The sequence below is a fragment of the Oncorhynchus mykiss genome, chromosome 26 (assembly GCF_057628025.1).
Source record: "Oncorhynchus mykiss isolate SJ-2025 chromosome 26, ASM5762802v1, whole genome shotgun sequence".
Lineage (NCBI taxonomy): Eukaryota > Metazoa > Chordata > Actinopteri > Salmoniformes > Salmonidae > Oncorhynchus > Oncorhynchus mykiss.
Window position 1 is genome coordinate 23,364,238 of NC_143047.1, and position 144,179 is coordinate 23,508,416.

The 144,179-nt window shown below is 42.7% G+C and overlaps 5 protein-coding genes and 1 non-coding gene across 8 annotated transcripts in view; 3 read left to right on the forward strand and 3 right to left on the reverse strand.

The window, feature by feature from the left end:
* LOC110506647 (transmembrane protein 178B) overlaps window positions 1-145 on the reverse strand; it is a 9,701-nt gene extending 9,556 nt beyond the window's left edge. Inside the window, exon 1 of the mRNA XM_021586424.3 lies at window positions 1-145. This exon is cut by the window's left edge and continues 564 nt beyond it. The gene's annotated coding sequence lies outside the window, so the exon portion shown is untranslated.
* Window positions 146-4,381: 4,236 nt separating this feature from the next.
* Window positions 4,382-19,821, reverse strand: slc39a13 (solute carrier family 39 member 13). Of its 2 annotated transcripts, XM_090222470.1 has the most exons (10): window positions 18,414-19,821; window positions 16,941-17,288; window positions 15,611-15,724; window positions 13,159-13,292; window positions 10,425-10,547; window positions 10,084-10,173; window positions 9,169-9,219; window positions 8,819-8,951; window positions 8,348-8,447; window positions 4,382-6,787 (listed from the first exon to the last, which is right to left on the reverse strand). In XM_090222470.1, exons 2-10 carry the CDS (start codon window positions 17,263-17,265, stop codon window positions 6,712-6,714), a joined length of 1,146 nt encoding a protein of 381 aa, XP_090078596.1. In that variant the 5' UTR covers window positions 17,266-17,288; window positions 18,414-19,821; the 3' UTR covers window positions 4,382-6,711. The 2 variants fall into 2 exon arrangements, with proteins under 2 accessions (XP_090078596.1, XP_090078597.1); XM_090222471.1 differs by lacking the exon at window positions 10,084-10,173.
* A 14,680-nt stretch (window positions 19,822-34,501) lies between these two features.
* Window positions 34,502-44,214, forward strand: LOC110506649 (transcription factor PU.1). Its single transcript, XM_021586427.3, has 5 exons — window positions 34,502-35,511; window positions 36,110-36,200; window positions 37,040-37,227; window positions 40,902-41,061; window positions 41,219-44,214. The coding sequence occupies exons 1-5, from the start codon at window positions 35,464-35,466 to the stop codon at window positions 41,539-41,541; spliced, it is 810 nt and encodes a 269-aa protein (XP_021442102.1). The 5' UTR covers window positions 34,502-35,463; the 3' UTR covers window positions 41,542-44,214.
* A 1,047-nt stretch (window positions 44,215-45,261) lies between these two features.
* Window positions 45,262-83,563, forward strand: LOC110506650 (myosin-binding protein C, cardiac-type). Its single transcript, XM_090223407.1, has 26 exons — window positions 45,262-45,519; window positions 55,550-55,865; window positions 58,406-58,534; window positions 58,871-58,948; window positions 59,105-59,253; window positions 59,466-59,583; window positions 59,768-59,816; window positions 61,360-61,419; window positions 61,555-61,557; window positions 62,994-63,163; window positions 63,416-63,548; window positions 63,774-63,776; window positions 64,139-64,263; window positions 64,478-64,583; window positions 66,213-66,511; window positions 70,281-70,607; window positions 72,988-73,122; window positions 73,658-73,825; window positions 75,712-75,800; window positions 77,203-77,398; window positions 77,722-77,861; window positions 78,900-79,059; window positions 80,551-80,687; window positions 80,964-81,150; window positions 82,667-82,687; window positions 83,286-83,563. Exons 2-26 carry the CDS (start codon window positions 55,817-55,819, stop codon window positions 83,333-83,335), a joined length of 3,081 nt encoding a protein of 1,026 aa, XP_090079533.1. The 5' UTR covers window positions 45,262-45,519; window positions 55,550-55,816; the 3' UTR covers window positions 83,336-83,563.
* Window positions 76,556-76,610, forward strand: LOC118944574 (U7 small nuclear RNA). The gene has a single exon (XR_005039926.1). It is a non-coding gene; the product is annotated as a U7 small nuclear RNA (small nuclear RNA).
* Window positions 83,401-114,465, reverse strand: LOC110506651 (leucine-rich repeat-containing G protein-coupled receptor 4). Of its 2 annotated transcripts, XM_036963395.2 has the most exons (19): window positions 113,004-113,813; window positions 110,983-111,009; window positions 104,648-104,719; window positions 100,979-101,050; window positions 98,946-99,017; window positions 96,646-96,861; window positions 94,893-94,964; window positions 93,798-93,866; window positions 92,681-92,752; window positions 92,013-92,084; window positions 91,678-91,746; window positions 91,426-91,497; window positions 91,252-91,317; window positions 91,052-91,123; window positions 90,647-90,718; window positions 90,373-90,498; window positions 90,108-90,205; window positions 89,936-89,989; window positions 83,401-89,838 (listed from the first exon to the last, which is right to left on the reverse strand). In XM_036963395.2, the coding sequence occupies exons 1-19, from the start codon at window positions 113,189-113,191 to the stop codon at window positions 88,490-88,492; spliced, it is 2,910 nt and encodes a 969-aa protein (XP_036819290.1). In that variant the 5' UTR covers window positions 113,192-113,813; the 3' UTR covers window positions 83,401-88,489. The 2 variants fall into 2 exon arrangements, with proteins under 2 accessions (XP_036819290.1, XP_036819291.1); XM_036963396.2 differs by lacking the exon at window positions 110,983-111,009 and having other exon boundaries at window positions 113,004-114,465.
* Between the last annotated feature and the right edge of the window lie 29,714 nt (window positions 114,466-144,179).

The window sequence follows — 144,179 nt, forward strand, 5'->3', positions numbered from 1 at the left end:
GTTGTCGTGCGTCCCGGCAGATGTGATGATTTTTCCACCATCTGTTTTGGTACTGGAAAGAGGAGAGGGGATGGATGGCGACCAATGCTGCGAGGAGTGGGTAGTGATGCAATGCACTCTCTCTCCTCTCGGGTTTCAGTAGGATGGGAAGAAACTAAGCACTGGCAATATATCTCCTGGAGGTTGTTCAATAATAATAATAATAGTAATAATACTAGGGGTAAACATGTATGATTGATCAAATACGAATACATTGTGTTAATATACTAATTCTATCATATGTATTATTAGTAGTATTATTGTTATTATTTGGGACATTGTGATCTGCTACAACTGTAAGGACCTGACACAGTTGTTTTACTATCATATTAAGTATATATATTGGGCCATGTTTTATGTATCATGAAGAAACATGCACATGGACCACATGCTGGATCAAAACCTATTTGTAACCCAACATATTTCATTACAAGCCTTTTCTGTGCACAGATGACAAACGCACTGAGACAGGTGCGGGCTGAAATTCAATTGGACCCACCACAGCAATGATTGGTGTCTTTGTTTACAAACTACCACAATGCAGGTTTGATTGAATTGAGCCCATAGCCTTTCAATATAGTGAACGTTTCAATGTATAAAACAACATGGAGACACACTGACCAAGGGATTCCCAAGGCCTACATCAGGGCTCTCCAGCCCTGTTCCTGGAGAGCTACTGCCCTGTAGGTTTCCACTCCAACACTAATCCAGCTTAATAATTAGCTGCTTGATAAACTGAACCAGGTTAGTTACAACTGGGATTGGAGTAAAAACCAACAGCAGAGTAGCTCTCCAGGAAGAAGGTTGGAGACCCTTGGGCTATATGATAACATCAATATTTAAAATTAATACAACTATATTCCTCCTTCACTCAGGCTCGGCTGATCCAAAGACACTGCTTACGTATATCAAAGAAAAGTTTTACACAACTTTGGAGAGACATTCAATCAGTACTTAGGGATAGGTTTTAATTTACAATACAAAGCAATAAGGTGTACATATTAATTACATGTTATTACTTGAATAATTACATTGTTAAGAGTAATTACATTGTCATTACACGAGTATAAGAGCAACAGTGTAAAGTGTTACCAATGAAGTTTTGGGGACATATTCCTATTCAAAATTGTGCATATGGGTCTCAATTGTTAAACGATATCTTACCTAAACGATATCTTAACCGCCATCGATAAGAAACATTACTGTGCAGCCGTATTCATTGATCTGGCCAAGGCTTTCGACTCTGTCAATCACCACATCCTCATCGGCAGACTCAACAGCCTTGGTTTCTCAAATGATTGCCTCGCCTGGTTCACCAACTACTTCTCTGATAGAGTTCAGTGTGTCAAATCGGAGGGTCTGTTGTCCGGACCTCTGGCAGTCTCTATGGGGGTGCCACAGGGTTCAATTCTTGGACCGACTCTCTTCTCTGTATACATCAATGAGGTCGCTCTTGCTGCTGGTGAGTGTCTGATCCACCTCTACGCAGACGACACCATTCTGTATACTTCCGGCCCTTCTTTGGACACTGTGTTAACAACCCTCCAGGCAAGCTTCAATGCCATACAACTCTCCTTCCGTGGCCTCCAATTGCTCTTAAATACAAGTAAAACTAAATGCATGCTCTTCAACCGATCGCTACCTGCACCTACCCGCCTGTCCAACATCACTACTCTGGACGGCTCTGACTTAGAATACGTGGACAACTACAAATACTTAGGTGTCTGGTTAGACTGTAAACTCTCCTTCCAGACCCATATCAAACATCTCCAATCCAAAGTTAAATCTAGAATTGGCTTCCTATTTCGCAACAAAGCATCCTTCACTCATGCTGCCAAACATACCCTTGTAAAACTGACCATCCTACCAATCCTCGACTTTGGCGATGTAATCTACAAAATAGCCTCCAATACCCTACTCAACAAATTGGATGCAGTCTATCACAGTGCAATCCGTTTTGTCACCAAAGCCCCATATACTACCCACCATTGCGACCTGTACGCTCTCGTTGGCTGGCCCTCGCTTCATACTCGTCGCCAAACCCACTGGCTCCATGTCATCTACAAGACCCTGCTAGGTAAAGTCCCCCCTTATCTCAGCTCGCTGGTCACCATAGCATCTCCCACCTGTAGCACACGCTCCAGCAGGTATATCTCTCTAGTCACCCCCAAAACCAATTCTTTCTTTGGCCGCCTCTCTTTCCAGTTCTCTGCTGCCAATGACTGGAACGAACTACAAAAATCTCTGAAACTGGAAACACTTATCTCCCTCACTAGCTTTAAGCACCAACTGTCAGAGCAGCTCACAGATTACTGCACCTGTACATAGCCCACCTATAATTTAGCCCTATCAACTACCTCTTTCCCAACTGTATTTAATTAATTTATTTATTTCGCTCCTTTGCACCCCCATTATTTTTATTTCTACTTTGCACATTCTTCCATTGCAAAACTACCATTCCAGTGTTTTACTTGCTATATTGTATTTACCTTGCCACCAAGGCCTTTTTTTTGCCTTTACCTCCCTTCTCACCTCATTTGCTCACATTGTATATAGACTTGTTTATACTTTATTATTGACTGTATGTTTGTTTTACTCCATGTGTAACTCTGTGTTGTTGTATCTGTCGAACTGCTTTGCTTTATCTTGGCCAGGTCGCAATTGTAAATGAGAACTTGTTCTCAACTTGCCTACCTGGTTAAATAAAGGTAAAATAAATTTAAAAAAAAAAAAAATTGTTCATCTGAGGTAAAGGGAGGTAAAGATAGCAATGAAAATCGGCACATTGTTCAATAGTGCAACAATAGATGTCCTTGAAAGACTTTACATGCATTTGTTTTCTCTGCGTATACCATGTGCAATACATGATCCCTTTAAATACAACAAGGTATCAAACATTTACATCGGACAAGGTTTGTGTATAATTTTTCAAAGTGTGCCAGATTTGAGTTTGGAGGTCCGCTGATCTTGAACTGGACTTGTCTTTCCTAGGACCAAATGGGATCAAGACCTATCTATCTCCTGTTAGATATGTTGTGCAATGTTCCGGTAGACGGTCAGAGGCGATTTATGCTCGAGGTCAGCGGTGTTAAGTTTATGGATTTTCTCGCTTTGCGGTATAGGTTGTCATTCATGTCTCATTTATACCTGGCACTAACATGTGTACTAACATGTGTATTTTGTCCTGGTCAAGTCCACATTCTACATATGAAATTAAAATGTCTCTCATAGCTAGCTGTCCAATGTGTCCACATTGTGACTACATTTCTTAGTCCCGCCCTGTATGTAAATTATTTGACTTTCTTTCAAAATAGTGTTTATTTTAAGACACAAATACATGCCATAAGTCAATGATTTTAGAAGGTCTGATAATGATGATTTATAAATGGTTTCACAGTCCAGATCCATCTACACTTGTAAGATATCCAGACACTATGGGAGAATCTTTTTTTTGTTTTGATTCGTTTTTTTGAATTTTACCCCTTTTTCGTGGTATCCAATTGTTTTAGTAGCTACTATCTTGTCTCATCACTACAACTCCCGTACGGGCTCAGGAGAGATGGTTGAAAGTCATGCGTCCTCCGATACACAACCCAACCAAGCCGCACTGCTTCTTAACACAGCGCGCATCCAACCCGGAAGCCAGCCGCACCAATGTGTCGGAGGAAACACCGTGCACCTGGCAACCTTGGTTAACGCGCACTGCGCCCGGCCCGCAACAGGAGTCGCTGGTGCGCGATGAGACAAGGATATCCCTACCGGCCAAGCCCTCCCTCAACCAGGACGATGCTAGGCCAATTGTGCGTCACCCCACGGACCTCCCGGTCGTGGACGGTTACGACAGAGCCTGGGCGCGAACCCATGGTCTCTGGTGACTATGGGAGAATCTCAATTGCATCCTCTCTACTCGCCTCCTCTTCCATTGGAGGATGTCAGGGCGGGACCTCTGGCTTTCTCATCCAATGGGTTTACGAAGTCAAGGCGAAAGCGTGCGGAATATTCAATTGAGATTCTCCCAATGCGTGCCTGACTACCTCAGGATCACAGTGCGTCTTTTAATCATCTCCACCTGTCCAAAGGTGTGGGCACAATCAGAATGTGGACATCATCAGGATAAATGGTACGAGTTAGAACCAGGTATAAACAGAGCTTCAGTATCTTTTCTCACAGAAAGGCTCCCACAGACAGTAGGCTTCTCACAGGACTAAGGAAGGTAATCTGCAAGGGAGTCGTTATGGCAACGGGCTCTTGTCAAGAGTGAACAATCAATACCCCCCTCTGGCTCCAATTACATTTTAAGCCCGGACTCTTTGCTGCAGAACATGTGCTTACAGAAAACATGTTTAGTGTGGAATTTTATTGTTTGATTGCATAACATATTGATGCATAATCTCCATAGCTTTCACTTAGTGTAACTTGTGTGCATGCAACTACCAAGAGTGAATACAGTGCAATTAGAAAGTATTCACACTGACTTTTTCCACATTTTGTTACATTCTAAATTAAACATTTATTAAGTTGAGGTTTTGGGTCACTGATGTACACACACACACAATACCCAATAATGTGAAAGTGGAATAAAAAAAATCTTTACAAATGAAAAGCTGAAATGTCTTGACTCATTAAGTATTCAACGCTTTTATGGCAAGCCTAAATAAGTTCAGGAGTAAACATGTGCTTAACAAGTCAAATAAATTGCACAGACTCTGCGCAATAGGGTGGGGGCAGACATTACATATCCCTTTGAGGATGATGCAGTTAACACTTTGGATGGTGTATCATTACACCCAGTCACGACAAAGATTCAGGCGCCATTCCCAATTCAGTTGCAAGAGAGGAAGGAAACCGCTCAGGGATTTCACCATGGGGCTAATGGCGATTTTAAAATAGAGTTTAATGGAGAATGGAACAATATTGTACTTTAGTTACTCCACAATACTGACAACAGACTGAAAAGACGACAAATATTTCAAAACATGCATCCTGTTTGAGACAAGGCACTAAAGTAATACTGAAAAAAATGTGGCAAAGAAATGAACTTTTTGTCCTGAATACAAAGCATTATGTTTGGGTCCAACACAACAGTGTAGCACTTCATATTCTCAAAATGATTGCATCATGTTGTGTGCTTGTCATCAGCAAGGAATAAGTTGTTTAGGTTAAAAATAAACTAAATAGAGCTAAGCACAGACAAAATCCTAGAAAACTTGGTTCCGTCAGCTTCCCAACACTGGGAGAGAAATTCACCTTCCAGCAGGACAATTACCTTAAACACATGGCCAAATATACACGAGTTGCTTACCAAGATGTCATTGAATGGTCCCAAGTGGCCTAGTTTCATTTGACTTAAATCTAACTGAAAATATATGGCAAGAATTGAAAATGGCTGTCTAGCAATGATCAATAACCAAATTAAATGTTTTAAATAAAATGGGCAACTATAGTACAATCCAGGTGTACAAAGCTCAGACTTACCCAGAAAATCAGTTGTAATCGCTGCCAAAGGTGTTTAACAGACTCAGGGGGTTAGATACTTAACTAATCAAGACAGTGATTTATTTTCCAATATTTTTTAAAATTATTTCTTTAAAACTTTGACGTGAGTATTGTAGATTGCTGATTTAAAAATATATGTTTTCAATCCCACTTTGTAAAAAACATGAAAAAAAGTCAAGGGGTGTGAATACTTTCTGAAAGCACTATATAGTAAAATCAAGACTACACAAAAATATTTTGCATAATATTATTATAACATTTCTAAATCATATTTTCCTGAAATTAAGCTCTCATATTTAAGGAGTTTCAAATATATCTGTCTGAGTGTCTCTTAACAAATTAGTATAGTATGCAATTGAAAAAGACATGGTCTTTTTGCTTGAATATACATCAATGTAACAGATTAACCCTACAGAAAACACAATGGTGCGAAGTCACAACAGAATTTGACAAAAACATTGCACCATGTTACTTTCTGAAATAATTCAATAAATACTAGGCAGTACAAGCAGATACAGAAACCAATAAGACACAATGAATATAAATTAGCCTGAAAGAGAAATAGAAAGCAGCACATGAGCATACAATTTGAAGAATGTAAGGAAATGTGTACGCATTTTAGTATGGTAAAGCCATGTGAGGTTAAGTTTGTACAGTATGCATGAGCTGTTCAAATGTGTGTGATATGACCTGTTTGAGTATGTGCATGTGTGCAATAAAACAGGATGAGACTGAGTGTCTGCCCATTATGGTCTGATGCTCTCAGATAGTCCAGTCACTTCCATGAAAGCTTCAATAAGCTTTCTTTAGCTCTTGCCATTTCAAAATGTCTGTCTCTGTCTGGGTTTGGCACGTTAGTGTCCACACAGACAGTAGTCAGAGATCAGCAGACAAGGTGGACACAGTTGGTCCAGAGTCCTGATAGAAAAAGCAGGTATCATGATTCAAGGTGCCGTTCTGATTGTCAGATCGCTTCCATGTTGATGGCCATGCTGATAGGATGTTTTGGCACTAGGTGGGAGTATAAAAAAAAAATAAGTTCCATATAATAAAAAGGGCGACTGAATGCAATCTGAGGACTTAACTTTATAGAAAGGGGGATTGCGTCCCAGTCCAGTGAATGTTGCGGTGATGTTTTCAATTATATTTTTGGTAAAGCAGGCTTGTCTTTTGAGCTCAATCCACTACGGCAGACAAGACGGCCATGACGGCAATGCCACAGCACAGGAGCAGGATCTGCAACAGGGAGTGTCTGGAAAAAAATAAGAAACATGTTTTTGCTTCAGTGTCTGCCCATTCATTTTCATATTAGCTTAACTTTTTATGGCTGCAGGGGCAGCATTGAGTAGCTTGGATGAAAAGGTGCCCATATCAAACGGCCTGCTCCTCAGTCATAGTTGCTAATATTTGCATACTATTATTAGTATCGGATAGAAAACACTCTGAAGTTTCTAAAACTGTTTGAATGATGTCTGCGAGTATAACAGAACTCATATTGGCAGGCAAAATCCTGAGTTGAAATCAAAACAGGAAGTCAGAAATCTGAGCTTATATGTATTCAGAGTCCCCAATGAAATCCCCTTGAGATATGAATAATGTTGCACTGCTTAGGGGTTCCACTAGATGTCAACCATCAATAGAAATTATAATGAGGCTTCTATGTTGTTGTGGGAGTGAATGAGAGCAGAATATATCGGCTGTCCATCAAGCAGCCATTTTGTGATCCAACTTTTCCCTCATGGTAGTCACTTGCGTTCCATTGCTCACAAAGACAAGAAAGAATACTCCCGTTGGAACTTTATTGAAGCTATATGTTAAAAACATCCTAATGATTAAATCTGTACTTAGTTTGAAATGTTTCTTCGACCGGTAAGATCACTTTTTGTCCGATATAACGCTGACCAGAATTAGCGTTTGGATATGTACACCAAACGCGCTAACAAAAGAAGGTATTTGGACATAAATAACGGACATTTTCGAACAAAACAAACATTTATTGTGGACCTGGGATTCCTGGAGTGCTTTCTGATGTAGATCAAAGGTAAGGGAATATTTATCATCTAATTTCTTGTTTATGTTGACGCCGTCTTTGCGGCTGTGGTGTTTTTAAATTGAGGTCCGTCTCAGATTATTGCATGCATTTCTTTTTCCGTAAGTAAAAAAAAAAAAAATCTGACACAGTGGTTGCATTAAGGAGAGGTATATCTATAATTCCATGTGTATAACCATATTATCATCTACATTTATAATGAGTATTTCTGTTGAATGATGTGGCTATGCAAAATCACTTGATGTTTTTGGAACTAGTGAATCTAACACGCCAATGTAAACTCAGATTTGTTTTATATAAATATTGCTAAAGTTAAACAAAACATGCATGTATTGTGTAACATGAAGTCCTATGAGTGTCATCTGATGAAGATAATTCAAGGTTAGTGATTAATTTTCTTTATTTCTGTTTTTTGTGAAGGCTATATTTTGCTGGAAAATGGCTGTGCTTATTGTGGTTTGGTGGAGACCTAACAATCGTTTGTAGTGCTTTCGCTGAAAAGCCTATTTGAAAATCGGACACTTTGTGGGATGAACAACAAATAGATTTAAAATTATATAAGACACATGTATGTTTCAGGAATTATAATTATGAGATTTCTGTGGTTTGAATTTTGGCACTCTATTTTCACTGGTAGTTGCCATATCGATCCCGTTATCGCAGCCATAACAGGTTAACACTTTTTCCCCCGCTGCATATTTAGTCTCTTAGTGGGTATTTGCATTGTGGTCAGTGGCTGTCCAGACTGACCAGTGTACATACCCGAGGCTGGTCTCCTCCAGGAGGTCAGGCACCACGTTGACCAGGGCTATGTACAGGAAGCCTCCCGAGGAGAATGGTAAGATCCACGCTGTTGCATTTTCTACACAGGATAAAGTGGAATGAAAGGTTTGGCTTAATAGTTAAAAAGCTTTTCATGCTGCTTGGCTGCCAAATCACTGAAGACTATGGTTCCTTGATAGCCTATACCAAGGGTGTGGACAGTTCTCGACATGGGCAGGAGCTCACCGGAGCAGAATACCAGCACTTAATGATCTACTGCTTTAGCTCCTGCACCGCTTATAGAATATTCAATCAAAAGTATTGTGGATCTCTTGCACCTAAATATAAAACAGTACCGGCACCCAAAATAAATACTGTTCCTTATTTCAGTCCAAGTCAAGCACCTGGTGTGGAGCTGTAGTTTCAGTGCTCTGCTGCTGTTTTGTATATGGAGGATGCTAGGTGGCTCACCTGTGCCTCTGGGAGACTGGGCACACAGGGCAAAACAGGCCCCCAGCACCCCTCCCAGGGCTGTGGATAGCTGCATGCGGGCGGCACTCCAGCGGTCAAACCCTGCACGCAGCAGGATGGCAAAGTCACCCACCTAGAGATGAGCAAACATCATGTAAGCAATGTGTCACAGATTCACATATAAGCAATGCGTCACAGAGCCCATTTATGTAAGAAAGAAAAGATGGGGATATCAACTAGAACTGAATCAATTCATGACTCAAAAAACAGTCATAATTAGCTTTCATTGCATGAAGTACAATACAAAAAAAATAGGTCACATCCCCTAAAAATAGCAAGTTTGAACTTACTTCATGGGGGATTTCATGGAGCAGGATGGCAAAGGTGGTGAGACACCCAACCTGTCAGGAAATACATAGAACATGTCTCTGATCAGGCTCTGCAAAATATATACGTACAAGACATGTTTCCGATCCTATACTACTCAAACTCTGATAACGACTCTTGTACTACATTACAGTGTGTATACATGACAATGTTTGTTTCATGCATCCAACTGGGCTTCTACTTTGATAAACACCATCATGCCTGCATATAGAAATATGAGTGCAGATGGAAACCAAAATAAGTGGGATGCCCATGTGTGTGAGCGATGTAGAGACATCTAGCTAGTTTACTTCCTCTCTGGCAAACTCTCCCTTTGGCTCATGCTGTTAGCCTTATGCCTCTCCAGCTGGACTTTCTCACCCACAACCGTGGGTAATGTAATCATTATCATACTTCAGAAAATAGCGAGGTAGAATTCAATGTCCTGACTCAATGTTCTGTAATAATGACAATACCGTACTTTGCATCAAAATCATAGAATTGTGTTGTTGAAACTAGTCTCTTAAGCAGGGGTGCAGTATCATGGTCATAGTGGACTGAGCTGAGAATAGTGAATGTTATGGCTAAGTGAGCACTGATACAGCTATCTACAAGTCTGCCAAGGGGGTTGGGTCCTTTGCCAATCATGGGCACGAGCCTCAAATGCCAAAACAACCACCTTTCATAACATACTGTAGTCTGTAATAAGTCTGCCCTAAGTTGAAGTATTGTATGCATTGTTCATGACCACGGTGCATTTTGTTGAAATGCTTGCATTGAAATTAGTAACTGCTATTAGGTTTAATTAGCATTTATTAAAAACCCACACATGGGGACTATTTAGTATATAGCGCCTGGAGAGACTTCATTGCAGATATTTGTGCTGCAGACTAACTCACCTTCCTGCTGACCAGGAAGCTCCCTGCCACAGCCAGGCCATGGGTGAAGTTGTCAATACAGTTAGCCAGCAGGTTCAGGTACCCACTCGTCTGCCAGATAGAGACACAGAACCAAGTCTATACAGGATCCCACAGCTGACTCACACTTAAGTCATATACACAAAGCAAAAGGGGTTACTTAGTACAGAGGATTTCAGTTTGGTGGCTCTGGGGGATTTCATTTTGGTGGCTCTTAAGCAAATGGACATTTCCAGATTGTTCTCCCTTTTGTCATTTACATATGGCTTGTTAAAATGAACAATATCCCATCAGACAAACTTTACCCATTTGATCCAACTTACCTTTATTTTCTTTGGCACTTGCTGCAAGCTGCTTTTTGTCTTGCAGGACGAGCTCCACGTATCAGAATGGTGCCCATTGATGTGGGACAACGCCTCACTACTGGAGTCTGAGCTATGGGAGGTCTGAGGAGAAGGGGTGACAAAAACAAACAGTTATTAGCCGAATCAGCAGGAAATTCTATTGCATGCAAAGGTTTACATAGTACACTACACCTACACATTCCATTGAATCAACCTACAGTACTGTGTTTCTTTTATGTCACCCATAGCTTCTCTCCTCCAACCACTGACTGCACATTACAGCCTAAAATTCCTGTCGCAGTCGTCACATCTTCCACTGAATTTGCGTGCTTTTAACAAAAAACAAATTCATTCTACCCCAGGCCATTCTCCTTTCCAGAGCAGGGCCGACTTCCTGGTCCCTTCCTCGTTTAGAGCCATTTACAGTACAGCGTCATTTAATAGTCAAATTAAACGAGGCAAATAGTCTGCTGTATTCTAAATGTGGCTGGGAAATGTTAAATATCTTCTCAAATATCAATCTGTCCCCTAATGTGTGAGTGGGCTGGGTAATTCATTGGAGAGTGGGAGTTTGACACCAAGTGAGATCGTGATTCATGACCTATGTCTCTGAATTGAATAGTAACGGCATCTTGATACCAACATCGAAACATGCTTGATAAGACTCAATTTGTGGAAGGAGCACTGATCTACCCCGAGTCTCACTATCCACCCCTGAACACACTCCTCTGGCCTCTCTGAAGTAGATGTAGCAGCTGCTTCCTCCCCATCTCTATAAATAGCTACAATGAATGAGACCAGACATGGATGCCAATCTTCCTCCTCCTGAGCAAAAGAGAAGGAAGAGGAAAGTGGTACACACAACTAATGCGAGATGTATGGGGCACAAGGATAAGAAACAAATACCTGCAATTAAATGAAGGATTATCTTTTGAATAACAGAACATTTTAGCATATGGGAGCACAAATGCAGTAAGATTTAAAGTGCTGGTTTTCACCCTTACCTTTTCATCAGCAAGTTAGAGCTGACTATTTCAGTGAAATAAAATAGATAAAAAAGGAACCCTACAGACATTAAGGCCTTCAAAAGCCTGCAGTTGTGTACCTCTGTTTTACACACGCCACAAGAAGCTCTCCCATTTCTACAGAGCAGAGAACATCTCAACTCATCTAAATCCACACTGTCAGACAGGGAAAATGCACCACCAAAAATCACTCCATACCCCAAAACATCAAAAGAATCCCGAAGCTAATACTCTGCACTAATACCCACTCCAAATCCCATATGAAAAAGGGTCTCACTGGTATTAGAGAAATGGAGGGGAGATAGAATACAGCTTTGATCCCAAGCGTGTCTAGCAGATAGACTCAGGGCTATGGCACAATGGGTCCCTGCTTGCGGAGGTAGGGGATCAATAAGGTTGCATCAGTAACCATGTTTCAATCCAGATTAAAGTTAGAGTGAAAAAAAAAATTGCGACAGCTGGGATGGAAAAAGTGTCGGTACAATTTCATTATGCGACAAATTGGTGAAAACTATTTATTGCGCAATTGTTGATAGCATCACCATCATGTCGAGGTAAATTTGAAGGCAAGTCGGTGCTATGATGTGTGGTCCTAACTTGAAAAAACTTGCCCAGTTTTATTAGGCTTCGGATGAAAGAAGTGATGAACTTCACAGGGTGGGTGCACAGTCATGAGCTTGATGCTCCTTTCCAATAAATATTGAGGATCTTATTATGTATGCTAGTGACATGATTTGTGCTTAGCTGCCAATTAATGAATAAAAATGATCTTACCCATCCAATCCTATAACCTAACCTGTCCACTTTATCAGCAAGCTGTTGTCTATAGAGAATATGCCAACAGTTTGTGAAAAACCAAATTGATAGAGTGGAAAACACAATGGAAACACATTGACCTTATGTATGTTTTTTAGTCGGTACATGACAAACTTTAGCACCAAGTGGTTTCTATGTACACTGCATCACAGCCTTTTTATCCACAACACACCCATTTGATAGAAACAAACCTCTGGAGGGAAAATGTGCATATTTTATAATATTCACATTCAAATCTGTAGAAAATTGGATTAGTTTGACTCTCAGATTTCTTATTTTCCATTTGGACTCCAACTCCACTTATAAAGTTATAAATAAGACAATTCTGGGAGATTCCCATTTAGGACATAATGTGTCATCACAGCACTGTTTAATCACTACCTTAAAGCGGCTTAAATTCAGAAGTTGATTGTTGAAGTCAAAATGCTAATGATTCATCACTGAAGAGTGGAATAAAAACTGATTGTGGTTTCTTCAGCTACAACACTATCAATCAAGATGATCTAATGTGCCTTGTTTAAGTTTAGGCCAGAGTTGTCCACTGAAGACCAGCTCAGATCAAACAGAAAGCCCTAGATAGAGCCAACTGATCCACTAGCCACCCCACCGCGTGGAAGAGCAGTGTCACTGTGGTACCAGTGAAGGGATTAAAGAGCACTGGTGCACTGGACACACCTAAATAAATATGTGATGGTTCCAGCATATGAGATGAGGTGTGTAATTAGATGCATGACCTTAACCTTCTTTGGAAAGACCTGCCCACCATTTCTTTAAATAGTTTGGGGCTATTAAAGAGTTGTATCCGGTGCATTGACTCGACTGTTGCACTTTTCATGTAGACATGGACAATAAAACAGCATTGAACTACTCACAGGGACATGCTGGCTGTTACCAATGGAGTCCTCCTGACTGTTCTCATCTGGGAACATCTTCTCCAGGAGAAGGAAGGACAGCATGCCCATGATAACCCACAGGCCCTGGGTCCTGTAGTGGAGCTGGCTCTCGTCTGAACACAGGGAGGATGGAAGAGACATACAGTGTGAGATAGGCTCTATTTTAACAGGGATGACAAACTAATTGGAAAACTTTCTCTAGGATTGTATGGAGACCCCCTTTCACATGGATCAGTGGAATGCAGGCATGGCTTAGGGTTGCTCATCACCACCGAGGACTTCATAGAAGTCAGCAAAGCATTTTAAAGTGTATTTCTACATGACAACCAGAGGACCTCAGGTCTGGGAAACTTAATCCTGGGCCACATCCAGTTGTCAAACATTGCAGATAGAAATGCCATGAATAGAGCATACATCAGTGTTTCCCAATGCCAGTACTCAATGCAAACACACCTTATTCATCTCATTGAGCGTTTGATGATTAGTTCAGTTAAATCAGGTGTGCTTTTCTTTTTTTAAATACTGGAGGACTGGGTACTGGAGTTTGGAAACACTGCAATACTTGACAGAGAAGCATGTGTGTATACATAGCATATATTTCTATGTGAATGTTCCAAAATGTTGCGTCCTTCTGAACGCATCCCTGGTAATCCTAAATTAAAATCAACAGACACTGAAAAAAATATATAACACAACACGTAGTGTTGGTCACATGTTTTATGAGCTGAAATAAGACCCCAGAAATGTTGCACAAAAATTGTATTTCTCTAATGTTGTGCACAAATTAGTTTACATCCCTGTTAGTGAGCATTTCTCCTTTGCCAAAATAATCCATCCATCTGATAGGTGTGGCATCTCAAAAAGCTGATTAAACAGCATGATCCTTACACTGGTGCACCTTGAGCTGGGAACAATAAAAGGCCACTAAAAAATCTGCAGTTTTGTGATAACAATGCCACAGATGTCTCTAGTTGAGGGAGCGTGCAATTGGCATGCTGACTGCAGGAAAGTCCAGCAGAACTGTTGCCAGAGAATTGAATGCTAATTTCTCTACCATAAGCCACCCACAACAACGTTTGAGAATTAGGCAGTATGTCCAACCAATCTCACAACTGCAGACCACGTGCAACCACGCCAGACCTGGATCCTCACACCCGGCCTTGTCACCTGCGGGATCGTCCGAGACCAGCCAACGGACTAAACTGTGGTTTTGCACAACTGTAGAATTTCTACAGAAACCGTCTCAGGGAAGCTCATCTGCATGCTCGTCGTCCTCACAAAGGTCTTGACCCGAGTGCAGTTCGGCGTCATAACCAACTTCAATGGGCAAATGCTCACCTTCAGTGCCCCCATGGTAGCATTGGGTTTTGGTATGGGCAGGGATAAACTACAGACTAACACAACTGCATTTTAATCAATGGCCATTTAAATGCACAGAGATGCTGTGAAGAGATCCTGAGGCCCATTATCGTGCCATTCATCAGCTGTCATCACCTCACGTTTCGCCATGATAATGCACGGCCCCATGTTGCAAGGATCTGTAAACAGTTCCTGGAAGCTGAAAACGTCCCTGTTCTTCCATGGCCTGCATACTCCCCAGACATGTCACTCTTTGAGCATGTTAGGGATGCTCTGGATCAACGTGTACGGCAGTGTTTCAGTTCCGGACAATATCCAGTAACTTCGCACAGACATTGAAGAGCAGTGTGACAACATTCCATAGGCCACAGGCAACAGCCTGATCGACACATCTCCTTCACATAGAGTTGATCTGTATGAGGCAAATGGTGGGCACACCAGATACTAACTGGTTTTCTGACTCAGTCCCGCAACTTTGTTTTTAAGGTAGCTGTGACCAATAACCGCATATCTGTATTCCCAGGCATGTGAAATCCATATATTTTTTTGTATTTTATTTAACCTTTAATTAGGGCCTAATGAAATTATTTCAATGGACTGATTTCCATATATGAACTGTAACTCAGTACAATCTTTGAAAGTGTTGCATTTATATTTTTGTTCAGTGTATATGTTTGCACTAAAACTGCTTTGAAGAGTCATTGTAAAATGCTATATTTGACAAATCCTTAATACTGAAGAGAATATCTGCACTTCCAATGTTAACTTATTAGAAAAAATAAATGTAGTATACTGGGAATGTTAGCTGTCATTCCCTCTCTGTCTCTGTCAGTTTGAAAAGTGTCGAAATCAATTGTTTTCGCAAACAGACTATCTTTACAATATTGCTGACGTGTCAGATAAGTGATATGCAAGCCTAAGGACACAGGCATTCCACTGGTCTGTGTGAAGGGTCAGAATAGGTATACTGGTGGGGGGAAATAAGCACAGGCAATTTGAATGGGGATGTCTCCAGGAGGGATAAAGGGTATAGAAAGAACAGGAGGGTGCCTGAGAGAAAAGATTGACCCACCTGGGCTGCAGGAGTGGGAATGTGCCCAAGCCTCCGGGAGCAAGTGGAGGAACACGTCACCCAAGAGACCACCAATGGCAAAGCTCAGAAGCTGCTTTAGCTTCCGACAGCCAGCTGGAAACACACAGAGAGTAACAAGAGAGAAAGAGATGGCAATTATGAAAAGTATAGTTGAAGTAGGCTGTATCATCCATGATATACAAAAATGCTGGTTCTTCCCTGTTTGAGCTAAAACATTTACAGGTTTCATTTAAATAAATCTGCAAAATAAGTGATTTTCTATTTCTAGCTTTAAAATTAAGAGCCATTACATGTTTGTCTATTTAAACATTTGTATCTTTGCATGAAGTATGACAATTAAAGAAATAGGCCTCCTGGGTAATTTCTCAATTTATGGGCTCGATTTTTTAAAATGTCTGAATGAACAGCTTCAGAGGATGCAACTGCCATTGCTATTGTATTACAATATGGCATTAGTGATCCGATGTTCTCCTTACCAATACTAATAAGCACAAAGGACCAGGACAGGCAAAGCCAGTGGCCTTCAGTGTTAATTGTGTTTTCTGAGAGGTGTTGAAATGCAATACATAGTGGCCTGGTTTCTCTTCTTTGAGAGTGAAGAATACAGCATGGAAATGAGGACACACCCAATTCAGCACCATTCACATTGACACATTTATCCATTACCAACAAGGCTCATGTCAGTGATACCTTTAGAATTATTTTCTCTGGTCATTTTTTTATTTATTTTTTTAACAAACTGCAGGATTTGTGTGAGCCAAAAGCATAATCCCAATGGTGCAAAGGAATCATTGACATTTGACCAAAATGTTACAGTTTAACACTTTATGCACATAAATAGTACTGGTATCTCACATGGTTAAATACTCAAGGCAACAACAAAAATCAGCAACGCAGCTTTGGAGGTAGTGACTGTGGCCTCTATATATTCTACTTGAAGGCTGTGTTTAAAAGGGTGTGGTCAGGCAGAGTTCAGAAGCACATTGTTCAGCTCATAAGCAGCAGTTTCCTCAGAGAAAAATAGAGGTGCCATTGCTCCACATTTAAATGGCTCTTCAGAAAAAAAACAGTGCAGAACTGTATTTTATGATTAAAAATGGATGCCCAGCTCACAAGGGCCCCTTGATGATGTGAGGCATTTGCCTCTTCTGCTTAATGGTAAGTCAGTCACTGTAGGCTACCTCAGGATGTCTAATTACGGGTGTGGTGATCAAGGCATAACCAGTGTGGCTCGTTTTCAGAAGAAAGAGTAGGCCTACATTAGTCTGGCTAACAGCAAGGTTACATATCAGTTTAGGTCACAACTTACCCGCTGTCTCGAGGGCCGCTCCTGCCTCAATAGGAATAACAAGAAGGGGGAAAATTCCAGTGAGGCCTACAGCAACAGACCCAACCAGAGAGCAGAGCCAGACATCGGCACGTTCACTTGCAAAGAAGTCAGCTAAGGCCTGGAAGCCTAGGAACTCATCTGGAAGCCCTGGGCCTGATCCAGCGGCTGTGGCTGTGGCATGAGCCATGGCTGCCTGGGACACCATCTTCCCACTGGACGCCCCTTTGGAGGAGATGACCAGCAGGGCAGCACCAGTGAACAGTGCAGCCAACGCCCAGCTGGGCCTACCGCCTCTTGATTTCATCCGTCCCTCGTTCCAGAGAGCACCTGCAACCAACAAGGCCAATGTTGCAAGATGGAGAGGTCATCATATAACATAGATAGGCCTTACATGCATTCTTAACTCAACATAGATGCTTTCTCAAATAAATTGAATGCACATTCACTGCCAAACAGTTTGTATAGACATTTTTGGCTAAGGTTGCGATATTGTGTGTGACCAGTAACGGGTGATGACTGAAAATGGACAGGACAAAATAAATCCCTTGGTAGGGTAGTCATTCCACCAAAACAGATGGAAAAAGTGCTCCATGAGCAACTGCTTAGGTCTGCTAATGTCTAAGAAAACGTGTCTAAGAGGACCTATTACACAGCATCATGACTTGAACTAAACCAAATAACTATGGTCGACGTTTAATTCAGAAAATTATTATTATATTAACTTTACATGGTTGTGTGTGTTCGCGAGCCCCTTGGCCTGCGGTACCCCATCTACACGTCAGCGTCGCATTTTGAATGTGTTCATCAGAGCGCTGTTCACGGTCGACGAAAATCACAAATATAAGAGAGAAAGACAACACTAAAAAGTTGGAGGCTATGTGAAGAATTCGCAAACATGGCTTGCAGGAACGAGTAAAATGCTGTTTACGTCAACGATAGATATGGGATGCTGATGATATGCGGTTGTGTGATGCCAGACAGCTCGCGCTGTAAAAGTTGAGACGACATAGCACAAGCGAGTGTTGCACACGTTCGGGAAAGGCCCAAACATTGTAACATTTTGATGAATTGTAACAAAGTAACAAGTTGTGGGCCAGCTAACGTTAATTACAATGTAACACATCTCACTCACTGTAGCAACAGCTGTATCTGCTACGTTAGATATGCATCGCATGGATTTATTTAGCTAGCTAGGTGACTTTTGTTTTTACTTAATAAAGGTTACAGTTTTTGGCAACCAGTTGCTATTTAATTCGCTCTGCTACTTGGAAAGTTCTGGTCGTGACGCCCAAATGGCTGTCTATAAACAAATTCAGCTAGCACGCTTAACTAGCCAAGCCTAACTCTAGCATTTCAAACCTTAAGTTGAAGTCAGTTAGTTTGGATTGCTAAAATCACGCAGTCAACTTACAAGAAAAAGTTAATAAGTAATGTGATATTAATATATTTTACCCTGTTGTGATTCCTGAAGTTCTTCCACCAGTGTGTCCCTGCCATCCAGCTCAGTGAGGTAGGCTAGCGCTGCTGTTCCACTCTCCAGCTGATTCCGCAGCTAACTTTCCTGCCACGGCTTCCCCTTTTCCAGAGGAGCCACGTCACCGGAAGTGTATTTTTATTCCTGACAGGAGGGATGACAAAATGTAGTTTAGGCACTTATGTTTGCGATGGAGGTTTCTGGGGTCTATTCATTACGGAAACGGTTTACCGTTTAAGAACCAAACAGAGCAAACGGGGAGCACCTACCTGGATTTGTCCAATATAAACTCCTTTGCGTTTTCCGTTTAGAGTGAACGGTTGCTGTTGCCAAACGCTTTGCAACAGAATCGGTGTAATGGCTACACCCCAGGTTTGACATTAGCCTGCAGTGCTGTAGGCTTATGTTCAGTAATAATACTTCTGTTTCATGTGAATGTTTGTATCAGTCATGTATCTTAAATACAGTTGTGGAAAGAGTACTTAAATGACATTTCACTATAGTAGAAGTAAAATGAATTACTTGAAAAATACTCCAAAAAAGTATAAGTACTCAGTGACAGTAACGAGAGTATATTTGTAATTAGTTACTTTACACCTTACACCAAATAGTAGCCTATAAGATCAATAGAAAATCGAAAGATAATTTGTATTTATTTATGTTATTAAACCTTTATTTAACTAGGCAAGTCAGTTAAGAACAAATTATTCTTCACAATGACGGCCTACCCCAGCCAAACCCAGACGACGTTGGGCCAATTGTGCGCGCCCTATGGGACTCCCAATCACGGCCGGATGTGATACAGCCTGGATTTGAACCAGGGACTGTAGTGACACCTCTTGCACTGAGATGCATTGTCTTAGACCGCAGCACTACTCTTTTATTCTATTATATGGTGAAAAATGAAATGTCATAAAAATTTAAAAAATAATAATGACGCAGACAATTGTTTTAGGGGGTAGATAATTCCACCAGGGCAATAACACGTTAATGTTGATAAAGAAATCATCGTGAATATGATTATAGATCCATATTGTGCTTTCAAAATCGGAGAGCTTATTTAAATGCAGCCAAATGGGACAGAAACTGTGCCTTCAGGGCAAAAAGGCACCCTCTGTGCCAAAAAGTTTTCAAGGCTTGTGTTGTTGTATTCACACTGTACCAGTGACCTGGAAGGTGATGGATGGTGAAGTAAATATTGGGGACCCAGGCGTTATGATTCATGATGCAGTTAACGCCATGATCTATGGAATACAAAGTGACTCCTGACAAAAATGTCATGTGGCCTACACTGTATCATCATGCCTTTCTAGTTCGACCACCAGATGGTGCATTTGACAGTTACAGTACAGAAGTTTCTAGATATTCTAAGGTATGGCACTCAGTAATCTCGTCCACCAGACGGCTCTCTCTCTCTTGAGCCTGGGAATGAGGGTGAATTTCCATAAATACTCTGTTGATTCAGACGATTTCCTCTGTAATGATAACTCTTCCGTAATATTATTTGTGAGATCCATACTGATTGACACACCAATGGAAGTGTGTGTGCGTGCGTGTGTGTGTGCGCACACACGTTTGTGTGTGATTCTGCGCCTCTCTTCTTTGACCAATAGGTGCTGCTGTGAACCTGACTCTGGTCACGCCAGAGAAAGCCGTCAAACTACCTGCCAATTACTTCTTTAGAAAGCACCTGTGCAAGGATGGATGAGTAGTGCTCAGAGACCTCTTTCAAATACCTGCCTGAGTGTGTGATTAGAATAAAACATTGTATCAAGAACAAGTATGACATTAATCTTTAACACTGTTTCTACTCTTTTATTCTATATTTTTTAAATGATGCAGACACATTTTTTAAGGGTGTAGATTAGCTTTAATATTGCAGATAGATTGTAGCTTCCATCAATGTAATTGTCTGCATCATTTCCAATTCCCCATATTTTGGGGGTAAATATAATGTATATTAAAAATTCTTACATGTCTTAATTTTTTTTTTTTTTAAAACAACAAATAATATGCGTAATAATGTTGTCAGTTCGTATGAAGGATTGTTACCTATAACCAGGATTGAAATTACAAACATTTCATTTTTGGCAAGTAATTATTATTTTGGCAAACAATTATTGTGATTCCTCCTGTATTGTCCCTAACATCATTGCCCCATAGCAACAGACGTGGGACACACACACACACACACACACACACACACACTCCCCACCCTTCCCCCACAAACATTCCTGAGCCCAACTCAAGAGAGACTTGATATGCGAATGCATATACAGTTGAAGTCGGAAGTTTACATATACTTAGGTTGGAGTCATTAAAACTCATTTTTCAACCACTCCACAAATTTCTTGTTAATAAACTATAGTTTTGGAAAGTCGGTTAGGACATCTACTTTGTGCATGACACAAGTCATTTTTCCAACAATTGTTTACAGACAGATTATTTCACTTATAATTCACTGTATCACAATTCCAGTGGGTCAGAAGATTACATACACTAAGTTGACTGTGCCTTTAAACAGCTTGGAAAATTCCAGAAAATTATGCAATGACTTTAGAAGCTTCTGATAGGCTAATTTACATAATTTGAGTCAATTGTAGGTGTACCTGTGGATGTATTTCAAGGCCTACCTTCAAACTCATTGCCTCTTTGCTTGACATCATGGGAAAATCAAAAGAAATCAGCCAAGACCTCAGAAAAGATATTGTAGACCTCCACAAGTCTGGTTCATCCTTGGGAGCAATTTCCAAATGCCTGAAGTTACCACGTTCATCTGTACAAACAGTAGTACGCAAGTATAAACACCATGGGACCATGCAGCTGTAATACCGCTCAGGAAGGAGACGCGTTCTGTCTCCTAGAGTTGAATGTACTTTGGTGCGAAAAGTGCAAATCAATCCCAGAACAACAGCAAAGGACCTTGTGAAGATGCTGGAGGAAACGGGTACAAAAGTATCTCCATCCACAGTAAAACAAGTCCTATATCGACATAACCTGAAAGGCCGCTCAGCAAGGAAGAAGCCACTGCTCCAAAACCGCCATAAAAAAGCCAGACTACGGTTTGCAACTGCACATGGGGACAAAGATTGTACTTTTTGGAGAAATGTCCTCTGGTCTGATGAAACAAAAATAGAACTGTTTGGCCACAATGACCATGGTTCTGTTTGGAGGAAAAAGGGGGATGCTTGCAAGCCGAAGAACACCATCCCAACCGTGAAGCACAGGAGTGGCAGCATCATGTTGCGGGGGTGCTTTGTTGCAGGAGGGACTGGTGCACTTCACAAAATAGATGGCATCATGAGGTAGGAAAATTATGTGGATATATTGAAGCAACATCTCAAGACATCAATCAGGAAGTTAAAGCTTGGTTGCAAATGGGTCTTCCAAATGGACAATGACCCCAAGCATACTTCCAAAGTTGTGGCAAAATGGCTTATAAGGACAACACAGTCAATGTATTGGAGTGGCCATCACAAAGCCCTGACCTCAATCCTATAGACAATTTGTGGGGAGAACTGAAAAGGCTTGTGCGAGCAATGAGACCTACAAACCTGTGTCCGTTACACCAGCTCTGTCAGAATGAATGGGCCAAAATTCACCCAACTTATTGTGGGAAGCTTGTGGAAGGCTACACAAAACGTTTGACCCAAGTTAAACAATTTAAAGGCAATGCTACCAAATACTAATTGAGTGTATGTAAACTTCCGACCCACTGGAAATGCGATGCAAGAAATAAAAGCTGAAAAAATTCATTCTCTCTACTATTATTCTGACATTTCACACTCTTAAAATAAAGTAGTGATCCTAACTGACCTAAAACAGGGCATTTTTACTAGGATTAAATGTCAGGAATTGTGAAAAATTGAGTTTAAATGTATTTGGCTAAGGTATATGTTAACTTCCAACTTCAACTGTACAATTGTAGCTGTTTGAGAAGGCATGCAAATTGAGCAACAATGGGGAGAATGATTAACCAATGTAAAGTCCTAATTGATGGCGTTCAGATACACCTCCCTACCCTGAAACACACACACACTGGTCCCCTGTCGAGAATATTTTCCAATTTGTTCCACAGGGGCCACAATAATTTGCCCCTTCTCTGATTGTTCAAGTGTGATCCCCTCCCCATGGGTTACTGCAGCTAATGTTGCCAGCACTGACACTACCTTAGCAGCTTTGAGAAATTCCTTGTATATTGTGCTCAGCCATCCGGGGGCTTTGGCTTTATTGGACCAATCCTGCCATGCAAGCTCAGACACTTGAGGGGGCAGTGCTGCTTTAGTGGGTCACTGACCACCTTTGTTTTTCTGTCTTGGCTGCATATAGGCTACTTTCAGTACGCCTTTAAAACAGATAAGGATTTCTCCTTAGTGTGTGGGTCGCTCAGGTGGGTGTCTAGGGTACAGGGTTGGGGACCGCTCCATCATGATCAGGCAATATTTATAATCTATTTCAAAATGTATATCCCATATTTGCACAATTGAAAGCTCTCTCTGTCACAACTCCTGCTTGCAGACACGTATGGGCTCTGGCATTTCCAACTTTTCCAAACAAAAAAACACACACCCCACCTTCCACCACAATACACCGTACATACCCACATACTGTGCCTTCTATGTCCTCTGTTTGCTGTGTTTTTATCCCTTCCATCTTCAAAAAAAGTGTTTTACTTTTTTTGTGCAACACAATGGACACACGAGGGCCTTGAGAACACATGCAGATTGTTTGTGAGAGGTTAAGATAACAGAAAACATGAACAATGTTCGCACTATGAGTCATCCCTGCCTGACTTGAGCAATGCATATAGAAAGAGGAACTTATGGCTGGTGGGACAAGGGTACATGAAGCAGAGTTTAATGGAAAAACATAGTGTGCACACACGTGCGTGCGTGTGTGCGTGCTTGTCAATCGGCCATGTGATTTAACTTAATCTTCTATCCAAGCCTTGTCTGATGGTTGGATCTTGTAAAGCCGAGTGCATTGGGGAAAATGAGGAATCGGGAATAAGAAGTGAGAAATCTGGATGTCCCCTTGCACGCCTGTCAGGGGCGGCTCCATGACATTGTGAAAGAGATGACGGCCAACGAAACTGCTGGTGACAGTCAGGCAGTAAAAGAGGGTCAGGGTCCTCTCTGCGGCCTGTCTATTCTGGCCATGCCCTCAAAACCATAATTTTCTTGACAGTTGCTCTCTTTTTTTGAGAATGTTTTTTTGTGATCTGATATTCTGATTATCCTCCGACATATGCATACAACCAGTTATTTATTTTCTTGGTAGACAGTAGACAAAACAAATAACTAGGACTTACATTTGGATAACCCACGCCCGTAGCAGTGTGTCCACTCCATTCTATTATAAACAACTCTCTGATATACATCCAAATCAATAAGGGCCCTTGGTGTTCAGTTCATCATATGGTAATCTAATGGAGTCTATGGCATACTACTGGATTGCACCTGCAGTATAAGGCCTGGAAGGAGCAAGTGGCTCCACAGAGTGAGCAGAAATCAGATCACAGACGACTACATCGACCACTACCTCTAATCAAGCTTTGCTTTGTGGCAAGCTGTTTAGTTACCATCTGGTTTAAGGAAGAAGGAGAAGGAGAAGAAGAAGAAAATCTTTTGAGTTTCAGCTTAAATTGGTAAAATTAAGGAAGTTTTTAGTTCCCTAGTTAATTCAGTGAGTTATAGAAATCTCAGATTTCTTGCCCTCTGTGGCAATTTGCTTTAACCGACTGAATGAGATTATCCTGCATTCACAGAGAGAGTACTACTATCCATGCTGCTCCTGGAAGACTTAGTGACGGTAAGAGTGAGGCTGGCTGGACTGAGAGAGACAGGAGGCGTTTCTTCCCATGAGCATCCTTTGATACAGATTGTAATGTTATGAAATAAGTTTTTCTGCTGGTTTCAGCTCAGAGATATATCTGTATAACTAGTGTTGGTATTCTTGCTGATTTTTATTGAATGAAGGAAAAAGTTGATGCAATGACAGGCAATTTGGCCTTTGTAGATCACTGGGTTACAGTTGTTTGCATTTTATCCTTATCCATTGTTTGATTTGATAGTCTTGCATAATAAGTTGTTGAATAATAAATGCTAATTTACCCTTATTGATCGTTAATAGTATATTTTATCTTTGACTGAGAGTCAATGGGTTACATCAAGAGTAAAAATGTACCTTTAAAAGTTATCTTTAGCTAACATCTAGGCAGTAGACCTATGGTCATCCCTGGCAGCTAATACTTTGTGTCCACATTTGTCTTCATTTGTTTCTTCTAAATGTAATTACTTGGTTTAGAATATTTTGTTATCACATCAAAACTAATAACAGTACTCTTTAAATAATAACTAGAATGAAGAATGTTTGGTAACACTATTTGGATGGTCCATCTGTAGATGCTCTACAGACACTATCAGTTACATTTCAACTAAATATCTACTAACCTTAGCTCTAAGCCTAACCATTATCCTAAACCTTATTCTGAACCTAACCCTAACCATGACCTTAGCAAGAAGTTGCTTATCAACATAGTGAGTTGGAAAAGCCGGACTATCCAAATAAAGTGTGAGCGAAAGTTTTATTGGGCTATAACATGTTTCCAACTATTCAAGCTAAATTATTCTAGTTGTTCAAGAGATTTTGTCAGAGGATGATTACGTAATTTATGTCAAAACCAGCACAGTGTGGACATTGATCTGGAGAAATTTTGGTCAAACAGAATAGATAGACGGAGTGCAACATTTCCTGTTGCGACGGTCTATGTATCCTGTTTTCCACAGTCAGTGGTCTTGCATGTCATCCCCTTGTGAGAGGGTCTGTGGGTAGTTCTCGTGACCCGAAAGTGTGACGCCACAGAGGTCTGGTAGAGGCTCTCTATCTGTCCGAATTAAACTGACAGATTATGACATATAAGTAATCAAAGGTATCAGTTAAAGCCAGATATAGTCCTGACTAGAAATGTAGGCCTACATTGTGACTATTTTGCAATCCTTAAGAATACTTTTGCCACTATTATATAGTTGAAGTCAGAAGATTACATACACCTTAGCCAAATACATTTAAACTCCGTTTTTCATCATTCCTGACATTTAATCCTAGTAAAAATTCCCTGTTTTAGGTCAGTTAGGATCAAATCAAAGTTTATTTGTCACGCGCGCCGAATACAACAGGTGAAATGCTTACTTACAGGCTCTAACCAAATAGTGCAAAAAAGGTTTTAGGTGAAATATAGGTAGGTAAAGAAATAAAACAACAGTAAAAAGACAGGCTACATATAGTAGCGAGGATATAAGAGTAGCGAGGCTACATACAGACACCGGTTAGTCAGGCTGATTGAGGTAGTATGTACATGTAGATATGGTTAAAGTGACTATGCATATATGATGAACAGAGAGTAGCAGTAGCGTAAAAGAGGGGTTGGCTGGTGGTGGGTGGGACACAATGCAGATAGCCCGGTTAGCCAATGTGCGGGAGCACTGGTTGATCGGCCCAATTGAGGTAGTATGTACATGAATGTATAGTTAAAGTGACTATGCATATATGATAAACAGAGAGTAGCAGCAGCGTAAAAAGAGGGGTTGGGGGGTGGCACACAATGCAAATAGTCTGGGTAGCCATTTGATTACCTGTTCAGGAGTCTTATGGCTTGGGGGTAAAAACTGTTGAGAAGCCTTTTTGTCCTAGACTTGGCAGTAGTAAAGAGAACAGTCTATGGCTTGGGTCTATTACAATTTTCAGGGCCTTCCTCTGACACCGCCTGGTGTAGAGATCCTGGATGGCAAGCAGCTTAGCCCCAGTGATGTACTGGGCCGTATGCACTACCCTCTGTAGTGCCTTGTGGTCAGAGGCCGGGCAATTGCCGTATCAGGATGCTCTCGATGTTGCAGCTGTAGAACCTTTTGAGGATCTCAGGACCCATGCCAAATCTTTTTAGTTTCCTGAGGGGGAATAGGCTTTGTCGTGCCCTCTTCACAACTGTCTTGGTGTGTTTGGACCGTTCTAGTTTGTTGTTGATGTGGACACCAAGGAACTTGAAGCTCTCAACCTGCTCCACTACAGCCCCATCGATGAGAATGGGGGCGTGCTCGGTCCTCATTTTCCTGTAGTCCACAATCATCTCCTTAGTTTTGGTTACGTTGAGGGATATTCTGGTACCACCCAGCCAGGTCTCTGACCTCGACCCTATAGGCTGTCTCGTCATTGTCGGTGATCAGGCCTACCACTGTTGTGTCGTCTGCAAACTTAATGATGGTGTTGGAGTCGTGCCTGGCCATGCAGTCATGGGTGAACAGGGGGTACAGGAGGGGACTGAGCATGCACCCCTGGGGAGCTCCAGTGTTGAGGATCAGCGTGGCAGATATGTTGCTACTTACCCTCACCACCTGGGGCGGCCAGTCAGGAAGTCCAGGATCCAATTGCAGAGGGAGGTGTTTAGTCCCAGGATCCTTAGCTTAGTGATGAGCTTTGAGGGTACTATGGTGTTGAACGCTGAGCTGAACTTCCGGCGCCGACAGAGATGGCCGCCTCGCTTCGCGTTCCTAGGAAACTATGCAGTGTTTTGTTTTTTTACGTGTTATTTCTTACATCATCTTAGGTTTCATTACATACAGTCGAGAAGAACTACTGAATATAAGATCAGCGTCAACTCACCATCAGTACGACCAAGAATATGTTTTTCGCGACGCGGATCCTGTGTTCTGCCTTTCACCCAGGACAACGGAATGGATCCCATGCAGCGACCCAAAAAAACGACTCAGAAAAAGAGGGAAACAAGGCGGTCTTCTGGTCAGACTCCGGAGACGGGCACATCGTGCACCACTCCCTAGCATTCTTCTCGCAAATGTCCAGTCTCTTGACAACAAGGTTGATGAAATCCGAGCAAGGGTAGCATTCCAGAGGGACATCAGAGACTGTAACGTTCTTTGCTTCACGGAAACATGGCTCACTGGAGAGACGCTATCGGAGGCGGTGCAGCCAGCGGGTTCTCCACGCATCGCGCCGACAGAAACAAACATCTTTCTGGTAAGAAGAGGGGCAGGGGCGTATGCCTTATGGCTAACGAGACATGGTGTGATGAAAGGAACATACAGGAACTCAAATCCTTCTGTTCACCTGATTTAGAATTCCTCACAATCAAATGTAGACCGCATTATCTACCAAGAGAATTCTCTTCGATTATAATCACAGCCGTATATATCCCCCCCCAAGCAGACACATCGATGGCTCTGAACAAACTTTATTTGACTCTTTGCAAACTGGAATCCATTTATCCGGAGGCTGCATTCATTGTAGCTGGGGATTTTAACAAGGCTAATCTAAAAACAAGACTCCCTAAATTTTATCAGTATATCGATTGCGCAACCAGGGGTGGAAAAACCTTGGATCATTGTTACTCTAACTTCCGCGACGCATATAAGGCCCTGCCCCGCCCTCCTTTCGGAAAAGCTGACCACGACTCCATTTTGTTGATCCCTGCCTACAGACAGAAACTAAAACAAGAGGCTCCCACGCTGAGGTCGGTCCAACGCTGGTCCGACCAAGCTGACTCCACACTCCAAGACTGCTTCCATCACGTGGACTGGGACATGTTTCGTATTGCGTCAGATAACAATATTGACGAATACGCTGATTCGGTGTGCGAGTTCATTAGAACGTGCGTTGAAGATGTCGTTCCCATAGCAATGATTAAAACATTCCCTAACCAGAAACCGTGGATTGATGGCAGCATTCGCGTGAAACTGAAAGCGCGAACCACTGCTTTTAATCAGGGCAAGGTAACTGGTAACATGACCGAATACAAACAGTGCAGCTATTCCCTCTGCAAGGCTATCAAACAAGCTAAGCGTCAGTACAGAGACAAAGTAGAATCTCAATTCAACGGCTCAGACACAAGAGACATGTGGCAGGGTCTACAGTCAATCACAGACTACAAGAAGAAATCCAGCCCAGTCACGGACCAGGATGTCCTGCTCCCAGGCAGACTAAATAACTTTTTTGCCCGCTTTGAGGACAATACAGTGCCACTGACACGGCCTGCAACGAAAACATGCGGACTCTCCTTCACTGCAGCAGAGGTGAGTAAGACATTTAAACGTGTTAACCCTCGCAAGGCTGCAGGCCCAGACAGCATCCCCAGCCGCGCCCTCAGAGCATGCGCAGACCAGCTGGCCGGTGTGCATACGGACATATTCAATCAATCCCTATACCAGTCTGCTGTTCCCACATGCTTCAAGAGGGCCACCATTGTTCCTGTTCCCAAGAAAGCTAAGGTAACTGAGCTAAACGACTACCGCCCCGTAGCACTCACTTCCGTCATCATGAAGTGCTTTGAGAGACTAGTCAAGGACCATATCACCTCCACCCTACCCGACACCCTAGACCCACTCCAATTTGCTTACCGCCCAAATAGGTCCACAGACGATGCAATCTCAACCACACTGCACACTGCCCTAACCCATCTGGACAAGAGGAATACCTATGTGAGAATGCTGTTCATCGACTACAGCTCGGCATTCAACACCATAGTACCCTCCAAGCTCGTCATCAAGCTCGAGACCCTGGGTCTCGACCCCGCCCTGTGCAACTGGGTACTGGACTTCCTGACGGGCCGCCCCCAGGTGGTGAGGGTAGGAAACAACATCTCCACCCCGCTGATCCTCAACACTGGGGCCCCACAAGGGTGCGTTCTGAGCCCTCTCCTGTACTCCCTGTTCACCCACGACTGCATGGCCACGCACGCCTCCAACTCAATCATCAAGTTTGCGGACGACACAACAGTGGTAGGCTTGATTACCAACAACGACGAGACGGCCTACAGGGAGGAGGTGAGGGCCCTCGGAGTGTGGTGTCAGGAAAATAACCTCACACTCAACGTCAACAAAACTAAGGAGATGATTGTGGACTTCAGGAAACAGCAGAGGGAACACCCCCCTATCCACATCGATGGAACAGTAGTGGAGAGGGTAGCAAGTTTTAAGTTCCTCGGCATACACATCACAGACAAACTGAATTGGTCCACTCACACAGACAGCATCGTGAAGAAGGCGCAGCAGCGCCTCTTCAACCTCAGGAGGCTGAAGAAATTCGGTTTGTCACCAAAAGCACTCACAAACTTCTACAGATGCACAATCGAGAGCATCCTGGCGGGCTGTATCACCGCATGGTACGGCAACTGCTCCGCCCACAACCGTAAGGCTCTCCAGAGGGTAGTGAGGTCTGCACAACGCATCACCGGGGGCAAACTACCTGCCCTCCAGGACACCTACACCACCCGATGTTACAGGAAGGCCATAAAGATCATCAAGGACATCAACCACCCGAGCCACTGCCTGTTCACCCCGCTATCATCCAGAAGGCGGGGTCAGTACAGGTGCATCAAAGCTGGGACCGAGAGACTGAAAAACAGCTTCTATCTCAAGGCCATCAGACTGTTAAACAGCCACCACTAACATTGAGTGGCTGCTGCCAACACACTGACACTGACACTGACTCAACTCCAGCCACTTTAATAATGGGAATTGATGGGAAATGATGTAAATAAATCACTAGCCACTTTAAACAATGCTACCTTATATAATGTTACTTACCCTACATTATTCATCTCATATGCATACGTATATACTGTACTCTATATCATCGACTGCATCCTTATGTAATACATGTATCACTAGCCACTTTAACTATGCCACTTTGTTTACATACTCACCTCATGTATATACTGTACTCAATACCATCTACTGTATCCTGCCTATGCTGCTCTGTACCATCACTCATTCATATATCCTTATGTACATATTCTTTATCCCCTTACACTGTGTATAAGACAGTAGTTTTGGAATTGTTAGTTAGATTACTTGTTGGTTATTACTGCATTGTCGGAACTAGAAGCACAAGCATTTCGCTACACTCGCATTAACATCTGCTAACCATGTGTATGTGACAAATAAAATTTGATTTGATTTGTAGTCAATGAATAGCATTCTCACTTAAGTGTTCCTTTTGTCCAGGGGGGAAAGGCCAGAGTGGAGTGCAATAGCGATTGCATCATCTGTGGATCTGTTTGGGCGGTATGCAAATTGGAGTGGGTCTAGGGTTTCTGGGATAATGGTGTGAGCCATTACCAGCCTTTCAAAGCATTTCATGGCTACGGACGTGAGTGCTACGGGTCTGTAGTCATTTAGGCAGGTTGCCTTTGTTCTTGGGCACAGGGACTATGGTGGTCTGCTTGAAACATGTTGGTATTATAGAGGACATGTTGAAAATGGCAGTGAATCACTACTTTATTTTAAGAATGTGAAATGTCAGAATAATAGTAGAGAGAATTATTTATTTCAGCCTTCATTTCTTGCATCACATTCCCAGCGAGTCGGAACTTTACATACACTCAATTAGTATACGGTAGCATTGCCTTTAAATAGTTTAACTTGGGTCAAACGTTTCGGGTAGCCCTTCATAAGCTTCCCACAATAAGTTAGGTGAATTTTGGCTCATTCTCCTGACAGAGCTGATGTAACTGAGTCAGGTTTGTAGGCTTCCATGCTTTTTCAGTTCTGCCCACAAATGTTCTATAGGATTGAGGTCAGGGCTTTGTGATGCCCACTCCAATACCTTGACTGTGTTGTCCTTAAGCCATTTTGCCACAACTTTGGAAGTATGCTTGGGGTCATTGTCCATATGGAAGACTCATTTGCGACTAAGCTTTAACTTCCTGACTGATGGCTTAAGATGTTGCTTCAATATATCCACATGAGCTTCTAAAGCCATGACATCATTTTCTGGAATTTTACAAGCTGTTTAAAGGCACAGTCAACTTAGTGTATGTAAACGTCTGACCCACTGGAATTGTGATACAGTGAATTATAAGTGAAATAATCTGTCTGTAAACAATTATTGGAAAAATGACTTGTGTCATGCACAAAGTAGATGTCCTAACCAACTTGCCAAAACTATAGTTTGTTAACAAGAAATATGTGGAGTGGTTGAAAAACGAGTTTTAATGACTCCAACCTAAGTGTATGTAAACTTCCGACTTCAACTGTAGCCTGTAAAAAATAAAAAATACACTCAAATTAGTTTAGACCAGGGATGGGCAACTTTGATGGAGATGGGTAACTTTGATGGAGATGGGTCCGCAAAAAATCTGAACTCGGTCTGCGTACCCACATCCATACCCACACATGCAGTCAGTTGCAAAAGACTCTTGGCTTTTGGGGGCCCTAAGCAAAAACATTTTGGGTGGGGGGGTGCCACCTTTGCAAGCAAAACATTTTGCAGCAGAGAGAAAAAAATGTAAGCTGCAATATAACTTTTCATGCAATTCTACTAATTTTGCCATTGGGTGGAGATAAATGGTTGCAGTTTTTTAACATGATATTTGAGTAAGAGTGACAAACAAAATCAATGGGGGCTCCCCAGTTAGTAATTGGACCATGATTACTAGAAATGTAGATACAGTAGCTGGCCACTAGACTCATAACAATCAAAAAATATTTAGCTGACAGGGGCTATTTGACTGACTGTCAGTGACTGACATAACAATAGAAAAACTGCTGATGCAAAACCACATGTCACAATTGCACCTTGTGTATTCTACCATTCTAACTCAAAACAGTAAGTTAAGACCCTGACTGAGTCCCCCTCCAGTGTATTTTCTGTATTGCTAAATTAGTACTAATGTCACACTGCGGCCCTGAGAACTCAGGGTATTAAAGACATAGGGGGCTGTGAAGTAAGAGGTGTCAATATTACTGCTTGCTTATAAGGATGCTTTAGCCATCAGAGATATGCATCTTGTGAACATAACTGCATTCAGACATCTCAAGTTGTCGAGTACTCAGTCGCTCGCTTTCGTAGCCTAAAACCAAAGTGTCCATGGGTGCATGTGATACAGTAAACACAACAGCATCCGCGTGCCTGTAGCGAAGTTGCACTCTGAACTTCTGGGCTGGTTTCCCAGACCTAGTTTTGTATTAAAAAGCATGTTTTATGAAGTATTGCCATTAATTAAGTATTTATATTCCAGTAAAATACTTTATCTGGGTCCAGGCTCTTTGTCCACAAGTCGTTGGTGGAAACCAAACACAGTAGACATTTTATTTACTGTGTTTTACCAAAGAAAGAAGCTGGTCTGATCTGTCAGGGACTGATAAGATGCGATACGTATTATGTTTCCTTACTGTATGAAAAGGCCCAATGTGATCAGACAAGACAATCACTGAAATACCCCTGTAGATTTATATTTTAAGTTTTGTGGCCTAGATCATACTGAAGTTTAGACACACAAATGGAGTCATTCACAGCAACCCCCCTCCCCATAAGGAACTGAATCTAAAAGAGAATTTCCCAGTTCCTCTTTTACATGGTGTGTGTGTGTGTGTGTGTGTGTGTGTGTGTGTGTGTGTGTGTGTGTGTGTGTGTGTGTGTGTGTGTGTGTGTGTGTGTGTGTGTGTGTGTGTGTGTGTGTGTGTGTGTGTGTGTGTGTGTGTGTGTGTGTGTCTGTGTGTGTGATGATGATGGTCAAGACTGAAGTTGACTAACAGTAGAAATGTTAAACCAAATTATAGGCCTGATTGTGTTTGAATGTTATCTGCCTATTTCCTGTAAGTTTTTGCATTGTGAGAAACACGCATTTTATGTATTGAGCCATTCATTCAAACACAGAATTGAAAGTGTGTTCTTGTCTTTCACAAAATGGGATGAGCACAATGATGCCTGTTTAGGTTTCATCTTAGCTGTTCGAAGGCCTAGTAATCTGAAGCCTTATGTAGTATGTAGTAGACCTGTATGTGGATGTACTCTGTAAAGCAAGGTACAGGGGAACAGAAATTACACTATATCATACTCGTCAAACTAACTATAGTGCTGTCCATGAGGCTGAAGGACCGACCTCTTACTGAGATGTCCACCGATCTCCACCTAATGGTTTTAAACAGATCTGGGAAACCTGAATGATTTCTGACAAAGCAGCATATTTTTGTGTTAGAGAAAAAAATATATATTCAAAAATATATATTCAAAAAGAGAGTCGTTGTGTGCTCTGAAAATAGCCGTGGTGAAAATAGCGTGCTGGGCTTGCTGTAACGCACATAGTGTATTAATACGAAATGTCATCAGTTTTGCTCAGACAGCTGTGATTAACATGGGGGCCATGGACAGGCTGTGTGGTTTCAGCAGCCACACAAGTGGTAGAGAAGGATGCAGGGGACTCAAATTATAACCCCAGACCATGCAAGCAAGGCAAACTGAAAAGCCACGTAAACCAAAATCCAACAAAGTACACCAACATCAAATGCACAGGTCTACCAAATTAAGATTGTTATACTGCAACCAGTAAGTCAACCGGATTGTTTGCCTTTGTTAATGTTGATTATTAAACAAAGAACGCATTGTATTTGGTGCTACGTAGCACATCAAAACATTATCAGATAAGGTTATAACAATTCACAGAAAATTCTACATAGTCTTTGATAGAGATAAAGGAGAGGAAAAACAATAGAATACATGGACATCTATAATAAAAACACATTTGACTACATGGTTTTTGGTTGTATGTTATATTAAGCTTTGAACAACCAAGGGAATATAATAATCATTCCGAAATTATTTTCAGTGTGATTTGAATCTTACTATCTACAGTATTTCAAGTACCTGGTCATTATCAGACTGATGCACTCTTCCGCTGTCCAAAATCTACAAAAGCCTGTCAGTGGAGGCTTGGCTTGTGTCCTCACTTCTCTTCAAGTTAAAACAGAGATGTTGTGTCAGGGAGAGATACCTGAGACAGAGAGGGCTGGTTTCCCAGACACTGCCTAGTCTTGGATAAAAAAAGCATTCTCATACTGTGTCCTGTAAGCCAGACCATAGGGTCAGGAGAGAAGGTCATCTGAGTCTAGTAGCAGAGCTACTGTACACTGTACCCAATGTGAGGAAGAATATTTTGGTGAGAAAAACACATTTGGTCAGAAAATATTTCTGACTATTTCTGAATATTTCTCAAGAATCCCCCCACCAACACTACTATTGTCACAGGAGGTATTTTATCTCCTCTCCCTTAATCTCCACAGCTGTTGCAGGATTGCATAAAGGAAGTGGCATGATTTTATCTGTCCAGCTAATCTACACACAGATAAAACAGTTGTTTGGATAGAAATGGAGCAGAATTCATCGATGTATGTGAGTCATTATTTCATTGATATGGCTACAACTCAAGCTACTGGTTTGTTTTTTAATTGACATATTTACACCACTACGTTTATTTGAAGGGATAGCATAGTATAGGGAATAACAGGGGTACAAGTGCCGAACCTTGCTGAACACCAAATCCAATGTACACACTGAGAAGTAGGAATTAAACCAGTTTAAAATGTGAAATGACAATGTTTAGGTATCTGGCATTGAAACATGGTAAACAGGTTTAATATTAGATTTGTAATATTCATCTAGATTTCCATGGTGTATGCAAGGTATATGAATATGGATACCTGCACTTTAGCCACAAATTATTATTATTTTTTTTTTTTATTTGGTTGGCGAAATTTGGTCACAATGAGATGCAAAGATGCTACCCACTGACAGATGATGCTATGCTAAAAGACTTGACAGTTGAGGCAGGCCTTGAAATGATTGGCTGGTTTGGGAGGCGACGCAATTGAGCCTTAATAAATGTGAGATGTTAGAATCTCCCCCTGACAAATCACCAATGACCAGGAACCGCCATCAGACACACTGAGATGTGTACACCCACAAAGATATACAGAAGTCAAAATATCAGGTTCCCTTTTAATTTTCAGTCATTGAGTAGGGCTAATTTATTTTTATTTTATTAGACAAAATTTGAGTCCCAGAGAGTAGCTTGGCTTACAAGTGGATAAAGTTGTGTAGGCAGAGGGAGACATTTTGGGTTTCGTTTGGTGAGAGGAAATTTGGTAAACGTTGTGCAATGGTGCGGGAAAAGTTTTGAAAGAGTGTGAGAAACAATTGAAGCTAAGTGCCTGAAGTAGGTCGGTTCAAGAAGAAGCCTTCATGTTGCATCCGTACAGAATGGAGGGGTACCTCATCTCACCTGGTCCAGTAAGTACACAATGTGTCAAACAATTTGTGTTAATTCAGTTATAGGCCCAAGTATATACAGGTATGAGGTTATTTGTTGAGTTTATGTACTTGTTTATATACCACAGGATGTACTTATACAGAAAATGCATCTCAAGCATTGTAAGCTCACTGAATTCAAGTTTGAATTTCATATTAACGTTACATTTTTCAAGCTATGATAATGAATTAAAATATGTTAATAGATTACTGTAACGTCATTCATTTTCAAACTCTTAAACTGGTACACAATGTTGGTACTTTTGTGGTCTACATACTGTCAAAAGAACAATATTTCTAACATAATAGAGTATACATATGTTTTGTTTCACAAAAAATCCATTTTGTAAGGTTATGACCGACCATGAAAAAAAAAAACAGCAAAAGTATTGTAGTAAATGTCAATGAAGTTTAAAAAGCTCAAAATGTTGTTCAACAATGTCATTATCAACAAACATTATCAAGGGAAGAAAGTAATTTGTATATAGATGTTGAGTGTCAGTTCCTTGGAAACAATAGTAAAACATTATGTGAAGTTTTGTTATGATTTCAGTTGAGGATATTATTGTTGTTTTAACAGCCATCAGAAGACATGTACGAACCCGACATCTATAGACAACAGATGTCAGAATATTCATATCCGTATGTCATCGATGCAGAGAGTCAAGGAGGTGAGCTTTAAAACACTACAACATTTTCCCTAGTATTAATACCTCTTGTATTATCTATTGATAATCTTCATAACTATGATACAATGATATACTTTTTAAATTAATTTCCCTTTCTCTGATGAACTTACCATCACATAATTGTAGATGAAATAAACAATCTGAATATCACTTATGCGGAAGTGAAAAGTGCCGGCCCAACTAGATATGTGTTTGACCAGGCCTGAGGAAATCACACACAGTAGCTATATTAAAGACAATACTCTACATAAAAGGTATCAAGACACTGCAGCTGGAGCCAACCATGTTGCCCCCATGGAGTACAGGAAACAGATGCCATTTCTGTCAGGCGCTCAACCTACAGTCGTAGAACAACTTTCCCCCCTGGGGTTTATTGAAATGGAGAGGTTCAGTTGTATTTTCTCCTGTAATCAACTGATCCTACTGCCAAGAATAAACTGGTGTTTACTAGTACGAGCTGTAGAATTATATAGGCTTTGCTCCATTTAACGAACTAAATTATTACAAAATAATAATGGCAAGTCTCTGGTGCAGTGTCAGGACCGAACACAACACATCACTAAAACATGTGTACATGCGGAACGTTTTAACACATTTGTGACATTCGGGCTAAAAAGAAAGAAAAAGACAACTGAAAAAGCAAAGATGTGTGAACAGGAAACTGCCTAAAATATTTTGCTGAACACTTTTGAAACAAATAGCATACATTGTGTATTTGGAATCTGTATTCAACTAGGTTTTCTCTATTCTATGCCATCTGAACATTGCCATTTAGTGTACCTCTTACTCTATGAACAATTAAAATGTTTCTCTCTGCTCAGATCACTGGGACTATCACACCACTCATCATGCCCATCCTCTGGACTTTGACAACCTTCCAGGGGGCCACTTCACTGAGCTCCAGAGTGTCCAGCAACTACATCTACCCAGTATGGCTCGTTACAGCGATGTTGACACTCTCTCTCTGGACCCTGGCCTTGGGGGACACAACCATGCCCTACCCCCACCGGTGAGCTCACCCCCCTGACCCCTCTTTTCCTCTAACACAGACAGAGTGTTGGAGTTGGTCATTCTTTTAAAGCAGATGTAGTGTACATGACTAATAGAGAATGTTCTGAATGTTCAGGACTAAAGCAAGTAGCATAATTTATTTACATGTCCCCTCTAGTGCAATAGCAATGCTTCAGAAAGGTTTAATAACAGGTAAACATAAAATCAACCATCTGGCTTCAGATAAAGATATGACTATGAAAAGTGCATCTGGGCTACTGTTTGTTACTGGTGAGCTGTGTTGCGTGGAGGATGTAGGGTGCGCCTACACACAGATGGTTTGATATTGTGGCCTTTTCCTAACTGGGGCCTGCTGGTGTTGCTACAGAACTATAATCTGCCAACTCACTAACGGCTGATGAACAAATAATATATATTTTTAAACAGAAGTGGCCTCCCCAACATTATGTCACACACACACACACACACACACACACACACACACACACACACACACACACACACACACACACACACACACACACACACACACACACACACACACACACACACACACACACACACACAAATCATTGCCAGTCTTCTTAGTGTAAAATCTTACATTGTAACATTGTAAATATTACACTTTAAACAGAGAGCATTGGTTAATGAGTGTGGATGAGAATATCCTTAAAGATGCCTTTTCTATTTGTGAATGGAACTGACATACTGCCTCAGAGTAGAAACATTGGGTTTTTAGAACTGTGTGCTGAATGCTTGGACAGGAAATTCAAACTGCTGTAACAGCAACCACACATCACACCTCATGCAGCGGGGAGGTGCCCTATAATCTTTGCCACCGCTGGGCTAACTTGAGATGATTATATCGTCAAGAAACAGGTCAAGGTTAACAGATATACTGCTCTTAAAAACATGGCGAAGGTTTAAACTGAGAATCATGTAAATAAAACGTTGAGTTACAAGTTGTTATTATGGGTAGTCAGACAAATGTGACTATACCTCTAAGATACAACTGGTCTCCTGACTTGAAACAGTCAAATGCAGCAAGCTAGCAGCGATATGCTAAGATAATCAGAGCAAGCTAGTTAGCTATCTGGCTAGCAGATAGCTATATTTGACTAACGTTGAGTCAAAGAATAGTGCTAGCTAGCTAGGTCTCAAATATGCCAGTAAATGTTAGTTTGGGTGAAATAACCATAGGATTTAGAAAAGGGCAATTCCACGACTCAGATGTTTCACTTAAAATGTATGCCAAACAAAACTGATTTATTTTAAAGTTTAACAAACCATACAGTGCACAAGGACTCTATGCACAAGGGCTACATTTAACAATTTACACAGAAAATTTTACAAAAACACATTTACTGGAAGACCTGTACAGATTCAAAGTTTGGTAACAGAATTTCTGTAAAACCTCCCTCAGTTTTTTATGTGTCCACGTTTTCCAAAAACTCAGAATTAAGAATTCAGAATTAGGATTCAACAATGTCTGCAGAAAGAATGGGGTGTCAGCTATGGCACAACATCTTGACTTTGAAAAAATCTATTTTGGTTATGGAACTACAATAAGTGAAGTGGATTTACACCGGGTAATTGAATTGCGGTAACAAAGTTTCATCATGGGTACCTGATCTGTACTACATAGAAATGCTTAATTATGGATATGAATGTCATTCTTTTCATGGGGATCTGTTCAAATAGGTACAAAAAGGTATACATATGCAATATCCAAATATCCATATTTGGGGATTATTCTACACAACAGCTATTATTTTAATGAGCTCTGCCCCCAAACGAGACTAAATTTGCTTGGTCCGAACTGGACCAAATCTGAACCAGTCATAGACGTCTATGTGTCATAAGTTTGGACATCAATGTACACCACCAAAGAGCTCAGTAGAGTACAATACAGCAGAGCACAGAACAGTAGAGTAGAGTTCAGTACCGTAGAGTACAGTAGAGTAGAGTTTAGTATAGTACAGTAGAGTACAATCGAGTAAAGTAAAGTAGAGCATAGTTCAGTATAGTACAATACAGTACATTATAGTGTACTGTACTGTACAGTACGGGTACTGTACTATACTATACTTTTCTTTACTGTACTGAACTCTACTCTACTTTTATTTGGGGATAGTACTGTATACTGTGTTGTCCAAACTTGTGAACCCAAATGTGGTTTGTAAATACAGTGATTTCCCATTGTAGCCAATTAAATTGCAGAAATCCCATTACAGATATTTGGGAAGTTCCATTACCAATTTGGTAACAGAAGTTAGAGTTTTTATCACATAATAATTTCTGAACAAAATTGATATCAGTAAAAACACTATAATAATTGATAGGTGTACTTGTTATTTCTGTGAACTTTCATTATCCTCCCTCCTCATGAAGGAGAGAAATTAGAAAATATCTTAAAGATATGTGGGGTTTTGGTAACGGAATTTCAAAGCACAAGGCAATGTTCTTAAACTTATAGAAGGCAGAAACATATACTTATGAAAGTGTTGATATTAGTTGGCAGGGGTCTTTACTTCAAAATTATTTTAATTTTTAGGGTGGAAAATGGTTGAAAAATGTATATCTGTCTTAATTTCTCCTATGAACTTCACATGTTGTTGTTCATGGGTCCTTTTACATGGAAATGACCATATGTCCATGGTTGCCCTTAGGGCACCAAAGTGATCTTAACCCAAATTAACATTACTGCCCCCGGGGAGGAATTTAAGCAGTTTATTCCAGTCTGCTTAAAATCTTCCCTTAGGGCACCAAGTGATCTTGACCCAAACTTCCATTTCTGCCCTCAGGGTAACATAAACAGTCTGTTCCATTTTTTGTTGTTGATATTGCTTATTCAACTACACTTTTAATAAAAAAAATATTAACTGACCAACTAGCATATTTGAGACCTAACATGCTAGCTATTTTTATTTTATAATTCAACATTAGAAGGCAGTAGGTCTCTGCTCAGCTAAGCTACATTTAGCTTAGCATTTTACTTTTCTTCCCCCAGAAGTTTATATAGCTTATTCAACTAAATACTTTGATAAAGTAAATGGGATTTACAGGTATATTCAAGACCTAGCTAGCTATATTCTATGACTCAACATTCTATTTATAAATTCAACATGAGTAGCTAAGAGGTTGCTAAATGCTTAGCTAGCTTTCTTGTTCTAATTAGCTTAGCATAAGGTTGCTAGTTTTCTACATTTTACTCTTTGCTTCAAGTCAGGATACCAGTTGTATCTTAGAGATACTGTCACATTTGTTTGACTACTGTAACACAAACATGATTTTAAAACATTACAACTTGTAACTCAAAGTTATTTACAAGATTCAGAGTTCGAAACCAATCGGATTTGTTCTGCAACACAGGTGGCTGGAATGGAGTGTTTGATACCATTCCATTTATTCTGCCATTACTATGTGCCAGTCCTCCCTATTTAAGGTGCTACCAGCCACCTGTGGAGGGGAAAGTTGATTGGGGGAGTAAAAACGGTTGCCGTCATTAATAACACTTGTGCCTCACTGTGTATATAACATGATCAGCATGGTATCTAATTTGTTTAGTTGTAATTTCTCAGTGAATACTGCTCCAAAAATAATGTATTGTAATTGTAATGATGGTTTTGTATTGTAATGACTACATGGTTATTGTTGTTTGTGGTGTCCAAGGTGCCATATTACCCTCGTGCCATGGGCTACTTGCACCCCTCCCCTCAGACGATGAGGAGCTCAGACGACGAGGAGCCAGGAGGCCGCAGCCCTCCACTAGAAGTGTCTGATGAGGAGTGTCTGAGGGACCACATCGCCCACGTAACAAGGGGAGAATTGGGTAAGGAATTAATTCATAAATGCATACCTAATATCTCACATATTTTTTATTTTTGAGGTCACAATAATCCTACTCCATGTAGGTCATAGTTAGGGAACATCCTCAACTGATTCATTGCATGTTTAACCATTTTGTACTTTTATCAACATTAATATAGGCAACAAGAAGAAGATCCGTCTGTACCAGTTCCTGCTGGATCTGCTGAGGAATGGGGACATGAAGGACAGTATCTGGTGGGTGGACAGGGACAAGGGCACCTTCCAGTTCTCCTCGAAACACAAGGAGGCACTGGCACATCGGTGGGGCGTACAGAAGGGCAACCGCAAGAAAATGACCTACCAGAAGATGGCACGGGCTCTTCGCAACTACGGCAAGACAGGCGAGGTCAAAAAGGTCAAGAAGAAGCTGACTTATCAGTTCAGTGGTGAAGTGCTAGGGGGGAGGTCTCACTTGGAGAGGAGGCCATATTCCCATTTGTAGAGGGAGAAACATAGTGGAAGTCCTGAAGAAGGGTAGAGTGAGAGAGAGAGAGATAGTTAACTGTATATAGTACGCAAGATAGTTATCAATGTAACAATTATTGTTTGTGGTCAAATCAACAATAACTGTTTTTGCTGCTCTTGTAAAAAGCATTTATGTGAACGTCAAAGCCAGTGACTTAATGGAATCTGACAATTAGCACATTTTGACTCAATGATTGCACACACACATCTGGACCTTACATTCCACAGCACTTAGAAATAGGGCTGTTTTAAATGATACTGTCAATCATTATCACCAGAATGCTTACAGGAGTGGTAATACAGATGACCACTAGAAGTCCTCAGAGATCTCCTTTCTTCTACGCACTGTTGGACTCACTGACCATTGTGCACATTTGACATCAATTAGACTTGGATGCAACGTTAACAAACAAAAAGACTGATAAAGAACTCTTTAGCATTAATGACATTGATTTGATACTCTGAGATGCACTGACTTTGGATAAGCAATTCCTGTTGCTTAACCTTTGCTGTAGCAGCACACAAACACAACATATTATACGTTAGCTTTTGCTAATCAGATTTGAGTATTCAGCCAAGCCGTGGTATAAAGCTTGTATATTTGTATGATGGTATTACATGTGTATTACATACTAACTCATGTTAGCTCAAGACTTTGGGAAGTAAACCCTTCTGAACATTGGGAGCATCCTTTCCGGACCCTCCCCTTGACCATTACTTCCCTGTCACATCCCATTGACTTGTTCCTGAAATGGGGGAGGGTGAAGAGGCTTGTGACCCAGCCCTTATCATCCGCTTGTGTTCAAAGATGAAGCACAGACCCTTGCCTCCTCTGACCTAGGGTGCAATCTATTCCTAGCCTAAGAATACCAACACAGGGATATTTCTCCCATGCTCTCAATCATAGACCCCTGTTTGAACTGTATGAAAGTGTATATGACCAGTTGTTTTTCCGTACTCTATGTGCTCTCTGTATAACGCATGTTGGCATGTTTGGATGTTGGCATGACTCAGTTACATATCTGCATGTGACGAACTCGAAAGCATTTCTATTTTTCACACGTCATGTGGTTTTAGTCGACTCATCCTCGCATTGTTGTTAGCAAATCCTCTGGGAATCACAGCCATCTACGCAGAACCACAGTGGCCGAGCCAGATAATATGTGGGCAGCCATGGAGACTTTACTGGGCCCACTGGCAGCAGACAAGGCCACCCCGTCCCCCACCATCCACCCACCCCCAGCCCAGTTATGTGACAGCTAAAGCCTGTAGGTGTAAATAATTCTGGGTGCTGACACAGCTCTATGATGGGAGCACAGGGCACAGTCTGCAGTGAAAAGTGACACAAAGTGAGGTATCCAGGGAGGACACCATCAAGAGACGGATAATGATTTTAAGTGTATTTTCCCTACAGTTCCTCTGTGATAAATCAATTAATAAACACAACTGAAAAGGAGACATAAAGGACAGGGATATAGTTAGAATAATTCAATTGAATAATGCAAAATCATAGAAACAGTGAGGATTGATTTAAGTGAACCCTCCGGCATTTATTACTGACTGAGCAATAAAACAAGGTTGAAAATAAAAGCATATACAGTACCAGTCAAAAGTTTGGATACACATACTCATTCAAGGGTTTTTCTTTATTTCTGCTACTTTCTACATTATAGAAACTATGAAATGATGTAGTAACCCCCCCAAAATTTATATTGTATATCAAAATATATTTTAGATTTTAGATTCTTCAAAGTAGCCACCCTTTTCCTAAATGACAGCTTTCAACACTCTTGGCATTCTCTCAGCCAGCTTCACCTGGAACGCTTTTCCAATAGTCTTGAAGGAGTTCCCACATATGCTGAGCACTTGTTGGCTGCTTTTCCTTCACTCTGCGGTCTAACTCATCCCAAACCATCTCAATTGGGTTGAGGTCGGGTGATTGTGGAGGCCAGGTCATCTGATGCAGCACTCCATCACTCTCCTTCTTGATCAAATAGCCCTTACACAGCCTGGTGTGTTTTGGTCATTGTCCTGTTAAAAATAAATGATAGTCCCACTAAGCTCAAACCAGATGGGATGGCGTATCGCTGCAGACTACTGTGGTAGCCATGCTGGTTAAGTGTGCCTTGAATTCTAAATAAATCACTGACAGTGTCACCAGCAAAGCTCTCCCACACCATCACACCTCCTCCTCCATGCTTCACTGTGGGAACCACACATGTGGAGATCAACCGTTCACCTACTCTGTGTCTTATAAAGAAAACCCTGTGTCTTATAAAACATTTTTTTTTCAAAGGACAGATTTCCACCAGTCTAATGTTTATTGCTCGTGTTTCTTGGCCCAAGCAAGTATCTTCTTCTTATTGGTGTCCTTAAGTAGTTGTTTCTTTGCAACAATTCGACCATGAAGGCCTGATTCATGCAGTCTTTGCTGAACAGTTGATGTTTAGATGTGTCTGTTACTTGAACTCTGCAGCCCAAATGAATGCTTCACAATCTGAGGTGCGGTTAACTCTAATTAACTTATCCTCTGCAGCAGAGGTAACTCTGGGTCTTCCTTTCCTGTGGCGGTCCTCATGAGAGCCAGTTTCATCATAGCGCTTAATGGTTTTTACGACTGAACTTGAATAAACTTTAAAAGTTCTTGAAATTTTCCGAATTGACTGACCTTCATGTCTTAAAGTAATGATGGACAGTTGTTTCTCTTTACATATTTGAGCTGTTCTTGCCATAATATGGACTTGGTCTTTTACCAAATAGGGCTATCTTCCGTATACCACCCCTACCTTGTCACATCACAACTGATTGACTCAATTAAGAAGGAAAGAAATTCCACTATTTAACTTTTAAAAAGGCACACCTGTTCATTTAAGTACATTCCAGGTGACTACCTCATGAAGCTGGTTGAGGGAATGCCAAGAGTGTGCAAAGCTGTCATCAAGGCAAAGGGTGGCTACTTTGAAAAATCTCAAATATATTTGTACTTTTTGGGTTACTACATGATTCCATATGTGTTATTTAATAGTTTTGATGTCTTCACTATTATTCTACAATGTTGAAAATAGTAGAAATAAAGAAAAATCCTGGAATGATTAGGTGTCCAAACATTTGACTTTTACTGTATTGTTTTTAGGAAGTATAAGGTAGTTTGCAATAATAGCTGGGACAATTCAGAAAACTGGGCAGACACAAGGCCAAGGTAAAACACAAAAAAGAAAAGTCCTAAAATGATCAGGATGTAATGTTAAGGATCAGGGTCAGACATGCTTTATTATCCCAAAATACTCCACTAAGGTGTGGTTGCTCAACCGCCTCCACAGTTAACACTGCATAATACTTTACTCCAGTCAGTCTGTTAGTCTGTCATGTCCTCGCTATGCCACCAAGCCGAGGCTTTGGACAGCCATGGAAGGATTCCTGGAAGTCCTGGTTCACCAGGGGAAAGCAGTCACATTCCTGCCAACAGATAAAAGGATTACTCTAGCCTCCTGTCGGCTGTTTTCTGAAGCAGCTACTACTTTTTGCAAGGCCAGGCAGCGGCACAAATCTAGAAAGAGCAGGAGACGTTGCTGGACTCAGGTTCTAAATTTAACCCCCCACCTCCCATTCCCTCCCACCCTCGCCTCGCCTGTCATGCATCTGCGGTGTCGGGAGAAGGGATGGTTGAAATATGGTCTGCAGGAGGTCAGAGAGGTCTGGGGTTGTGTGAGTGTGGGGTGGAAGGATAGGGAGGGATGAGGGGATGCACGTCTATTATCTCATTGCCGGACAGAAAGGGGATTGGGTCTAGACATCGTGACAAAAGAGGGTGGGTTGGTACTGTTGTGAAGAGGGGTTGCTCAGGAACCCCACTATTAAACGCAAGACGTGAGCTAGGAAGGAGTGTGTAAGTTATTGTTGGTTACTTTCTGGAAGAAACGTTCAATCAGGATGCCAGAGCCGGTCAAAAAAACAGGTAAGTGTGCTTGATCAGATTCCATCTTGTTTAACTGCAGCATCTCCAGCTGCTATCTAAAGACGTCACTGGATTTTTTTTAACCTCCTCTCCCTTTTCCCTCTATAATAACAAATCCCTCCCAACCTCTGGGACTGCTGGGACTTTTGATCACTGATCATCTCATGTCATAGATTATTGTCTTCACAGTTGCATTTCAGAGAGGGGACATTTGAAAGTTGTTGCTGTTACAAGGGTGAACTTTACTAATGCCTGCCTCTTCAGCTTCATATTAGCTATGTATGTCTTCTGTGCAGTTTTTCTCTCTATTTGATCCATTGAAACTGTAAAGGGAGTGAGTGTACAGTGCATTCAAAAATTATTCAGACCCCTTGACTATTTCCACATTTTGTTATGTTACAGACTTATTCTAAAATTGATTAAATAGTTCACACAATACCACATAATTACAAAGCAAAAACAGATTTTTAGAAGGATTTTCAAATGTATAAAAAATACAAAACTTCAATATTACAGTTACACAAGTATTCAGATCCTTCACTCAGTACTTTCTTGAAGCACCTTTGAAGCATCTCTCTGTACTTTGCTCCGTTCATCTTTCCCTCGATCCTGACTAGTCTCCCAGTCCCTGCCACTGAAAAACACCCCCACAGTATGATGCTGCCACCACCATGCTTCATCGTAGGGGTGGTGACAGGTTTCCTCCAGACGTGATGCTTGGCATTCAAGCCAAAGAGTTCAATCTTGGTTCCATCAGAACAGGTTCTATCTCATGGTCTTAGAGTCCTTAGGTGCCTTTTGGCAAACTTCAAGCGGGCTGTCATATGTATTTTACTGAGGAATGGCTTCTGTCTGGCTAAAAGGCCTGATTGGTGGAGTGCTACAGAGATGGTTGTCCTTCTGGAAGGTTCTCCCAGCTCCACAGAGGAACACCTCCCTGACCAAGGCACTTCTCCACTGATTGCTCAGCTCTAGGAAGAATCTTGGTGGTTCCAAACTTCTTCCATTTAAAAATTATGGAGGCTACTGTTTTCTTGGGGACCTTAAATGTTGCAGAAATGGTTTGGTACCCGTCCCTAGATCTGTGCCTTGACACATTCCTGCCTTGGAGCTCTACGGACAAGGTATGTGCCTTTCCAAATCATGTCCAATCAATTTAATTTACCACAGGTGGACTCTAATCAAGTTTTTAGAAACATCTCAAGGATGATCAATGGAAACAGGATACACCTGAGCCCAATTTCGAGTCTCATGGCAAAGGGTATTTATATTTATGTAAATAAGGCATTTCTGTTTTTAATTAATTGAATCCATTTTAGAATAGGGCTGTTACGTAAAACAATGTGGGAAAATGGAAGGGGTCTGCATACTTTCCGAATGCAATGTACTGGTGGTTACTTCCAAGCCTTTTTAAAAATAGAGAAGTAACACCCCCTCTTCCTCCTGTGTGAGAAAAGTAACGTTGTCTCCATACTGTGTTTCTTTGACCACACCCTTCTCCATCCTCCAGCCCTTGGGAAAAGGGTCCATGTGCTAAGCAATGCATGTCTTTCAATGTTTTAAAACACATACAGTAGAGGCCAACCCAGTTTTGGTTACAAAGCAGAGCAACAGTAGGATTAACATAAAAGTACAGACCACTTATATACTCCCCATGAACTCATGAAGACAGTTGTCCAACCATCACCCATCATCTCACATTGCAGTGTTTATGCATCACCCTATAAACAAGCCTTTTTTCCCTGTAAAATTTTCTCACAGAATTCTAATTTTCAGAATAATGCACACATGTGCTGTGGCAGGAGATGTGTAAACAGAGCTACTACATAAACATGGCTAGGTTATATTGAATCCAGCCCACTGTCATTTTATTCTGGATCATTATGGAGCCTATTGTTACCAAATGAGTCTGCATGGACTTTGCATATTTACAATCCCCTACATATTGGACAGTGAAGCTAAAACTTAAATTGGCTCTATACTCCAGCATTTTGGATTTGAGATCAAGTGTTTTATATGAAGCGACAGTACAGAATGTCATCTTTTATTTTAGGGTATTTATAACAAAGCCGGAGAAGAAGGCAGATTGTCACGCCCTGGCCTTAGTTATCTTTGTTTTCTTTATTATTTTGGTTAGGTCAGGGTGTGACATGGGGGATTTATGTGTTTTGACTTGTCTAGGGGTTTTGTATGTTTATGGGGCTGTTTCCTTTCTAGGTAGTTTTGTATGTTTATGGGGCTGTTTCCTTTCTAGGTCGTTTTGTATGTTTATGGGGCTGTTTCCTGTCTCGGTAAATGGTATGTCTATGGTTGGCTAGATTGGTTCTCAATTAGAGGCAGCTGTCTATCGTTGTCTCTGATTGGGAACCATATTTAGGCAGCCATATTCTTTGGGTATTTCGTGGGTGATTGTTTCCTGTGTCAGTGTTTGTGGCACATGGGACTGTTTTGGTTAGTTCACGTTATTATTTTGTATATGTGTTCATGTTCAGTTTTTCTTATTAAAAACCATGGACACCTACCATGCTGCGTATTGGTCCGATCCTTGTTTCATCTCTTCAGAGGAAGAGGAGGAAATCTGCCGTGACACAGATGTTTTACATGTCCCCAATCGATTGTGTTTTTTTTGTTTGTTTATTTGCGTTTTTTGTAACTTGTTTCCTTACTTATTTTGTACATAATGTTGGCACTACCGTCTCATATGACCAAAAATAACTTCTGGACATCAGGACTGTGATTACTCACCACCGACAGGCAGAATACTTTTTTCCTTTAACGCGTCTGACGAGCCCGACGCGAACGATATACTGTTTCTCGGGAACAGGCCCAGATCCCTGTGATTTGCATGAAGAGGAGGCAGAGAAAAAGGGGACAAAGGGCGGGCTGCCTTCTGATAATTCGTAGGCAATTGAATAAACCCCCACTTCCTTCCATTCTGCTAGCAAACGTGCAATCTTTGGAGAATAAAATATCGACATACAGCTGGCTTGTTATACACTGTACCAGCAGGATAGAACAGTGGCGTCTGGTAAGACAAGGGGCGGCGGGCTATGTAAACTCAGCAAAAAAAGAAACATCCTCTCACTGTCAACTGCGTTTATTTTCAGAAAACTTAACATGTGTAAGTATTTGTATGAACATAACAAGATTCAACAACTGAGACATAAACTGAACAAGTTCCACAGACATGTGACTAGCAGAAATGTAATAATATGTCCCTGAACAAAGGGGAGGGGGGGTCAAAATCAAAAGTAACAGACAGTATCTGGTGTGGCCACCAGCTGCATTAAGTACCGCCGTGCATCTCCTCCTCATGGACTGCACCTGATTTGCCAGTTCTTGCTGTGAGATGTTACCCCACTCTTCCACCAAGGAACCTGCAAGTTCCCGGACATTCCTGGGGGGAATGGCCCTAACCCTCACCCTCCGATCGAACAGGTCCCAGGCATGCTCAATGGGATTGAGATCCGGGCTCTTCGCTGGCCATGGCAGAACACTGACATTCCTGTCTTGCAAGAAATCACGCACAGAACAAGCAGTATGGCTGGTGGCATTGACAAGCTGGAGGGTCATGTCAGGATGAGCCTGCAGGAAGGGTACCACATGAGGGAGGAGGATGTCTTCCCTGTAATGCACAGCGTTGAGATTGCCTGTAATGACAACAAGCTCAGGCCGATGATGCTGTGACGAACCCTCCACCTCCAAATCGATCCCGCTCCAGAGTACAGGCCTCGGTGTAAAGCTCATTCCTTCGACGATAAACGTGAATCTGACCATCACTCCTGGTGAGAGAGAACCCCCTACTCGTCAGTGAAGATCACCTTTTGCCAGTCCTGTCTGGTCCAGCGACTGTGGGGTTGTGCAGATAGGCGACATTGTTGCCGGTGATGTTTGGTGAGGACCTGCTTTTACAACAGGCCTACAAGCCCTCAGTCCTGCCTCTCTCAGCCTATTGCAGACAGTCTGAGCACTGATGGAGGGATTGTGCATTCCTGGTGTAAACTCAGGCAGTTGTTGTTGCCATCCTGTACCTGTCCCGCAGGTGTGATGTTCAGATGTACCGATCCTGTGCAGGTGTTACACGTGGTCTGCCACTGCGAGGACGATCAGCTGTCCATCCTGTCTCCCTGTAGCACTGTCTTAGGCATGTCACAGTACGGATATTGCAATTTATTGCCCTGACCACATCTGCAGTCCTCATGCCTCCTTGCAGCATACCTAAGGCACATTCACATTTTTTAGAGTCAGTAGAAAGGACTCTTTGGTGTCCTAAGTTTTCATAACTATGACCTTAATTGCCTATAAGCTGGTGTCTTAACTACCATTCAACATGTGTATGTTCATTAATTGTTTATGGTTCATTAAACAAGCATGGGAAACTTATCTTTGAAAGACAGGGTCCTGAAAAATAGACATTTCTTATTTTGCTGAGTTTATTTTTGTAAATAACAGCTGGTGCACGATATCTAAGGAAGTCTCGAGCTATTGCTCGCCTGTGGTAGAGTATCTCTTGATAAGCTGTAGACCACATTATCTACCTAGAGAGTTCATCTGTATTTTTCGGAGCTGTTTACATACCACCACAGACTGAGGCTGGCACTTAGACCAAAATTGAATGAGCTGTATTCCGCCATAAGCAAACACGAAAACTCTCACCCAGAGGCGGTGCTCCTAGTAGCCGGGGACTTTAATGCAGGAAAACTTAAATCTGTTTTACCAAATTTCTATCAGCATGTTAAATGTGCAACCAGAGGGAAAAAAACTCCACCTTTACTCCACACACAGAGACGCATACAAAGCTCTCCCTCACCCTCCATTTGGCAAATCTGACCATAATTCTATCCTCCTAATTCCTGTTTACAAGCTAAACATTTAAGCAGGACGCAACAGTGACTAGATCAATAAGAAAGTGGTCAGATGAAGCAGATGCTAAGAGCATCAATGACGTCGTCCCCACAGTGACCGTACGTACATATCCCAAACAGAAGCCATGGATTACAGCCAATATCCGCCCTGAGCTAAAGGCTAGAGCTGCCGCTTTCAAGGAGCGGGACTCTAACCCGGAAGCTTATAAGAAATCCCGTTATGCCCATTCTCATCGACAGGGTTGCAGTGAAGCAGGTTGAGAGCTTCACGTTCCTTGGTGTCCACATCACCAACAAACTAACATGGTCCAAGCACACCAAGACAGTCGTGAAGAGGGCACGACATAACCTCAGGAGACTGAAAAGATTTGGCATGGGTCCACAAAAGTTCTACAGCTGCACCATCGAGAGCATCCTGACCAGTTGCATCACTGCCTGGTATGGCAACTGCTCGGCCTCAGACCGCAAGGCAAAAGAGAGGGTAGTGCGAACGGCCCAGTACATCACTGGGGCCAAGCTTCCTGCCATCCAGGACCTCTATACCAGGCGGTGTCAGAGGAAGGCCCTAAAAATTGTCATAGACTCCAGCCACCCTAGTCATAGACTGTTCTCTCTGCTACCGCACGGCAAGCGGTACCAGAGCGCAAAGTCTAGGTCCAAGAGGCTTCTAAACAGCTTCTATCCCTAAGCCATAAAACTCCTGAACAGCTAATCAAATGGCTACCTGGACTATTTGCATTGCCCCCGACTCTTTTACACCGCTACTACTCTCTGTTGTTATCATCTATGCATAGTCACTTTAATAACTCTACCCATATGTACATATTCTACTAACCGGTGCCCCAGCACATTGACTCTGTGCCGGTACCCCCCTGTATATTATCTCGCTATTGTTATTTTACTACTGCTCTTTGTTACTTTTATTTCTTATTCTTATCCGTATTTTTTTTGTTAACTGCATTGTTGGTTAGGGGCTCGTAAATAAGCATTTCACTGTAAGATTAGGTATGACGCTACAAGCTTGGAACACCTGTATTTGGGGAGTTTCTCCCATTCTTCTCTGCAGATCCTCTCAAATTCTGTCAGGTTAGATGGGGAGTGTCACTTCACTGCGATTTTGAGGTCGCTCCAGAGATGTTCGACATATTGTATTCGGGCATGTGACTAATAACATTTGATTTGATTTGTAGTTTTATACTGTATTATATATATACAGTATACAGATATGATCTGTTTCAGCGTTTATGTCACGCCCTGACCTTAGTTATCTTTGTTTTCTTTATTATTTTGGTTAGGTCAGGGTGTGACAAGGGTGGTTTGTTTAGTTTTAGTATTGTCTAGGGGTTTTTGTATGTCTAGGGGTTTTTCCTAGTCTAGGTGTTTATATGTCATTGGTTGCCTAGATTGGTTCTCAATCAGAGGCAGCTGTTTATCGTTGTCTCTGATTGGGGACCATATTTAGGTAGGCATATTCATTGGGTATTTTGTGGGTTGTTTTTCTATGTTTAGTTGCCTGTTCTGCACGAGCCATATAGCTTCACGTTTTGTTGTTTTTTTATAGTTTTGTTCAGTGTTCTCTCTTTCATTAAAGAGTTATGTAAGCTTACCACGCTGCGCCTTGGTCTCCTCATTATGATGACCGTGACAGTTTAGAAATGTAAGCTCTTTATGTATCTAGTCCACCCATTTGAAGGTGTCATAAGTATTTGGAACAATTCACTTGATTCCGAATAATAATTGCTGAATTATGAATAGTGATGAGTGAGAAAGTTACAGAGGCATAAATATCATACCCCCCCAAACAATGTGTAAGGGTTAGCATGTTTTGGGGTGCATGATCTTTGTGCATCTGTAACTTTCTCACTCATCATTATTTACGATTCATTCATGATTATCCATAATCATGGTGGCATCCACATTAATGTAGAAGTGGTCAGAAACATATTTGAATCTTATTTACAATAAAAGTGACTCCAAAATGTAACAATACATTTTTTACCATACATTGCTATTGGGCACAACATCATCTGAAACACAACAAAAGCAAACTGCAAATGCATCCAATAAATTTGTACAGTCACAAGCTTGATGTAGTCATTGCGTGCTACGAATATGGAAGCAAATACTAAACTTTTGACAAAATGTTATACACTGCAAGTGATTTTGTACAAATACTTATGACCTTCAAATGGGGGGACTAGAGACATAAAGTAAGTTGATTTCTAAACGGTAAAACAGATATGTATGAAAATACCCCAAAATAAAAGGCGACATTCTGTACTGTCGCCTCATATAAAACATTTGATCTCAAAGTTTTAGCTTCACTGTCCAAATAAATACATAGGGGAGTGTATGTAAGCGTAAGTTCTAAATTCAGAGTGCAGCATCTCATGCACCACTGAGTTCATGTGTAAACATCACTCATGTGCTGATGATCCAGAAATGCCTCACAGGACACCAACCCGACAAATTACTTTCCACTTTTTTGGGTCACATGGAATGCATTGCCATTCACTGTGGAAAGAGCAACCCAACAGATCAGATGACAATGCAGCCTCCTCCCAGAATCAGTTACTCAGATACAGTATGTCGCTAAGACATCTAGTGTTCAAGATCTCCCAAAGTAATTTAGTATTAGCATCAAGACCCTGCTATCAACAGATAATTATTCTGTAAATCAGAATTTTATTGAAGCATCTTTTAAATGTAGAATGAGACTCTCTACTGATACAAAGATGCTTTGCACTGCAAAGTGGTTTTGAATTCCCCAACTGATGAAGAAATCGTTTGTGGTGAACTATTTTGACTGAAATAAAACAAGAACTAGAAGATACAGGTGAACTATATAAGTTCATTGGGTAAACACTTCCTGGTCCTAATGCTAGCTAGCTGCTTTGCTTGCTTGCTATTTTTCCTTTTCTTTTTACAATAACTGTTGTTATTTCAAATTATGTTTCAACCCTCATATTATATTTTTTCTGATTTACTTTACTTTATATGGAGGAATTGGAGTGAAATGTAATATAAATAGGCCCAATAAATACACTGTTAAGGTTAAGGAGGAGATACCAGTCATCACTAGCCTGAAAAAATAAGCACACTTGGAAGCCCAGCAAAGGTGTAACATTCTTTCTATGCTCGCTTCACAACTAAAATAGTCTCACTAATCCCTCTACTGTGCTACCTGTGTCCCTGTCACTGGGGTCGCCTGCTGAGTGCATTTATTAGTGGGGCACATATGCATTCTGTATTTAAACCCTTAGGGTCATCTTGCTCTATGTGGAGGTCATTTCATTCGAGATGTAATGGGCTGATTGGAAACCATTCTCTGGTTAGAGGGTAATAAAACACCTGATACGACTCACAGAGAGGAGAAATGTATTAGACAATCAAAACCTCTCATTAACAACACATTGGATAGCTCTGATAGTAACCCACTGTAATGCAGAGATGATGGCAATGATAAAATCAGCATTTTCAGCATTTATCAATTTCAATTGATTCATTCAACTGAATTCAAGACTGTGGTACAATTAAGGCTCTATTCAGTGCATTCGGAAAGTACTCAGACCCCTTGACTTTTTCCACATTTTGATACTTTACAGGCTTATTCTAAAATGTATTTCATTTCCCCCCCCCTCATCAATCTACACACAATATCCCATAATGACAAAGCAACAGTTATTTATTTTTTGCAAATGTATTTTAAAAACCAATGGGAATATCACATTTACATAAGTATTCAGATCCATTACTCAGTACCTTGTTGAAGCACCTTTGGCAGCGATTACAGCCTCCAGTCTTCTTGTCTTCTTGACGCTACAAGCTTGGCAGACCTGTATTTGTGGAGTTTCTCCCATTCTTCTCTGCAGATCCTCTCAAGCTCTGTCAGGTTAGATGGGGAGTGTCACATCACAGCTATTTTGAGGTCGCTCCAGAGATGTTCGATTGGGTTCAAATCCGGGCTCTGGCTGGGCCACTCAAGGACATTCAGAGACTTGTCCTGAAGCCACTCCTGCGATTTCTTGGCTGTGTGCTTAGGGCTGTTTTCCTGTTAGAAGGTTAACCTTCGCCCCAGTCAGAGGTCGTGAGCGCTCTGGAGCAGGTTTTCATCAAGGATCTCTCTGTACTTTGCTCCGTTCATCTTTACCTCAATCCTGACGAGTCTCCCAGTCCCTGCCACTGAAAAACATCCACACAGCATGAATCTTCCACCACCATGCTTCACCGTAGGGACGGTGCCAGGTTTCCGCCAGATGTGATGCTTGGAATTCAAGCCAAAGAGTTCAATCTTGGTTTCATCAGACTAGAGAATCTTGTTTCTCATGGTCTTAGAGTCATTTAGGTGCCTTTTGGAAAACTCCAAGCAGGCTGTCATGTGCCTTTTACTGAGGAGTGGCTTCCGTCTGGCCACTCTACTATAGAAAGCCTGATTGGTGGATTGCTGCAGAGATGGTTGTCCTTCTGGAAGGTTCTCCCATCTCCACAGAGGAACTCTGGAGCTCTGTCAGAGTGACCATCGGGTTGTTGGTCACCCGATGGTCCCGATGGGGGTTCCAAACTTCTTCCATTTAAGATTGATGCAGGCCACTGTGTTCTTGGGGACCTTCAATGCTGCTGAAAGGTTTCGGTACCCTTCCCCAGATCTGTGCCTCGACACAATCCTGTCTCGGAGCTCTACGGACAATTCCTTCGACCTCATGGCTTGATTTTTGAGGGTCAACTTTTAAAACTTGATTGGAGTCCACCTGTGGCAAATTCAATTGTTTGGACATTAATTGGAAAGACACACACACACCTGGTGTGAAAAGTTTTAGAAACATCTCAAGGATGATCAATTTCAAGTCTCATAGCCAAGGGTCTGAATCGTACAATTTGTTTTATACATTTGCAAACATTTCTAAAAACCTGTTTTCGCTTTATTGAATACATTTTAGAATAAGGCTGTAATGTAACAAAATGTGGAAAAAGGTCACAATACTTTCTGAATGCACTGTATACCCTTATTTGTAATTTGTCTGAAGAGCTTCCTTTTGATAATGGAACTGCTATGGTGTATCATCATAGTGCACTTCAAAGGTTTTACATCACAATTTACTGCAAAAATCCATGACAAACTGGGCATCTTAAACTGAATTCTTTCATTCTGACCCATCCCTCTCGAGTCTCAACATTTGCCAAGAAACCAAAGACTCAGGTGGCAGAGGAAAGGGAAACAGTGGTTTTGAGACAGAGACAGGGAAGCCTGATGCGAAGGTGAGAAGGCAGAGCAACACAAAGGACCTTGCCTCTGGCGACAAGTATGTGATCAAGGCAGATGGAAACAAGCACTTACCATCCAAGCAGTTACCAAGGAGGACGGCACTGCCTATGCAGTGATTGCCGGTGGGTCAAAAGTCAAGTTTGACCTTAAGGTGAAAGAGAAAGAAGTCATGGAGGAAGTCAAATTGGAAGTGAAGGAGGAAGTGAAGGAGAAGGAAGGTGGGAGTCTGTTAGGGTGTAGATCTTTTTCCAGAGCCATACTCACCTATGAGCACAGTGTGAGGAGCACCGAGCACAGAGGCCACCAAACACCATAAACATGTGTTTTGAACACTGAGCACTGTTTGTTGCACTGCTGGTTGTTATCACCTCAATCACAGTCTGTTTTAGACAATTACTCAGTATGTTTCATTTCATCAAGCACAGAGCACAGTGTGTACTGTAACATTACCTACATAGTTGATCACACAGCAACCCTTTCAGCCTGGCAGTAGGAGCTGTGTGTGGTTTGATAAAATGCCTGGGGTCAGAGAGAGAGAGTGGCTGTGGAGAGCTCAGACTTGGAGCAGCTCCAGCCTGTCCAGGGCTGCTGTGATTCACATAAAACCCTCCCTGATGACCTTCACCCTGGCCTGACCCAAACAGATTGTTTCCTCGTGAGTAACCACAGCAGCAAGTGCTCAGGATAGATATCCACAAGAGGCATCTGACAGGAGATAACACAGTGCACATGGAAACTTGATCCATTCAAAGTTGATAAATGGAAATATTTGCAAGATAAGCTTAGACAAATGTGTAAAATAGGGACCTTGTAATAGTGGTAAGGGCAGAAATGTTGCTAGAGGCAGGCAGGTTCAGGTGCAGAAGTTGTGCTTTTATTTATGTCAATGGTGAGCCAGACATTCAATTGACAATATTGACAAAGTAATCCAAAATAGATCTTTCAAAACTTCTCATAACACTTATAATGAAAAACAAAATGCCTTGAGGCAGGCAAATATGTCTACTCCAGACTCAAGTTAGGGTATAACAGACTCACATCAGCCTCCTAACAATTACCGAAACTGTCCCCCAAAAACTAGAATAAACAAACAGGCGATTAGCTCCCCCTGGGACATACCTCTGTCAAAATGATAGTTCACCCATAACTGGTCATGTAAAATGCATATTCATTAATTAACCTACAGTGTGGAATAATAGTCTAAAGCAGACATAATAATCATCAGAACTTATTTAATTCACAGTCGAATCCTTCATAATATTGACGTCCTCGCAGGAAGGCCACCTACAACTATTAGAACGCACCCGCACACAAATACATTACAGATAGGCCCACTCAGAGCCATCTACCAAAAGATTGTCTATTATATTGACAAGATAGTTGATTGACCGCTCCAACAATGGAAATACATGTCCTTTAAAGATGGAAGGCAGGCAGGCAGGAAGAGGTGAGATCAGGTGGAACCATTCTAGCCAATGAGAGGGAAGATACTTGTATGAACAACAGGCCATAGAGATATACTGTATATCTGTGCCATTATAGAGTCTGTGACCATCTGGGCAGTGCCATTGAGGCTGTCTCCATTTTAAAGTAAACCATTTTCTTCTTCTTTATTGGCTGATTGCTCCCAACTCTTAGGAATCCCCACCTAATTGACAAATTTAAAATGGTGGAACCCTCAATGGCAATGTCCATGTTAAAACGGGTTATGTCCATGTTAAAACGGGTTATATCCATGATGAGTCCTCTATCTATCTCTATGACAACAGGCACAACTGATATAAAGTTGTTTTTTTCAAAGTTGCCGAAATGCCACGTGCATTCACTCATATTAGTGCATTCGTAACAACCTAACCATTACGGAACTTCTATTCAATCAAATAAGCCTCACGTAGCAAATGAGCAATTCCATTTTTTGTTAACCAAATTCAACACTCTCTCATTGACTACTGCACATTTGAAACAGATGGGGAGCGCCATGGACAAACAGCTAACAATCACTTTTTATGGAAATAAAATGATCTCTAGCCTTGTGAGTCTTGCAAAAGTCCATGTGCGCTATAAACATTGTGCCCACTCAGAGGTGAAGAAATAGTCAATGAAATGCAACAACATATCGTAGGCATACCAAACATTAATCAAAATGTGTGTAATGTTGCAAAAAACGGTAAGGGAATTACATTTTGTAACGCTAGCAATTACTGTACGTTTATATGTAACATAGATTTAACAAACATGTTTATCAATTTAGGAAGCAAAGCGCTCTCAACAAAGCGCTCTCAAATGTTAAGACATTTTATGAGTTAAGAGAACATGTGCAAAGGCTAAGCTTCACCACAAAATGTAACCCCTCGAGCATCCCATTGGTTCCTGCATGATGCCCCCTCTCGATCATCTCATTGGTTCCTGCATGAATGCCTCCCCCCAAGCATGCCATCTTCCTGCTTGTGTGACACTTTTGATATTGTATATTTCACAGGATTGTCTATGCAATTAAAATGTGAGTCAAGTGGAATTAAATTATTATCTGAGTTTTTCGGGGGTCCACCACCAAAGAACACCCAGCCAACTTGTCACAACTGTGGGAAGCATTGGAGTCAACATGGGCCTGGGGGGGGGGGGGGGGGGGGGGGGGGGGTGTAATGCAACTCAGGATTCAGAAGGTGTTCTTAATGTTTTGTAGACTTAGTGTGTGTGGCCTACAGTCCGAGAAACATTCAGTTATATGAGTCTCTCATGGTAAATTCTTTGTTACCAGAGGAAGCCCAGGGTGGGGACACAGCAGCTCCAGATCCAGCTGCTACAGACACTTTAGCTCCAGCGGAGGCCCCAGCCCCAGCAGAGACACCTGCAGCAGCGGACACTACACTAGCAGCACCTCAGCCAGGTGCCAATGTACAGCCACATGACACTCCAGGATTTGATGGTTAGACCAATGTTTACAGATTGTTTCCACCGATCCTTTGAGCTACTGGATACACGCTTGTGGTGATGTTGTAGGGTCACAATGCATGACAATGGAGACATTGTGAGATACTTCACTGACAAACTTGTGCACTGCACTTGCCAGTATCACAATTTAGCTTTGTATCAGCCTTCACAGAGCTTCTGTGTAGAAAACCCCCCAACAAAAAACAGATGGTATAACTATCCTTGGTAGTTTACTTGCTCCCGGCTTCTCCCTTGCTTTGTCCTGTTTAACATTTTCCTGTTCCCTTCTCAGAAAGTCAAGCCCCTGACACGAAGACAGACCTCACTGGCCTGTTTACAGAGAAACCCCAGAGTGGGGAGGTCGCTGTGGGTGAGTGACACCATTACATTTGAGTAATTTAGCAGACTCTCTCCTCCAGAGCAACTTAGTGAGGAACAGCACCCCAGAGATCATAGCCATTCATGCAAGCCATTCATAAAGATGTTATGGGCATGTCAAGGCATGTTTCCCTACTGTTGTGTCCAGGTGAGAACATTAATTTTGTGGCTAAAGTGAATGCTGCTTCACTGCTGAAGAAGCCCACCATCAAGTGGTTTAAGGGGAAGTGGATGGACCTGGCTAGCAAGTCTGGAAAGAACCTGCAGCTCAAGGAGCTTTATGATCGTAACTCTAAGGTTAGACTTTTGTCCCATACATGAGCATGTTATAAACTGTTGTCACCAATGTGCAGTTCTGAACATCATGATACAAGAACAGGTTGGACACTGCAATGAGCTGTTAAAAGTTGTTCAGGAAAGTCCTAGAGATCGCCTTGCAAAAGACTTCAGAGGTTTTATGGTTTTGGCTGACATTATTATTACCAGGAATTTTGGACCTTTGTTTTCAGGTCTACACCTTTGAGATGCAGATCATTGCAGCCAAGCCCAGTTTCGCTGGAGCTTACAGGTGTGAGGTGTCATCCCGGGACAAGTTTGACAGCTGCAACTTTGACCTAACTGTGCATGGTGGGTGCCCTCACACAATACAATCACTAGGGGCAGCTTAACAGAAACTACAATTGTTCTTATTTTCTCCTTAGTGCCTTTCCTTGCTAAAGCGTACAGTAAATATCTGTTTTTTTTTTATAGTACCTGTGGTATAAAATTCAATGATAGAGAAGAGATAACTGATTATTCTATCATGTTTCAGAGGCCCGGGCTGTGGAAGGGTTTGACATCAGGGCAGCTTTCAGGCGCACGTAAGCTAAGAAAAAAAGTATCTGTGTGTGTGTGTGTGTGTGTGTGTGTGTGTGTGTGTGTGCGTGTGTGTGTGTGTGTGTGTGTGTGTGTGTTTGTCACTGGAGTTTGGTGGCACCTTAATTGGTGAGAACTGGCTCAAGGTAATGGATGGAGCTGAATAAATGGAATGGTATCAAATATATCAAACACATGGTTTAATGCCATTCCATTCTCTCTGTTCCAGCCATTATTATGAGCCCCCCCCCCCCCCCCCCCCCCCCCTCCCCCAGCAGCCTCTACTCATGTGTGTGTGTTCGTGTGTGTGCGTGAGAGAAAGTGAGAAGGATTGAAGGAAAAGTATATCAAGTTGTTATTTAGCAAGCTGTATCAACAAAACAACACAAATCAACTTTATACAATGGTATTATCTAAAGCATTTTTAGACAGCCCCAAACTAGCAGTCTGTGGATATTGTTGGATGGTTATTTAAATGCTCTTTTTTTGTATACATTATGTGCCAATACATAATAAGTAAATGGGGTGTAATAGTATCTTTACAGTCCTTTGGATATGTGAGAGAAATCACTATCTGGCAATGCCAACTTGTCAGGAGTGGAGCTACTAGGAAGACAAGTGTACCATCAGGAAGGTAGTGACGGTTTGCTGCAACTTGGGGGTTCATATCCAAACACTGGGGCCTCTGATTACCAAAAAGACTTCAGGGAAAGCTTTTCAGTCCCTCTTTTTCTCTGCTTTCCTTTTGGGTCAAACAGTGCCAGTTTATGGAAATATGTAACTTCCTTGCTGTGCTGAATTTTGAGAATACTGCCATGGTGTGAAAGAGACAAGGTTTGACCTAACTCATTTTAAAGAGACCACCATAGATGTTAAATACACTGGGTCATCCTTTAGCTTGACAGCTTGAACACTGTCATTGTGTCAACTTTGACAGAACCAGCTTCTGGTTTGGAGGTGAGAGAGTACAATCGTCTGGGTTAACATGCAGCTTAACAGCACACCAACTTTATATGTCACTCAAACTCTCTCTCTGATCTACCACGGGGTCTTTATCAAAACAGCGGAGCAAGCTGCACAAACAGTGAGCCGACGTAGTGAGTTTTGGTCTTGCCCCTGGTTTGATGGTATTGAAAGTGCCAGGATGTGTTAAGACACACAGGCTTTTCTGTGGCACTGGTTCTCCAGGGCTGTCGGATGAGAGATATCACTGGAGGAAGTCACCGCCGTGTGTTGTAATTCTACCACATAAACCACCAGGCCCTCATTTAATCCTGATCGCTCCAGAGATCAGAGGGAGGAGATGAACACTTCCAGCCACATTTAAAACGGCTTTCCTCTCCCTGAGATCCCTCATCACAATGATCAGTGTGGAATACAGATTTCATGGGGATTTTGATTTTGGCATCATTCGTGGGGGACAACATGTTTGCTGTTGTTTTCAAGGGTGCTGCTCATCTCTTATGGTGATGATGATAACCAAACTGTCAGAATACATTGCTTTGATGGGGTACTGACATTGTGTTATTGGCGCTGATATTTCTACAGCAGTGTGGATGGAAGTGAGGAAGCAGGAGAGTTGGACTTCAGTGCCTTGTTGAAGAAAAGGTGAGTGTGAATTATCTCTGATTATTTCAGAACAAAAAGTTGAGCAACATCATTATTTTCCAAATCAGTAAGCTTGTTTCTCTTGGGCATGTTATCTCACTGTGTCCATCTCTCTTTGTCACCCCCCCTATACAGAGAGTAAGTGACTACTACTAGTTTACCCAACAGATTGGATTAATGGACATGTTTTCCCAGTTACTTTTTCACTAACCTGAATTCAGGTCAGTCTTGCTGTCTACTCACAATGCATCTTGAGTCCTCCTGCTAATCTCACACTGGTCCCAAACTACTTTTGCCTAGCACACTCACATACCTTATACCCTGTAGAAGACTCTGTCACTTCTACCACACAAGCTAGAACACATTACACTATTAGATAAAAAGGTTCCAAAACAGTTCTTTGGCTGTCCCCATAGGAGAACCATTTTTGGGTCCAGGTAGAACCCTTTTTGGTTCCAGGTAAAACCCTTTTGGATCCAGGTAAAGCCCTTTTGGATTCCATGTAGAACCCTCTGTGGAGAGTGTTATATATGGAACCCAAAAGGGTTCTCTCTGGAACCAAATAGGGTTCTTCAAAGGGTTCTCTTACGGGGACAGCAAAAGGACCCTTTTAGGTTGTAGATGGCACATTTTCTTCTAAGAGTGCAGGAGATTTAGCACACATCTGAATGCAATAGAAGCTTTCACAACACTTTGTGGTCTGCATCTCTTTCTTCCCTATGCGTGTCACTGCATCATCACAATGAGTCATTACTGACTCTCCAGACCTTCCTTCGATATCCAGTCACAACTCCGCCTGTTTTCAAAGCAATAGTTTATTTCCGCCCCATCACACACAAACATTGTTCCATCTCACTCAATGTCAAACCCATCTCCTAGTCTAGTGGATTTCATGCCCTGGCATTTACCTTGATGTCATGCATTGACCTATACTGGCAAGCACATTGTTTTAGGGTCTCTTGTTTGTTGAAAATGTGAATGTTTTTTTCAAAATTCATAATGCAGTATAAATTATTCTGATTTGATGTTCTATATAATTCTGATTAATCGGAATTCATTTTCAATATTTTACAATAGCTGTGACACTTTTCTGCATGTCTGCAGACCATTGCAGCAGAAATTATATTTGTTGTAGTTGTTGTGCTTGTTTGCGGTCTTCATGGGTGGGTTCTAGGGTGCTATAATTCGGTTTTGGGTACTGCAATGTATATTTGATGTGTGTATTAATCTGTTTGGTTTGTCGCTTGGGTTCTGCTTCGGAATGAGTGCAGCAGTTTTCTTAAAGGTTCACCAGGTCATCGGTAAGAAACAATTGTTGTCGATGTAATAATATGCTTTCTGACTGTTATGTGAAGACTGCAATGAGTTTTTGAGTGAAACCTGAATGCAAATGTGACTTAGAAAATTGTAATGGAAAATTGCAAGTAATGAAGAAAATGTATAAGTAGGCCTATTGAGCATGGATAGACCTAACTGTTACTGTGCATGGTCGGTAATGTAGCCTAATGATAATGCTAAGTGATGGCTTCAGACAGTGGCTTACCTTGTCCCCTTGTCCCCTCTTTCTGTGCCAGTGCCTCTAAGTCCCAGGTCAAAAATGAGCCTGATGAGGATGTATGGGAAATCCTCCAGAAGGCTCCAGCCAGTGAGTATGAGAAGATCGCCTTCCAGTATGGCATAACAGACCTGCGTGGGATGTTGAAGAGGCTGAAGAAGATGAAGAAGGAGGAAAAGAAGAGTGAAGGTTGGTATCTCTATCTTTGTGAAACCAACACTTATCCTTCAGCTCATACACTATGCATCCTGAGATTGAACCCGTCCTAAAATGGACACCGCAAATACCCATTTAGGTACTCATCCCTTCAGTCATCCCTCCATGCAAGCCTCCATTGTAGAAGCTAGCTACTGTATCTGTATTTACAGCTAAATGTTACCTCTGCAGATCAGTATTGTTAACTATAGGAAAAGTAATTGCTCACGTGTCTGTGTCTCCCAGCTTTCCTAAAGAAGCTGGACCCTGCCTACCAGGTAGAAAAAGGGCATAAAATGAAACTATGCATTGAGGTGGCCAATGAAGACGTAGATGTAAAATGGCTGAAGAATGGGCAAGAGATTCAATCAACTGGAAGGTAGCCATCAGCAGAGAGGGTTTTCTGAGCTTGCATTCAATTAGAATGAATTACTGATGTACCATCTCTTACAAATGTGTGTACAACACATGCTTATTCAGCAACTCAACAATACAATTAGCTATCTCTCAGATTGCTATATTATGTCATGCTAACGTTCCTCTTCTCTCCCCCGACACAACACATGGATGGACTGTGCTGATCTTGCTGACCTTTCATGAACAGCAAGTAAGTACTTTCATCTTGTCAAGCAACACATTGAGATTGTTTTGCTAGGTACGGACAGTAGCAAAGGGCTGAAATAAGCTAGACAGGAATACGACTGTCAACCATTGTAAATATGGAAGCTTTTTGGGGTCTCCACACTGCTGTGTACTCTGAAAACATGATGATGACTGATGTTAAACTGTTATGCTATCAACCAATTTACCAACTATCGATACAATGTATCATCAACAGGAAGAGTGTTACACAGAAGGCTATTGTGGTTTGAATGTTGTCTATATCTGTCAATAAGGAACATTTATTTTATTATGAAAGGTGCTGGTGAATAATTGAGTGGATAATGAAGGTTCTTGTCCATCTACCAGGTACATCTTTGAGAGTGTTGGCAACAAGCGATACCTCACCATCAACCACTGCTCACTGTCAGACGATGCCACATACACTTGTGTGGTCGGAGATGAGAAGTGCACCACAGAGCTCTTTGTCAAAGGTGCATGTGAGACAACTGAAAGTGGAAAATCAACGGTCCAACATCAATGTTTCGTTTGTACACCAGTTTGAATGCATTTCACACTCACATTATATTTGTGCCTGCGTGATGCCTAAGGTAGCATCATAACACAACAAGGGAAATATGATTATTTGCTAAAGTGCCTGGTGGTATAATGGTGGTTCTTACTGTTTCTTTCTCTGTGTGTCTGCAGAGCCTCCTGTCACTATTACAAGTCATCTGGAGGACCAGATGGTCATGAAGGGTGAGCGGGTGGAGTTAGAGTGTGAGGTGTCAGAAGAAGGGGCTACTGTCAAATGGTAAGACGTTCCCTCAACCCACAAATCAAACTCAAACACTTCCATACCATAGAAGGTGTGAGGAGGTTAACAATGGGTGCCATACCAGACAGTATTTTAAGATTTACAAAGTGCCAAGTCCCTGACCGAGGACATCAAAAGCATGGTCTGGCATACTGTTCACATTACGTCACTTCACAACAACTCGGATAGACACAACAGATGGCTGTAATAACTGATATGGTGACATTGTGGTACATTAGGTTTCATATAGGAAATTGCTGTATTTTGTGTTTCCCTTGTTAGAATTAATCCACACATCAGATATTGGTTTGAGGATAACATTATTCTGGTTGTAAGGGTTGAAACAGATGTAGTTTTTGAGTCTGCGCTGCATGGTGCACATTCCTCACATGTCCGGTAGATGGCATTTGTGTCGCTCATGGCTTTAACGTGTTAGTCACCCCCAGGCCTGCTGACCTTCCTGTCACAGTGTCTCAGGTACAGTGTCTCTGTCAAAGGGCTGGGCTATATATTACAGTGTCTCTGCCAAAGGGCTGGGCTATATATTACAGTGTCTCTGTCACAGTGTCTCAGTCACAGTGTCTCTGCCAAAGGGCTGGGCTATATATTACAGTGTCTCTGTCACAGTGTCTCAGTCACAGTGTCTCTGCCAAAGGGCTGGGCTATATATTACAGTGTCTCTGTCACAGTGTCTCAGGTACAGTGTCTCTGCCAAAGGGCTGGGCTATATATTACAGTGTCTCTGCCACATTGTCTCTGCCACAATGTCTCTGTCACAATGTCTCTGTCACAGGGTCTCTGTCACAGTGTCTCAGGTACAGTGTCTCTGCCAAAGGGCTGGGCTATATATTACAGTGTCTCTGTCACAGTGTCTCAGGTACAGTGTCTCTGCCAAAGGGCTGGGCTATATATTACAGTGTCTCTGCCACATTGTCTCTGCCACAATGTCTCTGTCACAGGGTCTCTGCCACAGGGTCTCTGCCACAGGGTCTCTGCCACAGTATCTCAGTCACAGTATATCTGCCACAGGGCTAGGCTGGATATTACAACATGCAGTAAATTATCAGCCACATGAAAGGTCACACAGGGCTGTTAGCACGTCCCCTGTCCTTTGGCGGGAAAGCAATTGTGAATTATGGTCACCCATCCAAAATACAACATTGTGCTCTTCCTGGAATTGGGCCTAACCATGGGCACATAAATAAACATCTATCCGCCAATTTGTTTCTTTGGGCAAACATACAGTATCAGATTGCAATGATACCACTGTTAATTAATACCTGTGCAACTGTGCCTTCATTGGTGAAAATTAAATAGTTGTGGTAAAGTGATGACCATTCAGAAAAGTGACATTGAGAACATTTGTCAGTGCCGATTTGTAATGCAAAATGGCTGACAGTGTTACATCGGCAACTCTGTAACACATTCACTAGATACTGTCTAACATAACCTCAAATCAAAGCTGTTATAGTGACACCTCTGACTGTTTATAAAGTCTTTATATAGTGTTGCTTAATAGATATATATATATATAGAAATGTTGATGTAGAAATGTAGATTCAATTAATCAGACAATAATGGAGAATTTGAGACTGCTAGTGCTCATGTGGTGCTCCGTCTATGCAGGGAGAAAGATGGTGTGGAGCTGACAAGGGATGAGTCCTTCAAGTACCGCTTCAAGAAAGATGGGCGCAAGCACGTCCTCATCATTAATGAGGCAACTAAGGAGGACTGTGGCCACTACACAGTTAAAACCAATGGTGGTGAATCTATGGCTGAACTCATGGTGTCGGGTAAGTGCTTACGTCAGACAACACAACAGATTGAAATACATCTCTGCTCAACAATGTTGAACATGATAGCTAGTATCCGGGGGTCCAACCACCTGCAGTCCATAAAGCATGTCCAGTTTAAAGACAGACAAAGCAATCTTTGAACTATAGTACTGGGCTGAAGATTAAAAAAACAGAAAAACAATGTGAATCATCTTCCTCACCCTTCACCGAGACACAGCCTGCTCTTATGTTCCTGTCACTCCAAGCAAGCCCCTGTTCTGCCTAACCTTGAAACATGGCTGCCCATGCCATCAAACATGTCACTATGTCAAGGTTACAGCACAAACACAAGTCTGTCGAAATACCAGCTAAAGTTAGAAGACATGGCCCATATATTTTATCTGAAGGTTACAGGCTGGCGCAGGTGACCTTCAATTGTCTATATGTGTCTTTGTCTCTGTCTCTGTCTCTCTCTCTCTCTCTCGCACTCTCTCTGTCTCTCAGTATGGGTTCTGTCTCTCTCTGTTTTCTCTCTCTGTTTTCTCTGTGTTCTCTCTCTCTCTTTCTCTCTCTCTCTCTCTCTCTCTCTCTCTATATATATATATACATATATATATTCTGTCCTGTTGTACTGCGTGTTTAATTTCTTCTGTATATCTAATTCTATGCCTATGCCTATGCCAATAGGTGTATATTTATAGGGATATTAAAAAAAGATAGGGAATACAGCAAGCTAAAAATGTTGTCCTATTCCAGCGAGCATAGAGAATCAACCCACAGGAGACGTGGTAGAGACGTTGGATGATGACCATTCAATGAAAACGAACGTAGGAGAAAATCTAAACCAACGTAGGACAAAAGTTAAATAACAACATTAATTTAAACCATTACGTGATTGAACAACAACCATCAATTAACAACGTCACTTCAGCATTTTCAACTGTGACAGAACCTTAGCCATGTCATTATGACATCTAAAAACACACATTCTCCACCATCTCTTAACTAAACATCAGTTTAAGTTTTACAATCCTAACATGGCCATAAATGCTCTGTCATTGATGTCAAGAGCTGCAGAGTGCAGACATTGGTTTTGCTGTCCTAAAGTTAGACCTGCAATTTTTTGGGGAACATTTTGGATGTAGATGTACAGTACCAGTCAAACGTTTGGACACACCTACTCCTTCATGGGTATTTCTCTATTTTTACCATTTTAGAATAATAGAATAGAATAATAATAGTTATATAATAATATATATTTCATATTTGAGATTCTTCAAAGTTGCCACCCTTTGCCTTGATGACAGCTTTACACGCTCTTGGCATTCTCTCAACCAGCTTCACCTGGAATGCTTTTCCAACAGTCTTGAAGAGTTCCCACATATGCTGAGTACTTGTTGGCTGCTTTTCCTTCGCTCTGCGGTCCAACTCATCCCAAACCATCTCAATTGGGTTGATGTCAGGTGATTGTGGAGGCCAGGTCATCTGATGCAGCACTCCATCACTCTCCTTCTTGGTCAAATAGCCTTTTTTGGTTACTACATCATTCCAAAATGCGTTATTTCATAGTTTTGATGTTTTCACTATTATTCTACAATGTAGAAAATAGTAAACAATAAAGAAAAACCCTTGAGTGTGTAGTTGTGTCCAAACCTTTGACTGGTACTGTCTATAAACAGACATGTATGTTTGTATATATACTTTTATTAAACCAAAACAAATTCAAATCACATTTTGTTTTCCACATGGGCCAAGCACAAATACAACCTCATCATAAAATGCTTACTTAGGAGCCCTTTAACAACAATGCAGGGTTTTTAAAAAATGAAGTAAGAATTTTCTGCTACATGGACAAAAGGAAAAATAATAACACAATAAAATAACTATAATGAGGCTATATACAAGGGGTACCGGTACTGAGTAAATGTCCAGGAGTACGGGTTAGTCGCGGAATTGAGGTAATATGTACAGTACATGTAGGTAGGGATAATAAACAGAGAGCAGCAGCAGCGTATGTGGAGTGTGGTGGAATGTGAATGTATGTCTGTGTGTGTGTGGCGTCAGCGCCTCATACAATCAGGTCATTAAAAAATGCAAACAGATAGGAGTCAGCTTTCAAAACTTGTTGGTGTAAACTTTGAGCGGTGGAGAATGATTCATGGGCTGGATGGTCATCGTATAGGCGCGTGCTCTGGTGGGGCCAGGTCAGCAAAAGGTATCAGTCACTCGCCAGTCATATGATTATGTTTACATGCACACTAATAATTCGATATTAAATTTATTATGGCAGTAGGACCAGTATGGTAATAGTCAGGTAAATACCTTACTCTTAATCGGCATAAGGTCAAAATCGAAGTAAACATACGCCAATTAAAACACCAGGTTTTCTAAGCAATCTTTTGAATTATTAGGACATGTGTAAACGGCTTAATCAGAGTTTCAGCAGTGCATTTAATCTGCACAAGTGCCAGCACCAGCAAGCGGAATCATCCCTCTTATGCGCGAGGGAAGTTACCACAAGAGGGCACAGTGGTCTGAAAGAATGTATCTTTACAACGCAATCATGTATTATGCCAAATCAATTAAATTAAACCATTACTTATGAGAAACAATTCACCTCACATACTGTAACCTAACACAGCCTGAGCTAGCCCATGTAGATGAATAATGCAGAGAAGTAATGACCTGTGTGTGCAAACTGAAAGTATGCATCTTCGGAATAGTTTTCACATACAAACTGTATATGTCCGGACTCAGAATCAAATAGGCTTCCCAAAATAACATGGTCAATGTGGTAGAATGTTTATTTTGATTGGTGATTTTGTGCATTTATTAAAGTTCCTTCAGGTAGCCTGATTTCAGATGTGTCCATGTAAACAGGATTATTAGGGAAATCGTTATTCTTGCATTGCATGTAAACATTTTAATCAAACTATTATATTCATCTGACTATTCACAATAATCGTACTATTGTGTGCAAGTATTGTCACACGGTCACATAACACAACTTTTGTCCTGGCAGAGATGACTGATTTACACTCACACTGACCTGCTGTGAGCTGACCAAGGAACATAAACAGAGCATAAAAACAGACGAAACAACCCCATTGTTCTGACTGCAGCTACATACCTGTATTCTCTGAAGATAATGTTGATATTACTTCCTTGATAACACAGTTGCATTAATGTCACAAAATTCCCAATATAATGTATAAAGTTGTATGTATTTTTAAAAGTATTTTAATTGAAAATGTGCAAAACTGTTTTCATCTTGAAGTATTGACGTCAGTGCGGTCTATCACTAAAGTGAATTGTCTTGGGGGTTTGGCTACTGAGAGTTAAGTTTACATATCCCCTAAGCCATGTAAGGTCTGCTATGCAATCACAACAACACATGGTCATCTTGAGATTTGGTTCCCATGGCATGCAGACTTGTGCTTGTAAGGAAAACATGTTTGGGTAGACGCTGGCTAAAATAAGACTGGAGGTGTTTTCAGGACAGAAATCAGAGTCTGGTGGAATTAAGGGGCTCTCTTTTGCTTTGTCTCTTATTCTATTACCTTGGGTCCCCTTCTACCTTCTCCGGGATGTGAGTGTGAACATCGAGGTATCCGGACGGACCCATCTCTCGTAAGACAGCTGATTAGGAAACTATCCGTGGCATCCCCCTCTATAAATAATGGCATGTAAGCGCACGGCGGGGCTTGGACCAGCTGCTTAGAACACAGGGGCTAGCTGCTACTGTTGAGGCTGCTCTGGGAGGACATTGACCCAGCTGAACTGCTGCTGTCGAGTGCTATTACTGAGGCAGAACAGAAAGAGAGAGACAGAGAGAGGAGCAGCAGCAGAGTAGATTGAGGCGTGTGGGAGACAAGGAACAGGAGGAGTACGACAAACTCACTTCGAACAGCACTATCTTAACCTTATTCAAGGATGACCAAGCCAATGCTGCCAAAGACGGCCGAGAAGAAGCCGGCGACGGAGGAGGTTCCAGTGGATGGTGCAGTAAAGGCACCGACAGAGGGGGAGGCCAAGCCAGAGGCAGCAAATGAACCAGCCCCAGAGACCCCTGTTGAGCCAGCAGCACCCGCAGCAGAGCCAGTCCCAGCAGAAGGAGCCCCAGCTCCGGCACCCCCAGCTGAGGATGGGGCCTCTTCAGCAGAAGGAGACCCACCAGCCGATAGAGCTCCCCCTGCAGAGCCTGCCCCGGCACCAGAGCCCGTACCAGAGCCGGAACCTCCAAGGAGTAGGCAGATTTATTTTCCTCTAAGCTAGGGTCAACTATTAGGGGCATGGTTTGTGCTGTAATAAATACTGCGTTTTCTTTAATGATGATAATAAGATAGAAGGTAAACCCTGGCTGTGGTTTCTGTGGTTCTGTTCTCCTTTTTACTGTTATTGTAAGGGGCAATATAAGTAGGAACGGACAGTGCCACCTTCATTGGTAAATCAGAGATGTTTGTTGTTTAATGTATATTTTGTCTCTCTGTATTAAAACTCACAGGCGCAAAAGAGAAAAAAAAGTTTTCCACTAACAGACTTTCCTGTGTTGTTGTTTGTGTATTGGCTAAAAATATGAAAAGGATGTTTATCAAAGTATTATGTTTGCTGTGTTCCTGTACTGCCCGTAGACGCCGGTTGGTCTTTCCCATTCAGCCCCTTCAAACACAGACTGACCTCTGACCTCTAGTACGTGCCTACATGGCCCCCTTTCTGGTTAACCTGTGACATGGGCTCGGGGGCAAGGCAACTCTGTAACTCAACCTCTGATGGCTGTCAGCTTGAGCTTATTTTAGGCTGCTTTTGCAGGTTGTCTCTGTGTGCTAATGTGTTGTTACATACAAACTGTTTATGTGGTACAAATCAGCTATGACAAGACACAAATTACAAATGACCTCAGTTCTCTCTCTTGATATTTGGAGGATTATTCATGAAATAAATCTTTAGACTCTTGGATGTAAATAAAAAATGTGTGAGATACTCTCCATTTGTTTCTCCATTGTTATTTACCCATTTTCTAAGAAAAATGGTGACTTGAACATGACATTAAGATTTATAGGGACTGAATGGTTTCCATAGTAGCAGTGATGCAGCTAGTCTAGTATTGCAGCCTTGTCTCATAGACTAGACGTAACACAGTAAAGGTAAATCCAGAACACTGATATTAGTATGATATGTCACGTTTGGTATGGTGACCACAGGAGGTTGGTGGTACCTTAATTGGGGAGGACGGGCTCATGGTAATGGCTGGAGCGGAATAATTGGAATGGTATCAAATACATCAAACACGTGGTTTCCATGTGTTTGATGCCATTCCTTTTACTCTGTTCTGGCCATTATTATGAGCCGGCCTCCCCTCAGCAGCCTCCACTGATGGTTACATAAGACAGATGGTTACTTAAGGGGAAAAAAAAGTTGGGTGGTTGGTCGGGGTAGATGGGTAGGCATTTAACACAAACGTCTAGCAACCCAAAGGTTGTGAGTTTGAATCTCATCATGGATAACTTTTGCATTTTAGCAACTTTTCAACTACTTACGAATGTTGAGCTACTTTGCAACTAAGCATGTTAGATAACCCTAACCACAACCCTTTTAGCTAACCCTTCCCCTGATCTAACCCTTTAACCTAACTCATAAACTTAACCTTAACCCCAAACCATAATCCCTAGCCAAGCTAAAGTTAGCCAGCTAGCTAACGTTAACTCCCCAGCCACCTAGCTAGAATTTCTAACATATCATACGTTTTGCAAATTCGTAATATATTGTACGTGTCGCAAATTCATAACACATTGTTCATTTTTAGACATTCGTAACATGTAATATGAATTGTAATTAGTAAACATGTCATATGAAATGGGTAATGGACATCCACAAATGAATACATACCATCCTAAATGGAGTGGCTTGGATTTGCGTACAGAATAATACAAAATGCTCTAAGACCAGGTTGAAAGCCCTGTCCAGCATTTACATTTTTCTTGATTTAACTAGGTAAGTCAGTTAAGAACAAATTCTTATTTACAATGACCAGCCAAACCCGGACGACGCTGTGCCAACTGTGCGCTGCCCTATGGGACTCCAAATCACAGCCGGTTGTGATACAGCCTGGATTCAAATGTAGTGACACCTCAAGCACTGAGATGCAGTGCCTTAGACCGCTGTGCCACTCGGGAGCCATTTGGGAGCCTGCAAGGTCCATACTAAATCTCCAATGTGCTAGCTCCATGTCAGCTAGCCTGCAGGGGAGCTTAACACATGAGTTGTGGTAAGGTTGGAGATACTGTATTTCAGGAAGTGACTCATGCTTTTATTGGAGGACCCTAGTTTACATGGCTGTTACTTGTAGCAACACTACACTTTATCTGCAGCGAAGTTAAGCTGCCTTGATGCTGAGGCATCAGTGACAGGTAGCAGTAAATCCACAATAAAAAATATCCTGCCTTGACGCCTGCTGACACTGAAATATTTCATTCTGTTTTGCAACATGTCTTCTTTACAGTCACATACTGTGACATAACATATGTAGCTATTGATGTCTTTTTTGTTGTCATTTATTTCTTATTTAGACTAGAATAATGTTGCTGATCTCCCTCTCTCTTCCTTTCTTGTGTCCCTCTCTCTCTAAGCCCCAACCAGTGAACCTGTCGGCCTGTGCGTGGATGACATCAGTGACACTACCGTCTCACTGAAGTGGAGAACCCCGGAGCATCTGGGCTCGTCTGAGCTGGATGGCTATGGGGTCGAGTACTGCAAGGAGGGCTGTGAGTACTGGGGTCCAGGAGGGTCTGGCATTCAATATTTTGATCCCTGACACACACACACACACACAATATCTGGGTAGATAAGGAGGAGGATGGCATGAAAGCTGTTGAAGAGAGTATTTCAGTTAGGAACACATTATTTAAAAACTAACCTAACAATATAGAAAAACTGTCAAATAAATCCAAATGCAGCAAAATGTCCAACATTTGACCCTCTTACATAAAACGACATCCTCTACCTTGCTAGCTGTATCACACTTTCCATGACGAGCCATTATGTAAAAAGCTTTGGTTTAAGTCTGACAACACCAAGGACCTAAATTGTCAAGAGTGGTTTGAGCCAGGGACCATTAGCACAATGTTTATGTAATTAAAGCGATCCCTTCAGGGTTGACTATGCTGGCCAGCTGCACGTCAATGTTCTAACTCCATCCACGCAGGCAGCCCTAGTTGTGATGACATATAGGGATGGGGCACTGAGCCTTCTTCGGATGTTGCATTTTGACAAGTCTGTCTGGCCATCTCTTGCCCACAGCTGATGAATGGGTGCCAGCTTTCGAGGGTCTGACAGAGAGGACATCTGTAATCATCCGGGACCTGCCGACAGGGGAGAAGATGCAGTTCCGTGTCAGAGCCTACAACACGGCAGGGCCCAGTGCACCTACCTCCCTAGCACAGGCCGTCACTATCCGCGAGATCATGCGTAAGCATTCCCCCCATGATTGACTAAAACAAATCCCAATTTTTCCATTTTACCCTCCCTCCCATACAATGAGAGTAAAGTCCAAACATGTACAAAACTTAAATACCTTTTTTACCAGGGAAGTTCCTAAAACACTTGCACTGTAAGAGTGAGACATCATGAGTTTGTTCAAAACCCAAAGGTTGAAATGGAAAGTAAGTGGGGTGTCCTGCTGTTGTCTCCTCTCTCCTATTTCTCTACAGTTTGAGATATTTAGCTGATGAGGCTTGAAGTTAGCCTCCACTACCCTATATGGATCTCAGGGCTCACAGATCATGTTTGGGAACATACATACATTGCCAAGGTCATCAGCTATTTCGCTCTCAGCACCTAACAGATTAGCTGTGAGATGTATTTTGAGGTCTCAGATGCACACTGAAGCCCCCGGCCTTTCCGCTTGCTGACAGGATGATACTATCACTAAATGCTGATTGGCAGTAAGGCAATTCCACGGTAATAGAGTGACACTGAGACTCAGATTTTTCACCTTAAAATATATGTCAAACAAAAAGCAATGATTGCAAAGTTAAACAAAAACACATTTACTTGTAGAACAGTGCAGATGCCAAGTTTGGTAACAGAATGATGGCGCAAACTCTCATTCTGTTACCAAACTCTGCATCTGCACTGTTCTACAAGTAAATGTGTTTTTGCAACATTTTCTGTGGAAATTGTTAAAAGTAGTCCTTGTGCATAGAGTTGTATGGTTTGTTTAACTCTCCAATTATTGGTTTTTGTTTGACATACATTTTAAAGTGAAAGTCTGTGCTACTGTTACCATGGAATTGCACTGACAAGCACTTGATGTTGTCAACTCACATTTACTATTACCTCACAGGCAGTTAGTTGGTCAATGTACATGAACAGTAACTCATTAGACCAGTAATGGTGCCATCACGCTAAAAGTGATAGTTGAAAGGTATTGTGGTACTCCCAGTCTCAGGGAAAAGTCTGAGCCATGAACCACCTAGGGTTGAGCGGTATGCAGATTTTCATACCTTCAAACCGTTCCTGTACCATAGCGGGGTATACGGTATTACTGGCAGTGCAGACAATGGCCAGTATTTTTTTTCCCAAAAAAATCCCATAGCGGACGCTAGCTAAATGCTAACAAGCGCAAGCGAACATAAACTAATTGCAAGGACAGACAACCCAGCTCATAAAGTTATATAACTACAGTATCTCAAAAGGCTAATCAGTTTGCTGCGGCACAAAGAAATTTGATTGTTTCTGCTGTAACCAAGAAGCTTTATCTCGCGAGCTAGACACTTAGCTAGCAAGTTAGCAAGCCAAATGTATAGCTGGAGATAATTTATTTGGCACATCTTAAATACTGAAAAAGTATAGTTATAAGCAGTGGAGTAGCACACCCCCGAGACGGCTAGGTCCCGAGCTTTAGGGTACTGATGGCATTGGCATAATTTCAGGTAAAATGAAGGCTATAACAAAGTAACTGTATTTATTCTATTTACTGCATTCCTAATGCTATTAAGAGAACAACAAAAACAAGCAATTGACAACAATTGACTCCAGCCATTATCACCTTGGCTGCTGTAGCTTCATTCACCTCAGTTGATAAGGGACATAAATAACATTCTTCAGCAACATGTCTTAGAGCAATTAGCTGCTACGCACTAGCTCAGCACCGGAATTCAAAACTAGAGTTTAGTTTCAAGCTGTTACCTAGTCAATTACTGCCATCTTCCACCTATGCACTGTTTTGCGAGAAAAGTCGTGCTGTTCACTGCAGTCAGGCAAACAGTCTTCCCGCCCACACCGAGGTGTCTGCATGGTCCTAAAGCCAGCCCAACTTTATTCATTGACATCTCATGATTTTTTGTTCACAGAGAAACCCAAAATCTGGATTCCTAGAAATCTCCGCCAGACCCTCATCAAGAAAGTGGAGGAGACAATCAACCTTGTGATCCCTTTCCAGGTATGGGCTAGAGTACACCCTTCACACTCTATAGGATGAATGAACTGTATATATGCTGGTGCCCTTGCCCATAAGAGAAATATGCTGAATGATTTAGGAACTAGAAATTGCTATTTCCTTTTCTTTGGTGCACATTGAGTTATGGAATGGTGCTACCCACATTAAAAATACTACAGTTTACGGTAGAATACTACAGTAGGCCTACTTACTATAGAATTAAACACACTGTAGTATCCCTCGGTCATGTGTAGTACAGATCTTAATTTGACCACCCTGTTTTAGGATAACTTTTCTAGAATGCAGGATATTGAACACTTGTAGTGTATTTGAGGTTTAAAAAGGCTTAATTTTTCAGCAGAAATGTCCATTAATTTAAATCCACATGTTCTGATACTGCAGGATTATTTTCCTGCTGTAGCAAACAGGCCCAAATAAGATCCTACATCTGTATTTGCTATAGCATTTTGTAGTATACTGTAGAATACTATAGTAAACACAAGTTTTATCCGCACCCAAAAAATACTGTAGTAAATACTACAGTAATGTCTGCAAAACACTACAGTTTTTTATGTGTAGTAATACTACAGTATTTCATGTTAATTTTCCCCTCCCCCATAACCCAATTTGTGCCACCCATAAGTGAGAAACCTACATGCCAAGTATAGACCATACTGTGTTCACTACAGGTTATAGAAAAGAGCAGATGCTCTGAACTATTCATTCAGACCCCAGTCCTACCTACCTACATGTTTTGGGAAAATTTGCTCTTTTAGTATTTGTCCAGTAGGTTTCCTCAACGAGAAAACCCCCATTTGTATGTCAAAGATAATTGAACAAAAACACTATAGTAAATACTACAGTAATGACTGCAAAAACACTACAGTAAATACTACAGGATACTACAGTCTGCAAAAATACTACAGGAAATCACTCTGTCTCTTTATTTGTTTCTGCTTTTCCCTCAAGACTAGAAATACATACAGCTTCAGTTTTGAAACTGTATCCTAGTAACACATGCAGACTGACAGACTGATAACTGATGATAACTGACATGATTCTCTTAAGCAGCTCATAGTGAGTATTTGCTGAAAACCACAAGCCAAGGAGTGTGGGCCACCGCCAAATGTACCACCATCTACTGTATCTATTAGGCACACTTATCTAGGTTCAAATCTGCCATAAAAATATCTGAACAATATCATATTTCAAATGTCTTGGTCTGGAGATGTACTGAAATCATCATCACCCCTGGACCTGTAATGATTATTTAGTAAACGTAGGTTACTGAGGAAAACCAATATTTCACACATGTTAACTTACTTGTACTGCAGTCCTCCAGAATCTTTTTTTCTTAAAAATATTAGAATGTTTAATTTCCAATCTCAATTATTTTTTATTTTAGGGCAAACCTAGGCCTGTGATCACCTGGAGTAAAGATGGGGAGCATCTGAACCCGAAGCAGGTCAGCGTCCGAAACAGCGACACCGACACAATCCTATTCATCCGCAAGTCAGAGAGGAAGGACTCTGGGAAGTATGAAGTCAAGCTGCAGATTGAGAATGTTGAGGACACAGCCAGCATCTCAATTCAAATTGTCGGTGAGGACTCCTCACAACTCTAATGGTTTGGAATAGAAATGGTTTATGATTGATCAGTGGCACTATCAGTTCACTCATAATGGGTTTATGCTGTATCTGAGTTATTAACTATGAAACCGACACATCCCGCAAGCTGGTCCCTTTACCGACATTATCATTGGATATTGAAACAAAACCACACCTGCTCCTAAAATACAGCGTAAACAATATTCTACGTGTACCCACCGTGTGGTTTACCTTTCTCTGTGATTGATTGAATTGGAGTTTAAGGTAAAGTTATTGTACAGTATGTTGACTCAATAAATATTATTTCTTATCTTTAGATTTGCCTGGGTCTCCAGAGAAACTGAAGATCATGGATGTTTGGGGCTTTAACGTGGCTCTGGAGTGGAAGCCACCCAAGGACAATGGAAATTGTGAAATAACCGGCTACATGGTTCAGAAGGCTGACAAGAAGACCATGGTGAGAGTCAATCTGCTGGGCAGTGTCTAACAAGAAAATGTTCTCCTCATTCATTTGTGCAAGAGGTTCATATATGACAGAAAACTAGCAATTCATATTGGTCAGACAATACTAGATGAGTAAGGTTATACGAAGATCATACACTGCCCCACACATGGCAGGTTCAGGAAAGAATGATCTATATTCTAAATTATGATTAGGCTAATATTTATTTTCTAACTGACACACACAGGTCATCCCAGTGTGTGTGTGAGAGAGGGCAAGCTGGCTGATAATTATCTGTTAGTTCTCTGGCTGGGCTCAGAGTGAACTATGCCAAGCTCTGAGTGTTAGAACGTTGGGTTTAATAACCATGCCATTGCCAAGGCAAGGTAGCTAAGCTCTCTGACACATGGCCATAATTGACTAATGTATGTACACTATGTGATGGGAAGAATGCTACATGGTCACGAGGGGGATTTTACCCTCCCTTGTGACACACAGTCAGCCACAGCTAGGCAGAGAGTCTTTGTGGGCAAGGAGAACTGCATTCTGGGCCTGTTTGTTTGAGCACCAACTGCCACCTTCCACCACCCCAAGCAGCCACCCAGAGCACAGCAAGCCAAGCACGCCCTGTTTTTAGCCCCTAGCTTTGGCCTTATACTGGACATGGCTTGTCTGTGTAGTGATGGAAACCCAATGTACCTCTGAGCTGCAAGGTTAGTGGCTAAATAAAAAGCTCCCTGTTCAGGTTTCATACAAGTCATTATTAGACCCAATTAATTTCTTCCATCTCACAATGGCAGGCTGTGAGATATGAGATTATCATGTTACAAAGAACAATATCTCAATTGGATATCAGAGATGCCCCATTGCTAAATATAACCCAGTTGGCCCCCTTTGTTTGGCAAACACTCATAGGAGTTGGCATGCATTCTCATTCTCTCAAGACATGTTACACTGACAGTGTGGTTTAGCTGTTCTGTAGTATTTTGGTAGCCCTAAAATGTGGTCTCAATTAAAAATGAAGAGTTTGACTCAAATGTGGTTGGTTTTCAGGAATGGTACACTGTCTATGAACTATATAGGCGAACTAACTGTGTGGTGGCTGATCTCATCATGGGGAATGAATACATCTTCCGTATCTACGCTGTGAACATGGTAGGCCTCAGCCTAGAGCCCTGCTTCTCAGCAGACAGTGCCTACATCCAGAAAACAGGTGGGCTCCCATACCTGGCACACTGTTCATGACAGTAATACCACCCTGACATCATAACTATAAACAAACAATAGTTATACATTTAACATGGTCATTGTGTATGTAAACTCAGCAAAACAAGAAACTTCCCTTTTTCAGGACCCTGTCTTTCCAAGATAATTCGTAATAATCCAAATAACTTCACAGATCTTTGTTGTAAAGGGTTTAAACACTGTTTCCCATGCTTGTTCAATGAACCATAAACAATTAATGAACATGGACCTGTGGAAGACTAACAGCTTACAGACGGTAGGCAATTAAGGTCACAGTTATGAAAACTTAAGACACCAAAGAGGCCGTTCTACTGACTCTGAAAAACACCAAAAGAAAGATGCCCAGGGTCCCTGCTCATCTGCGTGAATGTGCCTTAGGCATGCTGCAAGGAGGCATGAGGACTGCAGATGTGGTCAGGGCAATAAATTGCAATGTCCGTACTGTGAGACGCCTAAGACAGCGCTACAGGGAGACAGGACATACAGCTGATCGTCCTCGCAGTGGCAGACCACGTCTAACAACACCGCAACAGGATCGGTACATCCGAACATCCGGGACAGGTACAGGATAGCAACAACAACTGCCCGAGTTACACCAGGATCGCACAATCCCTCCATCAGTGCTCAGACTGTCCGCAATAGGCTGAGAGAGGCTGGACTGAGGGCTTGTAGGCCTGTTGTAAGGCAGGTCCTCACCAGACATCACCGGCAACAATGTTGCCTATGGGCACAAACCCACCGTCGCTGGATCAGACAGGACTGGCAAAAAGTGCTCTTCACTGACGAGTCGCGGTTTTGTCTCACCAGGGGTGATGGTCGGATTTGCGTTTATCTTTGAAGGAATGAGCGTTACACCGAGGCCTGTACTCTGGAGCGGGATCGATTTGGAGGTGGAGGCTCCATCATTTTCTGGGGAAGTGTGTCACAGCCTCATCGGACTGAGCTTGTTGTCATTGCAGGCAATGACATCCTCCGAGGGCTCGGGTCATTCCCCCCAGAAATGTCCGGGAACTTGCAGGTGCCTTGGTGGAAGAGTGGGGTAAGTAACATCTCACAGCAAGAACTGGCAAATCTGGTGCAGTCCATGAGGAGGAGATGCACTGCAGTATTTAATGCAGCTGGTGGCCACACCAGATACTGACTGTTACTTTTGATTTGGACTCCCCCCCCCCCCCCCCCCCCTTCAGGGACACATTATTCAATTTCTGCTACTCACATGTCTGTGGAACTTGTTCAGTTCATGTCTCTTGTTATGATCATTCCAATATTTACACATGTTAAGTGTGCTGAAAATAAACGCAGTTGACAGTGAGAGGATTTTTCTTTTTTTGCTGAGTTTATGTAGGATTAGCATTCACATGAAATTCATAAAAAAAACATTGCCTGCTGCCACCTGTGTAAAAATTCATAAACTTTCTGAACATAAGTTGAGCACTGCACCTGTTCATCTGTTCATCAGGTTTCGAGTACAAGCCTCCAACTTACAAGGAGCATGACTTTTCCGAGGCGCCTAAGTTCACACACCCTCTAGTGAGCCGTTCAGTCATAGCAGGCTACAACGCCACCCTCAGCTGCTCTGTCAGAGGCATCCCCAAGGTGAGGTGTCCCTATACAAGCGAGAATGACAGAGACAAAGGCTATGCTGCTAACCATGAATTATATAGTGATTTATCACCATCAAAATCACCATCAAATCAGCACGGCTATTACATTATCATCATGTCTGCTACTGGTACTGTAGGGGGATGACAAGCATGTCCTGACCAGTAAAAACTATGAGCCTTAGTTACAGCAGATATACATTATTTCATTGTTTTGCCATATGCATTACTCTAGGCAAATCTAGTTCACATTGTAACCTCTCTCTCTCAGCCCAAAGTGACATGGTACAAAAACAAGATGGACATCTCCAACGAGGCCAAGTATCGTATGTTCAGTAGGCAGGGCGTACTCACCCTGGAGATCCGCAAGCCCTGCTCATTTGACGGGGGAGTGTACATGTGCAAAGCAGTCAACACCAGTGGAGAAGACGCAGTGGAGTGTAAGCTGGAGATTCGCCGTAAGTATCCCTAACACTACTCACCTTTTCTCTGCTGGTGAGCTCCTTAACACACCTGGCCTGCCAACCAACTGCCAACTCCATTGTCAATCTTGTATGCTCAGTGGCTAGTTTTTCAGGTACACCACCCTGTTCACGAAAATGGTTCGCTCCTAGAGACAATGAATCATGTGGCCATGGTTTGCTATATGAATCAGGCAGACAGGCATCAAGGTTTCCAGTTACTGGTCGATTGAATGCTAGAATGGGTAAAACATGTGACCGAAGTGTCTTTGAGCGTGATATGATCATTGGTGACAGGTGCGCCGGTTCCAGTATCTCAGAAACGGCCGGCATTCTGGACTTTTCACACACGACAGTGTCTCGGGGTTACCAAGAATAGTGTGACAAACAAAAAACATACAGTCAACGGCGGTCCTGTGGGTGAAAACAGCTCATTAATAAGAGGTCAAAGGAGAATGGCAAAAATGGTGCAACCTAACAGGCTGGTCACAAACAGGCAAATAACGACGCAGTGGTGTGCAGAATGGCATCTAGGAATGAACAACTCATTGGTCCTTGTCACGGATGGGCCATTGCAGCAGATGACCGGGTTCCACTCCTATCAGCTAAACACAAGAAGTGGCTCCAGTGGGCATGCGATCACCAACACTGGACAATTGAGGCGTGGAAAAACATTGCCTGGTCCGAAGAATCCCGGCTCCTGTTGCGCCATGCTGATGGCAGAGTCAGGATTTGGCATAAGCAGCATGAGTCCATGGCCCCATCCAACAGTACAGGCTGGTGGTTGTGGTGTAATGGTGTGGAGAATGTTTTCCTGGCACACGTTAGGGCCCTTGAAACCAATTCAGCAATGTTTCCATATCCCGAAGAATTCAGGCAAAGTGGGGTCCGACCCGGTACTAGATGGGTGTACCTAATAATCTGGCCACTGAGTGTACATGGTGATTGTTACAGTTATGACCACCGTAAATAGGGATGTAATTGTCAAGGTTTCCAACTTCCTGTGTACTTCACTCTGTTTCATGTCTGGAACAGGTAACCTTAGTACATATGTGTCCATCAAATATGAAATCAAATATAAATGTCTGAAAATGACATAATATATGAATGCTCCCCAACTCATATTTGAAACATGTTTGGGGGTTTCCTTATGAAATATTACATTTGGACATCAAATCTGAGATGGAAGAATTCTACTTGTACGTGTTAAATGGCATGTTCAAATCTAGAACATGTATCATGGTAATCATAGTATGTTCTAGAGGGCAAATACAGTAAATCTATTCTTCCTATTTGAGATTTCATGTTAACATATACAGACATATCATTATGTCTTCATAAGGGTATATTAACTCCCTGACGGACCTTTAGAATGTACACTGGAATACATGTAAAGGTTCTAAATGGATCCTGCCACCATTACATGATCCATCTCCTCTGACGTGTGTCTCTCCTTCTGTCTGTAACCCCACCATGCTGTGTCCTGTCATGCTTCTACCTTTTTTATTCCCAGCACCTGGTACTTTCCCCCAAGGTAAGCCCCCACACTCAATAATAACTGAGGTCAATCCCATTATTATAGAATTGTTTCATTTGTATTAATTAGAAAATAATAATAAAAGGTGTGCCAAAATACTTAATCCTAATTGCTTCTGTAAGTTTCTCTGGATAAGAGCGTCTGCTAAATGACTCAAATGTAAATGTACTATACATTACTGTATGTAACAATGTGCATGGTCCATCTCACTAAATTGAAGGGTACGAGAAGGTCAAATATATTACAAAATATTGGATCATGTGAAAGGATAAGACACGTTTTACCTCATCTGTACACTATAGATTTTTAGAAAAATCTATCTTGATATTAACAAATTGAACTGGAGATGTTATTCTAATCCCAATGTTATTGAAGTAACAGTCATTTTCTCAGTGGTATTTATTTATCAAATGGCATGGATATTATAAATTGATATAGTCTAGAATTAAAATGTAAAAAGACAATAATTAGATTGAATAAAGTATAAAATAGTGAAGTATTATCAGTCCTACATTAATCACCAACAAATACGTTCTAGTATGTTTGATTTTTTAATTGGAAATATGATTCACGACTTAGACTAATTGCCTTGCAGCTCAAATCACCAAAGAGGAGAGGGATAAGCAGATGAACAAGGCTGATTAGGTGTAAAGAAGCCGGTTGAAGATAGGATGGATGTCCTGTCTCATCCTACACGGACCTCCACTGGGACCCTGGCCAGACTACAGCTCAATGTGAAGAGACCAGAGATAATCCATTAGCTTTCATTACCCTGTGTCCCACTACCACCCCGTTATGTGCACATGTCAATCTTCCCCGTTCCCTGTTGTGAAATCATCTTACATAGGTCATCCAATACATTACATTCATCCACATTGTGTTATTGTACCTTTATTTATTTAATGGAATAATTTGAGGAGTAGCAAAGGACTGCATTGTTTGATTCACTCTAGCATTCTTTGTAGAAAAGGGTTATTGAGTATCAGTGGCATAGAATATTTATTTTATGTCTGAAATGGGCACTTTTTTTTCTCACTTATTCCAATACAAGTCTATCCCAGGTTTGTAGGGTACCCAACCATACTCATATTCCCAGCTGTAAACTGGTTATAATGCAACTTAAGTAAACCACTATCTCTGGTGTGGCCTGTTCGCTAGTGAGGCCTTATAAAACCCCACCATTGTTTAACATGGGAAACAGACAGTGGACAGGGGTTAACACAGAGATGAATACACAGGTGGAGCAGCACTCGTGTGCCTCATGCTGCCCTACCCACAGAACATGATCACTATGAGGTCAACAAACAGTTGATGCTCTGGCGCTTGAATGCCAGTGGGAATGAACAAAAGCTGCTGGGTATTAACGTAACAAAGTCTAACTAAGCCCAAAAGAGGATATAGCAATATGTTTAATGTGTTAGGCCCAGCGATGAGGTGTGGGGAGGGTTGGAACAGCTGGAATGTCCCATTCCCCCTGTGGGTGCATCGCTGGGAGGTGAAATGTTTGGTCAAGCCAAGTCCATTTCCAAACAGGGTGTGAGAGATAAGGCTGCTCCTGTTGGTTTCTGAGGTCCACTGCCAACCACCTACCTTCATCCACTAGCATACCTTCACACAACACATTTTCTAAACATAAACACATTCTTATTGTCAAACTTGTTGTAGATTTGACAGGTCACATTCAATACCATAGTTCATGTGCACTTATACACTTCCAGTAAGCCCCCATCATGATGTTGTTACACACCCCGTGAGGTTTGGATGTGTTAAAGGAACAGGGGCACTCAGTGTGAATCAGGTGGCATGGACACCATCAACAGGGTTATTTTTTACCCATAATGCTCACTTTGAGGACAATACAGTGCCACTGACACGGCCCGCTACCAAAACCTGCGGGCTCTCCTTCACTGCAGCCAACGTGAGTAAAACATTTAAACGTGTTAACCCTTGCAAGGCTGCAGGCCCAGACGGCATCCCCAGCCGTGTCCTCAGAGCATGCGCAGACCAGCTGGCTGGTGTGTTTACGGACATATTCAATCAATCCTTATCTCAGTCTGCTGTTCCCACATTCAAGAGGGCCACCATTGTTCCTGTTCTCAATGAAAGCTAATGTAACTGAGCTAAATGACTGCCCTGTAGCACTCACTTCCGTCATCATGAAGTGCTTTGAGAGACTAGTCAAGGACCATATCACCTCCACCCTACCTGACACCCTAGACCCACTCCAATTTGCTCACAGCCCCAATAGGTCCACAGACGACGCAATCACACTGCACCCTGCCCTAACCCATCTAGACAAGAGGAATACCTATGTAAGAATGCTGTTCATCAACTACAGCTCAGCATTTAACACCATAGTACCCTCCAAACTCCAGACCCTGGGACTCGACCCCGCCCTGTGCAACTGGGTCCTGGACTTCCTGGCGGGCCGCCCCCAGGTGGTGAGGGTAGTTAACATCTCCACCCCGCTGATCCTCAACACTGGGGCCCCACAAGGGTGCGTTCTCAGCCCTCTCCTGTACTCCCTGTTCACCCATGACTGCGTGGCCATGCACACCTCCAACTCAAATCATCAAGTTTGCAGACGACACTACAGTGGTAGGCTTGATTACCAACAACGACGAGACGGTCTACAGGGAGGAGGTGAGGGCCCTCTGAGTGTGGTGTCAGGAAAATAACCTCACAATCAATGTCAACAAAACAAAGGAGATGATCGTGGACTTCAGGAAACAGCAGAGGGAGCAGCCCCCTATCCACATCGACGGGACAGTAGTGGAGAGGGTGGAAAGTTTTAAGTTCCTCGGCGTACACATCACGGACAAACTGAAATGGTCCACCCACACAGACAGCATAGTGAAGAAGGCGCAGCAGCGCCTCTTCAACCTCAGGAGGCTGAAGAAATTTGTCTTGTCACCAAAAACACACACTTTTACAGATGCACAATCGAGAGCATCCTGTCGGGCTGTATCACCGCCTGTTACGGCAACTGCTCCGCCCACAACCGTAAGGCTCTCCAGAGGTTAGTGAGGTCTGCACACCGCATCACCGCGGGTAAACTACCTGCCCTCCAGGACACCTACACCACCCGATGTCACAGGAAGGCCAAAAAGATCATCAAGGACAACATCATCCAGAAGGCGAGGTCAGTACAGGTGCATCAAAGCAGAGACCGAGAGACTGAAAAACAGCTTCTATCTCAAGGCCATCAGACTGTAAAACAGCCATCACTAACATTGAGTGGCTGCTGCCAACATACTGACTCAACTCTAGCCACTTTAATAATGGAAAAATAAATGTATCACTAGCCACTTTAAACAATACTATGAACAAACTGTGCCATTTGGCCATCACTCATTCATATATTTTTATGTACATATTTTTATTAATTCCTTTACACTTGTGTGTATAAGGTAGTTGTTGTGAAATTGTTAGGTTAGATTACTTGTTAGATATTACTGCATGGTCGGAACTAGAAGCACAAGCATTTCGCTACACTCGCATTAACATCTGCTAACCATGTGTATGCGACAATTTGATTTGAAACTCAGCCAGAGGAGCCAATTGGGAGAGGTGCCAGTGCCCTGTGGGACATTTATAGCCTTGACAATTTCAACAGCACCCTTGAGTGGCATTATGGTCAGTCAGTCAGACAGAACATAACATTGTAGGCAAAGAAAAACACTGACCGTCCTGACAAGGTCGAAATCAGTCCAACTCAACTGTGTGTCACTGTGGGGCAAATAAATTATAAGCATGAGTGAAAGTGTGTGTGTCAGAAATCTTGTAGATAAAGCATTGTTTTTTTAAGCAACTGGTTTTATATAGTTTGGTTTACAAAAATCACAGTATACAGTACATACTGTACATTCCTCCCACTAAAAGCATTACTTAAATTCAGTGACTCTGTACAACGATGTATTTACAAACAAAGCCTACAGTTCAAACCAAAAATAACTAAATATCAATAGCATAACAACACACACCTTACAAAGCACTGCTGGTAGCCACTAAAGTAGAAGAGGTAGCTTCCATGGTTAGACAATCCATCCCATTCTTGATTATTGTTTTTTTCTATCAAAAATCATTTAAATATGGATAATCAGACAGCAATACACACCGATTTGGAATTTGCATGTACGGGCTTCAAACATCTCCAATACAATCTGGACAGTTGGTTGGGGTTAAAATTACACACAGTCAAAACATTGACAAATCCATTCAAAAATAAGAACATTTGTGATATAATTTCAATAGCCAATGAGCTTGATAATATGGACACATTAACAAAGTGTTGAGGGGAGTCTAGGCTTCCCTAAATTGCCTAATTTCCTGAGCACTCACATGAATTACACATGTGGATACAGGCTCCTAGGGTGTGGTATGGTGCAGGCCCTATACGCAAAGTCATGCTCGTGCACATCAAACAGATATTCCCCTACAGTCAAACCTGATCCAATAAAATGTTTCATAGTGAAACATTATATGTTGTTATTATATCATAACATACACCATGATATCCATTACACTGGCAACACTGCTGAGCTGTGGGATTGTGTGCATCTTGATCATCATTAATGGGTTGTGAGTAACAATTATGTCCATTTTAAGAGAAGAAAAAAATATATATATATTTTACTCTAATGCGATCTGTCTCAGAGAACAATCCAGAAATGAAGGTCTTTGTGTGCCATCAACATTCAGCACCAGAGGCTTAGCTTGCACTTGGTACATGCTGCACTCACCTTTCAAAGCCAACTTCCTGGCACCTGAAATAACCTTGTCCATGGCCGAGACATTCTGCTCCTCTTTAAGCAATAAATTAGAACGACCCTGGGGGTAAAAGCACAGTTCAACTAAATGATTTTCAGTCCAAGAGACAAAACAAAGTCATAAAACTCTCCACAACAACCTGGTAAGACTGTTGATAAAACAGTGCTCTCTTCCATTCCCACGTGACATCCAAGATTGTATCACTCATAGCGAGGAAGAATTGTTGACACTTATTGTCAAAGATAATAAACATTTAAGTCATTGGACTTGTACTCTTGAGGAATGAATACAGGGCATGTGAAGATACATGAACAGATTCAGTTGGCTCACAAAGGGAGGGCTGAAAATGCAGCTGTCAGATTATATTTAACACATTGTCAGTACCCCTTCATTTAAAGCCGCTTCCATACAATTCTCCTTTCAGTTACTTTATATTCTCATATGAAAAACAACCCTAGAATGAGGATTATGATTACATTTGCTACATATACAAATGAATAGCGATTATGGCAAGGCTTTAAAGTCGACAGACCGGGGAATGACAACATATAAACACACAATATACATATAACACAAAACAAACTACAAAAGGATGGCACATAGACCCTTGCCTTAGCAAGAGACGTGACAGATGAATTCAGGCTTGTAACACCTTGACAATGAGTTTGCTCTAAACCAAGAAGCAGGCACTGGTGGCAAGGTTTCCTCTTTGGTTACATATTTGACAGACAGTTTGGTGTTATCACACACAGGAATCAGTTGTAAATCCTGAAGGGCAAAACAAGAGTTGACCAAAAGTCTCAGGTCTCAAAGAAGTCTCATTTAATGCCAGATTCCCTTTTTGTGACGGTTAAGTCTGGTTCACACAGTGATTAAAGAAGTGCTTCCTGAATGATTTGTGTGCAGGAACCCTGCACATGTTTTGTTGTGTATCACAAACCTTTCTTTTTGTTATAGTGTCCAACACACACACACGCACACACACACACACAAACAAACACAGATGCACACACACAGCTGAAGAGTTTCTCAGTCTTTGATGCGAGGTATGTTGTATGCGTAGTGGACCAGAGGGAGCCCTCGGCTCTGGCAGAAGCAGGCTCGTCCACAGGCCTGCACCTGGTCTGAACTGTCGGACACAAACGAGTCCCCCTCGTCAGCGTACTCTGACTGGGCAGAGAGGGTGCCGCTGTCTGCCCAGTATCCCTCCGTACGCTGGCCCACTGCCGCACCGGCTGAGAGGGTAGGGCAGCTGTGGGACTTTACCAAATGTCTGCAGACTGATGATGAGGAGGAAGAGGTCCTGGCATGTAGAGCCGCCTGGCAGCGCTCACACATGCCTGTTTCCTCACAGAGCTGGGAGTACACCCCACAGTCATAGCCCAGCCGTGTGGAGGAGTCTCCGTCCCCATCCACGACCCCAGAGCCCCCTGCACAATGCCCAGCCTTCACCCCCCGGGCCACAGCTCCATGGCCCCGCAGCCGCAGCCAGTCCTCCCGGAAGGCGGGGCTGAAGAAAACGTAGAGCACGGGGTTAAGGCATGCCGGTAGGGGGAAGAAGATGAGCGTGATGGACTTGGCGATCTCAGGGCCCCCTGCGGTGCCAGACCTGGCCAGTAGAGGGGCGAAGGAGAAGGCTGCAACAGGGCAGAAGAAGATGCAGTTGGTAAATATGAGCCATGCCACGTGGCGTACAGCCCCTGCCTGCTCCTGGTCTGCTAGCTCCACCCTGCCCAAGCCACAGTACAGCTGGGTGTACACTGCTGCTGTGAACAGGTAGGCCAGAGCGTTGAGCAGCACCAGGGCCACAGTGACACCCAGCGCAGGGCCCTCACCGCCAGAGAAGGGTAAACAGAGAGGGGAGGCTGAAGGGTCGCTGGTACTGAAGAGGGGTAGGCAGGCTGCTGCAGCCGCCAGGAGTCCCAGGAGAGCAGCCGCCAGGGCGAAGCGTCGGTCCCCGACCCCCCTCTCGCTGCTCCTCCTGGGTGAGATGGCCTTCCCCAGGAGCGCCCTCACCGCCACGCTGCGCTCCACAGCCGCCAGGGGCAACAGCAGCACAGCCCACTCCGAGGACAACACCGCCAGGGCCCCTGTTGCCCGGCAGCCCACCCCCGTCTCCCACCAGACCCCAAACTCAGCAAAGGAGCCCCAGGTGGCAGCATCCAGGACAGTGAGCACCCCCACATAGACCCCAGTGAGCAGGTTGGTGAGGGCCAGGAGGCCAACCAGCAGCCTGGCAGGGGAGAGGGCCAAGGCCCGGTGGGAGAAGGTGGCTGCCAGCACCAGAGTGTTGAAGATCAGGGCCACCAGGCAGATGAACCACACAGTCAGACGGATCATCCAGCTGCCCAGGAGGTGCTCACAGGGCTTGAAGGCTCCTGGAGGAGAGAGACAGAGTCAGCCTTCAGTTAGTAAGAGATGTGATGATGTACCGAATTCAATGCTGTAGATGACAATAAAGTGACAGTGGTTTACCTGGAGAGGGAGAGCAGTGCATGACCATCGATATCCTCTCCACTTCTTCTCCACCTAGAACACAAAGATTAATTAGCTAATCACTTTCAATATACTTTTTATCCCTCCTCTGAATAATACTTTTTTTTATTCCAAGAGTGGTCTAATCACCAGTCATGACGACATATTTTACCTGTAACCTTCTTGATGTCCTCCTCATCAGTGGAAGATGTTGAAGAATCACATCCCACAAATGCACAGCACTGGTAAGCATAGGGAACTGATACTGACCTGTAGACCACAATAGGACCATTATCATTCAAGGTGTTGCATGACCCCAACCTCACAGTTGGACTTAAGTTTAGTTACTGTAAGTGAATTGGGTTTGGCACTACAGTGAGTTCACATCTAGTTCAGGACAGTGTGAGGTCATTTGGATGAATTACTGGGATTCTGACCTGAGTTTGGGGAGGCTCTTTGCAGTAAATACATTTTTCATCTGCAGGTTTCCTGTGAGTTTCAGTTGGTTCAGTGAACTCAGTCCAGTTGTTGGAATGCTGGTCAGCGAGTTAAAGCTCAGGTCTCTAAAACAAACAGGACATATTAGCATACATACATTCCTGGAACACACTACTAGCATATGTACACATTTGTTTAAACAGTAATGTATTTGTTATCATGACTTGTATGAGAACAGATTTAGTTTTTACCACAGTACAGTGTCCTACTCACAGGTTTGTTAGCACCGTCAAATAGAGGAAAGCCTCTCTGTGGATGGTTTTCATTTCATTTCTACTCAGGTCCCTGTAGTAAAGAAAATTACTTAATGATGTGTTCAGAATCAGGGCAGCAAATTAAGCATGCTTTAAATTAGCCTCTGGCATGAGCTAGTGAAAGCAGAACTGAGTTAATTTCCAATGAGATCTACTTAGGCCCTTCACCTTTAAGCCTCAAGGTACTATAGGCTTCAAGTGTGTGTGTGTGTGAGTGTGTGTGTGTGTGTGTGTGTGTGTGTGTGTGTGTGTGTGTGTGTGTGTGTGTGTGTGTGTGTGTGTGTGTGTGTGTGTGTGTGTGTGTGTGTGTGTGTGTGTGTGTGTGTGTGTGTGTGTGTGTGTGTGTGTGTGTGTGTGTACTCACAGCAAGCGCAGGGCAGACAGACCCTGGAATGTGTCCCTGTCGATTTGTTGGATGCGGTTGTGCTGCAGGCTTCTATAATTAGGGCAGAACACATAATATATACACTCAGAAAAAGATAGAAGATGGGGGTTATCTTGAGTATAATGTTTAAAAATGTGTTTGTGCTCTTGCTCACATTCCCAACAATATACCTTACTCACATTTCCTGCAGCTTTAGACAGCCCTGGAAGGAAGGCAGCTCCTCAATCTCATTGTAGGACAGGTCTCTGATGGGCAAAAGGATGAAATAATATAACCTGGAATATCACCAGCATTTATGTGAAATAGATTAATAAGGTAGGATAAGGGTGAGAGGTGAGGTTGGGGATACTTACAGAGTCCGCAGCACCTTGAGATCCTCACAGAGCTCAACCGGTACGGCAGCAATCTTTGTGCCAGTCAAAGTACTGAGAAAGAAACACGCTGATTTAATTACCACTGACAAACGGTCTCACTTAACCTCAGACAAGGCAGAAAAAAATATAATCACTAACAATCTGTCTAACACGAACACATTCATTCTAACATTGTTGGTCAGTGTCAGTTGTGTATGTTGATGTAAAGCATCTGCTGTATTGTGTACTCACAGACTCTCCAGGTTGTTAGTCCCAGTGAGACAGGGAAACTCCTGCATCATACTGGCTCCACGTAGCATCCTGAAACACATACCTCACAGGGTTAAAACACAAACAGGTATGACAGACCAGAGACTAACTTTAGTCGGAATAACTGTCCACTCGTAACATTAGATCATGGAATGAAAAAAGCACCTGAGCACCAGCGATATCCAGTGTATTGTATCACATGGTGATTTCATACACTGTTATTGTAAAGCAGTTAATTCAGAGATCCTTACCACACTATGAATACAATGCTCAGAGTACCAGACTTGGCTTTCCAACAGATATGGACAGGGACTTACAGGGAGTGCAGGTCAGACAGGTTCTGGAAGGCTGAAGTTCCCACAAAGGACAGGGGGTTGTCATACAGGTGGCTGGGGAGGATAAGAGAAGAGGACACTGACAGTAAACGAAATTACTATGCGAGAATGGCACCATCTTCTGGACAAATATCTTATAGGGCCCATGGTCAGTCACTATACCAGCTTGGTGCTGTCAGTCAGTCACTATATTACCAGATTGGTGCTGTCAGTCAGTCACTATATTACCAGATTGGTGCTGTCAGTCAGTCACTATTTTACCAGCTTGGTGCAGTCAGTCAGTCACTATATTACCAGATTGGTGCTGTCAGTCAGTCAGTCATTCACTGAGACAGTTATGTGTGTAAATATGATAAACTGTACATACCAGTACAGTGTTTCCCAACTCCTGTCCTGGACTACCCCCAACAGTACACATATTTTGTAGCCCCGGACAAGCAGACCTGATTCAACTGGTCAACTAATCATCAAGCACTCAATGAGTTGAATCAGGTGAGTTTGACTGGAGCTACAACCAAAATGTGTGCCGTTGGAGGTACTGGAGGACTGGAGTTGGGGAACACTGTGCTAGTACATGAATGTGTGAAGGCTTAAGGTTCTATTCTATAGTATTTGTTGACAGTAGGACTGGCTTTGAAGTATGGTCTTACATGGTGCGGAGCAAAGGGTTCTTGTGGAAGGCTCCCTCAGGTACGGCTGCTATGTCGTTGCTGTGAAATCCACTGGAGGAAAGTGAAAATATACACAGTGAAACAATTATTCTAACCACAATCTTTGGGATGAAGGTGGAATATTAAATATGCAACGATACAGTTGCAACAGCTGAAAAAGATACAAATTGTGATTAGGAAAAGCGAGAGGTCCAAATGAAGTAAACTGTTATAGTTGCCAATATGTAAATGACCACTAATTCTGTATGCACAGCTTCTGTGTGCTACAGCTTCCTGATTTCTGCACTTAATGTGGCTAATTCCAGTTTTCACCATTAGATGGCATCTTTCAATCTAGTGCATGTCAATTATTTGCCTGAAGGTTTTACTGCTAATTAATCTATACTGCTGTCATAAAACATGGTCAATTCCATATCTGTTCAATATTGTTTATCCATCAGAAATATGAAAGGACACCATCTGGAGAACAGTTGTTACTGTCCACATGAAACGTTGTGAAGTCATGATCTGTTGTTCAAGATGTCCCAGTGATACTGTGAAAACAAAGGCCAGGTAATGTACCTAAGGTGCCTGCGTCTTTATCTAGTAGACAGGTCCCTTATATCCATCACAAGTTCAAGGGATCAAGAAACCATTGTACAGGAACATTAAGACAGCTTCTCTCTCTACTACAGCGCTGACAGACAGGAGAGGAGAGCAACAAAGGAAAGGAAAACAGATAGAGGAGTTGGGGGCACTAGTCAGACCCCATCATTAATCTCTCAGCTCCCCCTGCCAAGGTTCACAGCTCCACCGAGACACATCAACAGCTCACATTTCTACAAAAACACTGCAGCCTGCACGCAACCACAGTTACACTGGAGAAAAGACCAGGGGTCTCCTCTTTTTGCAGAAAATGATATCACCTCTAGGCCACATGTCACTTACTGACTAATCAACCTAATCACTCAAAGTTGACATTTCAGATTTGAAAAATCTGACAAAGGGAATCTGTGTACGCATGTGCATCCCTGTGTGTCAGTGACGGGCGCGTGTGCGTGTGCTTCCATTTGTGACTGTGTGCGTGTGCATGTGTTTGTCATGGGACAGTACTCACAGCTCCTTCAGTTTGGGCAGTGCCTGGATTGCTTCTGGGAAGGTCATCAGGTTGTTGAAGTTAAGATCCCTGAGGGGCCAAAAGGAGCAGGGAGTTTCATAATCATTACACCACACACCACAGCACACTCAATCATACTGTAACCATTCACTAGCAGTGCTGTGCAAACATACGGTCACCTTAACGATAGTAAAATATTGATCTTCCAGTTTCAGGCACTACACTATAAAATAGCCAAGTGTACTGTCGTTCCCATGACAGACTGGAGTGCTCATAATATAAGGTAGGCTCCTATAGTAAGTAAGACAATTCTCTTTATGCTTTATCAGTGTCAATGTTGTGAGTGAGTGTGACACTGCAAAAATAATTGTAACAGCCATGGTACGTCTAATATGGCTGCTGTTAAACCATAGGTCAGAATGTCTCTGTCCCCTCCGGACTAAAGATGTTGTGTCACTGTTCAGGCTGGCGACGCAGGAGGAAGCGAACAATGGGAGGGTAGTGCAGATAGCCATCATGGACTCCGCTCCATTTATCCTGGAGCAATTACAGGAGGAAGTGGACACACTGACGTCCCGGCTGCTCTCTGTGTGTGTGTGTGTGTGTGTGGGGGGGGGGGGGGGGGGGTGGCCCATACACACTGACGTCCCGGCTGCTCTGGGTGTGTGGGTGTGTGTGGGGGGGTGGTGGCCCATACACACTGACGTCCCGGCTGCTCTGGGTGTGTGGGTGTGTGTGGGGGGGTGAGTGGCTCATACACACTGACGTCCCGGCTGCTCTGGGTGTGTGTGTGGGGGAGGGGGGCTCATACACACTGATGTCCCGGCTGCTCTGGGTGTGTGTGTGTGTGTGTGTGTGGGGGGGGGGGGGGGGGGGGGCATACACACTGACGTCCCGGCTGCTCTGGGTGTGTGGGTGTGTGTGGGGGGGTGAGTGGCTCATACACACTGATGCCCCGGCTGCTCTGGGTGTGTGGGTGTGTGTGGGGGGGTGAGTGGCTCATACACACTAACGTCCCGGCTGCTCTGGGTGTGTGTTTGGGGAGGTGAGTGGCTCATACACACTGTTAATGAGTTTGTATTCAAATGCACTTACAGCGTCTCTAGGTTCTCTAGCCCCGTGAAGCAGCTCTCCCCAATCTCCTTAATTCTGTTATTATGCAGATGCCTGGAAGATAAAGGATATATTTATATTCCATTCCCGGCTCAAATTAGACTTCACTGTTGCAGACGAGCCAAAAGGGACATTGAACAACAGAATGAACATGTATAGGATATCTAGTCTGTGTGATTGAACATGCAGGGAGGTTTTAATAGGGATCCATCTGGGTTATTTATTATATATATATATATTTCCCCCCCCCTTTTCTCCCCAATTTCATGGTATCCAATTGGTAGTTAGTCTTGTCTCATCGCTGCAACTCCCGTATGGACTCGGGAGAGGCGAAGGTCGAGAGCCGTGCATCCTCCGAAACACGATCCAACCAAGCCGCACTACTTCTTGACACAACGCCCACTTAACCCGGAAGCCAGCCATACCAATGTGTCGGAGGAAACACCGTACACCTGGCGACCGTGTCAGCGTGCACTGCAGCCGGCCCACCACAGGAGTCGCTAGTGCCAGCCAAACCCTCCCTAACCCTGACAACGCTGGGCCAATTGTGCACCACTCCATGGGTCTCCCGGTCCATGGGTCTCCCGATTGCGGCCGGCTGCGACAGAGCCTGGACTCGAACCCAGAATCTCTAGTGGCACAGCTAGCACTGCGATGTAGTACCTTAGACCACTGCGCCACTCGAGAGGTCACCTGTCTGGGTTTTTAAGCAGGATATAATATAGCTATTCTTAGTGACATACAACACACATAAAAACAAAATGCTCAATCTGCCACATGGCATCCCATCCTTTGTGGATGAACAACGCAGCACTTTTCACATCTCCCACACTCCCTGCCTGATAGTAAGACCCAATTCAATCTATTCATAAGGTAAATGTCCTCTGCAGCTATCACCAGAGACCACAGTGATTGGTAAGTCAGGTATCATTGTGAGTGCTGGTGTGTCGAAGCCTGACGGATTCAAGGTATTTTCTTCCTGTTTATTCTTGCCAGCCACTAGGGACACAGCTCTGTCCTTTTCCCCTCCAACTGGGCCCTGCAGCAATAGCATTTTTCTTGTGTGTGTGTGTGTGTGTGTGTGTGTGTGTGTGTGTGTGCGCGCGCGCGTGCGTTTGTGTGCGCGTGCACATGTGTGCATGCGTGTGTTTGTGTTTGTAGGGGCATTCCACAGTAAGTGATGGCTTCATACAGTATGTTGATGTATTTAACTGAGAATTTAATTTGACTTGGAGTGGAATGGATTTGAACATCTGCAATGTTTGAATGGTAGAGAAGTGTAATCTGAGGGTTAGTTCCTTTGACACTTTGTTTAAAAATATTTAAATAGTTACATGTAACTGTCTTTCATAATAAAAGTTATATTCTATTACCCATGATTCCTACATTTTCTTCTTCCAACAGATGTAAATCTCCACCAAAAATATCTAATGTCTGTGCTACATCTGAATCTACAGTATACTACCAATGAGTTGAACCCCCCAAACTCTCCCCTATGGGAAGGAGCACAGAACAGATCCTCTGTTTTGACTTGAATAGTTCAGACATGGGTTTAAATACTATCTTGAGTTTACTGAGCTTGCCTGGCACAATGGAACCAATAGAATAATCACAAGGAGTCCAAACCCTGCCCCTCTTGCACTCCAGAGAGACTAGAGCAAACACTAAATGTATTTGAAAGATTTAAAATAGTATTTGAACCCAGGTCTGGAATAGATAAATCTGCAGCACTTACAGCACCACCAGACTGGAGAGGTTGGCAAAGGCATTGTTGGGGATGTGGGTGATGCGGTTGAGTGCCAGGGTGAGAGCCTGCAGGTTAGCCTGGTGTCTCATGGGGCCCACTGGGACCTCAGTCAGGCTGTTGTCATCCAGCCAGAGGTGGCGGAGCTGCTGCAGGCCCTCAAAGCTATCCTCAGGCACCGTCGTGATGTGGTTGGCATCCAGACGTCTGCAGAGGGAGGGGGGGAAAAGAGATTTTAGAAACCTTTATCTCACTAGTTATGTCACACCAATATGTGAATCCTGTCATACATTCACCACCATTAACATTCTCACGTTGAGGACATTTCATATTGATACAGCACATAACAGAGAGAGAGAGAGAGAGAGAGACAGAGAGAGACAGAGAGAAAGAGAGACAGGGAATCAAGGGCCATGTAAGGAATGGTATTTATGAGGTATTTCTATTGCCTCAGTAGAAAAACATTAACACTACGGTCCTCCATTTTTAACAGCTTTCCATTGCCCTTAATCTTATCAACTGCAAATATTTGAATGAGCCATTGGATAGCCTGCTACTGTCACGTCCTGACCTTTTTAATGTCTCTGTTTTAGTTTGGTCAGGGTGTGAGTTGGGATGGGCATTCTATGTTTCGTATTCTAGGTTTTGTATTTCTGTATTTGGCCTGGTATGGTTCCCAATCAGATGCAGCTGTCGATCGTTGTCTCTGATTGAGAACCATACTTAGGCAGCCTGTTTTCCCACTATGGGTTGTGGGTAGTTGTTTTCTGTGTCTGTGTTATACTATACAGAACCGTTTAGGTTTTAATTTATTTCTCTTGTTCTTTTGTATTCAGTGTTCGGATATATTTCATTAAAATATGGACACTTATCACGCTGCGCATTGGTCCGAACTTTCCTACTCCTCCTCAGAAGAGGAGAAAAACCGTTACAACTACATTATAACGTATGTATAGAAAGTATGGCGTTACTATACAAATTCGAATTTCATTACTCTTGTAAATATTCTGCATTTATTTCTAACTATTTAAACTGCTGTGGTGAGGACTACAAACAAAAGGTTTTAAATAGCTTTGTTCTACACTCAAGGTTTCTACTAGTTTTGTATTTGGCTGGTGCTGCACATTCTGTTCCTCATTCATGAAACTTGCTCCTTAATGTAGTATCACAACATTCACTCTCTCCCTCGCAACAAAAGCTCTATCCCTTTGTAATTCTGCTCTTGCCTTCACAGACTCCCTCTAAGTTTCAATCTCCTCTTCCCTCGCTCTCTTTCCACCTCCATGACTCCATATCTCTCTCTCCCTCTAAATTCCCTACGAGTCTGTGTTGGAAGCAGAAAGGCACGATGACTGACAGCTAACTCTCAAAGGCATTATACAAACCCAGCTAGGCTCTGCCAAAACATATTACTTCAGCTACAGACCTTAACTCCTAAGAGAGAAAAGACTCCTGCAAAAAAAAGAGAAGGAAAAAAAGAGGGAAAACGTGGGACTGAGGGAAAGGATCTGGAGAGGTGATAAATGGCAGAAAGCGGGATTTTCAGCATGTCCCGGACCAGGCTTCCAGCTGGAACTCATCCTACACTATTCACAGTCAGTCAAAAGAGGCACAGGGAAACAAAGATGGAGTAATGCTCAGTCATAGTCCCTCGGAGAGTGACATGCAGTAGTCACAGAGTCACTAAGTTAAAGTGAAAGGAAAGAGATGCTGAGGAGCTGGGGATTTGGAAACCAGTGCAGGGTTCTACGCAGACCATTTTTACAAGGAGCACATGTGCGCGCCTAAGTTGAAAAATGTAGGCGGACACAAAGACATTTAGGAGCACAATGAAAAATATTTGAGGTATTAAAGCTAGAATCCTTAATTTTTCTAGGCATACTGGTACCTGAATTAAAATTCCAGGTCACACAGCAATAATTAAAATTGCCGCACTGGAGAGCCCTGCAGTGTCTAGGAAACATAACCCACACACATCCCTTTCAAACCCATACAGGCAAAAATCAACCACATAAATAAATAGATGTCTCACTGTTGGTAAATGTAACGTGGTGGGGGGTAAAGACAGCATGGTAACCAGATGGTTATGTGTGAGCTGTGTAAAGGTTAGTGTAATGATGCCGGCCAGTCTAGAGGAAGCTAATAGGTCAATTGGATTGTAGAGTGAATGCTTCCCATTGTAAATGTCATGATTATGCTTGCGATGTCCATGAGTTTTGCCATTTCAAGTCTCTAAAAGGTGTGTGTGTGTGTGTGTAATTCCAGATGGGTGAAGAGATAGGGGGACTCACAGAGACTGTAGAGAGTAGAGGTTCTTTATAGCTGTACTTGGAACAGTCTTCAGCTGATTATTCTGCAACATCCTGAGGGAGAGAACACAGTTTTATATCCTGAACTGTGGTCGCACCAACATGCCTCTGAGCACACACGTTTGTGTCTGCATGCATATCCCATATTAAAGAATACTAGTGTATACTATGGTAGGAATAGTATAGTATTCATTCACTGTAGTGTTTTTGCGGACTTACCCACTGTATTGTTTTTTTGCAGTCTGAAGTCTGCAAAAACACTACATTGAATACTGTAGTATACTGTAGTATTTACGGTTTACTGTAGTATAAATACTGTAGTAAAAAACAGTAGTTTATACTATAGTATTTTTGCGGTCATTACTGTAGTATTTACTAAAGTGTTTTTGTTTTATCATCTATGACATAGAAGTGGGGGGCTCTCTCTTTGACAAAACATACTGGACAAATACTAAAAGAGCAAATTTGCCATAACCTGTAGGTAGGTAGGACTGGGGTCTGAATGGAATGTTCAGAGCCTCTGCTCTTTTCTATAACCTGTAGGTAGGTAGGACTGGGGTCTGAACGGAATGTTCAGAGCCTCTGCTCTTTTCTATAACCTGTAGGTAGGTAGGACTGGGGTCTGAACGGAATGTTCTGAGCCTCTGCTCTTTTCTATAACCTGTAGGTAGGTAGGACTGGGGTCTGAACGGAATGTTCAGAGCCTCTGCTCTTTTCTATAACCATAGGGAACATAATACACTTAGAGTACAAAGCATTACGAACACCTTCCTAATATTGAGTTGCACCCTCTTTTGTCCTCAGAACAGACTCAATTTGTCAAGGCATGGACTCTACAAGGTGTCAAAAGTGTTCCACAGGGATGCTGACTCCAATGAGTCTCACAGTTGTGTCAAGTTGGCTGGATGTCCTTCAAGTGGTGGACCATTCTTGATATACACTGGAAAAACTGTTGACCGTGAAAAACCCAGCAACATTGCAGTTCTTGACACACCCAAGCCGGTGCGCCTGGCGCCTACTACCATAACTAGTTCAAAATTCACCTACATATTTTGTCTTGGCCATTCACCCTTTGATTAGCACACATACACAATCCATGTCTCGAGGCTTAAAAATCTACTTAATCTACATTGATTGAAGTGGATTTAACAAGTGACATCTATAAGGGGCCATAGCTTTTACCTGGATTTACCTGGTCAGTATATGTCGCGGAAATGTTTTGTCCACTCAGTGTATATGGTCTATCCTTGGCATGTATTTTTCTCACTTACAGGTGGCACAAATTGGGATATGGGGAGTGGAATGGGCAGGGTATATGCAAATTAAATACTGTAATATTTAATATAGTAAAAAAAAGGTTTTGGCTGACTGACATTTCAGCAATATTTACTAGTGTTTTTTGTGGATAATTCTGTAGTATATACTATAGTATTTAACAGTATACTACAACATTATATACTACTACTACTACATGTACTACACATGATCAAGAGATACTACAGTGTGTAGTATAGTATACTAAAGAATACAGTAAGTACTGTAGTATTCTACAGTAAACAGTGAACTGTAGTATTTTTTATGTGGCATGTGAGTACTTGACCATGTAGTGATGGATTCTAGTCTCTACTGGACACAGATGTGGTTATGGTGACTATCTCCCTTCCTCTCTACTATCAGTAGTCTCTGTCGTCAAAGCAGGCTAGGGCCCAGGGGAACAGGCCCTCTGGTTTCCTGCCTCTTCACACACGTCACATGGCAACCGCTAGTTGGGAAGGAAGTGAACACCTCCGTTTTATTTAATTCACCTGTATTTCATTCACCAGTTTTATTTACAGGTGTGTGCATGTGAATGTCTGTGTGTTTGATTTTGTGTGGGTTGTGCCCGAGCACTCACCAGTACTGTTCTTTGAACCCTTGGCTCAATGTACAGTCACAGAACATACAGGTATTATATGAGTGTTTGTCTGTGTGTACGTGTTGCAAGTGTGTGGAGGACCAATGAGTGGCACACTAACAGGACTTTGAGCTGATGCAGTCCAGACAGAGCGTCAGGGTGGATGAATGAGAGGTCATTTCCTGCCAGTCGCCTGAGGTAGAGAGAGAGGAAGAGAGAGAGAAAAAGATGGTGATAAATTCATGATTGCATCGAAAACAATGATTCATATAGTAATCTATATGTTGTTGGTACAACTTTCAAAGCTCTCAATTTAACAGCTTCACTTTGAAATGTTAATACATACAAGATTGAAAATCATTGACCAAAAAAACAAATGAAAACACCCCACAGGCTCCAGTTTGTGTCACCAGGCATAACATAACATAACATAACGCCTGGGGTGCCAGAGAGACGTGTCAGTGCGACGGCATTTTGTCACTTCACCAGACCCTCTGGGGAGAGTGTACACATTAGGACTGGGCCTAGGTTTCCCCTCCTGGGCCTGGTCTACCTCCCCTTCCCTCCCAGCCAGGATATCAGGAAGAACTGGCAATGTGAATAATCATGTGGGGGCGGGCTGTCAGGGACTCATAGTTCCACCAAATCTGGCCTGGGAGATTAGCACCAGATTTATCACCCTCTGCAACTTGAGCTGGGTGGCATTAGATTCCCCTGCAGCCAATAGCTGCTGTGTGTGAGCCTGAGAGCCTGGGGAATCTGAGTAACAACTCCCACCATGCCCTAATACAACCCCACAACGCACCCCCTTACTGGGGCCTACTCGGGGACACACTTCCAGGGATGTCGAACACTTTTCGTCCATCATATAACAACCAGACAGCATCATATGACAGGGTCTCTAGTCTAAACACACAAACGCTAGTGGCAGACTTCAACTGTGATCCAATGGCAGACCATGTTTAAAATAACATTTGTTGTGGTTGACAAACATGGCTGGATTTGGAAGGTTGTACATGCTCTACAACTTGACTTGGCTCTGGCTCAAACCACAGGATTCCACAGGACACGTTTCACCATCAAACACCCAAATCATTTTGGCTTCTCATGCGTCTTTATCAACTATTCATTGACGGAATTGTTTCCTTTTGACAGCATTTTTATTGTTTCCCAGCAGTAAATGAGCTGTTGAAGTACTTGTAGTCAAAGGGGCCAGTTTCATGCACATACGTTAAGCCTACCTGTTGACTCTCTTGCACTAAGTTTGCTGCAACTGCAAGCCCAACTACTGACAATTATTAATTATTAATCTAGGACTCAAGTAACAAAGCTTCAGGTTTGAAAGCAGAGTAGGATTCATGTGCAAATTGTATGTGGTTAGTGTGTCTGCCAGATTTATATGGTACTGTAAACTTTACGTCCACAGTCTTGGAGCTGGTCAACGCCCACATGTCTACGGCCCAGCCACCACACGTCGGCCTGCTAACAAATTGCTAAGACATCCCTCATGTTTCAGGGTGAAGAACCTCCCCACCCATTCCCTTTCTGTCAACAAATTCAGAACACGTCCCCCTAGGCTTTGATGAAGGCAGAAGAATGTGCTAAGCCTTGTTGAGCAAAGACTAAATCCTCCCCTTCTGTAGCACCACTCCCACAACCATTCTATTTCACTAAGAAACTCACTGGTAGACAACATACACTTCAACATCAGAAGGTAAAGAGACTAGGAACACACGCTCATGGAGACAAATGTGTACAGAGACAGACAAACACATACAAACACAAATTGAGGGGGACGACTCCCCTACATGTCTTTATCGGTCAGCATGGTAGCTAGGCTGTGTTGTGCTTTGTTCAGGATGGGAGGTGTGTATGAAGGAGGGTTGCGTGACTATCAGCGAGGGAATGTTTCTCTCTGGGCATGTCCCCCTCTCTTTTCAGTAAGCCCTCAGGGCTGGAGCTGTGGTTCAGTGACAACACCACCACGCCATCCTCTCAGTTCACTCAATGAAACCTTATGATTTGTTTCAAGGATAAGGCTAAACAAACACAAATTAAAAACTCTAGACAGCTGTCAACAAAACAGCATTCTGAAGCACGAAAATAACTGCTAGGCCCTACAGCGCTGCTCAGTAGGGTTGGGCGGTATCCTGATTTTCATACCGAGATACCGATTCTGTACCATACCGGGGTATACGGTATTATCGGCAGTGTACACAAGGGGAGCTAATTCAAACAAAACAAAAGTCGTTTTTTTGTTTAGTTTTTTGGGGGTACAGAACAATTTAGGCAACAGGGATCCTGATCCAGGAGGGGATTGAATGTCTCTGCTGTAACCAAGAAGCTTGACCTTGAAATCTAGCCACTCAGCTTGCAAGTTAGCAAACCAAATGCGTAGCTGGAGCCCTCCGCCGGATATAATTCATTTTGACACATCTTAGGATTTCTTATAGTTAAAAGCTGCAGCTGTACATAGTCCATCTGTAAATAGTCCATCGGTAAATAGCCCACCCAATTGACCTACCTCATCCCCATACTGTTCTTATTTATTTACTTTTCTGCTCTTTTGCACATCAGTATCTCTACCTGCACATGACCATCTGATCATTTATCACTCCAGTGTTAATCTGCTAAATTGTAATTATTCACCTACCTCCTCATGCCTTTTGCACACAATGTGTATAGACTCTTTTTTTTTCTATTTTCTACTGTGTTTTTGACTTGTTTATTGTTTACTCCATGTGTAACTCTGTGATGTTGTCTGTTCACACTGCTATGCTTTATCTTGGGCAGGTCGCAGTTGTAAATGAGAACTTGTTCTCAACTAGCCTACCTGGTTAAATAAAGGTGAAATAAAAATAATAAATAAATAAAACGCACCCTATTTTTTTTAAACAGTATTGAAAATGATAGAGAGTATTTTGAAAAATATCCTGGTATACGGTATCTCCCAAGCCTACTGCTCAGCTCCAGAGCAGGATGGAACCCAGAGAACAGGTTTCTCTAAGTATATATGACACTGGGCAGAGACTCCTGCCCCTGCCTGAAAGGTAATGTTGAGTGGTGGAGTGCAGCGAGAGTGCCTTTTTAGCCAGGTTGTTATGGAAACCATTGTTTTGCCTTCTTCCTTCCTGCCTTGCATTCCTCCACTTACAATGCGATGAAAAGTAAATTGCCCTTTGACAAAGCAGATGAAGTAGACCTAGTGTTCAGATGAGAAGGGAGCAAAGACTTGTTCGAGATGATAGACACAGACAGGCTAAAATAACATGGGCACAGAAGCAGAATAATGTTAGCTGGTCATTTTGCATTCTCAGGGTCACATGTTACCTGATATCAAGTAGACAGATCTTATCTTTACTTCTAGCTCTGAACCAGACAGAGGGGTATTTCAAGAGTAAAAAAAAAAAATGACAAACACACTCTACGATTAGATATGCTCATTGAATGGGTCCCAGAACTGAGACATGCGGTTGCCACCCTGTAAATTCTCAAAGAAAATACAATGAAAGAAAGAATGTGATGCATCTCACATACATGTTCTCTGGAATCATACGTAGCCTATAGTCATGGTACTTTTTGATAGTCATCATGGTGTAACTTGCCCTTTCTGAAAACACAAGGCATGACTCTTTGGTGTAAGAGAAACTACAAGGTTCTTCATATCTCGATGAGCAACTTGTTGATCAAACACATAATACAACTGGTCCGTTGTGGTTGAAAACCACTGATTATCATATGCATGTGACAAACTGTAGTGGGTAATGTACTAGAAAAGATGAATACTCACAGTTCTTCTAGATAGGGGAAGTTCTTGAAGACAAATGCCGGGAGCTCTGTGATGTTATTCATGCTGATGTCACTGTGGACCCAAACAACAAGTGTCATGAGTGGATCAGTATTTCTCTCAGGTTAGAAACAGAACACAGCCCTGATTCCCATTCAAATCTCAAACAATCAAGCTGGATTTATACTCCTAAAGACACAACAACAGAGAATTGCAGAAATAGTATATAATGTTTGATGCCATGGTAGTGTGTAACAAATGTATATTTTTGGAGGCATAACTAGTAAGTAACTGCTCAGAAGCATGCTTTCAACACTGTTACATTGGTTTTCCTGTAGATTGGTAGAGGGGAAGTACTGTCATCTTCCCCAGCAGTATAATGATTCATTTGGGCCAAAACAGGTCCCCAGCAATACTGTAAACCCTTGAAGAAACCTTCCTCATATTGCCCAGGGGACGTTCACTTTTCCAATTCACTGCAGAGAAAGACAGGCATGTAGCAGCACGACAACTATGCAGAGAGCACTCACGTTTCTTCCCCACCTGACTAATTCCGTATGTGACTTACATATGTAATACATAGAGAGTAACCGTAGGCAAAAATTGTCATCGAATCCAACTAAAGTTCTAGGAATTGATGAGAGATTGTTATATAGGCAGGTTTAGTAAAGATTGTAAACTGTTTTTAGAATGATCCTAAAACAGATTAGTACAGATCATCTTTACTTCCAATAAAAATGACACAGGCTATAGTATAAAAAAACAGCAAAAATGGTATGACACCATAACAATTCCCTTGTGTTCCACAACAGAGAGTAGCTTTTAACTTCGGGCCACTCTCATCTTGATTAGGAATCCATTCATTGGTTTCAAAGAGGAGTCCATAGACATCAGATGTTAGAGTTGAACCACAACAGGACTGAAAAAACATCCTGCTTTTGATAATGAAGCGAAACTCCCAAAAAGGGTAAATCTAGGCCTCCCGGGTGGCGCAGTGGTCTAAGGCTGTGCCACCAGAGACTCTGGGTTCGAGCCCAGGCTCTGTCGCAGCCGGCCGCGACTGGGAGGTCCATGGGGCGACGCACAATTGGCCTAGCGTCGTCCGGGTTAGGGAGGGTTTGGCCGGTAGGGATATCCTTGGCTCATCGCGCACTAGCGACTTCTGTGACCAGGTCGCTAGGGGCACGGTGTTTCCTCCGACACATTGGTGCTGCTGGCTTGCGGGTTGGATGCAGTGCGGCTTGGTTGGGTTGTGTTTCGGAGGACGCATAACTCTCGACCTTCGTCTCTCCCGAGCCCGTACGGGAGTTGAAACAATTGGATACTACGAAATTGGGGCGAAAAAAAATATATATAATAATAAAAGGGCTAATCTTGAATTTCACTACCAGGCCTCCTCTTGCATGTGTGTGCATGTAGGACTTTGGATCCTTAAAGGATAATATCGCCCCCCCACGTTTCTAACTACAAAGGCCCTCATCGTCCCTGCTATCTATCTTCCCCATCTCCAGGTTACCTAGCTTATCCAATTGCCTTCTAGGTGCTGTACAATGGAGCTTCCACCTTGATCCACCCCCCTACGGACTCTCCTTGGGGCGTTGTGTGGCCACTATTTGGAAGGCTTTCCCGGTGGTCCCTCCTTTGGATACATTCTGTCTTGCTGTCTTGCTGACAGCACCCCTACACCCGCACTCTGTAACCATCTTCCACAGGCTGTTGGCTGCCATGGTCAAGAGTGCAGGCAGCCACAGGGACAGGATGAAAGGGTGGTCTGTGAATGCTGTCACCCTCCCTCCCAGCTGCTTTAGTCATCAGGGGACCTGCCTATCCTACATAGAAATACAGCTGTGATACATATAGAAAAAACAGCACTCTTTCTGAAGCAAAACAGTTACATGCCCACTGTTTTGAGGGTATGAAATGTCAACATGACATCAAATAATGCAAAGGTGTCACTTTGGGCTCATATCAGCCTTGGTGGGAAACGGAAAGAATCACATTTCTAGCAAGAGTTGCCAAAAGTTTCACTTCTCAAGTGAGATTTCTCTACAGAAAAAAAAGGAGATCAGTAACAAAGACATCCAACAGAGGAAAGTATGGGGAGCAGGCAGCAGAGGCTGTTGTCAAGTCTCAACAGAGCACCTTTAAAACTCCCTGGGAATTCACTGCCAATTCACTGTAAATAGAGACACACAGATCATCTTTACTCAGAAAAAAATGTCTGCTAAAAGACATGATACCTTTCCTAACTCACTTTTGGGGTCAATATCAAAGACAAAATCTATACCTTTGAAACAATAAAAAAAATAAGCAATAATTCATCTGCTATGATGCAAAATGAGAATAAATATATTATCTCAGCATTATCTCAAAGCCATCCACAATCTCTCCATGGTAAGAGGGTCAAAAAGAGGTCAACCCTGTTCAAGTCTCTGGCAAGTGAGAAATTATACTTGTTATTTAGTTGCTTATTGTGCGGTCTCTGATGGTTGGAGCATGGTTTTAGAAAAGCTTGTGGTTATAAGCACGTCCTTAAAATACTTTGGTGGAGGGATAATAAAGAAGGCCTGCACACTGTTTTTGTTCCCAATTCACTGATTCATTGACAATGTTTTGATCCGAAACAAATCTTGGTCAGAATGATTTTAACCTGAGCTCGGAGTTAGCTTTCCCCTCACAATTACACAGGCCACTAGTGTTTGTCCACAGACCAGACAAGGACCTCACCAAAGCCACACAACAACCACAGAGCTCCACATTACAGACAGAGAACTATACATGGAAAGATTGCACTTCTTGGCAAAGGCAAACCAAAAAGAGATTCAACTTAAAGCGACTCCAAAACCAAGGCGTGTATATGTGGTATGTGTGTGGGCGGATCAGACACTGGCTGGCATGGAGCCATGAGAGGGAGGGGAAGCTACCGTGCCAAGAACAGCAAGGATTGACAGACAGGACAACGGCAGATAACTAAGATAGAGATTTGGGGAAAAAGGTTACTATGTCTGTCCTTTGAAGATCTCTGGGTGATGAGTTGGAGGGCGTTGAAGGTAGCAAGTGTAAAAAGTATCTGATGTAGTCTCAGCAAGGGCCATGCTTCAAGGAGGCATAGCCTTCGTTCAGATGTACCATGAATCCCAAGGTGATCTTCAAAAGGAGAACAACTTCACTTCTTCAATACCTTTTGGCAGTGTTTATTTAACCGGCTAATGTCATCTGAATGAAAATCGATATCCTGCCGGTACGTCATTTGTTGAGGTAGAGAAGCCAAACCGGGCCCCAACCCAACCACCTGCTACCATTGACTACCTCAGAAGGAAAGCAAACTCAGTAATGCTTTGGCTTTTTAGCCCCCTGGTCCCTTGACAGCAGAGTTGTGGGAAAAAATGCAAGTAATGGGTAACTATTTTCTCAGCCGGCTGTTTCTTATTGATTAAAGAGGTGAAGGTGGTGAAAATTGAGGAAGATGGCTGAGGTTCCCTGGCTGCCATGCTGGAAAGGAACAAGGGCACTTTGTATACACAAACGGGCAGAGTGTTCCACCATGGGAGTGCAGAGAAGGTCAAGCATTTACCACATGGGTACAAGGGGAGACTGATTCGCTGTAGCTAGAGTGCAAACAACCAGCCTGCAAGGCAAACATGTCAGTCCTAAAACGGTGAGAGACAGAGCGAGAGAAGTGATTGATATGGGTATGGTTGTTGTTGTCGTTGGCTTTCATTAAACGTAGTTATTTTTCTTTTCAAATGTATGCTTTTTATGCCAATTAACAACATTGAATTGAACCAAGAGAGAGAGATTGACAGAGAATGTGATGATGAGAGAGTTGGAGAGGACTATGGAAAAAGAGGATAAAAATTGTGAAGATGAGTAAGTGATTAGAAGTAAAAAAGGAGTGAGAGTTGTGTATAAGTGAGAGAGAGAAAGAGACAGAGCAAAAAGGGGGGGAGGGAGAGAGAGAAGTAAACATTCTACCATCTTGCAGTCATCCTGTTTGGGAGCGGGAACCAGTGACTGGCTCCTTTCACCTCTGCTGACCATGAACAAAAGTATCATTCAGCTTAAGATGGATAGAGGGCACCAATGGCAAGTGAGCTAGCTGGACCAGTGAGTGAAAGGGTATTAGTCCCCCTATCCCCTCCCTCCCCTAAACTTGTGCTTGTTCACACTATGAAAGGACTTCAATTGAGATGAGATGTGAGAAGTGACCCCCTCCTATCCCAAACCCTCATGCCCCCCGCACGCACACATGAGAGCGAGAGGGCGCACACAGTCACCAAGCCCTCAAGAGACTGAGATGTTCTTTCGTCACTCGTATCTGTCAGAGGGGAAATTTGTGTACAGGGTGAGGGGGTTCCAGAACGTATTTCTCTTTCTCCCCACCTGTTGTCCTCAGGCAGGAGAGTCTCATTTTCAGCTGCCAATAAAAAACGTACTGTACACACCAACATTCTGCAGGCAGCTCCACCTCTCCAACCTTCCCCTGGGCTGCTGGCTGGTGCCAACCCAACACTCTGATTTATGGACTGATAAAACAAAGGGCACAGGCCAATTCCCGTCTGTGTCAAATTCCGTAAGATTATGTAAATCAACAGATGCATAAATGTTAAAGTATTGTAGGATATTGCCAATGAAAGTGGCAATGTACAGTACTGTATATTATTTTGTGACTAAGTATATGGGTTAATCATTTTGAAGAATGACCACACATGAAATAAAAACTTGAAGTACCGCTTTAAATAACTACAAATGCAGGACAAGAGCAGGTCTAGTCATAACTGTCTGAAACTATTCCAATTTAAGAAGACATTCCAGAATTCCAAGGCCTGACTTTCAAAAGATGAAGTTAATGTTTGTGCTCCTATTTCTGTAAGTTCCCTTCATAACAGAACTGCTGCCTTCCATTTTCCTCTCAGCTTCAATGTACAACAGTTTCAGTACATTCATGGGGTGGCAGGTTGTACTGGATGGAATCACAGCAGGAGGAAAATCACAAACAAAGCCAACCTTCTGGGAAACCATTCTCCCACCTCTGGGGACAGCAGGGCCTGCAATGTGTCTCTTGTAAGACTGCTGGACCTGTCTGCTTCTGTCATTATCTCTCTGTGTGTGTGTGTGTGTGTCAATTTCACTGTCTCTTTCTGTCCATTAATCTCTCCGTTCAGTAATTTCCATTACTCAATTTATCAAGCTTCACTATTTGCCAGTCTTGCTGATTGATCCCTGTGTTTCTGCTGTTTGAGCAAAAAAGCTTATAATTTCCACTATACGTCACAGCAGATAATGTGTACCCCAATTAATATATTAGTATGCCAGCAAACAAGCAACTTAATGTAAAGTGTTACCAAAATATATTTCTAGAAGAGTACTAAGGATGTAATTCCACCTTTGATGAGCGCTAACTGGGATTAAATGAACATTATGGAGGTGAAAAAGTTGTTTAGTTCTTTAAACAAACATTAGCTCACTTCCTGTAAGGAGCATTACCAGCTCAGCACAGCCTCCCTGTGAATTAACACTGACAAAAAAAATATTTCTACAGCTGTGATGTGTCGCACTAATCCATCATGACCCCTGACCTCTCTACTCACCAAAACACAGAAGGAATGGAAAGAAGGGGAGTTTAAGAGACGGAGAAGAGACATTGAATGGAGAGAGGGAGAGAGAGAAATACAAAGAGAGAGAAATAGAGACAGCTGCACTAAGGGTCAATTCCACAGTAAAGACAAATATTTTTACTTTCAAATGTATTTCAAACAAAAACCAATGATTGACCGCTTTTAACAGTTTCCACTGAACATTTTACAAAAACACATTTACTTGAATTGTCAGAGGAAATTGCTAAGTAGTCCCTGTGCATGGAGTTGTATCATTTGTTTGCAATAATTGGTTTTTGTTTGACATACATTTTAAAGTGAAAAATCACTCTGTTACCGTGGAATTGCTCCAAGGCAACCCGTCAAATACTCTGAGGGCTTGAACTGAATATATCACGTAGTTATGAGCTAAAAAGCTGTCACAAAGCATTTGGTTAACCCTTGCTCAGTGTAGGTGCACAAGAAGCCTTCAAGCCCACACTTACAATCGTAATAAGTAATACAATTTTTGGGGATATGTTGGTAACTTACATGTAAGTCTGAAAAGATCATGATGTTTGATAACAGCATACATACACTACACTGTGTCTAGATTGACATATTGGTAAATACCACTGTTTCTCTTCATTTTACCTGGCACAAAACAACACTGGCAGTTTATTGGGTCAACTCTAGAGCGTGTGTATTTCTACAATTCTGCTGGATATTAATGAACTCAAGAAGTCAATAAAATGTACTTACAGTCCATGTGGTGTAATGTTCAGGCACCTAGGTGGAAACAAAGGTAAAAACCAACCCCTCAGCTTTTATGTTATGTAAATAAAGGTGATGGTGATATTGTATATATTTAAATGTCTCATTCAGTCTTGGATATGAAACGGTTCTGTATCAATACCCACTGGGCCCAGACGTCAATTCAACATCTACTTCACGTTGGTTCAACGTAATTTCATTGAAACAACATGGAAACCACGTTGATTCAACCAGTGTGTGCCCAGAGGGTAGTCTTGTCAAGGTCAGATCCTTCCTTCTTTTCCACATTAGGAAGCACACTTCCTTGGTCCACCTTCAATAAATAACACATAGACCCTTTGACGCCCTTGGGCGGCTGCTCTGTTTATCATTAACTAAGACATTGTGAAACCTTTAAGGCTAGTTAACCAGAAATGTATTAACTATGCAGTCCCAGTCTCAGTTTCTCCTCAGTTAGTAATGCTCTCTCTCTCTAGTAAGGTAGTGCACAGCAACTCGCTTTTCTTGGTACAGAGACAAAGACAGATATGATGGTCACAGGGAATACAGAAAAGAAACAGTCATCATTCCTTAAAATCAACTGTAGGCTAACTAAAAGACCCATGTCATAGGGCTTTTGGTTTAGTTGTTATTTTGTGTTGATCACAACAGCTTTTTCCTTTCGGCAGTTGCTGAACAAGATTCAGAACATTTTATTTTGTTAAAAATATAGTCTACAAATAATTTAACATTGCACATTTTCCCCATGTTGATAAATAGCTTGAGCCACAATATTGCAACTTAGGAAACTTTGGAAGGAAAGTAAATAAGACTTAATTATTACAGTAGTTACAAGTGTTACCGAACTGACAAATTCTGGGGTGAATTCTGGGTAATTCTGAATTCCCTGTAAGATGAATTTTAAAAGTTTTCCTGCATCACTTTGTAAATGACATGTAATGCATATGTAAAGGATATGCAATGCAAATATCAGAAAACCAACCACAACAACTGTCTCTGAGATGGGTAAGTGTGTCCAAAGTGTTGTCTTTTAGGGGTAGGCATACACTTTCTCTGCCATTTTTTATTTTTATTTTTATTTTACCTTTATTTAACCAGGCAAGTCAGTTAAGAACAAATTCTTATTTTCAATGACGGCCTAGGAACAGTGGGTTAACTGCCTGTTCAGGGGCACTTTCTCTGCCATGATGTGAGTTGGTGAGTGGAGTCGCATTCAGGATAAACAGTCTCAGGCAGGTATTTCTGGGATCTGTTAATGTCTGATCTCCAATTTTATAAAGGCCAAATTAAAAGGATTACACCAAAGCATCATGAGGTTCCCTCTGTCAATGCCTGTGCTGGATCAAACCTCAGCCTTCTTACAGCAGGAGGCACAAAATGTCTTCATAGTTCTATTCCTTAACAACTCAACAAAGAGTCAGTCCAGACTACAGAGCCAAGACAGGCCGAAGAATCAGCAAATTAAGACCTTCTTACTTTACATGGACGATGGGCTACTATTCCACATGTCCCTGAATATAAGTGTAAAAGATCATGGCTGTAGTCTAAGAAAGTGAAAGTCCAGGTCCCAGGCCAAGGAATATGCTATAGCTTGCATGCTTTTCAGTAGAGTAAAATACTAGGGTATAAGAGGACCAGCATGAACCATTTGGCAACCATTGCCTAGCCAATACTGTATATACTGTACCAACCTTTAATTTTAAGGCCTACTTTTCCTCTGGCTGTTCATCATTCTTTGTGTATGCTCTCTCATACCAACCACAATAATGTGTTTGTTATCAGTTGAATAACTGATCCACAGCCCAAAGTTGTAAAAACGCACTCGATTATTTTTGCTTAATTGACAGCCATTGTGCAAAAGTTTGCTCCAGTACTGACGTGGAGAGGTGCCCCTCTCGAGTAAGTAGTGGCCGACCTTACCGTTACAAACACGTCCTAACTAGGGAGAGATATTGATTATAGGTTTAATCGTGTTGTATTACACAGTTTCAATATGTGTTGATACTTACAGATAATAGGTGAAGGCACTTAGACCAGTTGGGACAGTGGTCAGTCCTTTCCCAGAACAATCGGCGCCTCCGTCCTCGTCGCAGCTGCATGAGGACGAACAAATAGCCGGAGTGGATTGTCCTTGACCAGCCGCACCATCCCGTAGTGAAAACAACCGCAAAAATATCCAGATGACAAACACGCGCATGTTTTTCTTCTGTTCAGACTAAGCAAAAATGGCTTTACGTTTCTCTTATAAGGACATATAGGCTACTTTTCGTGTGACTGCTCGGTTGTGATGGCTTGTCCAAGAAGCTTGAATACGTATTATTATTGATAGGTAGTCGACCACTTCAAGGATATAACATGTTAATGCATCAGTCCCACCAAACATATATCCTTAACTACCCCTGTCAAGTCTGGGACATTTTCTTTACTCAAACAATGCGGTTTACCTTGCACTAAGTGTCCTCATATTCATCCCGTGTGGAGTGTTGGTCCTATAAAAATAAGTATCACCCGTCCACACAGACGACAAAATCGACACCTTTTGCTTTTTTCCGTTTTCGTTGTCCCATTAAATCAGCAAACCAGACGGATCCGTGCGTGGACAAAATAAGAAGCCTCAATACAATTCTCCAACCGAAATGGGAAACACTTGGTGCGTTATTTTTGCTATTGTTTCCCTCCTGATTTGTTTCCTGTAGAAAAACACAGTCAGCTTTCAGCCATTCCTCACGTTTCCTTCCTTTGCTCCCTGCCACCAGCAGCCCGCTTTTTCTTGCTCACTCGGTAAGCACCCTGCCGGACAACCTGCCACACGATCTGCTGAATACAGTATGTTAATATTGACCTACATATTAATGATTTCACAACGTCACACTTTTGCTTTAGTAAGCAACATACTGCAATTAATAAATACGTTTATAATTGTGTAACAATTAATTTAAATGATCAATTCATTTCCACCTCGGTCATTTCTTTGAGTGTGGTACCATCTCAGGTTAGTCCTTTGGTAGTAATTGATCAATATCTGATATAATGGTAGGCTTACCATTATTATTTTAATGAATTCCAACTGACTGAAATGTAGTTGTTATTATTAGATAGGCCTAATTGTCAGGTTATTTACATTTTACCATATGATTTCTACCAATAATACTGTAGGCCTAAAATAAAGTGTAACAAACAGTTTCTAATAGCACATTCTTATTTACAATGACGGCCTACCCCGGCCAAACCCTCCTCTAACCCGGACGACGCTGGGCCAATTGTGTGCTGCCCTGTGGGACTCCCGATCACGTCTGGTTGTGATACTGCCCGGGATCAAACCCGGGTCTGTAGTGATGCCTCTAGCACTGCGATGCCGTACCTTAGACTGCTGCGCCAAACAGGATTTCTGCTTGACTCCTGCCTCCAACAAGGGGGAATGTGAAAGTGTGTGAACAATCCAGCCAGTAGAGTAGACACTTCTCTCTCAATGGTTTAAGAGTCGCTGTGCTAAATAGGACTCTATTTTCACCAAAAGGGTGGCGGGCAAGGTACTTTGTTACTTGTCCACTGCTCCCTCCTCCAAGTGTTGCTCTTCTTTGTGGTTGGGCAGGCAATCCTCTGTAACTTGTGGCAGAGCCTCTGCCACAGAGGTGACCAGTGCGAGCTCCCCAGAGGCATGCAGACCTACAGAAGGTGCTGTCCAAAGTGCCATTCAGCCTGTTCAACATAAAAATATATGGATAGATTATGATATTGATGTGGATAGTGTATGAGATCATTGATAAACGTTGTAGAACCAGCCATCTCTCTGAACTAAGCAGCCAGCGAAGAAGGAAACTTCTAAAGGATGCCACCATCGGTGTCACACCCTGACCTTAGAGAGCCTTTTATTCTCTAATTTGGTTAGGTCGAGGTGTGACTAGGGTGGGTACTCTAGTTTTTCTATTTCTATGTTGGCCTGGTATGGTTCCCAATCAATGGTAGCTGTCTATCGCTGTCTCTGATTGGGGATCATATTTAGGCAGCCTTTTCCCACTGGGTTTTTGTGGGATCTTGTTGTTTGTGTGTAGTTGCCTGTGAGCACTGCATTTGACTTCACGTTTAATTTGTTCGGCATTGTTTTGGTGAGTTTCTTCGTCTGTTAATTTTACAAACGATCGTGACAATCGGCAATACCAGCTTTGAAAGAGACACAGGGGTACACATCATGCTCTGAGCATCATGGGAATCAGGGCAGTGTTCTGTTTTATACCTGAGAGAAATACTGATTCCGCTCATGACGCTTGTTGTTTGGGTCCACAGTGACATCAGCATGAATAACATCACAGAGCTCAGAGCATTCATTGTCAAGAACTTTGAACAGAGAGTATTCACTTTTTCTTGTACATTACTCATAACACAGTTTTTGTCATACCCATATGATAATCAGTGCTTTTTAAATACAACAGAGACATTTTTAGAATACGTGTTTGATCAATATGTTGCTCAACAAAATATTAAGAACTGTCTTTTCAATTGAAGTTTCTCTTACGTCAAAAGAGTCATGGTATTGTGCAGTCGGTTATTAATGTGGTGTTTTCAAAAAGCCATACATTTTTCAAGCACCAAAATGACAGTCACAACAATGTCATCCAATAAGTTCTAACTGTTAGTAGTGCACATGATGGTGACATACTTATAACACGCAACATACATTCCGCCACTGTGTGTGAACACAACAGCAGCTAAGTTTGTTCGGATGGAGAGGAAGATCCTGCAAGGTTGTCAGTTTTCATGTAAATACATTTGCATAATTTTGCAAGTGAAAGGTGCAAAGGCACTTGTTATGACAGATTGTTTGAGAAGGAAATTGTCCAAGCAGAAGCACATTGACAAAGCAAATATCTATGTAACATAGCAGGTTTATCAAAGCATTGGTTTTAAGTGACACATTTTACAAGTTTTGGATCCCTTGATGTTAAATGGAGTATGTAATACAATATTAGATTGTCACATTTACCAATGCACACTATGCACGTTATGTCACCTTCTATACAACCTTTATAGAGTTTGACATAAGTTTGAAGATAAGGGGGGGGGGTCAGCTTTAATATTCCAGATAGATTTAGGGTCTTATCAAGTGAATTGTTTGCATCATTTGTAATACCCCTTATTTGTTTATTCCCCCCCCCCCCCCCCCCATCACTACCACCCCTCCTTTGATTGGAGTAAGCTAACAATACATCCTCTACTGCTACTTACAGTGATTTTCACTCATATACTGTATACAGTACATGTAGTTAACTAATTATGCATATATTCCTAATTTCCTCTTTCTGCAAGTGCTAGATTTCCACCCACAGTGGACAATCCACCATCCATTCTTATCTTAATTCCAACCCTCCGATGTCCACAGATTAACCTATCTTTCCCAGTATAATACCATTTTGCTGTTTTCTTTTGCAATACATCCCTCCATTTTACCCAAAAGTATAATGATATTTCCCATTGATTGATTGTGTTTTTTCAGATCCCCGAACAATACAGTTTGCAGATCCATCTGAACTCTGATATAATGACATAACAACCATTCCTGGACCTTACTCCAAAAGTGAGCCACAGATGGACAGTACCAGGAAATATATTATATCTATTCTGTTTGCTTGTGGCAGTCTGCACAGGGCTGACTGTTCAATGCCCTATATATTGAACATTCTTTTTGTAGCAAGTGTTTTATATAATAACTTAAATTGAAATGAACAGATTGATGTGTTAATTGTTGTTTTATATGTTAGTTCATAGACCCAATGCCAAGGTATTAGGACATCAAAGACCTGTTCCCAACTGACTGGAATTCTATGCGGCATAGCTGTCAAATCTTTTGACTATAAGTGAAACAGAATTTTTATTTATACTAATCATTTTAAGCCATTTATGGTTTTAAATTAGTGGCAGACACTAATTCTTACATTTCTTCCTTAAGTAATTGCCTCTTCCAATGTTGTGGCAGAGCTGCAGTTGGTTATCATTTTGTATTGAGCATACACCTCCAAACTCTGTTGTTAGTTGCTTGTGTGACAATTTTACAAATGTTTTCAAAATTACAAATCAAATCAAATGTTATTTGTCACATACACATGGTTAGCAGATGTTAATGTGAGTGTAGCAAAATGCTTGTGCTTCTAGTTCTGACCATGCAGTAATATCTAACAAGTAATCTTAACAATTTCACAACAACTATCTTATACACACAAGTGTAAAGGAATGAATAAGAATATGTACATATAAATATATGGATGAGCGATGGCCGAACAGCATAGATGCAGTAGATGGTATAGTGTACAGTATATACATATGAGATGGGATGTAGGTTATGTAAACATTATATAAAGTGGCATTGTTTAAAGTGACTAGTGATACATTTATTACATCCCATTTTTAATTATTAAAGTGGCTAGAGATTTGAGCCAGTATGTTGGCAGCAGCCACTCAATGTTACTGATGGCTGTTTAACAGTCTGAAGGTCTTGAGATTGAAGCTGTTTTTCAGTCTCTCGGTCCCAGCTTTGATGCACCTGTACTGACCTCGCCTTCTGGATGATAGCGGGGTGAACAGGCAGTGGCTCGGGTGATTGTTGTCCTTGATGATCTTTTTGGCCTTCCTGTTACATCGGGTGGTGCAGGTGTCCTGGAGAGCAGGTAGTTTGTCCCCAGTGATGCGTTGTGCAGACCTCACTACCCTCTGGGTGTCACGACTTCCGCCGAAGTCGGTCCCTCTCCTTGTTTGGGCGGTGTTCGGCAGTCGACGTCACCGGCCTTCTAGCCATCACTGATCCATTTTTCATTTTCCATTGGTTTTGTCTTGTCTTCCTTCACACCTAGTTCCAATCCCATCAATTACATGTTGTGTATTTAACCCTCTGTTTCCCCTCATGTCCTTGTCGGAGATTGTTTGATTGTATGTGATGTGCATGTATTATGTTGGTGTGCGACGGGTTTTGTGTCCACTTTTGTTATTTTGTACATTTTGGTTTTTGGAGTTTTATCAGCATTTATTAAACAACTCCGTTTTTACTAAGTTCGTTCTCCTGCGCCTGACTTCCCTGCCACCAGCACGCACCCTTTACACTGGGGAGCCTTGCGGTTGCGGGTGGAGCAGTTGCCGTACCAGGCGGTGATACAGCCCGACAGGATGCTCTGGATTGTGCATCTCTAAAAGTTTGTGTTTTTGGCCTCCTGAGTCTCCTGAGGATGAAGAGCGCTGTTGCGCCTTCTTCTTCTTCAGTTTGTCCGTGATGTGTATGCCTTTCCATCTTCACCACTGCTGTCCCGTCGATGGGACAGGATAGGGGGGTAGGGGGGTGCTCCCTCTGCTGTTGGGATAGGGGGGTGCTCCCTCTGCTGTTTCTTGATGTCCACGATCATCTCCTTTGTTTGTTGACGTTGAGTGTGAGGTTATTTTCCTGACACCACACTCAGAGGGCCCTCACCTCCTCCCTGTAGGCCGTCTCGTCGTTGTTGGTAATCAAGCCTACCACTGTAGTGTCGTCTGCAAACTTGATGATTGAGTTGGAGGCGTGCATGGCCACACAGTCATGGGTGAACAGGGAGTACAGGAGAGGGCTGAGAACGCACCGTTATGGGGCCCCAGTGTTGAGGATCAGCGGGGTGGAGATGTTGTTTCCTACCCTCACCATCTGGGGGTGGCTCGTCAGAAAGTCCAGGACCCAGTTGCACAGGGCGGGGTCTAATGACGAGTTTGGAGGGTACTATGGTGTTAAATGCTGAGCTGTAGTCGATGAACAGCATTCTTACATAGGTATTCCTCTTGTCCAGATGGGTTAGGGCAGTGTGCAGTGGGATTGCGATTGCGTCGTCTGTGGACCTATTGGGGCGGTGAGCAAATTGGAGTGGGTCTAGGGTGTCAGGTAGGGTGGAGGTGATATGATCCTTGACTAGTCTCTCAAAGCACTTCATGATGACGGAAGTGAGTGCTACGGGGTGATAGTCATTTAGCTCAGTTACCGTAGCTTTCTTGGGAACAGGAACAATGGTGGCCCTCTTGAAGCATGTGGGAACAGCATACTATGATAGGGATTGATTGAATATGTCCGTAAACACACCAGCCAGCTGGTCTGCGCATGCTCTGAGGACACGGCTAGGGATGCTGTCTGGGCTAGTAGCCTTGCGAAGGTTAACACGTTGAAATGTTTTACTCACGTTGGCTGCGGTGAAGGAGAGTCCGCAGGTTTTGGTAGCGGGCCGTGTCGGTGGCACTGTATTGTCCTCAAAGTGAGCAAAGAAGTTGTTTAGTTTGTCTGGGAGCAAGACATCGGGTCCGCGACGGGGCTGGTTTTCTTTTTGTAGTCCGTGATTGACTGTAGACCCTGCCACATCTGTCGTGTCTGAGTTGTTGAATTGCGACTCTACTTTGTCTCTATACTGACGCTTAGATTGTTTGATTGCCTTGCGGAGGGAATAGTTACACTGTTTGTATTCGGTCATGTTTTCGGTTGCCTTACCCTGATTAAAAGCAGTAGTTCGAGCTTTCAGTTCTGTGCGAATGCTGCCATCAATCCACGGTTTCTGGTTAGGGGAAGGTTTTAATTGTCGCCATGGGTACAACATCACCGATACACTTGCTAATAAACTCGCTCACCGACTCAGCGTATACATCAATGTTGTTCGACGCTATCCGGAACATATCCCAATCCACGTGATCGAAGCAATCTTGAAGTTTTGCTGTAATATTTGATCTACCTTTTCTGGAGGATGACATTTAAATTGCAGCCAACTCTGTATGGATTTTATTTAAAAAGGAAGACACTTTAAATAGGATTACACTGTCAATCCACCAGAAATGTGCGGTTTTAATCTGCAAAAGGGCAAAGAGACCCATCTTAAACATATGATGTGCCTCTCTTAGTAGCCTTCTGGAAAACCAGTTTGGATTTAGAGTTTCTGTATGTGCCTTAATATTCAAAACATTTAGTCCTCCACACTTATGCTCTTATATATAGATACAGTGCCTTCAGAAAGTATTCACATTCCCCTTAACTTTTTCCACATTTGGTTGTGTTACAGTCTGAATTTAAAATGGATTCAATTTAGTTTTTATGTCACTGGCCTATAAACAATACCCCATAATGTCAAAGTGGAATTAGGTTGTTTTTTTTATGAAAATCTGAAATGTCTTAAGTCAATAAGTATTCAACCCTTTTGTTATTGTAAGCCTAAATAAGTTCAGGAATAAAACATTCTAACAACAAGTCACATAATAAGTTGCATTGACTCACTGTGTGCAATAGTGTTTATCATGATTTAAATAACTACCTAATCTCTGTACCCCACACACATACAATTGTAAGGTTCTTCAGTCGAGCAGTGCATTTCAAACACAGATTCATCCACAAAGACCAGGGAGGTTTTTCAATGACTTACAAAGAAGGGGACTTATTGGTAGAGGGTAAAAAAAGCAGAAATGGAATATCCCTTTGATCATGGTGAAGTTATTCATTAAACTTGGTGTATCAATACACCCAAAGATACAGGTGTCCTTCCTAACTCAGTTGCAGGAGAGGAAGGAAACCCTTCAGGGATTTCACCATGAGGCCAATGGTGACTTTAAAACAATTTACAGAGTTTATTGGCTGTGATAGGAGAAAACAGAATGAATCAACACTAGTTACTCCACAATACTAACCTAATTGACAGAGTGAAAAGGCCTGTGCAGAATAAATGTATTCCAAAACATGCATCCTGTTTGCAACAAAGCACTATAGTAATACTGCAAAAAATTGTCAAAGGCAATTCACTTTTTGTCCTAAATACAAAGTGTTATGTTTGGGGCAAATCCAATACAACACATTACTAAGTACCACCATCCATATTTTCAAGGTATTAGTGGCTGTATCATGCCATGGCTTGTAATCGTTAAGGACTGGGGAGTTTCAGGATAACAAATAAACAAAAAAGCACAGGCAAAATCCTAGAGGAAAACCTGGTTCAGTCTGCCTTCCAACAGACACTGAGAGACTCCCGAGTGGCGCAGCAGTCTAAGGCACTGCATCTCAGTGCTAGAGGCATCCCTACAGACCCTGGTTCGATTCCAGGCTGTATCACAACCAGCCGTGATTGGGAGTCCCGTAGGGCGGCACACAATTGGCTCAGTGTCGTCTGTTTGGCCGTCATTGTAAATAAGAATGTGTTCTTAACTGACTTGCCTAGTTAAAGAAATGTCAGAGTTGTGTGTATAGGTGGCAGGGAAGTCAGGCGCAGGAGAGTCAAATGGAGTGTAAAGTGGAGTCTTTTAATGACTGTCCACGTAACATGCTCCATAACACTAATAAGAATAGAATATAAAGAAACATGGGTATGAGGACCCATCATACACGTATACAATAAACACAACACTGACAATAAACAATCTCTGACAAAGACATGAGGTGTCACACCCTGACCATAGTTTGCTTTGTATGTTCTAGGTTTTGTTTGGTCAGGGTGTGATCTGAGTGGGCATTCTATGTTGGATGTCTTGTTTGTCTGTTTCTGTGTTTGGGCCTGATATGGTTCTCAATCAGAGGCAGGTGTTAGTCATTGTCTCTGATTGGGAGCCATATTTAGGTAGCCTGTTTTGTGTTGGGTTTTGTGGGTGATTGTCTATGTTGATTGCTTGTGTCATCACAGTTCTCATTTAGCTTCACGGTCGTTCATTGTTTTTGTATTCAGTGTTCAGAACTTTCTTTAATTAAATATCAAGATGAACACAAACCACGCCGCGTTTTGGTCCGCCTCTCCTTCATCGAAAGAAAACTGTGACATGAGGGAAACAGAGGGTTAAATACACAACAGGTAAAGAATGGGATTGAAAACAGGTGTGTGGGAAGACAAGACAAAACCAATGGAAAAATGGATCAATGATGGCTAGAAGACCGGTGACGTCGACTGCCGAGCACCGCCCAAACAAGGAGAGGCAACAACTTCGGTAGAAGTCGTGACAATAAAGGTTACATTTAAAAAATGTTTTAACAAATGCATCTTTCAACAGGACAATAACCTAAAATACAAGGCCAAATATACATTGGGTAGCTTACCAAGACAACATTGAATGTGGCCGAGTTACAGTTTTGAAAATCTATGGCAAGACTTAAATGGTTGTCTAGCAATGATCAACAACCAATTTGACAGAGCTTGAAGAATTTTGAAAAGAATAATGGGAAAATATTGTACAATCCAGGTGTGCAAAGCTCTTCGAGACTTACCCAGAAAGACTCACAGCTGTAACCACTGCCAATGGTTTCTAACATGTATTGACTCAGGGGTGTGAATACTTATGTACATTAGATCTTGTATTTCATTTTCAATAAATGTGCAAACATTTCTAAAAGCATGTTTTCACATTGTCTTATGGGGTATTGTCTGTAGATGGGTGAGAAAAATAAATACATTTCATCCACTTTGAAGTCAGACTGAAACACAACAATATATGAAATAAGTCAAGGGGTATTAATTCTTTCTGAAGGCACTGTACCAACTGCCAGTACAGTATGGGTTGTTTCCTGATTGGTTCTAGAGACAAAGAAAAAGGAGCTAAAACACGAGTTAATCATCTGAAATACGCTTAAGTTAATCTGCCAAAATGAAGACAAAATGCTATGCAGACATATACTTATTATGATGTAGAAGAACAACTTACATGCAGTTGTTGTCAGCAGCAAACAAAAGAGATCCTCTGCCTCTGATAGTTCTGGGTTACTGTTGCTAAGAGTGCATTATTTGTTTAAACACATTTCCTCTTGCTTCTAGCTAGCATTTAGTTTGGAAAAGCAGAGGTTTGTTGCAAAATATGAATTAGATCTTCCTCATGCCTTAAAGAGCTAATGTGTTGAACATCAGCTAGCCATTTTTCTGACCAAGTGAAATCATGCAGTAGCATTGTTAATGTGGATATAAATATCAATGCAAAACAGCCTAAACAAATTAAAAGGGAACAATAGCTGTCATTTCAGAGTTTGATGTGACTGGGTTAGCTTTCGTTAGCTGTTTTTTTTCTAAAATCCCCATTACCATCTGAGGTAGGGATAGAACCCTAAAGGCTCTTTGCCTTCATTGGTAATATACAGTCGTGGCCAAAAGTTTTGAGAATGACACAAATATTAATTTTCACAAAGTTTGCTGCGAGTTTCCTGGCCATGGACCCAAAATATTGATGTTTTGTTCCCCGAGACACGTAGTTAACACTTTTGCCTAATGGCAAGGTGCTCCATCATGCTGGAAAAGGCATTGTTCGTCACCAAACTTCCTGGATGGTTGGGAGAAGTTGCTCTCGGAGGATGTGTTGGTACCATTCTTTATTCATGGCTATGTTCTTAGGCAAAATTGTGAGTGAGCCCACTCCCTTGGCTGAGAAGCAACCCCACACATGAATGGTCTCAGGATGCTTTACTGTTGGCATGACACAGGACTGATGGTAGCGTTCACCTTGTCTTCTCCGGACAAGCTTTTTTCCGGATGCCCCAAACAATCGGAAAGGGGATTCGTCAGAGAAAATGACTTTACCCCAGTCCTCAGCAGTCCAATCCCTGTACCTTTTGCAGAATATCAGTCTGTCCCTGATGTTTTTCCTGGAGAGAAGTGGCTTCTTTGCTGCCCACCAGGCTATGCTCCAAAAGTCTTCGCCTCACTGTGCATGCAGATGCACTCACACCTGCCTGCTGCAAATTCCTGAGCAAGCTCTGTACTGGTGGTGCCCCGATCCCGCAGCTGAATCAACTTTAGGAGACAGTCCTGGCGCTTGCTGGACTTTCTTGGGTGCCCTGAAGCCTTCTTCACAACAATTGAACCGCTCTCCTTGAAGTTCTTGATGATCCGGTACATTTTTGATTTAGGTGCAATCTTACTGGCAGCAATATCCTTGCCTGTGAAGCCCTTTTTGTGCAAAGCAATGATGACGGCACGTGTTTCCTTGCAGGTAACCATGGCTGACAGAGCAAGAACAATGATTCCAAGCACCACCATCCTTTTTAAGCTTCCAGTCTGTTATTCGAACTCAATCAGCATGACAGAGTGATCTCCAGCCTTGTCCGCGTCAACACTCACACCTGTGTTAACGAGATAATCACTGACATGATATCAGCTCGTCCTTTTGTGGCAGGGCTGAAATGCAGTGGAAATGTTTTTGGGGATTCAGTTCATTTGCAATTAATTGCAGTTCATCTGATCACACTTCATAACATTCTGGAGTATATGCAAATTGCCATCATTCAAACTGAGGCAGCAGACTTTGTGAAAATTAATATTTGTGTCATTCTCAACTTTTGGCCACTACTGTACACTGAGCAAAAATATAAATGCAACATGTAAAGTGTTGGTTCCATGTTTCATGAGCTAAAATAAAAGATCCCAGAAATGTTCCATACACACAAAAAGCTTATTTCTCTCCAATTGTGTGCACAAATTTGTTTACATCCCTGTTAGTGAGCATTTCTCCAAGATAATTCATCCACCTGACAGGTGTGGCATATAAAGAAGGTTCACCTTGTGCTGGGGACAATAAAAGACCACTCTAAAATGTGAAGTTTTGTCACACAACACAATGCCACAGATGTCTCGTGTTTTGAGGGAGCGTGCAATTGACATGCTGACCACAGGAATGTCCAACAAAGCTGTTGCCAGATAATTTAATGTTAAGTTCTCTACCATAAACCACCTCCAACGTTGTTTTAGAGTATTTAGCAGTACGTCCAACCGGCCTCACAACTGACCAGTGGTGGCAGTGGGATTTTGGTATGGGCAGGCATACGGACAACAAACACAATTTCATTTTATTGATGGCAATTTGAAAGCACAGCAAGACCGTGATGAGATCCTGAGGCCCATTGTCATGTCATTCATTGGCTGCCATCATCCCATGTTTCAGCATGATAATACACAGCCCCATGTAGCAAGGATCTGTACACAATTCCTGGAAGTTGAAATATCCCAGTTCTTACATGTCCTACATACTTACAAGACCTGTCACCCATTGAGCATGTTTGGGATGCTCTGGATCAATGTGTCTGACAGCGTGTTCCAGTTCCCGACAATATCCAGCAACTTGGCACAGCCATTGAAGAGGAGTGGGACAACATTCCACAGGCCACACTCAACAGCTTGATCAACTCTATGCGAAGGAAATGTATCGCGCTGCATGTGGCAAATGGTGGTCACAGCAGATGGACTAGTTTTCTTATCCCTACATTTTTTTGTAAGGTATCTATGACCAATAGATGCATATCTATATTCCCAGTCATGTAAAATCCATAGATTCGGGCCTAATGAATTTATTTCAATTGACTGATTTCCTTATATGAACTGTAACCTTTTTTAGTAAAGGGTTCTTTAATCTTGTCCAAAGAACCAATATAAACCCCCAAAGAACCCTTTTTTCTAAGAGTGTAGCCGCCGTTTTGAGTAGATGTCCTGAATGGGTGGGAGCACGGCCTCAGAGATGTTCATCACCCGTTGGAGGGCCTTGCGTTCATGGGTGGAGCATTTCCCTTACCAGGCCAGGATGCAACCGATCAGGACGCACTCAATTGTGCAGTGGTACAATTTGGAGAGGACCCAGGGGGGCATGCCAAATTTCTTCAGATGCCTTAGGAAGTAGAGGCGCTGTTGCGCCCTCTTGACAAGAGTGGTGGGGCTGTTGGTCCATGTCAAGTTATCGGTGATGTGGATGCCGAGGAACTTAAAACTGGTGACTTTCTCCACTGCAGTCCCGTCGATGTGAATCAGAGCATGTGCTCTCCACTGCTTCCTGAAGTCGACAATCAACTCCTTTGTTTTGATGACGTTGAGGGAGAGGTTGTTGTCCTGACACCACAATGCCAGTTCACTTATCTCCTCCCTATAGGTTGACTCGTCATTGTTCGTGATCAGGCCTACAACTGTGGTGTCATTAGCAAACTTGATGACGGAGTTGGTGTTAGCCACACAGTCGTGGGTGAACAGGGGGTGCAGCAGAGGGCTGAGGACACATCCCTGGGTCGTCATAGTGTTAAGAGTCAGTGTGGGGGAGGTGTTGTTGCCAATTCTCACAGCCTGTGGTCTGCCCATCAGGAAGTCCAGGATTCAGTTGCAGAGGGTGATGTCCAGGCCCAGGGCCCTGAGCTTGGAGGGAACAATAGTGTTGAATGCTGAACTGTAGTCAATGAACAGCATTCTCGCATACACATACTGTAGGTGTTGTTCTTGTCAAGGTGTGTTAGGGACACGTGAATTGCGATAGATCTATTGGAGCAGTAGGCAAATTGGAATGGGTCCAGTGTGTTTGGCATGCTGGTTTTGATGTAGGCATTGACCAGTCTCTCATCGTGATGATCATGCTGACAAGGGGGTGAGTCTGACGAGACCATAGTCATTTAGGCATGTCATCTTGGTTTTCTTGGGCACTGGGACGATGGTGTTCTCCTGGGACTACAGCCTGGGACAGGCATAGGTAGAATATCAGATGTCAGAGAAGACCCCTAGCAGCTGGTCAGTGCACACTATGAGGATGTGGTGATCTCTGCCATCTTGTGAGTATTTACTCTTTTGAGAGTTTTCCTCATGTCAGCCTCGGAGAGCAAAAGCACCTGCTCACCCGGAGCCGTGACAGCCCTCCTAGATTTCTCGGTGTTGTCTACCTCGAAGCGAGCAGAAATGTATTAAACTCATCTTGGAGGGAGGATTTAGTGGGCACCACACACCTGGATTTGCCTTTGTAGTCTGTGATAGCCTGTAGTCCTTGCCACATGCGTCACAAGTCTGAGTTGTCAAACAGTGATTCAAGTTTGAGTCTGTATTGTCTTTTTGCACCCCTAATGGATTTACAGAGCTCGTACCTTCTCACCTTGTACACATCGTGTGCAACCGAGTCATCAGGGTTAATTTTGCTGACATTGAATGCTGCAGTACGAGCTCATCATGGCACAGATGTCTTTGTGGAGTCTTTGAACAAGTTCCAATCACTATTCTCAAAACAATCATGCAGCATTGAGTCCGCCTCCTCCGTCCAGTGCCTCACTATTCTCTGTCCTGGACGCTCCCTCTTGAGTTACTGCTTCTAGGCGGAACAGAGAGACGTGATCGTATTGGCTGAAGTGGGGACGGGGTGGCTTTGTACGTGTCACCGATGTTTGTGCATATGTGGTCTAGCAGCACTAAATAAACTTCAGTTAGTGCTTAATACTGCTGCTAGAATCCTGACTAGAACCAAAAAATGTGATTATATTACTCTAGTGCTAGCCTCCCTACAATGGCTTCCTGTTAAGGCAAGGGCTGATTTCAAGGTTTTAATGCTAACCTACAAAGCATTACATGGGCTTGCTCCTACCTATCTTTCCGATTTCATCCTGCCATACATACCTACACGTACGCTACGGTCACAAGACGCAGGCATCCTAATTGTCCCTAGAATTTCTAAGCAAACAGCTGGAGGCAGGGCTTTCTCCTACAGAGCTCAATTTTTATGGAATGGTCTGCCTACCCATGTGAGAGACACAGACTCGGGCTCAACCTTTAAGTCTTTACTGAAGACTCATCTCTTCAGTGGGTCATGCGATTGAGTGTAGTCTGGCCCAGGAGTGTGAAGGTGAACGGAAGGGCTCTGGAGCAACGAACCGCCCTTGCTTTCTCTGCTTGGCCGGTTCCCCTCTCTCTACTGGGATTCTCTGCCTTTAACCCCATTACAGGGGCTGAGTCACTGGCTTACTGGTGCTCTTCCATGCCGTCCCTAGGAGGGGTGCATCACTTGAGTGGGTTGAGTCACTAACGTGATCTTTCTGTCTGGGTTGGCGCCCCCCCTTTGGTTGTGCCATGGCGGAGATCTTTGTGGGCTATATGTCTCAGGATGTCTCAGGATGGCAAGTTGGTGGTTGAAGATATCCCTCTAGTGGTGTGGGGGCTGTGCTTTGGCAAAGTGGATGGGGTTATATCCTGCCTGTTTGGCCCCATCCGGGGGTATCATCGGATGGAGCCACAGTGTCTCCTGTCTCAGCCTCCAGTATTTATGCTTCAGTAGTTTGTGTCGGCGAATACTTTTCATGTCTTATCCGGTGTCCTGTGTGAATTTAAGTATGCTCTCTCTCTCTCTCTCTCTCTCTCTCCTTGCTGTCCCCAGTCCACCTGGCCATTTACTCCTGAGGTTCTGACTTGTTGCACCCTCAACAGCTACTGTGATTATTATTATTTGAACATGCTGGTCATTTATGAACATTTGAACATCTTGGCCATGTTCTGTTATAATCTCCACCCGGCACAGCCAGAAGAGGACTGGCCACCCCTCATAGCCTGGTTCCTCTCTAGGTTTCTTCCTAGGTTTGGGCCTTTCTAGGGAGTTTTTCCTAGCCACCGTGCTTCTACACCTGCATTGCTTGCTGTTTGGGGTTTTAGGCTGGGGTTCTGTACAGCACTTTGAGGTATCAGCTGATGTAAGAAGGGCTATATAAATAAATTTGGTTTGATTTGAAACCGAAAAGTTTTATTTATGAAGGTTGATATGTATAATACTACAACATTCATTAAGGTGTCATGACTGGTTTCATAAAGGTGTTATGAATGCATTATACTCCCGTCAAGTGATGTGTTGACAGATGTCCTCCTAACACTTTTTACTGTAGCCTAATTTTGCCTAAGTGAGCAGGCGACATTGACTGTTTTGTCAACATACATTACCAGTCAAAAATTTGTAACCAAAAAAGTGTTAAACAAATCAAAACATATTTTATCTTTGAGATTCTTCAAAGTAGCCACCTTTTGCCTTGATGACAGCTTTGCACACTCTTGGCATTCTCTCAACCAGCTTCATGAGGAATGCTTTTCCAACAGTCTTGAAGAAGTTCCCACATGCTGATTACTTGTTAGCTGCTTTTCTTTCACTCTGTGGTCCAACTCATCCCAAACCATTTCAATTGGGTTGAGGTTGGATGACTGTGGAGACCAGGTCATCTGATGTATCACTCCATCACTCTCCTTCTTGGTCAAATAGCCCTTACACAGCCTGGAGGTATGTTGGGTCATTGTCCTGTTGAAAAACAAATGAAAGACCCACTAAGTGCAAACCAGATTGGATGGCGTATCACTGCAGAATGCTGTGGTAGCCAAGCTGGTTAAGTGTACCTTGAATTCTAAATAAATCACTGACAGTGTCACCAGCAAAGCATGGCCTACCATACTTCAAGGTAGGAACCACACATGCTATCAAGTTTCAGAAGAATACCCAGATGTGTCGAAGTAACAAAAGTATATTACTAGAACAGGGGGCAGGCAAAACAACAGGTCAAGGGCAGGCAGAGGTCAGTAATCCAGATCAGAGCCCATAAGGTACAGAATGGCAGGCATGGTCAGGGCAGGCAGAAATGTCAAAACCTGGAAAACAGGAACTAAAAAAAGACAGGAATAAGGGGGAAACGATGGCAGGCTTGATGAACAAACAAACTGTCAACAGACAAACAGGGAACACAGGTATAAGATTTCCAAGATGGCGTAACAGTCAGACGTCTTTGTCTTTGGCGTGTCCCATTTATATATCTTTTTATATATTTTTCTTCACATTCTTTTTAATATTTTTCCTAAACCTCAACTTCAAAATACTCTCCTGCAACCCGCCTCACCCAATGTGGCGTGGATCTGTTTTTTTTCTAAAGTATTTATATTTACCTCCGAACTAGAATACCTCAACTGAAGCTAGCTAGCTAACTAGCTACCAGCTATCAGTGAGCTAACCACTGCTAGCGGTCATCAGCTAACCTTTACCTCGGAAAGCTCTCGCCAGTTCGTACAACGCGTTTCAAACCAGAGCATACCGGACCTATTTTACTCTCCATATCCTCGGATTCCTACCGCAAACTCGGAACCTTTTCATCTGGATAATGGCAGCAAGCTAACCGCAAACCGTGTTTACTACTCCTGGCTAACGTTTCCGTCCCGGAGCAAGCACCAACTAGTCTGGAGCTAGCCGATGCTAGACCCATCTCCCGGCTAGGGCTCCTTGGCTACCCCTGGAGCCCACTCCTCGGCTACAATATCCGGACCCCTTCTTCTGCCGGTATGGGGCACGGAACCCCGCCGATCCTTCACAACTGGAATACCGACATAATCTGCCTGAGGGTCCCAACAGGCCCCTCAGGCATGACGTCCCCTGAAGGCCTATTCTGCTAACCGCGGCCTGCTACTTATCTATAACATATTGGACTGTTAGCTGATCCATCCGCCAGTTTCTTGGACCACTATACCCAATTTGCCAATTGGACTTGGACCCCTCTGCTACTTGGAACCCTACTAATTCCATGACTGGTCTATCGACGTCACCACACGAGGAGGCAAAAACAGACTTTGCCCCGTCGCGACGTCCCTCTAAGGCCCTTATGCTAGCTTGCTAGACCCGGCCCGCTAACAGCTAGCTTGTTAGCCCCGGCCTGCTAACTGCTAGCTTGCTTGCCCTGGACTGCTAACTGTCTGAATCGCCGTGTCCCCAGCCAACCCAACCACTCACTGGACCCATACGATCACTTGGCTACGTAATGTCTCTCCCTAATATCAATATGCCTTGTCCATTACTCTCCTGGTTAGTGATTACTGTCTTATTTCACTGTAGAGCCTCTAGCCCTGCTCAATATGCCTTAACCAACCATGTTGTTCCAACTCCCACATATGCGATGACATCACCTGGTTTAAACATCTCTAGAGACTCTATCTCTCTCATCATTACTCAATGCCTAGGTTTAACTCCAGTGTACTGTCGTCCTATCATACCTTTCTCTGTACATTATTCCTTGAATCTATGCTATCGTGCCCAGAAACCTGCTCCCTTTACTCTCTGTTCCGAACGTGCTAGACGGCCAGTTCTTATAGCCTATAGCCGTACCCTTAACCTACTTCTCCTCTGTTCCTCTGGTGATGTAGAGGTTAATCCAGGACCTGCAGTGCCTAGCTCCACTCCTACTCCCAGGTGCTCTCATTTGTTGACTTCTATAACTGCAAAAGCCTTGGTTTCATGCATGTTAACATTAGAAGCCTACTCACTAAGATTGCTTTATTCACTGCATTAGCACATTCTGCAAACCCAGATGTCTTAGCCGTGTCAGAATGCTGGTTTAGGAAGACCACTAAAAACCATGAAATTTCCATCCCTAACTATAACATTTTCCGACAAGATAGAACTGCCAAAGGGGGCGGTGTTGCAATCTACTACAGATATCTGTCTTACTATCCAGGTCTGTACTAAAACAATTCGAGCTTCTACTTCTAAACATTCACCGTTCCAGAAACAAGTCTCTCACCGTTGCCGCTTGCTATAGAACACCCTCTGCCCCCAGCTGTGCCCTGGACACCATGTGTGAATTATTGCCCCCCATCTATCTTCTGAGCTTGTGCTGCTAGGTAACCTAAACTGGGACATGCTTAACACCACAGCATTCTTACAATCTAAGCTTGATGCCCTCAATCTCACACAAATTATCGATGAACCTACCAGGTACAACCCCAAATCCGTAAACACGGACACCCTCATAGATAACATCCTAACAATCTTGCCCTCCAAATACACCTCTGCTGTTTTCAAACAAGATCTCTGCGATCACTGCCTCATTCGTAATGGGTCTGCGGTCAAACGACCACCTCTCATCACTGTCAAACACTCCCTAAAACACTTCAGCGAACAGGCATTTCTTATCGACCTGGCCGGGGTATCCTGGAATGACATTGACCTCATCCTGTCAGTAGAGGATGCCTGGTTATTCTTTAAAAGTGCCTTCCTCACCATCTTAAATAAGCATGCTCCACTCAAAGAAATTAGAACTAGGAATAGATGTAGCCCTTGGTTGACTCCAGACCTGTCTGCCCTTGACCAGCACAAAAACATCCTGTGGCGTTCTGCATTAGCATCGAATAGCCCCAGTGATATGCAACTTTTCAGGGAAGGTAGGAACCAATATACACAGGCAGTTAGGAACGCTAAGGCTAGCTTTTTCAAACAGAAATTTGCATTTTGTAGTACAAACTAAACTGGCCCTCGCTTTATTCTCGTCGCTAAACCCACTGGCTCCAGGTCATCTACAAGTCTCTGCTAGGAAAAGCCCCTCCTTCCAGTTCTCTAAACACCAGCTGTCAGAGCAGCTCACATATCACTGCACCTGTACATAGCTCATCTGTAAATAGCCCATCCAATCTACCTCATCCCCATACTGTATTTATTTATTTATCTTGCTCCTTTGCACCCCAGTATCTCAACTTGCACATACATCTTCTGCACATCCTACCATTCCAGTGTTTAATTGCTATATTGTAATTCATTTGCCACCATAGCCTATGTGTTGCCTTACCTCTCTTATCCTACCTCATTTGCACATGCTGTATACAGATTTTTCTACTGTTTTATTTATTGTATGTTTGTTTATTCCATGTGTAACTGTGTTGTTGTATGTGTCGAACTGCTTTGCTTTATCTTGGCCAGGTCGCAGTTGCAAATGAGAACTTGTTCTCAACTAGCTTAACTGGTTAAATAAAGGTGAAATAAAAATAATGTAAAAAAAAATGCACTGGAGATAATGTGGAGATGGGTGACACCTGGAAGGAGGTGGAGACTAGCACAAATTCAGGTGAAACAGGTCAGTGTGTGACAGTCCCCCCCCCCTCCCCTCTAGGGACACCACCTAGTGTCCTACCTGGGTTCATACCTGGTTGATCGGTGTGTCGGCGTTAGAAATTAGTGATGAGGCCTGGGTCCAGGATGTCCCTAGTGGAGACCCAGCATCTCTCCTCCGGGCCATAACCATCCCAGTCAACCAGGTACTGGAATCCCCTGCCCCGATGTCGAACCTTCAGGAGATGCCTCACCGTGTACGCCATTGGCCGTTGATGAGACAGGGAAGAGGGGTGGGGCCTGGAAACGGGAGTCAAAGGGCTGTGAGACATGGGTTTGATCCTAGACACATGAAAAGTGGGAGCAAAAGAAGATGAACAGCAGAGGGAGTAATGACCTTGGAGATGGGGAAAGGGCCGATAAAAGTTTGTGGGACTCCACCCGGAGGGGCAGAATCCAGGTGGACAGCCATACCTTCTGCCCGAGATGATACCAGGGAGCTGAGGTGGTCTTGAGAAGGGCCGACCGGGCTCTCTTCCAGGTACAACAACAACAGTGGAAAAACATCTGGGTCGAAGGTATGCCAAATTCATCCTCTTCCTTGGGGAAAAGCGGGGGCTGATAACCCAGGATACTCAAAAGGCGAGAGACCCGTGGCAGAGTAAAGAAGGGTGTTGCGGGCGTATTCATCCCACACTAGTTGCTGGCTCTAGGTGGTGGGGTTGGCAGAGATCAGGCAGAGAGAGTCATCTCCAGGTCTTGTTTGGCTCGCTCCAACTGGCTGTTGGACTGGGGGTGGAACCCGGAGGACAGGCTGGACGACGGCCAAATGAGTGTGCAGAACGCCTTCCAGAACCGGGACGAGAACTGAGGACCCCGGTTGGAGACCATGTCCATGGGAGTCCATGGATCCGGAAGACTTGCTGCACCATGAGCTGGGCCGTCTATTTGGCAGAGGGTAGCTTGGGGAGAGGAATGAAGTGGGCAGCTTTGGAAAACCAGTCCACTACTGTCAGGATGGCGGTGTTGTCATCAGACAGGGGGAGACCCGTGACAAATTCCAGGAATATGTGAGACCAGAGATGGCGAGGGAGCAATGAAATTCGCTCTTATCTGCTTTCACAAAAAGTTGGTTCTCCAGGAGGCGTTGGAGAACCTGTCGGATGTGGCGCATATGTTCTTGGGCGGAGCGGGAGAAGACGAGAATGTTGTCGAGGTAGACGAAGACAAACTGGTTCAACATGTCGCGGAGAACATCATTAACCAGAGCCTGGAACACAGCTGGGGCGTTGGTAGTCTTCCACTCGTCCCCTTCCTGTATCCGCACCAGGTGGTAGGTCCAGCTTGGAGAACATGGTCGTCCCCTGGAGCGGCTCAAAGTCCAAGGAGATGAGTGGTAGTGGGTAGCGGTTCTTCACTGTTGATGCACGGGCGCAGGGTTTTGTCCTTCTTCTCCACAAAGAAGAACCCTGTGCTGGCGGGGGAGGCAAAAGAACGGATGAACCATGGAGCTAGGCAGTCCTCAATATAGGTCTCCATAGCCTTAGTCTCCAGACCCGACATAGAGTACAGTCGTTCCAGGGCCGGAGTGGTAACTGGGAGAAGGTCAATCCCGCAGTCATAGGGTCGGTGCGGCGGAAGCGATGTGGTCCGGGCCTTACTGAACACCTTCCGGAGGTCCTGGTACTCCACGGGAATGGCGGAGAGGTCCGGGACAACTTCCGTGCCCCCAGGAAGATGTCCCGGGGCAGGCTGCGTTGACTTCAGGCAATGAGCATGGCAGGACAGGCTCCAGCCCATGATGGCACCAGCAAACCAGTCAATAAGGGGATTGTGCCGCTGGAGCCAAGAAAATCACAATACCACAGGAACCTGAGGAGACTTAATGAGCAGGAATTGGATCGTCTCACTGTGGTTCCCTGGCACACGTAGGTTGATGGGGATGGTATTGTGGGTGACCCGGCCTATAGAGTGCCTGTCCAGTGCTCTAATGTCAATGGGAATGGAGAGGGGCTGAGTGGGGATGTCCAGCTCGGGCGCCAGGGTAGCGTCCATGAAGCTCTCATTGGCCCCAGAGTCGATGAGTACCCGGAGCGATTTCGATTGATTCTCCCACAGCAAAATGGCATGAACAGGGGTGTGAGTAAGGGGAGAGGAAAAATTATCCATACGGCCCACCACAGTAATCGCTTCTACTGGTGAGCCTGGTATTTTAGTGAACAGGTGGAGACGAAATACAGGCAACTCTTAGTGTGAAGCCTGTATAGCCGTTCGGCTGGAGACAGCCTAGTTCTGCCTAGTTGCATTGGCTCGGGAAGAGGTGAATCGGCAGACTTCTGAGACTCTCGAGGGAACTCGGGTAGCCTCAGGTTCTCTCGGCAACAGAGCCGTCAGGACTTCCGGGATGCCTCAGAGGCGAGGTGGACTCCTTTGGCGGGCGAGGGAAATCAATTCTCCTCTCCTTCCGTCGTTCCCATAGTTGCCCATCGTTCCTAATGGTCAAATCGATGAGCAAGTCGAGATCCGTCAGTTGTTCCGGGGCTGCATGCTCGTCCTTTACTTCCTCCGAAACGCCGTGCAGGAACATGTTGAACAACGCTTCCGTGTTCCAGTCACTCTCAGCTGCCAACATGCGGAAATCCACCGCATAGTCTGCCACATTGAGGGAGTCTTGCCGAAGCTGGAGTAACTTCTGGGCAGTCTCTCTCCCGGACAATGGAGCATCGAGAACTTTCTTTACCTCCTCCACGAACTCCTCCAGACTGAAGCATCCAGACTGTTGCTCCCATACTGCTGTAGCCCAGGCAAGAGCCCTCCCGGGCATTAGCGTGATGAGGTATGCTATCTTAGAGCGATCCGAGGGGAAGGAGGAGGGCTGCAGCTCGATGATGAGGGAATACTGAGCGAGAAACGCCCAACAGGTTCTCGACTCTCCATCGAAGCGTTCTGGGGGAGGTAAGCAGGGTTCCCGGGGTGGCCCAGGGAGGCGGCGCTGCTAACAGCCGGGTTACTGAGGGGCTGAGAGGTTACCGCTGTGGTAGGCTGCCTTACAGACGGAAATGTGTTCAATGCTCAGTCATGGTGCTCAGCCAAGGTCCGGAACTCTTCCATAAGACCACGAAGCAACTCCTCGTGCCTTCCATTGGTGGCACCTTGGGAGGAGATTGCGTTGCGGAGCTGGTCCAAGTCTGCTGGGTCAGTCATGACCATTTCGTACTATCACGTTTTAGGGAAGACCCAGATGCAGACAGTATCGAAGTAACGAAGGTTTATTACTTGCAAAACAACAGGCAGGCAGAGGTCGGCAGAATGGACAAAACTGGGAAAACTAGAAAACCGGAACTAGAAACAGACAGGAGCAAGGGGGAAAACGCTGGTAGGCTTGACAAACAAAATGAACTGGCAACAGACAAACAGAGAAGGTATAAATGCACTGGGGATAATGGGGGAGATGAGCAACACCTGGATTGGGGAGGAGATAAGCACAAAGACAGGAGAAACAGGTCAGGGTGTAACAATTTCATAGTTTTGAAATCATTCTATGGTGTATAAAAATAAAGACAAACTCTTGAATGAGTAGGTGTGTCAACTTTTGACGGGTACTGTATGTCATACACCTATCATAACTATTTCCAATACATGGGAAAATGACACTGCCTTGATACATGCTATTCAGTGACATAAGATGTCATGATATCTTTTGCACATTTAGTATCTTGTTTTCTCATATCACCACATCTTGTCCCGATGTGAGGGAAACAGAGGGCTCAACTCTTCTGTAGAGAAATAGTACCACTTAGTGGTGAGTATTTAAAAGTTCTACTAAGATTTTTTCTTAGTTTCCCATGTAGGCCTACAGGAGAAGAAAAGACAGGCTGGGAATCGTAACTGCACTGGAGAAATACATTGTTATTGCATAACACTCAAATGTATTTCATGTCAAAGGATTCATTTAACTGAGTGAAATCAATATGTTATTTTGAGGAATAAATATGTTGATTATTGCATCTGTGTATGCTGGTTATCTTAAGCTGCTAAATTGGTCTCATTCCAAATGCTCCACTTGCTCTCCATATTGGAGGTGGACAGGCCAAAATGTCAATTTATCCTCACTGTGATGATCCAGTTTACACTAATGAGCCGTGCCCCAGTCATGTTATCTCCACTCTGCTCTACAGACGTCCAGTCCTCACAGTCAACTCCAATAGGATTCTTTGTGTGGCAGAAAATGTGTCACCGACAACCATTTTCTCTTTTCTTCCTTCAGCCATAGTTTTCAATAGGAAGACAGTCCCCTTAGGGGCCTATGGAGTGTAAGACCTAAGATATTGGCAGCAGGGAGCAAAGGAAGGCATTAACACCAGATGACGCTGTCAGTCTGTCCTCAGAGATGTGTCCATGATGATCACCTGATGAAAGGCCTGTGGAGGGTCAATGATCACTGTCAGGCCATCATAAAGCAGCGGTTGTCTGTAGAATACAGCTGGCATAAGAAGGACATCACAGACAAACAGGATGAGAGAACAAAACAGACACAAATTTGTTAATAAATTCACAACTATTATTCACTTATGAGGAAATGAATTTCTTTCAGAAAGCACAGATATTTGTCGTATTGCTCAGGCATCATTACGTAAATAACCTTGGGGCATTGTCCGTTTTTGTAACCAGTCAATGGAGGCATTGAGGCTATGGTCGTTGCCAATGTGTTGTTGCTCGCATGATGTGTGTCTGCTGGACCAATTACATCACAATGTGTGTCTGCTGGACCAATTATATCATCCACTGGCCCCCTCAGAGAGCCGTATTGACTGAGAACCTGTTGTCAGGGAACAAAACAGAGGATGAATTTGATTGGTCCGAGATGGAAATGGAATGGGGCTTGTGGTTTGGATAGCGATGGTAGTGAAACCACAACTTTTACAAAGCAAATATCTGTCATTGTCGCCATAGAGTTCAAAGAGTCTTGACGGTCCATTTTACATGCATATGATGGTCAACTAGTGTGGTCCTGTCATTCATTCTCTAAGCCTGGTATGACTGGGTATGAATGGCTGTTGTGTTACTCGCCTCAAGTGATTTATATCATCAGACTTTTACACCATCAACACAATAAACGCTGTTGTTTAACATGAGTTGATGACCTCAGCTATAAGCCTGGTCTGTCTCTTCAACTGTCTGTGTTGTAATGGGATGTATGGTGCAGATTGTCATCCGCAATAAGAATGTGTGGTGAAGTTACTAACTGGTTTGCAGTTATAGCATAATGTTGTGAGAATTATTCTCTATAAAACATTTATGGAATTGCAAAAATACACAGGAATTTGGCCCAAATCATAAATTCATGACTTACAGTACTCTATTAATGTGAACTACTGGATAGAGGGCTTGCACCAAGATAGAAATGTCAAATGAGTTGTCTATTTGTCTAACCTTCTTGTAGGAAACAGGCAGTTCAGTAAACAATACAACGGAACAACACATAATTATATATTTTTGTTTGATTTAGTAAAGAGAACATTTTCAGCTTGTGGTAGCAGAGGGCAGTAATGAAAATATGTCTGACTCATATTCATACAAGCAAAATATTCATATTACATCACAATTCTAGGGGGTTTCCATTATACAGCACCAGTGTGTCACCAGTGATTAGGTTAATGTTAGTTCTAGTGTTATTCTGTGGGAAATGTGTTTCCATAGCTAGGGCTGACACTGAGGACTTGTGAAGAGCAGAATCAACAACTCCTGCATCATCAAGACAGTTGCTTTGTGAGAAGGTGTTAATCCATGTTCCCAGTTAGCCATTGTTATGTAAATGAAGGCTGAAAAGTGCCAGTGGCCTGGTCTTGGCCACAAGTCAGAGCAGGTCCACTGAGCAAATCTGAGCCCTTTTGGTAAAACATTGGTCCTTAGTGGAAATTGTCCATTCATGTACCACTCAGCCATGCCTTTCTAAAATACAAATAATGAATCCTCTGGAAAAAAATGAACATTTTATGTTAAGAAAATGAAAATGACATCACTTCCTGAATTGAGATGCAATTGGCCATAAACTTGTGAGTTACTGTTTGACTGCAGCTTCAGCTCAAAAAAGAGATTCACAAATCGGTCACAGATCTACTCAGATGAAATGGCACAGGAGTGTGAAAATCATACCAGATTCATGCTAAATGCAAATGTGAGTCCCAGCAACCACAGAGAATGTGTCTGAGTTTGTGTGTTCAAACTTACCCCCAATAGTCTGAACCATAACTCATTGAATAATAATTGAAACAGGCAAACCAAGGAGATGCAGAAACACATATCAAAGCCCATGTGTCCTTTAGCTCCAGGGTCTTTTTTGAAAGCACGCTGTCAGATTAATTTCCAACCTCTCAATCTGGTAGAAATGCTGATGGGTAGGTTTGGCTAATCCTGTCGGCTCATTGTGAAACAGCATTGGAAATGATGAAGCACCAGAAAACCATGCTGCTCCCCCTTTGTGTACCCACAAAGTGCACTGGCCGTAGACAATGAACTGAAACATTGGTGTAATTTTAACATGGCAATGAGCAGGGGGGGTGGAATCAGTGCAGTGGGTGCTGGTTCACTTAAATGCCTACCCTCTTGATGGAAGATGGGAAATGCTTGGTCTAAAAATAAAATCCCTGGCACAAAAATGTTTGGACAGATTATTTTTCAATTTTTCTGTGTTGTCGTACGTACATGTCCAAACATACATTTTGTCAGCGGTAAAAAGGTGTATTTCTATGAGAAGCTTTGGAGGTGGAAAAGCAGCTTTTTTTTAGGCCCAACGAAGAGAAAGAAATGGTTTCATCTTCACACTGCAAATCATCACTAAGAGGTGTGAATCTTCTTAGGGCCACAGATCAGGTGAGTCAGCTGCTTTGTAATGTTATTTTCATGGTCACAGACCCTGCAGAGATGAAATAACAGTGCCTGCAGATTGACGTCATCTCCTGGAGCTGCATAAAGCATTCTATGGGACTATTGAGTTTTAGAATGACTCACAATGGCCTATCAGACTGTATTGTGACGCCATTTGGAGAAAGTGGTGGTTCTAATACAATCAAACAAACATGTTCTCTCTAACATATGTATATTATGTGAGATTTCAGAAATATATCTCTGAGGACTGCTGTATAGAAATACTTCTCCTGACCAAAGGCCTCTAGAGAAAAGAAGCCAGACCCTTGAGTGGGGAGTGGAATCAGAGTACCATTGTAATCTAATTGAGTTGGCTATAGGAATATTACCACTGCTGGATTGATGGAAACCGGTGGGCTGTCCAACACTTACGTACTCATACAGAGACATACTGTCAGTGCCAGTTATACTCACTACTCAATAGCTTTCCCTCTGTTATTAATGATGATCACAGCTTATGAATGCTGTTGGATCAAGTACATCATTAGACCCTCACTGCTCTCCTGACAGCTTACAGAACATTCATGCATTGTTTGCCCAACTCTCTCCAAATGTAGATTACAGTACTGTATGTTCCTGAGAACTACCTGTATATGGTGTACCTTTATTTTGTATCTCTCAACACCCCCTCTCTGTCTCTGTCTCTGTCTCTGCCTCTGTCTCTCTCTCTCTCTCTCTGTCTCGCTCTCTCTGTCTCTCTCTCTCTCTCTCTCTCTCTCTCTCTCTCTCACACATTTACCCAATAAGACATCTCTTGCATCCCTCTCAAATCACCACCAGTATTCCTTTTTCTTTCAGATAAAAAAAAACACTCCCCACTGAGAGACAACGGAACGATTTCCTATCGGTTCCCAAGATCCAAACGGTGAGTGTGACTCATTGCCTTATGCAACACAAGGCTCATGGTTCTTCAAGCTTTCTCAGTTCTTTCCTTCTGCCTCTCTCTCTCTCTTCCTCAATGGTGCCGAGTTTCAAGGGTAGACTGAATGTCCTCTTCCATTCAGCTGCTTTTTTGGTCTCCATGTCAACAAGATGTGAGTCACCACGCAAAAGAAACACCTATTTCATGGACACTCCCCGAAATGTGTCACTATACAGCACCCAAGTGAAATTGTTGTATTTCCTGGCTCGTTGTCTTGCAATCCCAATATGCACCACACCTCCCTATGCATACTGCAGAACACTTGAATTATACTTATTTTAAAGCTGTATTGTTGTTACCAAGAATATTATCAGGATGTACACTTGATAGTGTATGTTAATGTGTTACCACCCACCACTGCGACCTGTATGCCCTAGTCGGCTGGCCCTCGCTACATATTCGTCGCCAGACCCACTGGCTCCAGGTCATCTATAAGTCTATGCTAGGTAAAGCTCTGCCTTAGCTCACCGGTCACGATAACAACACCCACCCGTAGCACACAGTCCAGCACGTATATCTCACTGGTCATCCCCAAAGCCAACAACTCCTTTGGCTGCCTTTCCTTCCAGTTCTCTGCTGCCAATGACTGTTGTTATTGTCACACTGCTTTGCTTTATCTTGGCAAGGCCACAGTTGTAAATGAAAACAGGTTCTCAGCTAGCTTACCTGGTTAAATAAAGGTGAAATAAATAAAAAATAAAATAAAAACGTGAAAGAGTATGCTGGCTGTTTTAGAGAGTCGTTTTGGGTGGGCTTCTTCCCTGAGTTTCAACACACTTAGAAGCCTATTTTCATAGGCAACACCTCAGCTCATCCATATTTCTTCAACAATTTCTGCACTTCTTGGAAAAAGATAGATCCTTGTGTTGAATTACTTTGACACTGAAAGGGATTTTGGGTATGAATCAGAAGAATGCTATATTCATAGGCTACTTTTGTCAAAGGGGGTGTTTCATCCCAATGCCATAGCATTTGTTGTTGTGTGCAGCACAGTCATGTTAGTGAGTCATGTAATGGCAGACAGCTCAGGGGGAATAGTGTGAGAGAATAGGTTAACCTCATAAGTCGACAGCCGAGAAGAAAATATAATGGTAAGTGAGGGATTTGGTCCCCCGTTTACATTCACCATCATGACCAGAACATTACCAGTGCAAATAAAAAAGAAGAAATAAGATTTTTCTCTTAGTAGTGCTGACAGTTTTGGTTTGAAGCTCCAGGGTGTTATCCATAATTCTTTGTTTATGTCCAGCTACCATGGTTTGCAACCTGCAGAAGTTTCTCCCAAGGCAGCGGAAGCCTTTGGCTGCCCCACAGCTCTCTGCGTAAACAGAGCAGCCTCCCTGATCAGCCGCTGGGTGTAAGCAACAAGGCTGGCCATTGTGAGACCAACCGGACTGCTGCTTAATGACTGTTCATCAGGCAGACCAGTACATTGCTATCATCTTCACATATGTTCATACTTGTCCAATTACTTATGTATTAATATTGTTTTGTATTAATACGATTGAAGATGTGAATGCACACACATGCACACACACATAGGCTAGGCATACACACAGATTCACATATAAGCATCAGATGTTTTGTAATAAACATGTCTTCCCCTCAGTGCCAGTTTTGTCAGTAAGAGGAGAAGTCCTTGCTCATCGTAGCCTCAAGCACAGCCTATATATCCAACCTACCCTTCTTGTCTCCAACTAATGAATCATTTCTCAGTCAATGTGCTCCGCCAGAACACATCAGAGGGCCAGATCACGCCACTGGACCTCTCTTACGCACATCCCTGCCAATGCATCTCAGCAAGGCTTTTCCCATAGACCTCTGGGAGCTGTTGTTTTTGTTTCGGGGTAATGGCTAGTGTTATTAGTTCACCGTGAAGAGCAGAAATTCTGAGGGACTAATAGAGATAAATATATCTGTTCTGGGAAATGATATGCAATAAGAAAACACATTGTGGCTTTTGATTAAATCAAATCTGAATCTATCGGAGACCTCTATTATTCAAAGCCTTACACACATATTCTTACAAACACAAAGACAGAGATCTTTACTGAACACAGAGCTATCTCCCTCCCAACTCACTAAATGTACCCTGTTGTAAGGAAGGCAGCATCAGCAGCTGTTGGCGTAGGAGGAGCTTCTCTGCTCTGTCCTTTCTGTGGCTGAGAACCCCCTCATGGAGTAATTAAGAATCTCTCCCAGCTGAGGAGCTGTGCCTTCCTAAATCACTCATAAACACACACATGCACGCACACACACACACACACACTACAGGCACATGCGCACACACACTACACGCACACATGCACAACCACTACACTCGCGTATGCAAGCGCACGCACATAAACACACAAACACACACACAGTCCCTTTCCCTCACCCACCTTCACCTGGGAACTGGGGAGGCTCTGTGCCAATGTGTGCAGAAATTCTGTATTATTCCATGTCATTTTAATATTTGTCATTTTCCCTTTAGTGTAATCCCTTCCTCTGTCCTACCATCTCCCACACTCTGTCTTTCTCACGCACGCACGCACGCTCGCTCACACACACACACACACACACACACACACACACACACACACACACACACACACACACACACACACACAAATCCTACCGGATGTCATTTTGATTCAGATTAATTTAGTAGGCACCAACATGCAGTAACCAAATGTCTGTGTGTCTGTGTGTTAAACTTTTTATTTAACCTTTATTTAACTAGGCAAGTCAGTTAAGAACAAATTCTTATATACAATGACAGCCTACCCCGGTCAAACCCGGACGACACTTGGCCAATTGTGCTTAGCCTGATGGGACTCCCAATCACGGCCAGATGTGATACAGCCTGGCCTCTTGCACTGAGATGAAGTGCATTAGACCACTGCGCCACACGGGAGCCACTTTACCAGTACCATTATAAGCATACAATATATGCCTGATGAAAGTCAGAATATATCTGAACCTACTGATAAATCTTCACACACAAACGTTATCCACAAGCGTTCCTTTTTTAGTGCGTTCGAATGCACGCACACACACAATTGAGTTATTGTCCCATTCGTTATGAGTCACTCAGATGGCAGGAGGGTCATTTAGAGTCATGGGGTCATTCGTTATGTCACTCAGACAGCTGGAGGGTCATTTCACCAATAGAATGCCTTTTGGGTAGTGTAATTTGATTAAAACATATATATATTTCACCTAATTGTAACATTCTGTCATAAAGTGCACTTGTTCAACCTTATATGAGGTTAAGTTAAGAAAAATGACTATAGTAAGTGTCAATTAAGGTAACAGGGTTGACGTAACATGGTTGAAGTTTTCATCAGTCATAAATCTCCTTGTGAGAGGGGAAATGGAAGCTTGTTGTGTGCAACAGCGAGGGACAATTTAATGCAAGGGTCACAAAAATATTGAAATTGTTAAAACATTTCTAGCCTGTCTATCTATGGGTTGAGGTGTTATGCTCGACCCGCTCAGTTTTCTGCCACAAAACACCAGAAAATGGCCAAGAAGAGCAGAACTAGCTCACCTACTTTTACACTACGATTTGATGATTGGTTGTTCAATGTTTCTTTTGAAAAATATTGAATTAAAAAAGTTCACGTGACAGGGTTGACCTTAAAATCAGAGATAAACGTAAATTAATCACTAAATCACTTGACAGAAATAACAATCTTCAGATATGACTTTGTCCAAGCAACAAAGAATAACTAGGCCTTTATAATGATAGTGAAAACTTGGGGAAATATTTGGGCTAAGTGGGTTAAAA

Bases quoted from the DNA above. Each gene is read 5' to 3' on its own strand.
- LOC110506650 (XM_090223407.1), top strand. From the start codon at position 55,817: ATGGAGGAAGTCAAATTGGAAGTGAAGGAGGAAGTGAAGGAGAAGGAA. The intron at 64,264-64,477 runs GTGCATGTGAGA...GTGTGTCTGCAG, and splicing joins CACAGAGCTCTTTGTCAAAG to AGCCTCCTGTCACTATTACA. The intron at 73,123-73,657 runs GTGAGTACTGGG...TCTTGCCCACAG, and splicing joins CGAGTACTGCAAGGAGGGCT to CTGATGAATGGGTGCCAGCT.
- LOC110506651 (XM_036963395.2), bottom strand. From the start codon at position 113,191: ATGCGCGTGTTTGTCATCTGGATATTTTTGCGGTTGTTTTCACTACGG. The intron at 91,498-91,677 runs GTGAGTACACAA...TTTCTTTCTCAG, and splicing joins ACTAACAACCTGGAGAGTCT to TACTTTGACTGGCACAAAGA. The intron at 89,839-89,935 runs GTAAACCACTGT...TCTCTCCTCCAG, and splicing joins GCACTGCTCTCCCTCTCCAG to GAGCCTTCAAGCCCTGTGAG.
- LOC110506649 (XM_021586427.3), top strand. From the start codon at position 35,464: ATGTTGCATCCGTACAGAATGGAGGGGTACCTCATCTCACCTGGTCCA. The intron at 35,512-36,109 runs GTAAGTACACAA...TTGTTTTAACAG, and splicing joins ACCTCATCTCACCTGGTCCA to CCATCAGAAGACATGTACGA. The intron at 37,228-40,901 runs GTGAGCTCACCC...GTGGTGTCCAAG, and splicing joins ACCATGCCCTACCCCCACCG to GTGCCATATTACCCTCGTGC.
- slc39a13 (XM_090222470.1), bottom strand. From the start codon at position 17,265: ATGAAATCAAGAGGCGGTAGGCCCAGCTGGGCGTTGGCTGCACTGTTC. The intron at 10,174-10,424 runs GTAAGTTGGATC...TCTATCTGGCAG, and splicing joins AAGTGCCAAAGAAAATAAAG to ACGAGTGGGTACCTGAACCT. The intron at 8,448-8,818 runs GTGAGCCACCTA...TATCCTGTGTAG, and splicing joins CCAGTCTCCCAGAGGCACAG to AAAATGCAACAGCGTGGATC.